Source organism: Protopterus annectens, chromosome 5.part0, assembly GCF_019279795.1.
Source record: "Protopterus annectens isolate FY-2018-M chromosome 5.part0, PAN1.0, whole genome shotgun sequence".
Taxonomy (NCBI): Eukaryota; Metazoa; Chordata; order Ceratodontiformes; family Protopteridae; genus Protopterus; species Protopterus annectens.
The window spans coordinates 1,115,102,789-1,115,246,967 of record NC_056735.1 but is presented as its reverse complement, the minus strand read 5'-3'; the positions used below and the strand labels follow the sequence as shown (position 1 = coordinate 1,115,246,967).

Here is a 144,179-nt window from a genome sequence, read left to right as displayed (position 1 = left end):
GTTGAAATGAGCTACTACACTCAAATGTTAGAAAATTTGTTGTCCCATTCACATATATAACAGAATCATCTAGTTGCTGCTTAGTTCCTCTCCAAATGAAAAAAATACCATCAATAAACCATTTGTAATATTTTATGTACCCACTGAACAATGTATCACTCAACACATAAGTGCCCTCCCAGTATGCCAAAACCAAGTTGGCATACGAGTTCACACACAGGGTCCCCATAGCGCCCCCCCTTGTTTTGCAGATAGTATTTCTTATCATACATGAATATATTATTACTCAGCACTATATCCAATAGTGGCATACTTCTCATAATGAGGTCTTTGGGGACCCCTTTTTCAATTAATAGCAATCTTACATACTCCATTCCTGTTGTATTAGGTATTGATGTAAATAGGGAAACTACATCTAATGAAACTAAAAAGTCACTAGTGACATCACTTACAGAAGAGACATATTCTGCAAAGCTCTCTAAAAATTGTTGAGTGCCTTTAATCACAGAATCAATCTTATCTACCACTGATCTAAACTGTTTCTCCAGATAAACCGAGAACGGCTCAGTTAGCCAGCCCCCTCCTGAGACAATAGGTCTCATAGTTGAGTCCATCATAACCTTATGCACTTTTGGTAATTCTCTAAAAATGGGGATTACTGTTTTTTCCACTAGAAAATATTTATACAAGTCAGCAGCAATCATATTGCATAAAAATAGGTCATATAATTCACCATGGACATTTTTAATAATTCTGTCTAACAATATTGCATTCAAAGTCTGATATGTTTCATTGTCATCCAATAACATTTTCATCTTATTAACATACATTTCATGATCCAACACGACTATAGCACCACCCTTATCGGCCTGTCTAATTACAATTTCATTATTATCCTGCAATTTTTTAATAGCTTCATTCTCACCGTAATTCAAATTATAAAAGTCTGGTTTATTGTCCTGACACATAGAAAATTGAAGCAAGTCCCTTTCACAAGCCTTTTCAAATGCATCAAGCAACGGGTGCATTTGTGGTGTAAAAGTGGAAGGTCTCTTGAAAACATTCCTATTGTCAGTATTGTTTTGTCCAAATAACATTTTTAAACTCACATTCCTAGTAAACATTTTGATATCTATCATAATGTCAGTCACATCAGCAGTCCTGGAAGGTATAAAAGAAAGGCCCTTATTTATTAAAGACCTTTCATAATCAGTCAAGACATACCTGGAAATATTAATAACTAAATCCGTTGTGTAGGTTGAAGCACTTTCTTCTGGAATTTGTGCCTCTCCTCCTATGTCTTCCGCTTCTTCATTCTGTTCTGTGGCGACCAAACCTGCCAGTCGGTCTGCCGAATTGGTAGTGGAAAAGGACAAAATGCACTTTCATCTACTGAATTACTTGTTGTAGAAAAAACAGAAGCACTATTGGCTACCTGATTTTCCTTCCTTCTAACATCCGTCATTTTTGGCAACAATTGCTTGTTTAGACCTACTTCATCCAGTTGTAGCGAGCCTCCTCCATTCATACCTAGATTGTCGTGGCTTGCTTCAGTTTCCGGTTGTGATGTACTAACTGATGTCAACAATGTGGGAGTGGTGATGCCCGTAGTACTGTGTTCCATTAAGGGCTGTACAGTTGGTCTTACATTCATCATGGTGTTCCTTGTGTTATCCCTGGGCCAGGAGAACACCCCCCCCCCCAAATCATTGAAATCACATTCCAACTTTCTTTTTTTGCCTTGAAATAACTTATTATCAAGAATCATCAAGGTAGTGGTTAATTCGCTGAAAAAAACTTCCATGTCAGCCGGATTCAAAAGAGAACCCAATTCTTTCTGTACAGCAGTAATTTCTGTAGTTAGTACACATTCTGTCAGCTGGTATTGCTCGATTAAGAGCTAACTATACCCATAGCTCATATCTAAATTTAATTTTTGCCACTTAATCACCAAACCAGGATAGGTGGTGCCAAAAGTTGGCATCTTTAGTACTTGTAGCCCACTCGGCACCACCTTAAAACTGAGACATGCCTCCATATGCTGTCTCTGCCACTGTGTACTCTTTAGTTTTTGAAATTTATTTTCCAGTTTCCTGGTAAGCTGAATAACTTCCATATTACGTGCTGTACTTACAGTCTCATTCCCTTCATTTGTAAGCTCCGTAGTAGTAAGTCATAGAAGTGGATTAGTGTCCATTGAAAGGAGTCTCTGAAAAGCAGACCCATTCTCCATGCATTCGTGCATATTTCCAGTCTCTGTTGTTAATCCTTCTGCCATGTCCCAGCGACCATTAGAAACAAATGTAAATACTAAGAACAAAACCAACCAGTCCTGGATAAAGTGCCTCTTCAGACCAATGATACAAGTTCAGAAAACAACAAAGGAATCTCACCACAGCTTATTCTGAGATATTTAATGTGGACAAAACACAAAATATAGTAGTAAGTGCTTTCACGTTTTAAAAAAGTTTCATCAGACTTTAACACAGTAGTCGCCATTCATCTGATTTAATAGAACCTAATCAGTGTCTTCTTCCAATCCCTTGCTGCATATAATTATGACATCATAAAAAATAAGCAATCAAACTTCATAAAATCATCATATATACTGATGGCATATATATATATATATATATATATATATATATATATATATATATATAAAATTATTTGATGAACAACTTGTCCCAAAAGATGACCCCCTCATGTTCTCAGCCTATAAGAGTTACCTCACAAGGCTGTAACATACTCAATGCATAGGCACAAATCCATGCCATCCTCTTGCCCCGTATATTGGGCAAAATTGAGTTATACTGGCTAAGACTGTAAAGGCTGTTAAGCCATTAGTCTAGTCATCTCCTACGCACCTATGAAAATACACACACACACACACACACACACACACACACACACACACACACACATATAAAATCAGCAGGCATGTGAGTGACACAATCTCCCATGGTAGGGATGGCTAATGGTTTGTTAGTTTAATAGCAAGTTTTACTATCAGTACTCAAGTTTATTTTTTACTTATTTTTTTACTTTTGTTGGACTTGCAATGAACTAATGCTTGAATTGATGTATATGTGTTTCCATCCAGCACATAAAAAACAAGACATTTTTGACTGTGTGTGTGTGTGTGTGTGTGTGTGTGTGTGTGTGTGTGTGTGTGTGTGTGTGTGTGTGTCTATATACGCCTCTCAACTGTCTCTCATTCTGCAGAACATCAGGGATTTTTACTCTATCCCTTGGATGGAAATAAGTTTATCAAGCGTAAAGTTATTATGTCTCAAAATAAAGGAACAGTTGCAAGGTACACTAAAATAATTTCCACTTAACTGTAAACTAGTTGCTTGTATAAATATGATTATTATCACTCTATATATAGATATATTCACATTCTCACTTACAACAGAGCCGTACTTCTAAAAAACATAATGTTTTCCTTCAAAAGTAAGGACAGATTTGTACCTTGAGTCACAATACATCATTAAAACTTGTTTTTATGAGACAAGAAGCCATTAATACCCCAAACACTGGGTCACTTTGGAACACCTAAAAGATTTGTATGGGTTTTAGACAAACCATGTAATATGGGGATATTAGAATTACATTGAAAACACATTTCTGGGAAACCACAACTGTGGTCTTCTCAAAAGCTTCATTTACATAATAATCCAGTGTCATACGAACTCATTCTAAAAGATTTTTGATAATCAAGATATAAACAGGACTACCACAATATAATTCCTCATATATATTCTTATATCTTTTCTGGCCCATGGAACAATATCCTGTCCTTTATCTCACAGCTTAATGAATAAACAGGTAAAACATAGTAGACTGAAAAATGCACACAATTATAGTCCATGGTCATACACTAATGACAAAAGCAAAAATTTCATGCAATATTCAGTTAACTAAAGTATGTTTCAATAAAATACTGGAATCACATGATTTTTATTCTTATTTTCATATCTATCACAGTGCTTTTCTCATTAACTTTCTCTCTTGTAAATTCATCTTAGTGTAGGTCGTTTCATATTCTTCATTAGGTTTATAGGTAGGGGTGGGTTTGCCATAATGGTTAAGGTCTTTACTTCATGAACACAAAGTATAGGGCTTGATTTTGATTTCAGGTTATCGGCTAGGCTTAAATGACCAGTCAGGGCAGTTAGCCTAGTATTCACCTATAATCTGAGCTATGTAGTTAGTTATATAACCTATAAGAAGCTTTCGGTGGGTAACATATTACTTCAGAAACAAGAAACACCGCAAAGCACAATCTCACTTCAAACGTAGCAGCGTTAGTGAAAACCCACTCAAAAGTCACTTCTTTACCATAGATGCAGCATAAATTTATTGTAAATGTTTACTGGACAAAATCCATTGCACGACTAAGCACTTTCGCCAACAAACTGGCTTCTTCAGAGTCGTTTATTCCAACATTACCCACCAATATATACCCCACACAAACAAATTCCATTGGTTAAAAATTCATTGCCACCCATGAATTAATTAAAGAACTTGATTAATATATCCCTATTCACCTGATAAAACATTAATGTATATATATATGAGGTCAATAAGTTTGTATTGCTATATTGATGATGTGAGATTGTGCTTTGCGTTGTTTCTTGTTTCATCAGTATCGGCCCTTGTGGGTGGAATTTTAACATTTTTTTAACATATTACTTCATGTTACAAGTTACCATCTAGAGTCTGTTCTCTGTGAACAGTTGTTACATTTGAAACATTACTGTTTACATTTGAAACATTACCTTAGTTTATATGAAAAACATCTGAGGGGAAACTGTGAGTAGATTAAAAGCTGCAGGATATTCAGATCAGTGAAGCCCGTTGTGAAGCCGAATTGGGTAGTATCCAAGGTTTGGAGGTCACCTATGTCTTTATTTCTGAGGTCCATAATGACACGTTCAATGGCCTTACAGATGAGGCTGATCAGGCTTATGGGTCTGTAATTGCCTGGGTCTGTTGCTAGGCCACCTTTGTGGAGGGGAATAACTGTAACCATTCTCCATTCTGTAGAAACAATGCCTGTGGTTAGGATATGATTGAAAAGGGTGCTTAGTGGTGATGCTAATTCATGTTTTAGCCTGTTTAGAAGACAGCCTGGGATGCCATCTGGTCCCATAGAGGCCATGTTCTTTGCCTTGGGCAGGGCTTTGAAGACCTGCCCTTCAGATCTGTAAGGTGGGGGGGGTTGGGGGAGGGTTTGTTGAAGGTTAGGAGGGGATAAGGGAGTGAAATTTTCAACAAACCTATCCGCTAGCAGGTACGCTATCTCTGTGGGGTCAGTGTGTGTGATACTGTTGGCCACCAGTTTTGCACATGCCTGGGTTCTACCCTTTAGGTTACATACATACCTGTAAAAGGCCTTATGGTTATCCTTGGTAGTACTTTCCAGGTTTCTGTCAAAGGATCTCTTGGAGGATTTCAAAAGTTGCCTTATTTGCCTGTTAAGGCTAAGGAGGGTGCTTTCCCATTGTTGGGTCCTTGTCTTTGTTTTCTTGGACAGCAACTTTTTTGCATTTATTGTAGAGTTTTTGATGCTGGAAGTCCACCATGGCAGCTTGATTTTACTTGCAGCTCTGGCTTTGATTCTATCTGGTACAGCTGAGTTTATACACTTATGCAAGTGATTGTACAGGGCTTTTAGTCTCAACTTCGGTATAGTTACCACTTTCAGCTTCAGTTGGGGCTAGGAATGCATTCATACCTTCACCTAGGAGGGTATAGTTTTCCTTGGTGAATTTCTTTAGTCTGATTTCACCCTTTGAGGGTTTTGGTGTTAGTGTCAGTTCAGGGTGGCCACGGTGGTGCAGCGGTTAGCGTTGCCACCTCACAGCAAGAGGTTCTCTGGTTTGATCCTCGGCTGGGGTGCCTTCTGTGCAGAGTCTGCATGTCCTCCCTGTGGTCGCGTGGGTTTCCTCCGGGTGGTCCGGTTTCCTCCCACATCCCAAAGACACGCAGTAGGTGAATTGGACACTCTAAATTGGCCCTAGGTGTGAGTGTGTGCATGTGTGTGCCTTCTGTGGAAGGTTGGGCGCCAGGCTGGCAACTCGACACTGTAAAACTCCACTGCCAATCATGAGCGGACAGATGATCCGCTGTGGCAACCCCTAACCGGGAAAAAGCCGAAAGAAGAAGAAGAAGGTGTTAGTGTCAGTTCAAAGATGACTGATTTGTGGTCAGTATTAGCTAATGAGGGTCTAACAGCTGCAGCAGTGCACCTGTTTGACATGTTGGTGAGGACCAGATCAGGAATGTTTTCTCCTGCTGTCAGGATATGGACAATTTTCTCCAAGACATTTGAATTCAGTAAGTCAAGGAACTTTTGTGCTATGGAGCATGGGTTAGAGTAGCCACACAAGGTGAAATGGACTAAAGGCAAGACAGCTATCAGGGGAGCAAAAAGGGGAATCAGAAAAAGCTAAAAACTGAAATTGAAGGGAAAATTGGGAAGCAGGTTAACAGCTTCTAGGATCTGGGAAGTAAGGTAGAGCAGAAGGGAAGTCTGAATTAGGAGGTCATAACAAGGATTAGAAGTGTTGCAACCAGCTGGCATGGATTTCCAGGAGTAGTGTATGACAGAAGAATGCCAAGGTGTACAAAACTTTGATGAGAACAGTGATTTTGTGTTGCACAGAAACCTTGGCAGTGGAGGCAGAACAGCTGAGGAAGTTTGAAGTGATGAAGATGACATGACTGAAATAGGTGGTAGGATGTACAGTGTGGGAAAGCTGAAGAAATGAGGACATCAGAGCTGAAGCTATAGTGGGGGCGGCCACGGTGGTGCAGCGGTTAGCATTGCCACCTCACAGCAAGAGGGTCTCTGGTTCGATCCTTGGCTGGGGTGCCTTCTGTGTGGAGTCTGCATGTCCTCCCTGTGGTTGGGTGGGTTTCCTCCGGGTGCTCCGGTTTCCTCCCATATCCCAAAGACATGCTGTAGGTGGATTGGACACTCTAAATTGGCCCTAGGCGTGAGTGTGTGCATACGTGTGTGCCTTCTGTGGAAGGTTGGGTGCCGGGCTGGCAAATCGACACCATAAAACTCCACTGCCAATCATGAGCAGACAGGTGATCCACAGTGGCGACCCCTAACCAGGAAAAGCCGAATGAAGAAGAAGAGCTGAAGCTAAAGTAACCCAAATCACAGAGAAGGTCAAAAAACAGATTATGATGGTTTATTCTCATGACCAGGAAACCAGATGATGATTTGGTGAAGATTTGGGAGAGATGAGAAGAAAGCAAGAGGAGACAAGGGTGTCCAGCCAAGAGATGGAGAGACTGCATATGAGAAGACCTGCATCAGTCAGGCATGAGTGTCAAAGAAAGTAGAAGAAAGGCACTGAGAAAGGTAGAAGCACCCTGTTATCACATACAAAAATATCAGAAAAGGGGTTAAAGATGCTGATGATGTTTATTTTGGAACTTGATCATACTATAGTTATTGTCTTAATTGTGCCTTTTGAATATTTTCATGTGCTTTCCAAAAGTAATCCTAAATCCTGGCAGTTAATGGTGCCCACAGGCCAAGAGGGATATTCTGGCATGGATGTTAATTTTTCTTAGAAGATTCTTAGGTTCATAGGACGATACTAGGCTATTGGCCCAGAGGCCCTTATCAGCCTAACCATGAATTTTGCCTATTTTCCCACAAAGTCAGCATATTTCCACTGTCCAGCAGGGACACAGGTGGGATCCCAGGGGTGTATTTTCTTTTTCCCATAAAGTCGTGCAGATTCATATTAAAGATGACTAGTACTCTGTGTGACATGGAGAGGGAGCCTATTCCACAGATGGGGGAGTCTTTGGGACACAAATCTATCCCTCCAACAAGTTCTATTAATGTCACAGACCAGGTTGAGGCCTTGTGAGTGGGTTGTGTGAGTGGAGTTTGACTTACGGATATGCAGCAACTCCATCAAGGCTGGGTCTGAGATGGCCTTGTATGCCAGACACTGGTCACCTCTGAGCAGTCTTTATGTGACTGAGTAGAGGGACATGGCTTTCAGCCTATCTGTATAGGATAGGTGTTTGAAACCCTGGTACATGCCGAAGGGGGCATTGTACTCGATAATGGGTCTCATAAGGGAAGAGTACAGGGATATTATGACCTGCTTGTTCCTGAATTAAATACCCTTACATATAAGGTGGGCTATGTAGAAAGCCTTCTGTACAACGGAGGCAACGTGGTGGTCAAAAGTCAGGTTGCTATCAACCTGGGTGCCCAAATCCCTCATGACTGATTACGTGCTTAGTACATTGTTATTAATGTGATAATTAGTGGGGATACCAATTTCCCCAAATGAGGTAATGATGCATTTCTTGGCATTCAGTTTGAGGCCAGGCATCTGGCGTCAGTCATTAGTTTGAGTAAGGCCTCTTGGAGAATGTTCACATTACTAGGGGAATTAAGGACAGGGCTCAGCTTGCAGTCATCTGCAAAGTTGGTCAGCCACAGACCACTGGTTTTGGCTTGCACCTCAGAAAAGTATATCTCAAACAGTAAAGGCCACGAGACCGATCCTTGGAGTATGCCACTCATTACAGGTCTACTACTAGAGGTGGCTTCCCCTATTTTGACTGAGTGGGTTCTGTCAATGAGCCAGTACCCATCTGGTATGCCTGTGTGGGGAATAGTGTCAAAGGCTTTAGCTAGGTCAAGGTAGGTAGTGTGCACCATCTTCCCCTCATGCATGGCTTTGGTGACTGTTTCAAATAAGTCAAGCAAGTTTAATAGGCATGATCTCCCTTTGACAAAACCAAACTGTGTGGCTTCAAATGTTTGGAAGTTTCCAATGTCCTTGTTTATAAGGTCCATGATAAAGCGTTCCATGGCCATGCAGATCAGGCTAGTTAGGCTGATGGGCCTATAACTGCCTGGGTCAGTGGATGCTCCATCTTTGTGTAGTTTACTGTTTCTAATAGTCCTCAAGGTTTACTACTGCTCTAGGAATCTTCTACTAATTCTAATAATCCTCATGGGTTCCTAGTTTAGGCTAACTGTAATGGGCAGAACCCAGTGCTCATATGAGATATTTATAAGCATATATATATAAATAATGGTAATAAGATATTCCATTAGTACCTTCAGAAATCATGCATTTTTGTATCTTACTCATTAATGTTGTATTAAACTGCTGTATCACACCATATGTCTGGGGATGATAAAGATTAGTGGGGGTACACTGAATACCAATAATTTCATACAACTCTTAACTATATGAATGATAAACTTGCCCCTTGATAAGCACGTACAGATTGTTGAATACTTAAAAATGCAAGGCATCACACTAGCTACAATCATGCTAGAAGGCAGATATACTGCTTAAGGGAATATCCCTTAAGCATGTTGTCATATAGTTTATGAGAATTAAAATATATTTAATTCCTCTTTTAATTCTAAACACAAGAGCTGTTATATCCCTCCCAATAAAATGAATGGTACAAATATGACTCTGTCATTGTCCATGTTGGTGTCAATGACCTGAGACGTACCTCCCTGGACTACATGAAGAGACATGGAGGAGCTCTCCGATCTTGTATCCCAGATAGGTATGACCCTAGTCCTGAGTAGCATCCTGCCATCACCCAGAATGATACCACAGTACAAGGACAAAATGATTGACTTCAACAATTGGCTAAGCACCTGGTGTCATTCTAAGGGGATCCAGTATTTGTCTGCCTTGGATGACATGATCGACAGACCACAATGCTTTGCCAGAGATGGCCTACACCTGTCGCCCTTGGGATTCCGCATACTGGCTAAGGTTCTTGCCACCCCTATAGTGCCTTTTTTAGGCAAGGTTCAAATGACAAATTCACCACCATAACAGGTACAAGCAAGCAAACTCTGAGGGTAATGCTATTCAATGCTAGAAGTCTAAACATCAAAATGCACTCACTTGAGGCACTCTTTAAAATGGAGAACATCAACATCTGTGCAGTGACTGAGACCTGGTTCAAAGCTCCTGAGAGCACCACTGCATAACAAGCTATAATTCATACCACACCTTTCGGCCACCTAACCTGGAGTGAAACACTAAAGGTGGAGGCATGTCCATATTCATTAAGGATATCCACACCTCCAAGCTAGTTGTTCAGCATAATGCATTCAAGATTGTCCAAGTGCAACTAACTCTGGGCAAGACCGCAATCCAAATTGTAGCTTGCTACAGATCCCCCACTACACGATGCCCCAGGATTCCCACTCCTCATTTCTTGATACACTGGAAAATATTAGGGTGAAACCTAACACCCTAATAATGGGCGATTTCAACTACCCCACCATTAACTGGGAAAACTACTCATGTACCAACTCTTTTGCTCAACTTTTTTTGGAATTCATAAATTCCTCACCTTGGATCCACTTATCCACACCCCCACCAGGGGCAGCAATATCCTAGACCTGGTCATTACCAACATGGGCAACCGGTGTTCCACACCAGAGGTCAATTCCTCGTTGGTCAGATCCGACCACAAGCTAATCACCCTAGACATCCACATCTCGCCCCAACCCCCATTAGGGAAACCACCGCAAAACATTTCTCCAAAGCCAACTTCATGCTTCTTAAGACAGCAGTGGCAAACTTCACGACACCCATGCAGACGGACAATAGAGGTACGACTGCTGAATCCTACACAAATGCACTTTACAAGCACTTACATGAGTGCATGGATCGTGCTGTCCTTATCAGAACCAAGATGCTATCCTCCAAAAAAGGAAGCCGATCTGGTGGTCCCCTGCCATAAACAAACTCTACAACAGAAGAAAGAAACTGCTGCAAAAAAGAGTAAAATCCCATGACTGGAGGAACATCCTAGTCAGCCTCAGTAAGAAGCTGAGATCCCTCATAAAATCCTCCCAAAGCTAGTTACGAAAACAAAATTGCCACTGTTTCTAAAGACAGCCACAAAGCATTCTATAGCTATGTCAAGAATCTCAATGGCAACACTCAGATCTACTCTGAGTTACAGTACAATGGAACTAAATATACAGAACCAACTGATATTGCCAACATCCTGGCAGATAGGTTCAGTGCTAACTTTACCGCCCTCTCCAGAAGAATGAAAAGTTCCTGTAATTACAGCTGCACAGGTAAAAAACACACTCTGCAAAGCCAAGTTCATCATGGAACTTATAAACAAAGACATTGGTAATCACCAAACTCTGAAACTTACCCAGTTTGGGTTTGTAAAAGGCAGATCATGTCTCCTAAACCTGACTTGACTTCTTTGAAGCAGTCACCAAAGCTGTAGATGAGGGTAAGGTGATTCACACAGCCTGTCTAGATCTTGCCAAGGCTTTTGACACCATCCCCCACTCTGGAATTATAGATAAACTCACTAAACTAGGTATAAATCCCTATGCCACAAGATGGGTTGCCAACTGGCTCACTGACAGAACCCACACTGTGAAAGTAGCAGACTCCAAATCCGACTTCAGATCAGTGACAAGTAGAGAACCACAGGGTTCAGACGTGGGTCCTCTCCTGTTTGGTATCTACTTTTCTGAAGTACAGGCTAACACAGAAGGTCTTTGGCTAATAAAGTTCACAGATGACTGCAAACTAGGAGCCATAATTGAAACTCCTAACGATGTGGACATCCTACAAAAGGGCCTCACTGAGACAGATGCCTGGTGTCAAAGCCATGGCCTCAAGCTCAATGCCAAAAAGTGCATTGTCATCCCCTTTGGTAAAAACTTTGTACTCATGAGCTACCACATAGGTGGTAGCCTACTTAACACTGAAAGTGTGATAAGAGACCTTGGGACATAGGTGGACAGTAGTCTCTCTTTTGACAATCACATCGCCACAGTAGTCGGGAAATCCTTCTACGTGGTACACCTCATCACAAAAGGTTTCTCATCCAGGAAAAAAGAGGTCATTGTTCCCCTCTATTCATCACTCATTAGACCCATTATAGAGTACAGCACCCCTTTTGGTATGTACCTCTCAAGACATCTACAGCAACTGGAAACCGCAGAAATACCTCACAAAGAGGATTACCGGCCTCAAACAGATGCCCTACGTAGAATGTCTCAAAAAACTCCAGCTTTACTCCATTGCATATCGCCTACTCAGAGGCGATCTCTGCTTAACATACAAAGCTATGTCAAACCCAGAGCTGTTGGACCTGCTCCACTTAAAGAAATCTCAATCCCTCCGAGCTACATGCTCTAGGGACCTAAACCTTGTCACCACAATAAACAAAACATGCTGGAGGGATAGATTCCTGTCCCAGAGACTTCCCATACTCTGGAATAAACTACCTATCTATATTAAACAAAGCTCCTCATTAACACTCTTCAAGAAAAATCTTGATGATTGGATGGGAAACAGGAAATTCACCCCGGGGATCACCTCTGTGGCTCTGCTTGACAGGGCACAGGAAAATAATTTTCTTGGGTGGTGAAAGCCAGGGTACCTTTTTGGCTAGGCTTATATAGGCCCTAGGGCCAATAGCCTAGTACCTACCTATGAACCTATGAACCTATATGAAGAATGATAGAGTGGCACAGGAGGTAGTGTTGTTGCCTCACAGCAAGAGGTTCTCCAGTTTGATTCTTTGGCTGGGGTGCCTTCTGTGTGGACTCTGCATAATCTCTGTGTTTATGTAGGTTTATTTAAGGAGATCAGGTTTCCTCCTACATTCCAAAGACATGCAGTGGATGGACTGGACACTCTAAATCACCCATTGGTGGAAGTATGCATGTGTATGTATGGTGTGAAAGAACAACCTTGGCAAGGCTAGCCAACCAACAGTGTGAACATTGATTTTAGATCCCAACCCCATGTGCAAAAATGGTAAGAAGGGGTTGTGTGCAGATAGAGTCCTTACCTATATGTGGCCTTTACTACAGTCAGATATATTTGACCCTATTCCACTGAGATGTTACATGGGGACCTTCAATGGAGTTCACATACACAGGAAATATTCAGGAAACAAATCCACACCATCGTACAAAAGGTGTCCATTGCTGTCTCATGCAATATTACACCAAGCAATTTTGCTATGCCTCCATTACTTAGCCCAAATGTATAATTTCTAGATCATCAGTGTTGCTACAACACTGCCAAAATTTGGGATAAGCAGCCTGGTTTGCATTGCAGTTAAAACATTACTTTACAACGTTCCTTCGGTGCACTCCGTACCATTTATTTCTCTGACAAAAACTGAGATTTAAGGGAAAAGCAACTATCAAATAAAATTTCCTACCAAAACAGACTATAACAGCCCTCGCCTGGTTTTACAATCATCACATGTTTCGGATGTTATCGCTGTATACTAGAACAGGGGAGTTTTTTCCCTACATAGCTCTTACACGTTTTAATCCATGACTAAGACTAAACTCCCAAACCAGAAACACTTTCCAACATTTATACTACTTACATAAAAAAGCTTATAACACCTTCATATAATATAATATAATACTGGTACCATAATGACACACAAAAAAGTAGCTGACCACAGTTCACAATACTCTATGAAATAGGTTTCAGTACAGATACACAAAATGTTGATGTCAAATCAAAAACTACTCTCACCAGGTTTCACGTACTCTCTGTCATATCCAACTCATCCTCTTAGAGCAAGCATCTGGGCATAGACTAAAATAATAGGGGACAAGGCAGAAAAATAGGGACATATTATTTAGTAATCGGTGCTTACCCACTGCTCCTGACCGTGTTTCCTTTTTAGAACGATAGTTCATTGTGGTTAGTGCAGAAATGAACCACAACTAACAAACTTTCTAAAACTAAACAATTATCATCAGGAGTAATTGGTAAGCAGGAGGAACTCCATGGCATTCTTCTCAGCCACTGAGATCAAGATATGTGGACCAAGCCTAAAATAATATTGGGGGGGGGGGGGCAGATTTTAAATATTGACCTTATAAAAAGTTGGTAAAATAACAAGACTGTGTTAGGTTTGGTTCTCTGAATGCTGAAGGGAACCACAAAGAACGAGCCTTCTTACAACTAAAATTCTAATGTAAACTCCTGAGCCCCCCAAGCCATTCTTTGTTGGAGGGAAGCTTTCTAGCTTATCAGTGGGAGTGGTAAGCACTAGGTAGCCTATCTACCACATAACGAGTGGTTTCTGGCCCAGAAGTTGTATTTATTGGCCGTTTGGGCAGTTTCTTCCATCTCTTTCAACTTTCTGGCTTAAAATCCTGTGTTTGCACTTGTTGCCCCGTTTCCTGTAACTAGTCTAGTATAGATACAGATTTGCTGTGTCCAGGACTGCTTGAAAGCTTCTTAGCCAGAGTCTGCTCTTCAATTTTTCCCTTAGATCTACTAGTTCTCTCCTCTCCTGCACTTATACTTGCTTATTAGTCTAGCACTTTACCAGACTTCTTGTAGCAATTATTGTAGCACACAAGTGCTACCAGCACTAAATGTTCTACAAGGAAACAGATCTAGTACTTGTTATCAATGCCCATCCTTCCAGGCATATCTAAAGGTCAGTTCCCTTTGCTTTCTCCTATTAACCTGGTGAACTTGGGCATCCTGAGGCAATGTAGCAACTGCCTCATGTACACCAACAACCCCCTCCTCTTACCTTCCAACACTAAGACTTGCGAGAGATGCACTTATATATCCAAATTGGAAACCATGCACTCTCCAGCCAAGACCGGAATAGCTGGTCAAGAGGAGAAAGTCAACACTTGCAAATAACCACATGGAACACATAGCCCTCCAGAACACACGCCAGCACTGCCTTCACATAAAAACACAAACCACACAGCCACCCTCATGGAGGCTCTCAATAAAAATCTACCCAAGCAGCAGAGACCTCCAAGGTAAAAATGCACTCGACCACCACAACACAACACTAATCATGAGACACATAACTCTCCTAAACAGTGTGCCAATCAACCAAAGCCCCTGAGGCAAAACAGCATGCCCAATACACTAGTCATAGGTGACTCGATAATGAGGCACACTGATGTCCCACTCACTAGGTTGAATAAGGAGAAAGTAACAGTCAGCTGCCTGTCAGGTGCCAGGATCCAACACATAATACATGCACTCAGGTCGCTCACTAACAGGTACAAATATGGCTCTGTCATTGTACATGTGAGTGTGAATGACCTGAGACATATCTCCCTGGACTACATGAAATGAGACACGGAGGAGCTCTCGGATTATGTAGCCCAGGCAGATATGACCCTAGCCCTGAGCAGCATCCTACCATCACCCAGAATGAGACCACAGTACAAGCAGAAAATGATTGATTTTAACAATTGGCTAAGTTTCTGGTGTCACTCTAAGGGGATCCAGTATCTGTTTGCCTGGGATGACATGACTGACAGACCTCGATGCTTTGCCAGAGATGGCCTGCATCTATCACCCCTGGGCTTCCAGATACTGGCTAAGGCTCTTGCCACCCGTATAGTGCCTTTTTTTAAGCAGTGTTCCAAAGACGAAATTAGCACCGTAACAGCTACAAACAAATGCACTGTGAGCATCATGTTGCTCAACACTAGAAGTCTAAATCTCAAAAGGCACTCACTGGAGGCACTCCTTAAAATGGAGAACATTGACATTTGTGCTGTAACAGAGACGTGGTTCAAGGCAGCTTAAAGCACACCTGCACTACCAGGCTATAACTCATTCCACACCTTTCGGCCCCAGAACTTAGACTGAAGCTACAAAGGCGGTGGTGTTTCCATATTCATAAAGGATGAGCACACCTCCAGACTGGTAGCTCAACATAATGCATCAGAGATATTTCAGGTGCAGCTAACATTGAGTAAGACAGTGATTCCGGTCGTAGCCTGCTATACGTCCCCGACCATGTCCCAAGACTCACACTCTATGTTCCTAAGCACCCTGGAGAATATTAGGGTCCAACCTAACACTGCCTTACTAGATGACCTCAACTACCCCTCCATTAACTGGGTAAACTACTCATGTACCGATACACTTGCCCAGTGTTTTCCTGGAGTTCATTAATTCCAATGCCCTGGACCAGCTCGTTCTTACCCCCACTAGAGGTAGCAACATCCTTGACCTGGTCATTACTAACATGTGCGACTGTTGTTCTACACCAATAGTCAGCTCCTCCCTGGTTAGATCCAGCCACAAACCAATCACCTTGGAAATCCACATCCCTCCCACCCCCCCAGCAAAGGTAACCACCATGAAAAACTCCTCCAAAGCTAACTTTGGGATCCTAAAAACAGAGGTGGCTAACTTCACGGCACCCATGCAAATGGAGAATAGTTGCCTGACCACAGAATCATACACCAATGCACTGTACGAACACGTACACAAATGCATGGATCTCGCAATACCCAACAGAATCAAGACACTCTCCTCCAAAAAAGAAGGAAGCCAATCTGGTAGTCCCCTGCCATAAACAATCTCTACAACAGAAGTAGGAAACTGATGTGGAATAAGGTGAAGTCCTTGAATGGAAAAACTCCCTTATCTACCTCAGCAAAAAGTTGAGATCCCTCATCAAATCCTCTAAAGCTAGGTATGAAAATAGAATTGCAGCAGATATTAAAGACAACCACAAGGCTTTCTTTAGTTATGTAAAGAATCTCCACGGCAATACCCTGCTGCACAATGGTACCTCCTATACCGAGCCAACAGATATTGCCAACTGAAGAGGCTGCAAAAGTACCTCACAAAGAAAATCCTAGGCCTTAAACACTTGTCCTATATGGACAGACTAAAAAAAAATCCAACTATTCTCTGTCTCATATCATCTACTTAGAAGCGATTTCTGCTTGGCTTACAAAGCCATGTCTGACCCAGCTCTGTTAGAAATGCTACACCTAAAGAAATCCCAAACCCTCCGTACCACATGCTCCAGAAACCTCAACCTCATTACCACAATTAACAGAATATGTTGGAGAGACACATTCATAACCCAGAGACTGCCCATGCTATGGAACAGACTTGCTGTACATGTCAAGCAGAGCACTTCGCTGACCCTCTTCAAGAGGAATCTTGATGAGTGGATGGGAAACAGAAAATTCACCCCGGGGATAACTCCAGTGGCTCTACTCAACAGAGGCACTGGGAACTAAGGTTGTGTGGCACTATGCCAGGGTAATCCTATGGCTAATCTCGTAAAGGTCCCAGGGCCATTAGCTTAGTACACACCTATGAACCTATGAACCATCAGTTGTTCAGCACTTATAAGTACATAACAGTATGCTTCTAAATGCTTAGCAACTGATCATTGCATTAAATATTGTTCATTGCTTCTACAAAAGCATTAAATAAATAAAATAACAAAAAAAAAACATTAAAACAAGCCAGGATGCTAGAAATAGAGATGCAGAAAAGTCCTCTTCAGATAGGAATGTAAAACCAAATTGTAGGTGACAGTGGGAGACAAAACAGGATTGGAATTGAAGCTATACCCGACATTTAAAAGAAAAATGATACTGTGGGTGGGAATGCAAGTGATGTGGTAAAGTGGGTGTTACTTTGATCAGGTGTAGTTTGGACCCGAATTTTAAACACTGGGATTGTCCCTTTAACTTGAAGTTGGAAGGGACTAAATGTGAAAAGGAGGGAAAGATGATGACGTATTTGAATAAGACAAAAGAGTAAAGATTATGCTCTTTCACGAGACAAAAAACAATGAGCAGAGAAGTATAGAAATTAATGAACAGATGGCCTGAAAAGGGGGGAAGTGGTCTATATGAAAAACATGCAAAATCAGGTGGTTATAAAGGTAAGTAGGCAGCTGAGATGGATAATAGAAATCAGACAAAGAGGGATACATGTGCTCTGATGATCTGCAGGATGGAGGAGGACTAGGTAGCCTTGGGTTCCTTTAGTGACCCAAACAAGGATGAGAGGAGTATGCTTTGAGATTTTTCCCACTGTTAAGGAGGTGGAGAAGGCAAACATGTTGTTTCATTATAGGGGTGACTGTAATGTAATCTTGGGTTCAGTGCAGTAAAGGTTTTATGGACTGTAGAATTTCACAAAGAATGACAGAGGGAACTGAAGAAAGAGATAGAAGATGAGGGTTTGACCTAACCTAGAAAGAAAGATGGTGCAATAGTTGGAAGTATGCTGCCAGAAGAGACTAATTAGATGAGCAGTCTGGAGATGTTTCTAATCAGGTTATGCAGTGAAAGTTAAAGAGAAACGCCTTTTAGATCATGCCCATTTTCTCTCTAAGTTAGAGGAGAGGAGGAGCAACAGATGGTACTGGAACCTTTGAGGGTGGAAAGGATGTTATCATATATTAGGAAATGATTAGGGAAGTGACAGCACTGAACTAGATAAACGAGGGAGAGGTGGGGACAGTATGGTGGGACCCTGTGAAAATAAGATGGCTAGAGCAGATTTTGGATCAAGCTGACATGGTTAGTAGGGACAGATGGAGACAATGATGGAACATGAATGGGAATTAGATGTGTTTCAACACTAGGTGATAGTGAAAGGTAGGGGGATGAGTAGGAAGATGTAGGAGATGGTAACAAATGAAAATCTGACCTCTGTCAGCCAACCAAGCAAAAGCAGAACTGGAAAGTAGTGCTATTCTTTGGTGGTCTCAAGAAAAAAGTGAAGCAAAACTAATGAATGGAATATGGAGAAGGTAAAGTAGTATAAAAGGATCTTGCAAGTGTTTGTACATTTCTATCAAAACATAGATCCATAATGCCTGTTCTGATAGTGTAAAGGGATAAAACTTTGACTACAGTCCATGTGATCCAATTTCAACTAGCAGCTCAGGTACTTGATGGCATAGGCAGAAGGATGGCCATGTCCATCCTGATGGGGATAAGGGACCGTGCTTTTCATCCAGTTTGCACAATGGTTCCAGTGACAAAGCTTTGCTAAAGAGCTGGGGCTTTACATGTAGTGGAGTGGCCAGCTTGGGATGAAGTAAGAATGACCACCTAAGCTGATGATGGTAGCCACTGTTGGCACATATGGGTGAGTATGCATTAATAACTGTATGGCTAAAAGTGGCCCTTGCAATAATGGGATTGCTCATGTTACCACCAGGGGCAGAGCTTAGGCTCATAAATGAAAAGTGATCTCAGTGTTGGAATGTTGGCAAGAGCACAAAACACCTACATGTCCACCTGGATAATGGCCCCTTAGAACCTTGATTATCAATAGGCATGGGGACAAAAATGATACAATAAAAATGTATATAAATCATGGGGAATAAGGTCATGTGTAATGCAGATAAGACTGAGTGGGTGGGGCATGCATTTTTATAAGTCCAAAGTAAAGAACTAGTAAAGGAGATAAACTATTTCAGGTGTGATTAACGTAATTCATTCTCTAAAGTACAAAAAAAGTGTAGTGTGTGGGCTGAATGGCTTCTGTGCAGAATTTTACAGTGCATTCTTTGGGGGGTTAGAAGGGGGCTAAGCAGAATCTTTAATTAGGCTTTGGAAGGGTAGGAAATTCTACAGATATGAAAGGAGGCAATAATGGCTGTGGTGTCCAGGGTTCAAAAAGGATTTGTCCTGTTATTTCACAATTTCCCTTACAAATGTAGATTGAAATGTTTAGATTTAAGCTGTGGCAGTAAGATGAGAAAGAGTACTATAAAATATGGTGGAAGAGAACAAAATAGATTGTGTTAAAGGGAAATCTTCAGTTGATTTATGCTTGATCATGTTATCTCTGGTACTGATTAACTTAGGCATACTCTGAACTTAGCCTTCAAAGTTTATGTCATGAGCAGTGATTTGGTAGTGGAACTCAGCACTCATACAGACCATTTCATCATGTGATTCAAGATGACTAGTCCTGGATAGAATCCCTGGACTCGGATCTGTTTTTTTCTCTCCCACTCCCAGATCCTCTCTCCAATGGACCTGCCCAATGGCTCCTCTGCCTTCACCCAATTATCTCTTTTACTCCACTGCAGTTGAGGGCCAGACATCTCTAAGCTTAGAAAGAGTCCTCTGACCCATTCATTCCTACATGATGAACTCAATTCCATTTCTAGTGAGGGTTTGGAGATCCAGTGGAGCAGCCTTCCCAATTTCCACAGAGTTGTTTCATAATGCACCCCCCTAAACTTCATGAATGCTGCTTCCTCTGAGGTGCATGCATGCTTTCACACGTGGCATCTCAACATGTGTGGCACACCCCTAATAAAGCAAGTACTTAATATGGCCATTTGCAATAGTACAACACATTGTATTTCCCCTAGGTGTCAGAAATGCTTCACTCCAACCCACCTTCAACTGGGCAAGCCACACTGGACGCTGGACCACCCCCTTTACTACATGAGCTGTTAAAAGAGTGTGAGTCATCTGGGCTACAGTCAGTTTCTTCGGTCTGTGCCATGGGGTACGTGCTGATGGACCTAGATCTTGTGTAATTCAAGAGACTTGGTCCAGTCACCTATGACATTTTCAACCCTGTTTTGCTTGGCCAGGTTCATCATTGTAGTGCCTCTGGTTCACATGAATTGGTTAGGGTCTATAATTAAGCCCTAACTTCATGACTTCACATAATGACTCCATGTCAAGTATAGCAGTCTACCTGGTTCTATGTATGCCACAATTTGACTTTGAACTCTGCAAACTCAGTAGGACCATCCAGAGGTTTGACCATAGGTGGCATCACTCTGGTCTGCACAATAATTAACTTACCCTACACTACCACCTTTCAGTATGCCAGTCTGACATCTCCTGGAAGAAGTCTGTGCCCTTATCCTGGGAGATCTCTGCAACAGCAAATTGATCAACAGCACTGTTCTAGCTGGTGTAGCTTTCTCACAACCCAGAGGGCTTTCTCTAGTCAGGAATATATATTGGTTACTCCCTATTTTGCTACCAAGGACTGATCATGGGTCCCACAAGGCATTCATCAGGTTTGTATGAGTGATCCTAGAGATTTAACACAATTCTAAGTTGGTGTGAGTTTTTTGTATCCAATTATGATGATTTATCTCTGTTTTCTCCAGTACATTTACTTCATCTACTTGTGAACTTGTCCTAACAGGGTTCTTTTCACATGTCTGGAAGTATGTCAACTTAGTAATGTACACAGATCATATGCTAGTAATAGAATCCAGCATGATTCATAACTTGATCAACCCAAACTTCAAGCAAGTTTCTCTATATTAATTTCCAGAATATTTAAAAATAAACAGTTAGTAAATAAAAAAAAGTAATGCTGTGGGTGGACAGGTCAGAGACACTTTCTAGTAAAATTTGCAAACTGTGCCCTGAACTTCTTTTTAATAATAATAATAATAATAATAATAATAATAATAATAATAATAATAATAATAATAATAATGGGAACTTCATTCCAAATATTAAACAATAAAAGTATCTTTGATTCTCTCTGAACCTTTTGCTCAGTTTCACCCTCTACACAGACAATATCACTTCTAAAACACAAGCTCACCTTAAACTCTGCTATCACATTTCCCACTTGCTATCCCCCTCAACACAACTAGCTGAGAGTGTTTTTATAACTAAATTAAAATGTAAACTACATTTTCTTTGCCTTCACTCAGTCCAGAATACATACAAACTACTTATAATAACATTTTCAGATTTGCCTTCTGGCTGATCAAGATAGTCATCACTGTGACCTTCTAAAATATGTAAAATGGTTACCTATAAGTGACAGATCTATATCACACCATGCTACTATCATTTAGAAAATACCCAAAACTGGCAATTGCCCATCTCTGACAAGGCCACACTTGACAAGGGAAATAAACTACTCATTGCAAAACACCCAAGATGACACAATCTCCATCATATGACTTAGGTTCATAAATGCCACTGCAGAAAAGCCTTTTCTAGAATAGGCCCTGCTATTTGGAATAATCTCCCTAGAGAAGTAACAAACAATCAAAATTTACATTAATTCAAGTTACCATTAAATAGACACACACTGAAGCTAGATCTAAATGTTTTTATGATGTAGATTAAACCAATTATCATCTGTCATACCACAACTACATTGTACTACTTACTATCATTTTTTATTATTGACTAAACGTGCTTCTTGACTTTGTCAACATTACATGTTTTCTACTCCCAATTTACTTCCATTGTTATGTATTATCTAGATCTCTGTATGCACTATTCAAATATTCCATTAGTGTATTATATGAAGATTAACTCATGCAATATTTGAACCCAGGTTTTGACTAAAAAGGGTCATCACATCAGCTCACTTATTTGGTTACCAAATTGTAAAGTGAAAACATAACAAAGTAGTAAAAAATAAACTGACAACCATTTAGTCACCAGTCTTGTATGATTGATTATTGGCTTCAATACCATTGGGATATTCATTGTGATCATCAATGCTACTTTTGGGGAATCTTTAGTGTCAGGTTTGTCTCCCAATATCAGCTATAATGGAGAAATTGTAATCCATGTCTTAGGTACAATACTTGGGAAGGTGACAACTCTACAAAGGTTCATTCAGCAAGTGTTTATGTGAAGGAAAGTCACCAAATACCATATTTACTGCTAAAGAACTTTTATACTTTCTCCTACTGTTGTGTGACCACGGAGTTGAATGTTTCGGGCTATCTCCCCACGAGGGAGATGCAGGAGGCAAGCATGCTATAAAAGAAATGTAGTTTAGAGTCACTTCAATGTTTTTAGTGATTTTTACTTTGCAGACATGACACTGAAAATTAAAGGACCAGATTTCAACGTATTATTACATTCTCTTTCTTCCATTTCAAGAGTGTTGCCATCATTAGACATATTATTCCATCTTCAAATGTCCCTGCTGTGGTGCATGTCACATCGTTCTTTCATATGAATTACCTTAATGCTGTGTACCTAAGACTTCACAGCTTGATCATCTGCAGCCTGTGCAAAATTCTGAAGGCTGCCTGCCTACTGTTTTTTTTTAAGTACCACTGTGTTCCACCAGTCCTGCATAGAATGCATTGGATTGCAGTCAGGGAATATTTTAGCTATCTGTTTCTCTATTTATTTATTTATTCATTCATTTTTTTTTCTTTCTTTGTTAACCAGGTGGATGGACAGGTCAGAGAAACTTTCTAGTCACAACCCAGACCAGAAGATAAAGACATCCACATTATAATGGGGATGCAAGCAACAAAAACATATTTAAATATATTTACAGTAATTATAGCAAACACCACACAATACTTAAACAAATTAAAGCAATACTGCACAAACAATGTGTAACTGGTAATACAAGTCCTGTAAGTAAAAGGTAGCTAGTGAGCTTTGGGCAAGAACTTGGTAATGTTGTTATGTCTTTGGTGATGGAATAATGAATCTGCAAATATTGTTTGCAAAACATTTGTGTGGAGGAGGGTTTTTTCTTGGAGGCCGATGCTATCAGGGAAAGCTTATATTCAAGTTACAAAAGGGGCATGTCTTTGCCAATGGCTTCTCTTGTTTTAGAGGACAGAAACTGAAAAACCTTTGAGGCCGAAAACAGTCGTCAGTTGATTTTTGATTTTTGTTATCTCTATGTGATGTTGTAACTTAAGGTATTGATCTAGCCGTATCCCCTAGGTATCAGAAATGAGTAGTATTTTTTGTTTGTTTGTGTATGAGGGGGTGTTAGATTATTAAGAATTATCTGCCAGTTGCTGGGCACCTTTAAGAGCTTGTGCTTAGTCTCAAAAAGCATACATTTTGTAGTGTTCAAGAAGAGTTTCCATTGAGTTAGCCATTTGGAAAGCTCAGGCATACCTTCTTATGATCGGTTTGCTAACAGCATGGAGTGAGATATATAGATCACTACATCATCAACATATAGGATGATGGGTAAGTGAGGAAGGTCATCTGGCAGTGTGCTGATGAATAATAAGCAGAGAAGTGGTAAAAAGACTTATCCTTGGGGCATGTCTGAGAGTGGAGGGGTAGCATCAGAGAAAGAGCTGCCGATTTTGACTTTGAATTGTCTGTTGGATAGAAAGCTCTTAATTCACTGGAGAATTTGATTTCCAAAACCAGCCATAGAAAGAGAGTTAAATAGGAAAGGGTGATCTATGAGATCAGAGTTTTTTTGTGAAACTGATGAAGATTGCCCTAATAAGCTTTTCTTCACAGATGTTTGGAAGGATGCCACCTGTGAGTGTATTTGGATGCTAACAGCAGACCAAAAACCATGTTGCTTGAGAGGAGTTTTGATTTATAGTAGCTTCCAGGAAGATGGCTTAATGTTGTAGGTGAAGCAGCTGTATATTATTTTGAGTGGGTGTACTAGGATGTCTTACATGAGAAGATAAACTAGACGTGGCTGTCATCAGAGCTTGTTGGGTCGTCACAGGAGATATTGCTCAGTTGTCCTTGGATCTCTTTGATCTATTTCCTTGAGATGGTTTTGAAGTAGAATGGGTGTATGCTGAAGATTCTGGAAACGTGGGTGGATGGTGGGTGGTGGGGTTAGAGATAGGTGGGTGTGAGATGTGGAAATTCTTTCAGAAATTCATTAACTGAAAGAGGAAGATGCTATAGTATTAGTTTCTGTGGGTAAAGGGCATAGGAGCAGCTCTGCCAGTAATGTGGCTTACTTCTTCTGCTTCTTTCGGCTTTTCCCAGTTAGGGGTCACCACAGCAGATCACCTGTCTGCTCATGGTTGGCAGTGGAGTTTTACAGTGTCGAGTTGCCAGCCAGGCGGCCAACCTTCCACAGAAGGCACACACATACGTACTCACAACTAGGGCCAATTTAGAGTGTCCAATCCACCTACAGCATGTCTTTGGGATGTGGGAAGAAACCGGAGCACACAGAGGAAATCCATGCGACCTCAGGGAGGACATGCAGACTCCGCACAGAAGGCACCCCAGCCGAGGATCAAACCGGAGAACCTCTTGCTGTGAGGTGGCAATGCTAACCACTGCACCACCACGGCTGCCCAGTAATGTGGCTTACTATTTTCCAGAAATGTTTTGGTTTGTTAACAAAGGAGTTTTAGGAGGTGAGTTGGTGAAGAGTCTATGCCATCTGGTGGCTTGTTTGGTAAGGGTTCCTAACAGTCTTTCTCTATGTTCAGGGAACAGTCCCCTTTTCTTGGTGCCCTAGGTTTCAACTCTTAATCTGAACAGGAAGAACTCTTTTGTAATCCATTGATTTTGTGTGGCTTTGTGGAGATTGGTAAGTAGTGAGAAATGTTTGTCTTGTAACTGAAGTAGGTATATATAGTAAATGTGGATATAGCAAAGGAGTGATCAGGAAATAAGCTAATGGTGGACCAATTTGTCCTGGGAAGTTTTGTAAAGGGCCTGAATGTTTTTTTAGTTGTTTTTTTACATAAAAGATGATAGGTATGGGGAGGAGGGGTTTGGATGATCAATGAATGGATGGTAAACTAACTTGTTGTATGACTGACAGCAATCCTACATTTATATACACTCACACTTGCAGCCATACACATGGACACTCATGCATGTATACACTCTAACTATATGTCTACTAAACTTCCTGGCACGTACCTCTAACATGATCTCACCCACTTAAAGTAATGAGTGACTGGAAGGTCTTGTCCAAATTAATTACTGTGGATGGCAGCGATAATTTATGCAGCTGAGCTGTTATATGAATCACTCAGCTGAGGAAATCACTTACAGTAGGCATTTCTGAGGGACAGCATATGACTTATTTTCATATATCTCTCTCCTGGAATACCTCATCAACATTTGTGGTAGGCCTATGAACTAGCCCATTGTGGTGGTACACCTTTTCAAACTAAGTACTGCAGTAGTGCTATCTCTGAATCGAAAATGACTACTCCCACTGGTCAAGAAGGCTCTTGCAGTATTTTGCAGTAACATATTTCTTTACAAAAATTGATCAGTTTATCTATTTTGTATTACTAAAGTATTCAATAATATTTCCCTGGAAAAGGTATTTGGACTGTGGTATCTATATGGTCAACAAAATGCAGCACACAGTAAAATAATATATTTCAAATATACCTTTTGAGTTTATTACAATTAAAGTATTTATTCAGGTATACGGTGAGGTACTGTAGGTTGTTGGAACCACATGCATATTTTTTAGACATATCAGTATATTCATCCTTAGTTATTCAGCTCCTAGGAAAGTTAAATTAATAATTTAAATTCCTCTCAAGAGGGATTATCATTACTGTCATTCAGAAAGAAAGTTAATAGCAAGCAGTTCGAAAGGGACATTTTAAGACAACATGACTGGTAATAGCTGACTCCATAAGTAGTTAATGTTTAAAATATAATGTGACTTCTTTTGGACTCCAGGTAGTATTCTTCAACATCAGGATCATACATAAAAGTGATTTATTTGTTGTAAAATAAACTGAAGCACCATGTAAATCAGTTTAGCTGGTGTAGTAGGAATCCAGTGAATGTTGTGTCATCATCACTGTCTGCATAGAGACCAATATTATTTTCAAACACTTGAAGCCAAATCGTATCTCCTTTCTGGAGTTTTAGTAGTGCTGCTCCAGATGCTTGCATTGTCTTCTGTGCAAAATCAAACTGAGTATACTGGACGATGCCAGTGTTGCGCCATAAAGCTACCTTCATATCACTGTTATACACAGTTATGTGGTATGTGAAGAAGTAAATGCCAGGAATGATGACAGTGACCTTGCCTGTATTTGTATCATATGCATTATCTTCATTATAGAAAGCCTTTGTAAATATGATAGGAGAACCTGCAGGAGGATTACTGCTTCCAAGACCAACATGGAAACCCCAGAAGTTCTCAGGCGTTCTTGATGGAATGGTAACACTTGGTACACCCATTAGTCCCGGAGGCCCAATTTTTCCCGGGTGACCAATGGGACCTGGTGCTCCTTGTGGACCTAAGAAAAATATTAGAAACAAAAGCTGATTATTTGTCACCATTTGTGGAGAACCAAAATATTTAAACTGAAAAAGGATGTTGGAAGCTAACAGATACAGCAAACATTACTAAGCTGAACTAAACTGAACTGACAATATTTCACCACCTTCATAAATACATGTACTTAACCAGACACCTTACATCTGTGTGACAGATACGCTTTATGTTAAACATTTTGGAAAAACACATTTTATTTTTTGTAACAAAATTTATTCATCACATTTTACCATGCAACACTAGTTTACATGCATTAATAATAAAAATATCAATCATTATACATATTTCTTCATAACTTCAACATATCTTTACAGCATGCCTTCACATTTTTCAGTACAAATATCGCCATTCATTTTTATGCACTTTACTGTCTCTATCTTCTCTCTCCATTAAATATGTAATCTCCATTTCTTTAATTTCTTCTACAATGCTTAGTACATCTACTTTTGCTTTTGGTATTGGTGTTGATTTCCATTTTCTTGTTATTGTTTTTTTGACTACGATTTTTTGAGAAAGTAGCCAAGAGGTAACACAAATACAAAACCTAAGGGAATGGAGATGAAGGACTAATCATGCTTTAAAAGTAATACTTATTAAAATGCTTTGGGACCCAATTCAGAAAAGTTACAGCGAGGTGTGATTGAGATGCAGACCTATCAACTGTCCTTATTTTGGAGAAACATTCCTATTCACATGATGTATCTATTTTTTTTTCTGGGGGGGGGGTATGTCACTGTTTTCAGGCTTGATTTACTCCTGCACAGAATTTTCTGAATCCCCTTCATCACATGTGATTTTTGAAGCTATCTAGTACACAGACAAAGACACTACATAACCAACATACTAGTAACACCAGTAATTTAAAGAAATCATTACACTGTCTCATTGGTAATATGATGATATTTGTCCACCATTTCTCAGTAGGATCCCACATTATTACTGGAAGCAGGAACAGTTATGTGCAATCTGATATTTAAATTTTATACTAATTAGATGTCCAGGTTTTTAGCTGGATGTTCTTACTATTCAAGAGCCTTTGTTGTTCTTTTCAATATCAGCAGGTTGAGAGGTATGATGAAGTGTTCACCTTGTGGTAAAAATTTCTAATTCAGGGACAGACAGTTCTACATGAAGACATGCAGCACCACTGTGGGATGTTCCTGTGGTCGTGTTAAATGCAAATGAGGCATTCCAGGGAACAGTTATATGCTACTAAGTATTTATACAACCGAGCAATTCAGACACTGCTTGGCTGCATAAATTAACACACATGCTTATGGGTTGCTCATGTTAACGAACATAGCCAAAAGCTTGTGTTCATCCATTGTAGTAAAGGTAAGTGCTGGGGAGTTAAACATACAGGTGCTGTTGGAGGGATGTGTATGTTTTTGTGTGGGGCTGCATATGTAACTCTAAAGACGTAGGTCAGAGGATGACTAGACACCAGGGATAATGGGATAACTCTAAAGACGTAGGTTGGTGGAAAACCACTAGACAGTCAAACACATTGTTAACAATATGCCTTAATGACACTCACAAAAGATGTGTGTAGGAAGAATATTAGACACCAGGGTACACTAAACAGCATGTCTTAAAGGGACTAACAAAAATTCTCTCTCTACCTCCCACTGAGGACATTAGCCCTCTGTTCCACCACTAGATACCACAAAAACTGTTACAAAATACTCAAGTCTGTAAAACAGAAAATATGATGCAATGTGAAAGGAAGGATATTTCAAACCTTGTACCCTTTACACAGAAAACAGGAGCAATAACCCACTATGATAACTAATCTGTCAGTATAGATATTTTTTAACAGTAAGAAATGTGAATCTGTAATGTCTGTCATAATTCAGCATTTCCCACAGTCTTTGACTCACAAGGGACAGTGAGGGAAGGTTTCAATAAAAAGGCAAGAGGTACACTAGACACCACCAGGAAGATTATTTAAACTACAACCATGATGCCCTTAAATAGTTAATAGAGCAATAACTATTCTATACATAATAGAGCAATAGCTATTCTATACATTTTAAAGTTTGGTATTATAAACTGATTGTAAGGCTACATGAAAAGCTCACTCAAACTCTGCCATTGATTGCTGTGAGGGAAAGTTTGGTTTATTTTTGCTTTCTTGTAATTTGTATTGCTTCACTGTCTTTTTCTGTTTTGTATATTATGGTGTATTTTCTTTACACTGTGTTTTACTTGTATTTTGCTTTTAATTGCATATTTAAACTAGGAAAGAGACCACAGCTGTGTCTCTTGTGAGTCACACAGAAATTCAGTTTTCCTCCACCCTTCCTCTAGTTGCTTGCCCCTTATGTTAATTTGACCACATATTTCATTCTCTCTCTCTCCTCTTTCATTGGCTATTGTCAGTAAGCACAAAATTATCATTTCCCTTCAGCTATTTAAATTTATTGGACATCCCACTGTATTCCATACAGCCAGAATACTAAGCGCTCACCCCCTTTCAGTCTGTCTTGCTCTTTAAAAAATAGTGGTTCTTCCCATAGATTGCTAAAGCTTGAGTTACCTCCTCTCTTATATCCAACTGCAACTCTTAGGATATTAACCAAAGTTTTCATCTTACTTTTAAAATCTGCAGCATCTACTCCAAGACCATCAGTTATTGGAGAGCCCACATTCTGCCTCTTAGTAGTCATCTTGAGATTAGTGCTTCTGTTTTGCTCCTAGTGAGAGAAGGAGCTTAGGTGACTGCAGATCACCAGAAAGCCCAATAACTGCTTCATAGACGCCTGCTTGGAATATGTGCTTATATTTTGCTCATGGTGAGAGAAGAAGTTGAGGGCATTGATTCCTGATTGCCTCTGACTGGGCAGTGTGTTTCTTTTGAGGACCTTTCTGACTGGTCTGGTTGCTATTCGAGGCATTGACCATGAAAAGGCTACAACAAGCCTACAGATCCCTGCGTCATCTGGGACAAGACTGTTGATCACCAAAGAGCCTGTATCCTGCGTCTCTTCTTGGGATTATTTTGCTTCTGGTGAGAGAAGAAACAAAGGAGCATTGTATCTCAGCAGAGTGAAGCTGTGGTGAGACCAACACTAGTAGTAGTCAGATAGTAGCCAATCAGGAGAATTTCCACTTGTCATTATTCTTGACAAAGCTCATTCTTTCTTTTCAGTAAGTACTGCTTGATTAACTGCTGTCTAACCTAACTTCAGAATATCACCCTAAATACTTCATCTAAAAATCATTAGGGACTACTTATTAGTTTCCCTTCATGTGTTTGGCAGTGGCCTGTATAGATGCAGACACTCTGAGCTGGCATCTTTCCTGTAAAAGCACCCTTGAAATTTCACAAATACCTAGTTGCACAAAAGGCAAATAGTTTGCACTGACAATCACTGACCCCAGAGTTGCAAACCAGATACTCCATGCAATATTTTATTTTTTCATCTCATCCATCTAATCAGTAAAAAAGGGCCTGTTGCTATAGATATAAGCTTTCCCACTATCTCTGTTATCAGCTTGGTGGATATGGGCATCTCAAGGCAATGGAGAAATTGCCTAAACTGACAAGGTATTTGAGAGATGTATTTACACAATGCCACTGGAGGCAAACTTCTCATATAAAAGCACTCCTATTGTCAATCAGATTGTCAGTAAAACACACTCTGAACCCATCACACAGTCCAAAGCAGACACATAGATCCACATATGCTGAGACACATAAATGTAACCTTCTTAAACTCCAAAGACCTCCTAGATGAATTACACATAATAAATATCATCAGCAGCCCCTAATGCATGCCTTCAAAACAACACTCACATTAACATATACAGTCACATCTCTTGGAGGCTCAGCTTCTAAGCACATAAGGCAAGCTGTTACAGAATCCAAAATTCTCATTATTGGAGACTCCATTGTGTGGGACACTGATGTCCCTGTCATCAGGTTGAGTAAGGAAAAAGTCATGGACAATTGCTTGTCAGTGAGAGATGTATTTACACAATGTCACTGGAAGCAAAGCTCTCATATAAAAACACTCCTGTTGTCAATCAGGTTGTCAGTACAACACACACACTAATGTCCATGTCTCTAGGTTGAGTAATTACCCATGTACTCAGTTCATTGGACCAGAAGTACCAGTGACTCAGTCATAGTTGATGTGAGTAAAAGACCTGAGATGTACCTCCTTAGACTATATGAAGAGAGACATATGTGCCCAAGGCAGGTATGGGCCTAGTACTTGAGCAGTATTTTACCTTCTCCAAGGATGATGCCACGATAAGTACAGAACATGTCTGACTTTCATAATCGTCTGTCTGGTGTCACTCTAAGGGGGTGCAATATTTGTCTGCATGGAAGGAGATGGTCAGACCACGCTGCTTTGCCAGGGATGGTCTGCACCTCTCCCCTCTAGGCTTTTGAACATTAGCTGAAACAAAACATTGTCCTCCCTATAGTGCTATTTTCAGGCAAGGCCAAACTTAAAGTACTTCCAACACAGTAAAACAATACCAGGAAAATCTGTTAATGCTCAATGTGGGAGTCTAAACAAGAAACTCAACTCTCTAGAAGCTCACATTACCCTAGACCCTAGACATCTGTGCAGCCACTGAGACATGGTTTAAAGCCATCAACGGCTCACCGGCACTGCAAGGCTATAATGTCTTCCATACATTTAGAACAGCTACTACACAGACAAGGACTAAACAGATTCATAGGTGTGTGTACCTGTAAAGGTTGAGGTGTCTTGATTTACATCAAAAATAAATATACCTCAAGGCTGGTCAAACATGACAATGCATTTGAGTTTCTCCACATTCAAATCACCATGGGTAAACCCTGTACCACTTCCTTGCAAGCTATAAGTACCTCTGTATGACCCAGGAAAGCCATAACATGTATTTAAGCTTATTGGAAACTCTGTCCAACATAACACCATATTCATGGGCAACTTTAATTACCCCACTGTTAACCTGGAATCATATACAACCGCAAAAATGCTGGCACATAGATTACTCAATTTTTTAAACACAAACTCCATTTACTAGATTGTTAATATGCCGACCACAGGTACAAACATACTGGATCTGGTCCTCACTAATATGGGAGGAATGTTGCACATCCCATAGTGCAATGTCTTTTCTTGTAAGGTCAGACCGCAAAACTGTCTCCTTTAAAGTAAAAATAAAACCCGGAATGCCAGCTAACCTTTAAATGTTCAGGAACTACCCTAAAGCTAACTTCTTACTATTACGTGATAATCTGGCAAAATTTCAAGCCCCCATAAACCCTGAGAACTCTGCTGCCTGCACAAAACTGTTCACAGAAACTCTTACAAGCATGTTAATAAATGCATTGAGGCAGTTGTACCCTTCAGGAAGAAGTACAGAAGTCACTTAAAAAACAAGCCACCCTGGCAGAATCACCTCGATAGGCTATATAACAGAAGGAAGAAAATCATGTCAAAAATTAGGAGACGTAGCACTCAGCAGGATAAAAGTACTCTCTCTCTCATCAAACTAAACAAACAACTCAGAGGACAAATAAAATCTACTAACACCAACTTTTAGTTAGGTTTGGCCTCACAGGCCAAGTACAGCAATAAGGCATTTTTAGCTATACTGTATACTGTATGTTCGCAATCTCAAAAGCAATAGACAGTCATGTGCAGAGCTCATTGTTAATGGAGCTACATAGACTGAGCCAGAAGATATAACAAACCTACTGCCAGACAAATTCAGCACTAACTTTACCTCTCTCTCCCCCTTAACCCTTACCATCAAGAAAGATCATCAAATATAATTCCACCCTACTATCGCTAGGGAACGGGCCCTTAATGATCTCTATAAGGACAAGGACACTGCATAAATGGGCCCAGACAATATCCCAGGATGCCTTCTAAATGGCCTGAAAGATGACCTATCAGTCCCTTTGGAATTGCTATTTAACTGTTGCCTCCAAACAGGTGTTGTGCCTCATGAATGGAGAACAGCAACAGTCATCCCTCTGCACAAAGGCAGGCCATCTACAGACTCTAGAAACTACAGACCCATAAGTTTCACTAGTCTCAAATGCAAAGCCATGAAAATGATTATCACGGAAATTATCAATAATGACCTAGGAAACCTCCAAACACTGGATCCAACCCAATTTTGTTTTGTCAAGGGCAGGTCATAGGATCATAGGATCATAGGTGATTACTAGGTTATTGGCCCTTAGGCCCTTATAAGCCTAGCCAAGAGTTTAGCTCATGATTAGACAAGTCAGCACCCAATGCCCCTATCCAGCACCTGATGCCTACTCAGCCTGGTCACCAAAGCAATGGATGAAGGCAAAACGTTTCACACTGCCTACCTTGACCTGAATAGGCATTTGACACAATTCCCTTGTGGGCATTGTTGAAAACGTAAGAGATTAGGTATAAATCCTTATGTCACCCAGTGGATAGCCAGGCCAGGACTCCCAGACAGGACCCAGGAAGATAAAATTGGGGAGTCCACCTCTAGGAAGTGGCCAGTCACAAATGGAGTTTCCCAGGGACTGGTCCTGAGGCTGCTCCTTTCTGGCATTTACTTCTCTGAAGTCAAGACCAGTGTCAAGGGCCTCTGGCTGACTAAATTTGCAGAAGGTTGAAAATTAGGAGCAGTCTTAGAATCTCACACAGACACTGACAATAATTTAACCTTTGACCATCATGTGTCTACAGTGGTGAGGAAATCATTCTATGCTGTATAACTTATAAGCAAAGGTATGGCATCTAGGTCCAAGGAGATCACTGTTCCATTTTATTCAGCTTTCATCAGACCTATCATTGAGTACAATGCCCCCTTTGGTATTGACCTAACCAGGCACATCCAATAACTGGAATGTCCACAGAGTTTCCTCACTAAAAGAATACAGGGTGTAAGTAACATGTGTAATGCAGTCTGCTTCAAATGTCTAGCCCTGTATTTTGTCTCCTACAGGCTGTTGAGGCCTGGTGTACAAGGCATTGTCAGATGCCATCCTGTTGGAACTCCTGCATATCCACAAAACAAACAGCTTGAGAATTACCCAGTCTAAAGACTTAAACCTTGCATGTGATATAAACAGGTCCTGCTAGAGAGACTGATATATATCCCAGAGGCTATCCCTTCTGTGGAAAAGGCCCCCATTCATGTGAAGCAGAGTTCCTCCTTAACCCAATTCAAGTGTAACTTAGACAGTTGGATGAAGAACAGGAAATTCATCCCTGGTTTGGCACCTATGTTTCTAATGGACACACGCTGCCTGTAAATGGTTCATCTCCCAGGCTCCTGATTGTAGATGTTTCATCTCCTAAGCCCCTGCTTATGCTTATCAAGCATGCAAGAACTTATCAGAGATTTGGGATGCATGTCTAGGCTTAAAAATAAATCTTGGCTCTAGATGGTTGTCACTGTTGAAGTGATACCCCAACCCCATGTGGAAAAATGGTAAAAAGGGGAAGTGGATGGATGGATGGGAGACAATACAGGCATTGCCTAAAACAAGAGCATACAAAAAGTAAAATGATTTTGTGTGCCGTAAAGAGCTGCAACATTCCTGTCACATTGAATTACTTCACTAGAGCAGGCAGATTAAAAAATATCTATTGCTACATAAATGGATTGTACCCTTGATCAATTACTTAATTTCACAAACCATATCAATTTACAGCACTGACCATTGTGATATTTGTTTCCTGTAATCCTTTGTGCATACTAAATAAGAAAAATAGTTGTTTACAGGCTAGCAGTTTTAACATTATCTGAAAACTTTATTTTAGTAGGACAGTGGTTAGCATTGTCACCTCACAGCAAGAGCTTCTCCGGTTCGATCCTCGGCTGGGGTGCCTTCTGTGTGGAGTCTGTATGTCCTCCCTGTTGTCGCATGGGTTTCCTCCAGATGCTCCGGTTTCCTCCCACATCCCAAAGACATGCTGTAGGTGGATTGGACACTATAAATTGGCCCTAGGTGTGAGTGCGTGCATGTGTGTGTGCCTTCTGCGGAAGGTTGGGCGCCGGGCTGGCAACTCAACACTGTAAAACTCCACTGCCAGTCATGAGTGGACAGGTGATCCGCTGTAGCGACCCCTAACCGGGAAAAGCCGAAAGAAGAAGAAGAAGTAGGACAAGTGCTTTTAAGGATCAAGCTAAGAAACTGTGACTAGATTGCTATTTTTTGTTTGTTGGTTTGTTTGCATGTTAGTCCCCTTAATTATGGTTTGTTACCCTTTTTTCATAGATAGCTACTTTTTATGGGCTGTGCCCATTAAGCAGAGATCTATATTTCTTGATTAAAAATACAGCATTCAAGCTTTGATTTCTAATCCCATTTACCTTCTAGCGGGTGCTGCATGTGTACCTTCAGTAATAGACAAACTAGAAGAATATACCATCTTGCTCATTTTAAATAGTTTGTTCACTATGACCCAGGAAAGTTTTGAATTCATGCCATCATTCAGCATGTGACCTTGTTCCACCCATTTCTTGGCATTCCTACTGTGTTGCTTGTACAGTTTCAGCAGCACTTTCTGCACTGCCCATAAGATGAGCTACAATATGGCCACAGGATCATGTTTGGTATTCACTAAACCTGGGAGATCTCATCACAGAGAACAGAGAGCTGTGTTGCTGCTCAGCAACTGTATAGAAATACCCTGTGTTCTTGTTTTAAGAGCACTGACCGCAGTTTCTTATCAAATCATAGTAATGATAATGATGAAGCATTCTTGGAATAAAACATTATTTGTAACAATTAAGTAAAACTAAGCTTTGAAACAATGCCATTACAATGAGGTGCAAGTCTGTTGAGGCACTGAATATGTAAAGCATAGATCTTATAGGTTCATAAGTATTTACTAGGTATGCGGTCAGAATAATTATTGGGTAGCATAGCCAAAAGCAACCAAAAAGAACTGAAAGTGTAATAGCTGCCCAACAAATCAATCAGTTTATTAGCTGCCCCAAACAATGATAGGCATAGTACACATCATTTTACCAAATGTTTTATCTGCATCAAGACCCACTAACATTAGTGGCATTTTCTATGTTCTACCTCCATCTGGATCATCATTGTTTTATTAATGTTGTCAAATGTTTGCCTCCTGTCCACAAAACCATATTGTTCCATAGCTGCCAATTTTAGAAACAGCTTTGCCATTCTCTTTGCTAGTATAAACATAAACAAACACTTTATAATCACGGTTTAATATTGAAATGGAGCTATATGAAGTTAGGCTTGAAGGGGTTTTGCTTACTTTGGGTAATACAGCCACCACAACCTTTTTCCAAGATGCTTGCTCTGCCCCCTTTTAAAATAACGCTGAACAAAACTTTATACATATTTTATAACTTTCTTCCCCTCCAACTTCCAGACTTGCAAAGAAATGCCATCTGTTCCTGGAGGCTTCTGGGTTAATTGACTATACATCACCATTTTATCTTATCTCTTCCTATCTTAACTGCTAACTGTTGTGCCTCAGCTTCCCCTAACCTTGGCAAAATTAAATCTTCTATTTTCTTGGTTTCCACACTTACCTGCTTTAAACAAATTTAATGAAATTTCTAAAATATCTGTACTATCTCTGTAGGATATCTTGCTGCTTTTCTTGTCATAGGTTCCCTACATTTGGCAACATCCATTAATACTTTCTGTTGCCTAAGTAATTTTAGTAAAAGTTTTTGTCCTCTTGAGTTGTTATCAAAATAGTTGCGTACCAGCAACCTTTCTAAACTAATGCATATTATCCAAATGCTTTCTTATTTTTCCTTTAGTACTCTACAGTTGCTCCTCTTGTTCTGCGAGATTAAGCCTAGCAATTCTCAGTTCATGTTTGGCAGGTTGGTTGATTTTGCATCCAGCTTTCACTCCAGAGCTATCCCAGGTAACCCAGGCTGGGCAAATAGATACCGGCCAGCCAGTAGCTTAGTGACCCAGGGCTGCTGGGCTTTGTGGCAGGCACACACTGGCCAATAGGGGCACATATACCCCTCCCACTGTTACCATGGGTCCATGGTGTGGGTCAGAGTAGGCCGGGTCCTCAATCCAAATATCACCGGTAACTACCCATGCCCATTTCTGGCAACATTAGTCAACATGTCCGAATCACTTAGAGCCATATTTTACACTGTAGAATGGCTAGTCCTGCCATGGTGAACAGTCTGTGATCTGTGTTCTCCTATCTTGAGGATACTGTGCACCACAGTAGATGTCCAAAGTGGTTGGTCTGTAGAACTCTTCCCCTATAAGGCACCACGCAGAGTCTGTGCTGCTACCCACAGCTCCATTCATTGGTGAGTTTGAGATGGAAACAAACAGCATGTTTTTCAGACATGGGAGAAAGCCCACAGAGACACGGGGAGAACATGCAAACTCCAAACAGGCACTGGTCGGAGGTCAGGTTCGAACCTTGTACCTTGTGCATGGGAGGTGAAGACCTTAACTACTAAGCCATCTGGTTCTTTGCATAGATAGTTTCAGACATCATACTCTTCAGAAAATTCATGTTAATGCAAAATCTATGATTCTATCAACTTTCTAAGTTTGTAAGAGCAATATTTAAAAAATGTCCCTATTCTGGGGCCTTTGTGCCCCATTATTTATGGCTTTGTCCAGATTTCTTGTTCTAAGAGGTCAAGAGATGACACACACACACACACACACACACACACACACACACACACACACACACACACACACACACACACACACACACACACACACACACACACACACACACACACACACACACACACACTGAGAGCGATCGAGCAATCCCAACAAAGGAACAAAAATGGGGACGGATTTTAAATATTGCTCTTATAAACTTAGTTCCTTTATATTTAGTATAATAACTATATATAAAACTTTATACGCTGTGTTATCTTCATTTTAGGGGTCAAATAGATTTTGTGGCTCCTGATGAATTTTATTTGGTGGGAGAGGGGCTAAAAATGGCTCTTTTGATAGTGAAGGTTACAGACCCCTCTCTTAGAGAGTACTTGCACGTATTTGGTGATACTGTCCAAGCCACTCCAATAGTCTTGCTGTTTGCCACATTTGCTATTTGGATAACAGTAATATTACACAGTGACATTGGTCACCCTTTGGGAAGGGCCTTATAGTAGCTGATTATAGTGGTTGGTGGCAGTTGGTACTGCCATATAGTCTGGGCAGAAAGGGGCACAGCTGGAGAACCTGTGCCAGCCTTCCCAAGGAGTGTCTGTGTGTTTGTATCTAAATCAAATCTTAAAGTGAGTGTGTGTCAGCTGCCTAGGCAGGGACACAAAGCACTGGTTGGATAGAGAGGGTGATGGAGGTTTTAGCTTGACCATTAGGCTGAGATCTGGACCCTATAGCTGTGCCAGTGGAGAGTCTTATTGGAGATCTGGAGAGAAAGGGAGAAACCAGCCCCAGATTGACTGTGATCTCTGTGTGCTCTTAAGGGAAATTGTACTTTACTGTGTGTGCACTTGTTATACCCCAATGTGCACGCTCATCACTGGTGCTAGTGGTAAAGATTGAGGCTAATTTATTACTGGTCCAGTGCATGAGCATTACATATTAATTGTTTGTCAGTGGTGGGATATCCACATCAGATATTAATTGTTTGATAGTGGTGAGTTAGCCACATCACATACTAATCGGCTTGTAGTGGTGTGGATATTGAATTCCTGTAGCCTGTGTACAGTGATCACTGAAGGTGTTTTTGTACTCTAAATCAGCCATGCAGTGAATATTTAGAGTTCAGATCACAATTGTTTTATTTCTTTTGTTAGCTTAGTTAGCCAGGGAGAGCAGGCAAGCATGTCAGCAGAGGAGTACAGTAAGCTGGCAAGGAGCAAGTTGGCTGAGATGTGCCAGGCTAAAGGACTGGTGCATGGAAACCTGACTAATGCAGACATGACTGTAGCTTTGGTCACAGGTGTATCAAAGAATACAAACCAGGAGGATGATCAGACTGGCCGTGGAGATGTACAACACTCAGAGAATGGACAGCTCAACCTTTCTGCAGAGAACTTAAAAATCCATCTGAAGCTAAGGAGACTTGAATTGGAGGCCAGGCATTTAGAAACAGAAGCAGCAGAGAGACTGAGACATCTACAGGCTGAGGAGAATTAGAAACTGCTACTCCTGGAAACTGAGGAGAAGGAGAGGCATAGGTAGCATGAAAAGGAGATGCTGACTCTTCACCAGACTCATAGAGGTAATGAGGAAGGGAGTAACCGGGCCCCAGAAGCACAAAAGGTCAGTAAATTTCTTCTGCAGTTTACAGAGGGGGATAATTTTGATAGTTTCATTCATATGTTTGAGATGGTATGTAAACAGTATGATGTTGACCAAAGGCTCTGGGTATGGTTCCTGACCCCCTTACTCCATGGTAAAGCTGTAACTGTGCTGTCTAAATTATCTGATCATGATTTTTTTGACTATACTGCTGTTAAGAATTGTTTGCTAGAATTTTTTAAGCTAACATCTGAAGCTTATAGGAAAAAGTTTTGTGAGCATAGACACAAGGCAGATGAAAGTGTGTGTGAATATGTTGCTGAACTAAGCACTTATTTTCATAGGTGGGTGAGTGGATGTCAGGTCACCACTTTTGAAGACCTTTTGGTGAGGGAACAAGCCCTTAGCACTTTGCTTGAGAACATGAGGATCTGGTTAGCTGATAGACAATGTGCTACTTCAGATGAGTTGGGGAAAAAGGGAGACCTATGCCTAGCAAGCAGAGCATCACTGCACAGGAAAGGGACACCCAGTGCTGCTCATGAATCTAAAGGAACCCATGGTGGGCAGCCCAGACTGCCCCAACAGAATCTGACAGTAGCAGGGGAACCTCGCCACTAGTCCAGGTACACATCCAGGACCTATGGTTAAATGTTTTGAATGCAACCAGTGGGGCCATGTGGCATATAGATGTCCACGGAGGCAAAGTAGGGAACAAAAGGTGAGGGACCCAGTAAGTGGGAAAGACAAAATGCCAATAGTAGGTTGTCTTGAGACAACAGGGGTACCAAACTATCATCCTGCAGATGTCTTGATAGGGAAGGATTTTGATAAGCCAGTACCATGTGTTTATGTAGTTATACACAGTCAGGCTTGGAGACAAGCATGTGGGTCTGGTAGCCTAGGGGAGACCCAGACAGACCACACACTTGTAGCCAGGACTGGTGAGGTGGTTACTTCAGGGAGGGGAGCTACCCTGTAGTAGTGAGACTGAAGGTGTGCCACAACTGCTTGTTGGTACTGATGTTCCCTTGGACAGAGTGACTGCAAAGGTATAGGTGAGTAGTAGTACCCAGGCTAACAGTGAGGTGTCACTGTCAGAGGATGGCAGACTTCCTTTGGAAGTGGAGCTGGGAAGGGTTACAAAGAGAGAGTTGATACAGGCTCAGTCTCAGACCCTACATTACAAGGCCTGAGAGAGGTAGCTAGTGAGGTGCCTGATTCTCAAGGGAAGGGGGAATCTGTTTACTGGGACAAAGGGTTACTGTATGGAGAGTGGACACCAGAGAGAGGGCTAGAAGGTGAGAGAATACAGCAGTTGGTAGTGCCTAGAGCCTAGCTTCTGGCGCTTCTAGCCATAGCCCATGATATTCCCTTTGTGGGTCATATGGGCATAATACATACAAGAGACGTATTATGCAGAACTTCTATTGGCCAGAAATTTCCAGAGATATTACAGGGTACTGCAGGACCTGTGAGCAGTGCCAAAAGGTAGGCAAGGCAGGAGACAAGGTGAGAGCTCCTTTGATGCCTTTTCCTATGATTGAGGGGCCATTTCAGAGGGTAGCTATGGATATTGTGGGGCCTCTGAGTACCTCAAGTTCCACAGGGAAAAGGTATATCCTAGTGGTAGTAGATTATGCTACAAGATACCCTGAGGCAGTGGCTTTGTCCTCCATTGAGGCGGAAAAGGTGGCAAATGCTTTGTTAGAGATTTTCAGCAAGGTAAGTTTCCCAAAATGAATATTGACTGACAGAGGTGCCAATTTCATGTCAGACCTGCTGGCTTGTCTGTAGAAGTACTGTAGGGTGAGAACTTAAAGACCACCCACTACCATCCCCAGACTAATGGTTTTGTTGAGAGGTTAAACTCCAGTCCATGCTATGGGCATTTGAAGACCAGTTTAAGAAGGAGTGGGACAAATATTTGCCCCATCTGTTGTTTGGTTACAGAGAGGTTCACCCTTTGAGTTGCTGTATTGGCATAGGGTGAGAAGACCTCTAGATTTAATTTGAGATGAGTGGGAAGGTGAGTGTGAATCTCACAAGGAGTCTGTTGTGGCATATGTCCTAAACCTCAGGACAAGGTTCAGGGAACTCATGAGGTTGGCCCAGGAGTACCTGGCAGAAGCTCAACAACAGACAAAGGTCTGGTATGACAGGAATGCTCGAGCTAGAGAGTATGCTATAGGGCAGCAGGTAATGGTTCTCATTCCAGTCAGACACAACAAGCTGCAAGCAGCTTGGAAAGGACCCTACAAGGTGGTAAGGAAGGTCAATGATGTTAACTACATGGTAGAACTGCTAGGCAGGAGCCAGGGGCACAAACTGTACCATGTTAACATGATGAATCCTTACCATGATAGGGAGGCCCTTGTGCTGAGTATTTGCAGTGGATTGCAGGAGGAGTCTGAGGGAGATCTGGTGACTTATCTCCTCAGTGAGGCTTGGACTGACACCTCAGTGGAAGGGTAGCAATGTCCCAGCAGCTATCTCCTACCCAGGTTCAAGAAATCCGAGTACTGTTGCAGGAGTTTGGGGACATGTTCACTGGGAGACCAGGGTGCACCCACCTGGTGCAGCACCAGGTGGATACAGGACCCCAAAGCTCTATTAGACAGGCCCCTTATAGGGTGCCTCAGAGAGAGTCAAACAGACTCTGAGGGAGGAGATACAGGGAATTTTGGAACTAGGGGTAATTCAAGAGTCCAATAGTAGTCCCTGGGCCTCCCCAGGGGTGCTGGTGCCAAAGAAGGATGGCAGCACCAGATTCTGTGTGGACTACAGGAAATTAGTCACACAGAGTCAGATGCTTATCCCATACCTAGGTCGGAAGAAGCCCTAGAGCAGCTGGGTGAGTCTAAGTACCTTACCACCATTGATCTTACCAAGGGTTACTAGCAGGTGCCCTTGACTCCCAGTGCTAGAGAGAGGTCAGCCTTTGTGACTCCTTTTGGCTTGTATGACTTCACAAAGATGCCCTTTGGGATAAAAAATGCCCCAGCAACTTTCCAGAGGCTGGTAGATAATATCCTAGCAGGAGGGTTTGCCCTTGCTTACCTAGATGATATTGCCATCTACAGCCATTCCTGGCAAGAACACCTTCAGTATGTCAGGGAAGTGCTGGGCAGACTACATAGGGCAGGGTTGACCATTAAGCCCAGCAAATGTCAGGTGGGTATGGCAGACGTCTCCTACCTGGAACATAGAGTGGGGAGTGATAAGATCAGGCCAGAACCTGCTAAAGTGGAAGCCATTTGGGCATGGCCTGCACTTGTTATCAAAAAGCAGGTAAGGGCATTCTTAGGGACAGCAGGGTAATATAGAAAGTTCATCCCCAGTTATAGTACCATAGCTGCTCCCCTCACAGACCTGACAAGGAAAAACAGGCCAGATAAGGTAGTGTGGACCACAACATGTGATCAGGCGTTCCAGAAGTTTAAAGAAGCTTTGGGAAGACCTCCTGTGTTAGCCAGTCCAGATCACAGCAAAGACTGTATTGTGCAGGTGGATACTTTGAACTATAGGGTGGGGGCTATACTTAGCCAGATTTATTCAGAGGGAGAAGAGCACCCAGTGGTTTATCTCAGTCGTAGGCTAGACCCCAGGGAGGAATGCTATGCAGCTGTAGAAATGGAATGTCTAGCCATAGTGTGGACACTGCAGAAATTTCAGCCGTATCTGTATGGAAGAAAATTCACTGTAGTTACAGATCACAATCCCTAACATGGTTACACCAAGCCAGACAGCAAAATGCCAAGTTGCTAAGATGGAGCCTAGGGTTGCAAGCATATGATATGTCAGTACAGCACTGCAATGGGGTTAGCAATGCCAACACAGATGGGCTCTCAAGACAGGGAATGGGGTAAGGTAGATAGACCTAACCCTTTCAAGCAACGTTTCTCAAGGGTCACTTGAAAAACTAGCTTGAGTTCTCCGGGAGTGGGGGGGATATGTGAAGGCTGCCAGCCTAGCTAGATAGAATTTTGTAGATAATTCTATGTCACTGCAAATATTAATATAATCCACAGACTTGTTTTTACAAAAGTAAGAAACTAAATGTAAGAAAACTGTGCTATATGCTGAACTTCAAAACTGTAACCACAGTGCACCCAGCTGGAAGAAAGCTGTTAAGTAAAGAATTACAACTGTGTTTGATCTCAAGCTCAGAGATAAGATGTCTAGGCTAGCAAATTCTTTCTATTGTTATTAAAACAAAGATAATTACTAGATTTTACATGTAAAAGTGTCTTTTATTGCTGTGGCGTCCTGGCCAGGTGCAGCTACAGAGAAATGTAAATGTCGAGCTTCTGTTAGCCTGGGAGCTACAGGAGAATTGATAAAAATGATGTAAGGTGAAATGACTCAGCAATACTGGGTGTTATCAATTCAACAACTCACCAGCACTTTGCCTTGTAAGTAAAGTTATTTAGTACATAGTTTCTCTTAGAGTTAGATAGGAATTTAGCCAGATTAGTCTAGCTGTTTTCTATATTTATGTCAGATTATTCTACAATATTGTTTTAAAGTTCCTGTGATTTCTGAACTCTTGATTAGCACTGTGTTGAATTGATGAGATTTGTCTTGTTTTTTATTATTTATTATTAACTATTTTTAAACCTTTCAATTGTGGCTGTTTTGTGTAGAGATAATTTAAGCTCTTAGAGAGCACTTGCATGTATTTGGTGATACTGTCCAAGCCACTCCAATAGTATTGGTGTTCACCATACTTACTATTTGGATAACAGTAATATTACACAGTGAAATTGGTCACCCTTTGGGAAGGGCCTTATAGTAGCTGATAATAGTAGTTGGTGGCAGTCAGTACTACCTTATAGTCTGAGCAGAAAGGGGGGACAGCTGGAGAACCTGTGCCAGCCTTCCCCAGGAGTGTGTGTGTGTGTGTGTTTGTATCTAAATCAAAAAGTGTGTGTGTGTGTCAGCTACTTGGGCAGGGGCACAAAGCCCTGGTTGGACAGAGAGGGTGCTGGAGGTTTTAGCTTGACCACTAGGCTGAGATCTGGACCATATAGCTGTGCCAGTGGGGAGTCTTATTGGGAATCTGGAGAGAAAGGGAAAAAACAGCCCCAGACTGACTATGATCTCCATGTGCTCTTAAGGGAAATTGTACTTTACCGCATGTGGACTTGTTATCCCCCAATGTGCACACCCCTCACTGGTGCTAGTGGTGAGGATTGAGGCTCCTTGATTACTGGGCCAGTGCACGGGCATCACAGATAGTACCCCAGAAGTGCAAAGGTTCAGTGCCTTCCACAATGTTAGACAAGTAGCTGCACAGAGAAAGGCTAATGGTGTAAGTGTTTTGATAAATATCAACAACAAGCATACGTTTACGTTGGTCAAACAGGATGACGTGCTGGAGTTCGTCTACATGCAGATCACCATAGACAAAATCCTGTACTATATCCAAGCCAGCTGTAGGTCACTCTTCAAGTCTCAAGAAGCTAATAGTGCATACTTAGACCTGCTATACTTACCATCCTCCCACCTAACACCCTACTCACGGGCCACTTTAATTATCCTTCTGTACACTAGGAATCATACACAGCCTCAAATCTATATGCAGAGAGATTTCTGAACTTTGTAAATACAAGCACCTTTGGCCAAATAGTGAAACTGCCCACTAGAGGCTCCAGTATACTGGACTTCATATTTATAAATATGGGAAAATGCTGCCCCCCCCCCCCAGTGTCTTGTCCTCCCTGGTAAGGTTTGACCTTAAAGCTGTCTCCTTCAAAATCAAAATCAACTCTGTAACCCCAGTGAAACCAGTAACAGGAACTATTCCAAGGCAAACTATCTGTCATTACATGATGGTTTGTCAAAATTCAGTGCCCCTTCAAACCCCGAGAGTACTGCAGCATACACTGAATTGCTGTAGAAACTCTGCACAACCATATCAATGGCTGCATAGAGGCTACTGTACCTACTAGAAGTAAGCATAGAACTAGCCCCAGAAACAAACCGTCCTGGTGGCATCCCAAATTAAACAGGATGTATAACAAAATGAAACAATATGGCAAAAATCAGGAAGGGTAATTCCTATAATGTAACTCTCTCATCAAACTAAACAGGCAACTAAGAGGGCTAATTAGGTCAAATAAAGCCAAATTTGAGGTTAAGATAGCCTTCCAAGTGAAAGATAACTATAAGGCCTTCTTCAGCTATGTGAGAAATCTGAAGGGCAGCCCACAGGAATGTGGTCAACTAGTGGTTAATGGTGCCACATTCACCAAGCTTGGCAATATAACAAACCTGTTAGCAGACAAATTTAGTTTTAACTTTAAATCTCTATTAGCCTCAACCATTCCCCAAGAAATACCCTCAAATATAACCCCTCCAACTATAACTACAAAGAATTTACTGGCTATATTTCCTAAAGCCAAAAACACAGCCTCAATTTTTTGTTTGTTTGTATTCGTCTACAGGGGTAGAGCACTAACCTCCATGGACCTTTTTCAGAGTCAGCCAAGGAATGGTGTCTGGTTAAGTGAATTGTTCAGAATCACACAGTTAGGCAATGGAGGCTGAGGGAATCAAACTCTTGACCACTGGGCCACAGGAAACAGTTGGTTAACAGCTCTGTAATCCTCTGCTTCAGCTAGCCCCAATAACATCCCAGGATGCCTCCTGAACAGTCTAAAATATGACTTATCAGGACCCCTGGAATCACTATTTAACTACAGTCTTAAAACAGGGTTTGTGCCATGAGAATGGGGAACTGTGATGCCCCCCCCCCCCTTCATAAGGGAGGACCTTCAACAAATCCTGGAAACTACAGACCCATTAGTCTGACTAGATTTATTAGCAAAGCTGAAATAACGGCCAGAAAGTCCGGACAAACCACAAATGTAGTCAGAGAAACTAGTTATTTATTGAATAAAGCGCTTTTCATCCCACTTAATTGTGGGACTTCTTCAAATGAAAAAAGTATAAAACAAGTCAATTAAATAGTAAAAGTAACAATGTCATGTGTTTACAACCACCAATCCCTACACTAAATATGTTACTAATTAATTATTAATGTTCACATTAATTTGTCCTGCCTAAACCTTATAAAATGTATTTGCAAACTCATTTTCAATATGTATGAATATCTACAGTAACTATACATTTATACACTGTCTTAAAAATACATAAGTAAAATCAAAATTTCACTCTTTTAAATACTACAAAAATGTAATAAAAACAACTGATGGTTCCATAGCTATGTCTGGAACAGAGCACAAGCAGTGAAATGGAAACATTTCTCCACATTTTTGCCTGTAAGTATTGGTGCCCAACGATTTATGCTAAACCCCATAGTTTTCAACATATTCACCAATGTCCACTGCACTGCTACAAAAAATGCTACCCTAGTTCAATACACTGATGACTCAACCCCAATCTGATTGCCAAATTTCTCTCTAAACTCCACGACGTTACACAACAATCCTGCTTATTGCCTGAAACATATTTCACAACTACGTTTAAAACCTAATAAAGTAAATCACTACTCTTCAACCCAAAGAACAGAATATTCTCTTTCCTGCCAACAACAGCATCATTGAACAAGTAAACCACACAGGTCCTAGACTGCTACAAGTTTGTCTACAGTTCAAAGAATTGGTTCTTAGGCTATTTAGGACAAAGAGGGCAGATAGTTAGGTAGAAGAAGGTTAACTCTCTATTCCTAATCAGATATATTCAGACAAGCATGTGAATGATGTGATGATCAGAAATAATCTAAAATGTGCCAGATTATGTAAAATACGAACATTTGTCTCTCCTAATGCCAAGCTGTTTGTGACCAGTTCGTACTTTCTTCCATTCTCCAATATTCTGCACATCTTCTTACAAGTGTTATGCCATCCCTTCACCATAAACTGGAGCAAGATGTCATTAGAGTAACACGTTTTAGCACGAGCCATCTTGGCTGTCATTATCACTGTTTATCTCTGAAAATTCTGCATTGTTTAGAATTTGACCATCAGCTGGCTCTCATTCAACTGAAATTTTGCCAAAAAATGTCTGTATTTTTGAACTACTCCTTTCTCTCCAATGTTACTGCTGAAATGATTACTCTGTCTGGACTTATGCTATCATTTGGTAAACTGTCTAGTATTCCATAAACAAAAAATAAATTAATAAATTCAGCAATACTTGTTACTATGTTACTATCAGTAAGTTTTTAATAATCTAACAACACAGGCATATCCCTGAAAAAAATTAAGTCTGAACTAAACAAACAATCAAACAAAAATGTTCAGTTGCAGTGGAATTGCCACTGTGGTATCATTTAAAACTTTGCATGGTATTCAGAAACAAACAGCACAGATTACTACAAGAAATAGAACAGTTGGTGGTAACATATAGGGAGGAGGCAATTCAGAGACACTCACAGAGCAAACATACTAACAGATAAGTAAAGTGGTATGCATTATATGCTATTGACTGTATAATGATGTTTCTGCTAATGAGAGCCATTATTTATTTTATTTATTTTATTTTATTTTACATTTGTTGACCGGGCTAGTCTAGCTGGATATATTTCCATTTTCAGTAGAGGCCCGGGGAGAAAAGCTCCACACAGAATATACAAAGTATAAAATATTGTTACATGGTGAAAAAGGAATACAAAACAAAAATAAAAATAAAAAACAAGTAGATTTACATTCTTGAGATAAAAACACTTGAGAAAAGTTCCAATAAACAGAGTAAAGTTTAAGAGAGCTAGATCAGAATATAATACAGTAAGAGTCATGTACCATAGATAAAAACACTTGTGAAACAGTACAGTGAGCAGAATATAGCTTAAGACAGCTCAAAACAGAATAGTTAGAGTTATTTACAGTAGATCATATGAGGTAGTAGTATTTAAAAGCTAAGATTATTAGAGTTTAAATAGGGTCAGTCTAATTTACAAGTCAAAAACATGTAAAGGTTTGGAAGTATGGCAAGAAGAGGAAGAAAGAGGGGTGAAGAAGATGGTTAGTCAGGGTTACTACAAGGGCATAGCCAGTGCATTTGAAGGTATTTTCTAAGGTTTTGTTTAAAGAGTGGTAAGGATGTAGTTAGAGTTAGTTCAGTGGGTAGTAGGTTCCAGTGTTTTCCTGCTGTATTGGTAAATAGAGAGTCACCAGCTGTATTATTAGACTTTGTTAAACTGGCAAGAAGTTTGCTAGAAGAACGTAGGGAGTTCAGATTATTATATGGAACTATAAGTTTTGAGAGTATAGGGGTATTATTGGGCTGGTAAAATAACTTGTGGGCAATTGTGAGTTGAGGGATAATCAGATGGTTTTGGAATTTGAGCCAATTTAATTGTCTAAGATTAGTACAGTGATGGGTTCTAAAGGGATTGCCAGTAGCAAATCTGGCGATATTATTATAGGAGGTTGCTAATTTGTTAAGGTTGGTTTTCTTAAGGTTGGTAAATATAGGTGAAGCATACAGGAGGGTTGAGATTAGATGGGAGTGGGCAATTTTGGCTCTGGCTGCTGAGGTTAAAAAGGGTTTTATTCTGTATAAGGAGCCTATTTTTCTGTTTACTGTTTTAATGGTGTTGTTTATATGGTAATCAAATGAGAGATTATTATCAATGGTTATACCTAGAAGTTTAGTGGTAGTATCAGGGAGAATAACAGTTCCATTATTTGAAGAGATTGAAAAGTCTAATGGGGAAGACCTAGTGGTGGGTGTAAAGAGAAGGAGTTTTGTTTTTTTAGCATTGAGAAGGAGACAGCATTTGGTAAACCATGTTTCTACAGTGTTGAAGACATCTTGAGTAAGAGAATATAGTTCAGATTGAGAGGTAGATGAGCATATTAGTGTGGAGTCATCCGCATATTGAATACAAGTGGCTTGTGGAATTGCTACATGGAGATCATTAATAAATAAGGAGAAGAGGAGTGGACCAAGAATAGATCCCTGAGGGACCCCAATGGTAACAGGAAGAAAGGATGAGACTTGATTTTCCCAAAGCACTGCTTGTTGTCTATTGCTGAGGTATGATCTGAATCACTTTAAGGTTAGAGAATCAAAGGAAAGTGATTCCAGAATATTGATTAAGAGGGTATGGTTAACCATGTTGAAAGCTTTAGAGAGGTCAATGAAAAGTGCAGATGAGAGGAGGTTTTTGTTACGATTTCTATTGATGGTATCTGTGAAGGATAGAAGGGCAGTGGTGGTACTATGTGATGGTCTAAAGCCATGTTGACAGTGTGCTATTAAGTTGTGTTGAGAGAGATGGCATAGAAGTTGTTTGTGAATGCATTTTCCATAATTTTTGCTAGGGGTGATAAGAGAGCAATTGGCCGATAGTTGGAATAATCATTGGAGTTCCCACCTTTATGTAAGGGGATAATGTGGGAGATTTTCCAAATATTTGGGATGGTTCCTTCCTGGATTGTCCTATTTATAAGGATAGATATAGGGTAAGCAATTTCCTTAGCTGCTTTTTGGAGAAATTGAGAAGGAAGTTGGTCAGCAGATGGGGTACAAGGCTTAAGTTTTTGTATAAGTTTATAGATGAGAGAGGTAGAGATAGGTTGTAGTTGGAATTTTGAGAAAGAGTGTGGTAAGTTGATGGGAATGCTGGAGTTTTCTGAGATAAGTTGAGTAGCTAGAGATTGTATAGTGTCAGTGAAGAAAGAGTTGAAGGTATTGGCAGTTTGATGGGGAGTATTTGGATCTGCATGAAGTGGGGTGGGTGTTCGGGACTTACCTGGGGAAAGGAGCTTATTTATACAAGACCAGAACTGTTGGGGATTATTTTGATGAGTTTGCTGAAGTTTACAATAGTAGTTTTTTTTATCTGTAAGTATAGCTTTTTTTGTACTGTTTCTGAGCTGCCTATAATGTAGGTGATCAGAGCTATTTCTATAGGTTCTCCATTTAGCCCAGACTTTGTTCCTAAGTAGAATTTGATTCCTAGTTTCGTTAGAAAGCCATGGGGATGGGTTAGACTTCATTCTAATGGAACGTTTGGGAGCATGCTTATCCAGGATAGATAAGAAAGCAGTGTTAAAATACTGTACTGCCTCTTCAAGTGGGAGGGATTTTAATGGTCTCCAGTTGCATGCTTTAAGCTCAGTTTGAAATAATTCTGTCTTAAAGTGTTTGATAGAGAGTGCTGTCCTAATGATAGGGAGGTTTGGGAAGTCTTTCTTTTCTCTAGTAATGTAGGTCAAGGAATGATCACTTATATCATCAGGCAGGATTCCTGTTTTGTATGATTGTTTCACTTTGTTTATGAGTATCCAGTCTAAGGTACTTTCTTTCTTGTTAGGTTTGTTAATTCTGGTTGTAGAGGTTATAGTTTGGGTAAATCCATGGAGGTTAATATGAGAGGTAGGATTATTAGCACTAACACTTTTCCAATCAATATTAAAGTCACCTAGTATTATTGTTTCTTGGGGGTAAGTAGAAGACAGCCAGCTAAGAAATGCCTCAATTGTAGTGATATTATTTCTGGGTGGTATATAAATGCAGATAATGTATAAGGATTTATTTATGTTGATTTGAAGCTTAGTAATGAGGATTTCTGCGTTACTATCCTGGGTAGGATTAGATGGGAGAGTAGAGATCTGCAGTCCATTTTTAAATAGAATTGCTACTCCACCACCTTTACGTTTGTTCGGTCTTGTCTCACTATGTTATAGCCTTGGGGAATAATTTCATTATCTTTAGTTTCTGGTTTCAACCAAGTCTCAGTGATGCAGAGGATATCAAAGGAGTGAATATCTAAGAGGGCATGAAGGTGAGCTACTTTATTATTGATGCTTTGGATATTAAGATGTCCGATTCAGAGGGAGCTATTGACATTAGGGTGAGTTGTTTGGATTGTAGGGTTGGTAGGGCCAGGGTTGGGGTGGATGTCGCCATCTTTCAAGGTGGGATTATTTAGTTTAGTTCCTGAGCTGTATGTAAGGTAGGTTAATAGTTTTTGTTTTTTATCAGAGGGTAGGTTGAGTTTGATGTGAGAGAGTCTATGGTATTTGGGTAGCAGGTAACTGGGACTGAAAGTTATGTTAAAATGTCTATCAAAGGATATGTGTGTGTAGATTGCAGTTTGTTTGTGGGAATGGTTGAGATGGAAATAGTGAAGTTTTTCAAGGGAGGTAAGAAGATAGGTTGAGATGAGAGTAGTTGAGAGTATGACTGTAAGTGTTAGCTTGGTTAAATTAGGGAGAGGCATCTTGAAGAAGTTTGTAAAATAAGAGCTGAAGTGTAGGAATATAGAAGGAAGTGAGATGTGAAGAGGAGGAAGATAAAGCAGTACAGGAAGATAGAAGAGGGGGATATTATCTAGATGTGTCAAGAGTAATAGGATATGATAGGGGTACTCAAAGGAGTGGCTTTTTGAAATTGATTGTTAAGGAGGTAGGGGTGTGGCTAGAGTTAGTGGGGAGGGGTGATGTATGGGATAGGTTGGAATTAAGAGAGGGTGTGGTAAGGGAGGTATAAGTGTAGGACCCCTGGGGGCGGGTGTGAATTGGGGGCAGGGTAGGGGATCGGAGTGAGCCCGTAGGGCGAACGGAGCGGGTTACAGCTGAGAGATGCTGAGAGGCAATCAGTTATGGAGAGAGACTGAGTTCTACAGGCACAGGAAAGGTAAGAGACAATATATAGTTACTAAGTAGCAAAGAATACAAGGTGAACAAAGGTATAGCTGTCCTTGGGAGACAGTAAAGTGAAACAGTTTTGTACAGAGAGAGAGGTATTTAGAGAAAGTATCACAGGCAGAAAAGGAGGTTAATACAGAGGGAATAATTGAGGGGCCAGTACCAGAAGTAGTGATAGTCAGAGGAAGTGATAGTCACAGGTATCTTATTTAGTAAAGCTCCCAGATTTACTTAGGATAATACCTTTCAAGCAGTTATGGGATGGGGGGTGAATAGAGAGAACAAGCACAGAATAACAGGGTCTGGCTGGTCTACAGGGCTAGTTGGGTTCTACAACCATTGAGAGAAGGTATCCAAAGCCTGTGCTCCGCTACCCTCTAGTGGACAATGCAGGGCAAGCACTAACTCCACTAAGATAGTAGGAGAAGGGGGGATAAGTTGATAGAGAGATGGTAGAAGGAGAAGGTCAATGGGTGGGGTGGCCCTTACAAAATAGTTAATTTATTGCAGACACCAGTAATTTAAAGTTAATGCACTCACAAGGTTATATTTAGACATTCATATATTGTAGGATAACACCTACACTGAGAGGCTGAATTGTAGAGGGTCCAGGTAGATCCTGAAGGGCTTCAAAGTTGAATTTCCCTACTGTTCAGTAGGATACTATTAGCTTTACAGGGGTTCAAATATAGGGACAGGCTGTGACTCCACACAGGACGTAGAGGACTGAGAGGCTGAATTGTAGATGGTCCAGGTAGATCCTGAAGGGCTTCAAAGTTGAATTTCCCTACTGTTCAGTAGGATACTATTAGCTTTACAGGGGTTCAAATATAGGGACAGGCTGTGACTCCACACAGGACGTAGAGGGGTTGTTTCAGGAGATGGCAGCACAATGTGTAAACAATGCAGTGCTGTGTTCAATGATGAATAATAGCAGCAGGTATAAAGTGGTAGAGAAGCATTCTTAAGGAGCTATATCGAAGGGTCAACTATGACTTTTCGACATTTCGAGTTTCGCGCTTCAGGACATTCGGTGTTTTCGCGGTTCGCTCAATATGTGTCGACATTTCCGTATTCGTGCAACTGTGGTTTCGCGGTTGTAATAGGTAACCGTCTTGCCCACCTTCACTTATGTATCACAGGAGGTTTCACTGTTTAAAATTGGGTCTATATTAAATAACCGAAGACGTGTTTCAGCGAACACCTCTTCGGCGACACATAAACAGCAAACGCACAACCACAAACGCTGATATCGCTGTTCTGAACTATAGAAATGACAATATGAAGCATGTCTGTGTGATTCAGTGGTGTATAAAATCTGTGAGATGAGCTGCAGTGGTCATTTAGGTTTTACCAGTATTTAACTGTGTGCAGGAGTATCGCTCATGCTATGATGCTAGAAGTAGCACCTGCAATAGTTGTCCAGTATATGTTACTGACTGCCTTCAAAGCCAGTGCCTATGACGTTGCATGTAATTAACTCCCCTATGCCACAACTATGGATCTGCCAGAAACTGACACAGCATCCCATCTACAGCCAGGATATTGTCAACCTATACTATGTGAACAGAAATACAATACAGAAGTTAAAATAAATAATCTGCTCTCACATGGAATCACTTGAGATGCATGAGCCACCTATTTTGTGAGCATTAAGGTCTGTGTAACATTAACCATCCATGTAACTGGGACTTTTCAGCATCTAACACGGGATGTGGTAAGAGTTTTTCAGGTACTGACCTCATGAATCATACACTAATTTATTGACATCATTCTGCAGCATATGGAGGAGAATATTAAGTTTCCGCATACAGCAGGGGAGAAAATGTCCACTTGGTGAGCATTCAACAACATAGCTCAGTTCACTGGGGAGGGGGGAATAATTGTAACCACATTGCTATCAAAGCCCCACCTGCTCCACATAGTATGTGACACATCAACTAGAAAGGCTTCTAATCTATTAACTTCCAGGTGTAGTGCAGTGTAGTGCATGGGATATTATATACAATGTGTCTATGCATCATTTAAACAGTCCCCATGATTGTCCATGATTGTCATATGTAACACAAGTGCCATATACCAATGGTTTGTGCAGAGTGACTTTCAAAAAGGTCATTCGGTTAGTAGGTGCCCTACATTGCTATTAATAAGCTATTCCCGTGAATATAGGTAGCAGACCATGTATAATGATGTCCACTGTTGTGTGTTGCTGATGATGTAGAATATACCTAAGAACTATGGCTCATGACTCCCATCTGCAGCCTTCAGACCAAGGCAGAGATAATTTACAATGCCATAATATCACTGATATGTAACATCATTCAGTATGTGTTCAGACTGCTGTGACTCCCCTTGCTTGGCACATCTGATGCACTCCAGAAACCTGCAGCAAGATATTTGTTACATATGCCATGCTACACAAAATGATGCTATGTAAATAATTACAACATGGAGACAACATAGGACTGTTAGCAGGGGTGTAGCAAACAAATTCCATTTTGTACTCACAAGCACTTAGTGCTGCCCCCCTACACACAAACACACACACACACACACACACACACACACACACACACACACACACACACGCACACGCACACTGCACGTGCACACACACACACACACACACACACACACACACACACACACACACACACACACACACACACACCACACACCTGGCACTGTTCCACCTGTTGTTAAAGGTATTCACTTAGAAAGTTGCAGACAAACTATGACCTAAAAAGCCATGTTGATGTGATGCTCAGAAAAAAAATGTACTCAGTGCAGTACAAAGAGTATGCCTAGCTACATCCTTGACTGCTTGACAGACTGGATGCAACAATGGAAGAAGAGCTAGGTGAGGAGCTGCAGCAGTATCCCATCCATTGCTGAGCTAGGTGCAATACAATGCAGCATTAGCAAAGAGGTGGCTTCTAGTTCACAAGTATGGACTTTTGAGAAAGACAGAGAATAATACTGATGCATACAGTACTGCACCCAGGATATGCAGTACAATGCATTGACTGGACATGGTGTGCATCAGAAATTATATTACCTACACAGGCTTGATGGGTGGGCAGGGCGCAGTCATCATCCTCATTTGCACTGGTGAGGAGGGGCACATTGACTTTGCACACATAAACCTCAACCTCTTAGAGCAAGAAATCTGGACAAAGCCAAAAATAATGGGTTGACAAAGGCCTAAAAATAGGGACAATTTTTAAACATTGCTCTTACAAACTTAGAAAACAGATAGAATAACAGGTTTTACAATAGTATGACTTTTCGGAAGGGTATGATGTCTGAAACTCAAATGTCTGTCATTATTCTGTGACTTCAGTCTTTAATGATTTGTCACTGATTTGCCAGAAAGCTACAATTTTATGAAAAATGGACTGAAGATATGAGGCAAAAATCTGGACTTCTGTAAAAATCTGTACAATTGAGTGGTATGTTTGCACAGCAATGTTAACATAAGTGAAAGGATTATGGATGGTGGGTATGATACACGTAGCTAGTAGGTTAGGGTAGTCAGGGATCACATCCCCTAGTGATGGTGTGAAACTTCCATGAGGAAAACACTGGCTGGGTATACCATGTGGTCCTGCAATGTCAGGATCACAGGCATCCTGTACAGTAGATGTGCAACACTTTGGGAACATGTTCAGGAACCCTGCTGTGGCTCTCCATGTAGGGGGACAGTAGATTATCAGCAACCATGACTCTGCAAATGGCCACACCTTGGTGTTATAGTCCATATGCCAATTGGAAATAGGAGCGGTGTGGAACTGTTGGCTCCAGAGCAGTTGGCCAGGTTGAAGGTATTGTGTTGGAGCCAGAAGGGCATTAGGCATGGCTGTGCAACTGTCGTTGTCTATGGTTGGAAACAGCCATATGCATATGTGTTGAGGGGGAGGTAGGGGCATGAATGGGATTGCACACATGTGTGTATGTGTGTGTGTGTGTGTGTGTGTGTGTGTGTGTGTGTGTGTGTGTGTGTGTGTGTGTGTGTGTGTGTGTGTGAAACTGACTTCATAACTGTGCATTTGCATTGGAATGCATATACATATGTATATATAAATATGTATGTATATGTGTGTGTGTGTGTGTGTGTGTGTGTGTGTGTGTGTGTGTGTGTGTGTGTGTGTGTGTGTGCAGTTGCCCATTGCAACAGTGTTGCATGAGTCAGTAGCCAAAACAAGAATGCACTTGCTGCAGCTGTTCTAGTTATTAAATTCAAAGATATGCAAAGGAGTTGCTAATGAGCTTTTGCTCCATTCTGCTCTTGCATGTCTCTGAATCCCTAATTAGTTCTGTAGCATTACTAGAGCACAATAGCATGGTACAAGCAGTGCTATAGAGCTAATGTTCCTGAGTACCACCCAAAGTGTTTAAGTTGTCTTTTCACTTAATTTAATTCATGTCTCAAGCAATTTTTATGTGATCTGTACTATTATATTTGTTCTTCATATTGATCACTGCTGTAGTAGTCCAAGCTATATGGGTTATATCCTGCAAGGATATAACAGCCGGCTAGCTTCCGAAGCTTCAGGGCACCTTCCACATAACCAAACTGTCAGCTTGAGATTAGTTTATGAAAAAGATAAGTTTGGGTGCCAAGCACTTCAGAGCTTTCCTGCCACAGAAGAATACGCTTCTCTAAGGTTTTCGAGGATCGACGATCAGCTTATGCTGTTCCTGTGCTGGGCAGATAAGTTCACTCTGGGGAAAAAACCTTCCTATTTAAAAAAAATTAACACTTTCAGCTTGGAGTTTATGTTTTAACAGACTGACACAAGACTATATTGCACTTTTAAACAGGAGTGCTGTTTTTCCCTGTCAGTTTAAAAGCTGTTTAAATTATTTACAAAACATTTTTCTAGGAAAAAATGCTTTTATTTTACTTTCTGGGGCTGGAAAAGTATTTTAAAGTGCTTTTTATTAGGGTTTTCTTTGAAAAAAGTGACTTTTAAACACTTTAATTTTTACCGGATTTTGCTGCTTCTTTCCCTGGGAAAGAGGCGTCATTTTCGACTTGACCATAGATCAGTCAGTCCCACGGTCAGCCTTTCTTCTAGCTACAAAAAGATAAAAAAATAAGCAAACAGCTTTTACCACCACAGCAGGCTAGCACTTTGACTCAGCCACAAGCAGATGACTATGTTGTGGCCATTTGTTGTACCACAGACCACTCATCGTTATCTCAGATACCTGTGGGGTAGCACCTACAGTCACTATGGACTGGGGGTTAGCCATGTCTCCTGCAGATATTGAAGTGCACTTTGTAGGCAAGGAGATCCACTCTTGTCAGTCCTAGGAATGGGAACAGGGAATGCTTCCCTGTTTAGTAGAATGTTGTACCCATCCCTGGGAAAGCTGTTCCTGCCATTAATAACACAGTTGGGCTCCATTTTTTCCTGTAAACCCCCCTCCAGAAAACTAAGCATGTTTCTATTCCTCCTCAAATTTCCTTGAAGAGGAGTAATTTATTGAGCTTGGCTCAGGGTTTAATTCAGGCTATTGATCCTTCTTATAGAACTGTTTCTGTTGAAAGAATGAGAGATACCTCTTTCATGGAAGAGGTTCGACTCAGTGAACAGCTCAGTTTCTGATACTCCCTGTGGGGTTTATCTTTCTCTGAACAATTTCCAGAGTGGCCTAGTGTTCTTAGTGGGAAAACACTGAGAAAATGTTGAGCTGTTTGAGAAGGAATTTCCAGAACCTTTACCTATTCCTCAATTTCATTAGCTTTGGAGGATGTATGTTACTGCTTGCAGTCTCCTGATAGTCAGCCAACTGCCCCTAACAAGGCAGATAGGATGTATAAAGTTCTCAGTCTTTTAAGTTTTCAGACACTATTCCCAAACCTAAACCAGCAGCTATAACTGTGGTTAATCCTGCTGTTGATAAACATTTAGTTAATTCTAATCCTACACTTTCTTATAAGGATGGAAAAATTATTGGGGACAATATATGCTTCTGCAACTTTGATTTTCAGAATTTAGAATTGTCAGGCTTGTATGTTAAAGTTTGTTCTAACTAATTGTGAAAGTATGAGGAATGTTTATTCTGCAGTTTCTTCTTGTGAGGAAAAATATACTTTAAATAATTTAGTTTCCTGTATTGTACATATTATTATTCATTGTTTACAGTGTGCATATGATTCAATTGATACTTCTTCCAAGGGCTTTGACCACTGGTACTGTGTTGAGAAAGTCTTTTATGCAATACTTAGGTGTGTAACGTGCTAGCAAACTTTTCATCAAAATAGAAAGAGAGTTATTTCAATTCTGCTCAAATATTTAGCCAAACACCTCTGTGATGATACTATAGTGACCTATGTGGTGATACCTGTTTGTACTTTTCTGCTTTTCTCCATGTTTAAGACAAAAAACATTATCTGTTTCCATTTTTTACTTTGCTATGGAACCTTAGTCTTGTATTTTAACATGCAGTGTGGGAAGAGTATGTTTCTGCATTATTCTGCACTTCTGCTTCCACAAGTAAAATTACTTATAAAAGCTTATGTTTGTATTTCAAACTCCTGGGCCACAGTCTTGTAGTTTAATTCACAGTTATGGCAGGACTATGTACTACTGCCAGATTTGAGCTGTAGTTATTTATTACTGCATTTTTTTCATGAACACTGTTACTGGTAAATTTCTGCATACTCTGGTGCCTTAAAATGTAGTAGAAGTTCAATAGTGAGAGATTTGTCTGTGCTCCAGTTTGTGCTTCAGTGCTTATATATTTTGCTTATCGTTTACCTGCTTAAAGTTGGATTCTGTGTCTGTCCCATCCCCCCAACACACTGAGCTAAAATTTCTGAAAGAGCTCCAATATTGGCCTTATTTGATTGGATGCCTCCCTAGCTAGCCTGCTTGCTCCTTGAAAATAAATTACTAATCCTCCCATCCTTTTGCTGTGGTAGTTTTATAAAACTGTGTCTCTGGCCTCCAGCCCTCATGGTAATCTGATTTCCAAAGTTCCTCTCTCCCCCCCCTTTCATTGCTATTGTCTGTTGTATAAGCGATTTATGTACTCTTCCTACCCATTGTTGTCTATAGCGCTATGATACTGTGTCCACCCAGCAAACCAGGATTGCTCTTAGAGTAAATCTCCATTACTGTGCTCATTTCCTAGATCTCAGCAAAGTTGAAGTCCTAGCCTGTGTTCTAGATGTATTTTACTTGTACCCAGTACCATTCAGACAAAGGTAAGCACCTTTGGTTGCTAAATCACACTTGCTTAAGTTATTTTGAGTGATTGCTACAGCTTCCTGCTTTTATGCAGGTATTTCACTATATATTTTTTTAAATTGCTTTTCCTCTCACTGTTATTGCAGTAAGAATGTCCTGAAATTCAGTAAGGGATTTTCAGCTAGATGTTTAATTGCTTTGTGGTAGCATTGCTCTTGTGGGTCTCTTGTACTGTGTGTTTTACATTAGGAGGATGGGTTTATTCATCTTGTGGAAGGAGGTGTTTGCCTGGTCTTTCTGATTTGGGAAATACACAAAATGACGTAGTGTAGTCATTTTATTGGTATAGGCCTCATTAGTTTGTTTTCTGTTTTTTTTCTGTACTGCTTCAAATGTTGTGCATTTGCATAGTTTAGCAGTACTCCATTCGGTAGCAAACATATAGAAAGCAAATTTTCCCTGTTGAATGGTTCATAAAGCTGTAACCTGTAAAGTAGCAATATAGAGCAAATACCTTGCAAACTGACAAGCTTAGAGCAGCTAGTTGGATGTGGAGTGGGAATAACTACAGATTTAGTAGAATTTAGTATTGTGTAAACATTACAGTTAGCAGAATTCAGTACTGTTTAGCATAAACTGCCCCACTAAAGCTCCCTTATTAGTGTGCACCAACAAAACACCCTTAATAGTCTTCTAACCCCAACATGCCAACCCCCCTTGTTGCTCACTAGTCAAAAGATTGGGCCATGCAGATATGCAATTTCCTAACTTTTCCATACCTAGCTTGGTGGATATGGGCATCTTGAGACAATGTAGCAATCGTTGCACATTTACTGACAACCATTTAATCCTTAAGAAGCAGGCATAGTATTTGAGAGGTGCACTAATATAATGACACTGTAGGCTAATACAAGCACACAGCAGGTTGTCGAAACCATGCACACAACACCGACCTGACACAGCACATAACATACACATAGACTAACGTATGCTGAGGCACTTAAAAGCAATCTTCTTAGAATCTATCAAAGGTCACCTAGACCGCACATTGTCAAAGCTATGTCTCAGCAAGCCCAAAGGCACTAGAAAAAACAACACCTAACACCATACATGCTGTCATACTAGTGGAGCCCCAAACAGTAAGCCCATAAGGCAAGCAAACATACTTGCCAGGACTCTCATCATAGGAGGCTCCATTGTAAGATGTACTGATGCCTCTCTAACCAGGCTGAACAAGAAGATAACTGTTAGTTGCTTATCTGGAGACAGGATCTGCCAAATCATGCACACACTCAAGTCATTATGCCACAGGTACCAGTATGATTCCATCATAGTCTAGGCAGGTGTAAATGACCTGAGATGTACCTCCCTGGACTATACGAAGAGAGATATTATGGAGCTTTCAAACTATGTGTCTCAGGCTGGTATGAGTCAATTATTGAGCAGCATAATATTGTCACCGAGAATTATGCCACAATATGAGCAAAAAATGATTGATTTCAACAAATGACTGTCTTTTTGGTGGGATTCAATATTTGCCAGCTAGGGAGGGCATGGTTAACAGATCATGTTGCTTTGACAAGGATGGTCTGCACCTTTTTCCTTTAGGCTTTTCAATACTGGCTAAAATGTAATCCAATCCATAGTGCCTTTTTAGGCAATGCCAAATTGACAAACATAAACTCAATGAACTTCAAGGTTTTACTACTCAATGCCAGCAACCTAAACAAAAAAATACACTCCCTCCAGACCCTCCTCACACTTGAGAATATAAGCATCTGTGTAGTTACCGAGACATGGTTTAAAGTAGCAGAGAGTACCCCAGCAGTGCAAAGTTTCAGCGCCTTCCACACTTTTAGACCAGTAACTGCACAGTCATTTGTTGAAAGGCATACTAGGACTTTACAGGATTGTGCAATCCCTAACAGAACCAAGATGCTATCCTCCAAAAAAAGGAAGCCAATCTGGTAGTCCGCTGCTATAAACAAACTCTACAACAGAAGAAAGTAACTGTTGCAAAAAAGAGTAAAATCCCATGATTGGAGGAATTCCCTGGTCAGCCTCAGTAAGAAGCTGAGATCCCTCATAAAATCATCCAAAGCTAGTTAAGAAAACAAAATCGCCACTGATTCTAAAGACAACCACAAAGCATTCTATAGCTATGTCAAGAATCTCAATGGCAACACTCAGATCTGCTCTAAGTTACAGCACAATGCCACTAAATATACAGAACCAACTGATATTGCCAACATCCTGGCAGATAGGTTCAGTGCTAACTTTACCCCTCTCTCACCCCCTAAACAGCCCATCTCTATACCGTAAGAATGCAAAGTTCCTGTAAAGATGGCTGCACAGGTAAAAAACACACTCTTCAAAGCCAAGAACACAGCATCCATGAGATCTGACAACATCCCAGGCTGCGTTCTACACGAACTACAGAAAGAATTGGCACCCCATCTAAGTATCATGTTCAATAATAGCCTCACCTCAGGCTTTGTGCTCACTGAATGGCGCACAGCAACGGTTATCCCACTCCACAAAGGGGGAGCCAACATGGATCCCGGAAACTACCGCCCCATTAGCCTGACGAGTCTGGTCTGCAAAGCTATGAAATGTATCACCATGGAACTTATAAACAATGACATTGGTAATCTCCAAACTCTGGACTCTAGCCAGTTTGGGTTTGTAAAAGGCAGATCATGTCTCCTAAACCTGATAGACTTCTTTGAAGCGGTCACCAAAGCCGTAGATGAGGGTAAGGTGGTTCACACTGCCTATCTAGATCTCTCCAAGGCTTTCGACACCATCCCCTACTCTGGAATTATAGATAAACTCGGTATAAATCCCTATGTCACAAGATGGGTTGCCAACTGGCTCACTGACAGAACCCACACTGTGAAAGCAGCAGACTCTAAATCCAACTTCAGACCAGTGACAAGTGGAGTACCACAAGGTTCAGTCCTGGGTCATCTCCTGTTTGTTGTTTACTTCTCTGAAGTACAGGCTAACACAGAAGGTCTTTGGCTAACAAATTTCACAGATGACTGCAAACTATGAGCCATAATCAAAACTCCTAACGATGTGGACATCCTACAAAAGGGCCTCACTGAGAAAGATGCCTGGTGTCAAAGCCATGGCCTCAAGCTCAATGCCAGAAAGTGCATTGTCATCCCTTTTGGTAAAAACTCTGTACCCATGAACTACCACATAGGTGGTAGTCTACTTAACAGTGAAAGTGTGATAAGAGACCTTGGGACACAGGTGGACAGTAGTCTCTCCTTTGATAATCACATCGCCACAGTAGTCAGGAAATCCTTCTACGTGACACACCTCATCACAAAAGGTTTCTCATCCAGGAAAAAAGAGGTCATTGTTCCCCTCTATTCATCACTCATTAGACCCATTATAGAGTACAGCACCCCTTTTGGTATGTACCTCTCAAGACATCTACAACAACTGGAAAGCCGCAGAAATACAAAGAGGATTACCGGCCTCAAACAGATGCCCTACGTAGACCATCTCAAAAAACTCCAGCTTTACTCCGTTGCATATTGCCTACTCAGAGGCAATCTCTGCCTAACATACAAAGCTATGTCAAACCCAGAGCTGTTGGACATGCTCCACTTAAAGAAATCCCAATCCCTCTGAGCTACACGCTCTAGGGACCTAAACATTATCACCACAATAAACAGAACATGCTGGAGGGATAGATTCCTGTCTCAGAGACTTCCCATACTCTGGAACAAACTACCTATCTATATCAAACAAAGCTCCTAATTAGCACTCTTCAAGAAAAATCTTGATGACTGGATGGGAGATAGGAAATTCACCCCGGGGATCACTTCTGTGGCTCTGCTCGACAGGGGCACAGGAAAATAATTTTCTTGGGTGGTGAAAGCCAGGGTACCATTTAGCTAGACTTATATAAGCTCTAGGGCCAATAGCCTAGTACCTACCTATGAACCTATGAAGAGCTAAAGATGGAGGTGTTTTAATATACATCAATAACAAGTATATTTCTAGGGTGGCAATAACAAGTATACTTCTAGGGTGGCCAAACAGGATGACGTGCTGGAGTTTCTCCATGGGCAGATCACCATAGACAAAAGTCTGAACCATATCCTAGCCAGCTATAGGTCACTGTCCATGTTCCAAAAAGCAAACAAAGCATACTAGGACCTACTGTAGTCACTTACCATCCAACCTAAAACTCATAGAGACTTTAATTATTCCTCTATAGACTGGGGAATCATCCTCAAATTTACAGGCACAGAGATTCCCGGACTTCATAAATTCAAACACTCTTGAACAAATACTGAATACGCCCACTAGAGGCATCAACAAACTAGACTGCATGCTCAGAAATATTAGAGAATGCTGTACTCCCCCCATGTCTCATCCTCCCTAGTAAGGTTTGACCATAAAGCTGTCTCCTTCAAAATCAAAATCAGCTCCACAATCCCATTAAAACCAGTAGCAGTTATAAATTATTCTAAGGAAAATAACCTTTTTATTAAGTGATGGCTTGCCAGAATTCAATGTGCCCCCCCCCCAAACTCCAAGAACACAGCAGCCTATGCTGAATTACTTTCAGAAACTCTTTACAGCCATGTCAATGGATGCATACAGGCTGCTGTACCTACGAGAAGTAAGCCCAAGACTAGTCCCAGCAACAAACTGCCCAGGCGGCATCTCAGATTCAACAGGATATATGACAAAAGGAAAAACATACAGAAAAAATGAGGAAGGGTAATTCCCATAAAGATAAATACACTCACATCAGACTAAATAGGCAGATAAGAGAGCTAAGTAGGGAGAGCAAAGTCAACTTGGAGTTTAACAGAGCCTCTCAGATGAAAGATAACCATAAGGCCTTCTTCAGCTATGTCATAAACCTCAAAGACGTTACACAGCAATGAGCTGAACTGGTGGTTAATAGTGCCACATTCACTGACCCTGATGATATAATGAACCTGTTTGTGGACAATTTCACTTCCAGTTTTATCCCCTTCTCACCCCCAACCATCCTCCCAAAAATACTGTCAAACATAATCCTCCAACTACAACATGAGAGCATGTACTGACTGTGCTTGCTAAAGCCAAGAATACTGCCTTGGTGAGCACCAAAAACAACCCAGGATGCCTCCTGAACAGTGTAAAATATTATTTATCAGGACCCCTGGAGTCATTATTTATATATATTCTTAAAATGGGCTTTTTGCCACATTGGCTTTACTAGAAAGACTCACCCAGACTCTGCTACACTTTGCTGTGAAGGAAAAGTTAGTTTGCTTTTTATTTTTTGTATTTTGGATTACTTTATTGCCTTTTTATATTTTGAATACTGTGATTTGTTTTCATTACCTTGTGTTTTACTTGTATTTTGCTTTTAATTGCATATTAAAACTTCAAAAGAGACCACAGCTCTGTCTCTTGTGAATCAGGCAGAATACCACTGTCTTTCTAGTTGCCTGCCTCTTATGTTAATTTGACCATATATCTAATTTCCTCTCTGCTTTCACTGGCTTGTGTGAGTAAGCATAAAATTATCATATTGTGAAATCACCCCCCCCTTTAACTATTTAAATTTATTGGCCATCCTACTTTATTCCATAGTACCAGAATACAAAAGTGACCACTCCCTTTCAATCTATCTTGCTGTTTTAAAAATAGTGACTCTCCACTAAAACTTACATTTTTAGACAGGTAAAATTTAAGTTACGTACTTTCACATCTAACTTCTCTAGTGCACACTGCAGTGTTTAGGATAAACCATTTTTTTTATCTTACCTTTAAGCATCCCTGTGACTAGCACTTGCTCTAATACCTGCTGGAAAGCACTAGGAAGCCTTAAACTGATACAAGCCCTCAACTCTCCTTGTTAATAAGGAGAAATTAATCGTAGGCACTAAACAGCCTATATTTGCAAAGCACCTTGCTAAGGCAAGGGAAACAGCTCCTGTACTTTACAAAAAAAGCACCAAACCAGGCATGTCCAAGGGTTAGCTTCCGGTGATTTCTCCTGTCCATCTGGTGAATCTGGGCATACTGGGGCAATGCAGCAATTGCCTCATGTACACAGGTAACCCTCTCCTCCTACCACCCAACACTACAACCTGTGAGAGATGCACTTACATAGCCAAACTGGAAGCAAAGCTCTCTCCACCCAAGACTGTGCTAGATAGTCAAGAGGAGAAGGTTAACACCCGCACTACACCTCAAGCAACACATAACCCTTCTAAACCCACACCACCAACACCCACACATAGCAACATTAAATCCACATATGCGGAGGCCCTTAACTGTAACCTGCCCAAGCAACAAGGACCTCCAAAGCTGAAATGCAAACAAACACCAATCACAACCAAAGTGTCACATAGCTCACGACACCAGTGTGCCACCCAGCAACAGCCCCTAAGGCAAGACAACGTACCTAACACTTTAGTCATTGGTGACTCTATAGTCAGTCACACTGATATCCAACTCACCAGGCTGAACAAGGAGAAAATTACAGTCAGCTACCTGTTGGGTGCCAGGATCCGCCACATAACGCATGCACTCAAGTCACTCCACAACAAGTACAAATATGACTCTGTCATTGTCCATGTTGGAGTGAATGACTTGAGACGTACCTCCCTGGACTATATTAAAAGAGACATGGAGGAGCTCTAGGATCATGTGGTTCAGGCAGGTATAACAAAGCCCTGAGTAGCATCCTGTCTTTGCCCAGAATTATACCACAATATAAGGACAACATGATTGACTTCAACAATTAGCTAAGCTTCTGGTGTCATTCATAGGGGATCCAGTTTCTGTCTGCCCGGGACGACATGATCGACAGACCACGATGCTTTGCCAGAGATGGTATGCACTTGTTGCCCCTGGGATTCAGGTTACTGGCTAAGGCTCTTGCCACCCCTAGAGTGCCTTTTTTAGGCAAAGTTCAAAGGACAAAACCACCACCGTAACAGGTACAAGCATGCAAATTCTGAAGGTAATGCTGCTCAATGCTAGAAGTCTAAACCTCAAAATGCACTATCTCGAGGCACTCCTAAAAATGGAGAACATCGATATCTGTACAGTAACTGAGATCTGGTTCAAGGCTCCAGAGAGCACCCCTGCAATAGCAGGCTACAACTCTTACCACACTTTTCGGCCACCAAACCAGGACCGAAACACTAAAGCTGGAGGAGTGTCCATATTCACCAAGGATATTCACACCACCAGGCTAGTTGCCAAACACAATGTGTCTGAAATTCTCCAGGTGCAACTAACACTAGGTAAGACTGAAATCCAGACTGTAGCTTGCTACAGATCCCCCACCATGCCCCAAGATTCTCACAACACCTTTCTAAACATACTGGAAAATATTAAGATACAACCAAACACCCTAATACTGGGTGATTTCAACTACCCTGCCATTAACTAGGAAAAATACTTGTGTACCAACACCATTGCCCAACGGTTCTTGGAATTCATAAATTCCAACACCCTGATTCAACTAATCCATAGTCCCACCAGGGGCTCCAATATCCTAGACCTGGTCATTACCAACATGGGAAATCAATGCTCCACGCCTATGGTCACCCCCTCGTTGGTCAGGTCTGACCATAAGCTAATCACCCTTAACATCCACATCCCACCCCCACCCCCCAGTAAGGAAACCTCCATAAAAACATTCTCCAAAGCCAACTTCATTCTACTCAATTCAGAAGTGACAAACTTCATGACACCCATGCAGACAGGAACTGAAAGTTTGACTGCTGAATCCTACACTAAGGCATTGTACGAGCACATCCACTCATGCATGAATCGTGCCATCCCAGATAGAACCAAGATGCTCTCCTCCAAAAAAGGAAGCCAATCTGGTGGTCCCCTGCCATAAACAAACTTTACAACAAAAGGAAGAAACTGTTGCAGAAAAGAGGAAAATCCCAGGATGCAAAAAACTCCCTTACCAGCCTCAGTAAGAAGCTGAGATCCCTCATAAAATCCTCCAAAGCTAGTTAAGTAAATAAAATTGCCAAAGATTCCAAAGACAACCACAACGCATTCTATAACTATGTCAAGAATCTAAATGGCAATGCTCAGATCTGCTCTGAGCTGCAACAGAATGGCATTAAATATACTGATCCCAAGGATACTGCCAATATCCTGGCAGATCAATTCAGTGCCAACTTCACCCCCCTTACCCCCTAAACAGCCCATCTCAATACCGGAAGATTTCAAAATTCTGGTAATAATGACCACACAGGTAAAAAACGCACTCTCCAAAGCTAAGAATATAGCATCCATGGGACCAGATGACATCCCGGGCTGTGTACTACATGAAATACAAAATAAACTGGCACCTCACCTAAGTGTCATGTTTAATCACAGCCTCACCTCAGGCTTCGTGTCCACTGAGTGGCGCACAGCTACAGTTATCCCACTCCACAAGGGAGGATCCAGCTTGGATCCTGGGAACTACCACCCCATCAATCTGACGAGCCTGATCTACAAGGCCATGGAACGTATTATCATGGAACTTATAAACAAAGACATTGGCAACCTTCAAACCCTGGACCCCACCCAGTTTGGGTTCATGAAGGGCCGATCTTGTCTCCTGAACCTGACTGACTTCTTCGAATCAGTCTCCAGAGCAGTGGATGAGGGTAAGGTGGTCCACACAGCCTATCTGGACCTCGCCAAGGCCTTTGACACCATCCCCCACTCTGGAATCATAGATAAACTTACTAAGCTGAGTATTAATCCCTGCGTCACTCAATGGGTTGCCAACTGGCTTACTGACAGAACCCACACTGTAAAAGTAGCTGACTCCAAATCCAGCTCCAGACAAGTGGAGTACCTCAGGGTTCAGTCCTGGGACCTCTCTTGTTTGGCATCTACTTCTCTGAAGTACAGGCCAACGCTAAGGGACTCTGGCTAACAAAGTTTGCAGATGACTACAAACTGGGAGCCATTATTGAATCCTCAAATGATGTGGATACTCTACAAAATGGCCTTACAGAAACAGATGCTTGGTGCCATAGCCATGGGCTCAAGCTCAATGCCAAGAAATGTATAGTTATCCCCTTTGGGAAAAAACATGTACCCATGAATTAGCATATAGGTGGCAGTACATTAAACACCGGAAGTGTGATAAGAGACTTAGGGACACAGGTGGACAGTGGTCTCACCTTCGATAACCACATTGCCACAACAGTCAGGAAATCCTTCTATGTGGCACACCTCATCACTAAGGGCTTTTCATCCAGAAAAAAGGAGGTCATTGTCCCACTGTACTTATCCCTCATTAGACCCATTATAGAATACAATACGCCATTTGGTATGTACCTCTCAAGACATCTGCAACAACTGGAAAGGCTGCAGAAATACCTCACTAAAAGAATCACAGGCCTAAAGCAGATGCCCTATGCTGACCGCCTAAAAAACTCCAGCTATACTCTGTTGCATATCGTCTACTCAGAGGCGATCTCTACTTAACATATAAGGCCATGTCAAACCCAGAGCTGTTGGACATGCTACACTTAAAGAAGTCCCAATCCCTCAGAGCCACATGCTCCAGGGATCTAAATCTTGTCATCACAATAAACAAAACATGCTGGAGAGATAGGTTCCTGACCCAGAGACTCCCCAGACTCTGGAATAGACTGCCCATACATGTCAAGCAGAACACCTCTTTGGCCCTCTTCAAAAGGAACCTTGATGATTGGATGGGAGAAAGGAAATTCACCCTGGGGATCGTGTCAGTCACCCTGCTAGACAGGGGTCCAGGGAAGTAAATAGTGTGGGAAGAAATAGCCAGGGAATTGTTATGGCTAGGCTTGTATAGGCCCTAGGGCTGATAGTCTAGTACCAACCTATGAACCTATGAATGGAGGGCTGTGATGGTCATCCAGTGTCATAAGGGAACACCTTCAACGGATCCTGGAACTACAGACCCATTAGTCTGACTAGTCCTATTTGCAAAGCCATGGAAAGAGTTATCATGGAAATTATCAACAAAGAGATAGGAGACCTCCAGACACTAAATCCATCCCAGTTTGGCTTTGTCCAAGGAAAGTCATGCTTACTGAATTTGGTGGATGTCTTTGAAAAGGTCACTAAGGCAGTGGATGGAGAGATAATGGTGCATACTGCCTAATTAGATCTGGGTAAAGCATACAATAACCCACTTGGGCATTATCAATAAACTTGTGGAACTAGTAACTGATAACCCAAACAGCATTTGAAATAAAACAATAAAAAGTAGAAAATGATGAACCAGATGTTTAAATGGAGTTCTGCTACTAAGAGGATGTCATGTTTCTGATGAAGTTCTGCTAATAAGAGGAATGAAAGTGCTCAGACTGTGGATAGAGGTTTGTTTAAATATCTGGTTCAGTGTTTTTTACTTTTTAAACTTGTGGAACTAGGTATAAACCCCTTTATAACCCACTGGATTGCTAGCTGGCTCACTGATAGGACCCAGGAGGATAGAACTGGTGAATCCACCTCCAGAAAGAGGATGGTCATCATCAGAGTCCTCCGGGGCTCCGTTCTAGGCCCACTCCTCTTTGGTATCTACTTCTTGGATGTAAAAGCCAATGTCAAAAGCCTCTGGCTAACCAAGTTCACAGATAAGTGTAAACTGGGAGGAGTCATTGAATCCCCCCAAGACGAGATTACCGTTCAAGAAGGTCTAACACAGACAAATGCTTCGTGTCAATGCCAGGGATTAAAACTCAGTACTAAGAAATGCATTATAGTACATTTTGGGAAGTCAGCCACCCTGGGTAACTATGTCATCAATAAACACCCTTAAAGATTGACTCAATAGTCAGGGATCTGGTAACTCATGTACATAGTAACATAGCTTCAACCAGCATGTCGCCAAGGTAGTAAGAAATCCTTCTATGTTGCTCAACTTATAAGCAAGGGCTCTAATGGGCAGAGGTAATCAGTAAATCTCACTCTACATAAATCAAATTTGTGGGCCCCATTTGCGTTGCACCTCTAGGCCTATAAGGGCCCTAGAGGGCATTAGCCTAGTATACACCTATGAAACTATGAGGTTTAGTTTCATAGGTTCATAGGTGTGTTTTAGGCTAATGGCCCTGGAGCCTTTACAAGCCTAACTCATAAGGATTACCCTGGCATTGTGCCACCCGACCATAGTTCCCAGTGCCTCTGTCGAGTAGAGCCACTGGAGTGATCCCCAAAGTGAATTTTCTATTTCCCATCCACTCATCAAGATTTCTCTTAAAGAGGGTCAGTGAGGTGCTCTGCTTGACATGTATGGGAAGTCTATTCCATAGCATGGGCAGTCTCTGGGTTCTGAACCTGTCCCTCCAGCATGTTCTGTTGATTGTGGTAATGAGGTTGAGGTCGTTGGAGTGTGTGGTGTGGAGGGATTGGGATTTCTTTAGATGTAGCATTTCTAACAGAGCTGGGTCAGACATGGCTTTGTAAGTCAAGCAGAGATCTCCTCTAAGTAGGCGATACGAGACAGAGAATAGTTGGAGTTTTTTGAGTCCGTTTATATAGGACGAGCATTTAAGGCCTGGGATCCTCTTTGTGAGGTACTTTTGTGGCCTCTCCAGTTGTTGCAAGTGTCTAGTGAGGTACATGCTAAATGGGGCATTGTACTCGATGACTGGCCTAATGAGGAAAGATTAGAGGGAGACAATTATCTCTTTCTTCCTGGATGCAAAACCCTTAGTAATGAGATGTGCCACATAGAAGGACTTTCTGACCACAGTGGCAATGCGGTGGTCAAAAGAGAGGTTTCTGTCAACCTGTGTTCCCAGATCTCTTATAACATCTTCTGTGTTTAGTGGACTACCATCGATGTGGTAATTCAAGGGAACCGGGTTTTCCCAAGGGGGATGACGACACATTTTTTGGCATTGAGTTTGATGACTGTGTTCATGTTATAATGAGACTTTAAATTCTCCTTTGGACAGAGATTTAGTTTTTTGCCCCTCTGTTGCAGAGGTGATCAAAAAAGTGTTATGAAAGGGGTAAGTTCATACAGAGAATCTCTATGATTTTTTTCACCCCTCCTTTTCCAAATTTTCTAAGGGATTGTCTAACCCCTTATCCAGTTTTGGCAAAAAATGAAATACACAGTCTCAAGAAAATGCCGAATACAGTACCTTGATGCCATACCTTTGCTTATAAATTGCACAACACAGAATGATTTCCTCAGTAATGTAGACACGTGATGGTCAATGGCTAGATTACTGTCTGTGGGTCCCCAAGTCCCTGACTACTAGGTCAGTTCTTAGGGGTGTGTTGTCAATATGATAGTTAACAGGGGTGGGTGACTTCCTGAAGGATATTATTATGCATTTCTTGACATTTAGTTGTAGTCCATGGCTCTAACTCCAGTTGTTTGTCTGTGTCAGTATGGGATTCCATGACAGCTCCTAATTTGCAGTCATCTGCAAATTTAGTCAGCCAGAGGCCATTCACATTGGCCTTTACTTCAGAGAAATAAATGACAAAAAGGAGCAGTTCCAGGACCGATCCCAGAGGGACTCCACTTGTGACTGGCCTCACTGTAGAGGTGGACTCCCCAATTCTAAATTCTTGGGTCCTGCCTATGAGCCAGCAAGCTATCCACCAGGTGATATAAGGGTTTGTACCTAAGTTTGTCAATAATGTCTGAGTGGAGTATTGTGTCAAATGCCTTGGCCAGGTCAAAGTGTGAACCATTTCACCCTCATTCATTGCTTTGGTGATCTTCTCAAAGAAGTCCACTAGGTTGAGTAGGCATTACCTGCCCTTGATGAAACCAAATTGGGTTCGGTCCAATGTGAGACTTACGGGTCTGTTGTTTCTAGGTTCTGTAGATGACTAACCTTTGTGCAGAAGAATGGGTGTTGCTATTCTCCATTCATGAAGTACATAGTCTGTTTGGAGGATAGAGTTAATGGAAATTCCAGAGGTCCTGATAAGTCATGTTTAATGATATTTAGAAGGCTTCCTGGAATATTCTCTGTGCTACTGATGCAATGTTGTTGGCCTTAAAGAGAGCATTAAGGACCCATTCCGTAGTGTTAGCAGGGTGAGTTATATTTGATAGTATTTCCTGAGAGAAGGTTGAGGGAGAGACAGGGGTAAAGTTGGAGCTGAATTAATTGCCCAGTAGGTTTGCTATATATTCTGGCTCAATATAGGTGGTTCCATTTACAATGCGTTATGCACACAATTGTGTATTGGCTTTGAGGCTGTGGACATGGCTAAAGAATGCCTTGTGGTGTCCTTGGCCTGGGAGGCCAAATGTAGCTCAAATCTGGCTTTGGTAGACTTTATTTGTCCTCTGAGTTGTTTGTTTAGTTTGATGAGAGTGCTTTTATCCTGTTGAGTGCTGCACATCCTACTTTTTGTCATAATTTTCTTCCTTCTATTATACAGTCTATTGATTTTGTGATGCCACCAGGGTGGCTTGTTTTTGAGTTAGTTCTGTACTTCTTCCTGTTGGGTACAGCTGCCTCTATGCAACTATTAACATGCTTGTATAGGGTTTCTGTGAACAGTTACAGTTTTGAGCAGGCAACACTGCTCTCAGGATTTATGGGGGCTTGAAATGTTGCCAGATTACCACTTAACAGTAGGAAGTTAGCCTTAGAGTAGTTTGTGAATATTCCAGGGTTAGTTGGGGTTCCAGGTTTTATTTTTACTTCAAAGGACAACATTTTGTGGTCTGACCTTACCAGAGAGACATTACACTAGTAGGTGTGCAGCACTCTTCCATATTAGTGAGGACCAGATCCAGTATGGTTGTACCCCTGGTTGGTGTATTGACAATCTGGGGCAGGGAGTTTGTGTTTTGCACTTTTAAACTGTATGTTTGCTAAATTGCTGATTTTTAAAATCGGTTCTTGCTGATATATTGCAGTTTTTGTTTGCTGTAGCATAAACTAGTCACACCTGCTAAATTTGGTTCTGTTTGCTAAACTGAGCACTAAACCAGGCTACCTTTTGTTGGAGAGAGCCACCCTGAAAACTTGTGACAGGAGAGTGCAGTTATAACTTATCTGATTGAAGGCTGCTGGCATAGGGCTCAGTTTTGAGCTTTTTTATTGGTTAAATTGTTTAATTCAGTTTGCTCACTGTTTTAACATAGCTCCACAGAGTCAGACAACCATCCACTGCACTGCACTGCTGTATTCATCTATGCAATCCAAGGAATATGTTGTGTTCTTCTAACCCTAAGTATAATTTTATACTGTAGTTTGCACTTTTAAACTGTATAACTGTAATTTTGCTATATTGCTGATTTCTTAAAACTGTTCTTGCTGATTTGTTGCACTTTTTATCTGCTGTAGCATAGATCAGATTCAGACTTGCTGAATCTAGTTCTGTTTGTTAAATTGAGCACTAAACCAGATTATCTTTTGTTGGAGAGGGCCCCCCTGCACACTTGTAGCAGGATAGTGCAATTAAGACTCATGATTGAAGATTACTAGCACAGGTCTCAGTTTTGAGTTTTTATTGGTTAAGTTGTTTAATTCAGTTTGGTCACTGTTGCTACATATGCCTCGCATTAACGAAGGTTTGTGCTTGTTTTAACACAGCTCCACAGTTAGGCAACCAGCCACTGCTCTGCTGTATTCATCTGTTTATGCACAGCACACATCTGTGTACCATCGTGCACTACCACACAGTGGGGGTAACCACTGGCAGATATAGATGCAAAAACTTCAGTAGATAAATTTCCCTTAATTGCTGCCCGTGATCCATCCAAGAAGTCCTAAAATTGGCTTAGCTGCTCAGAGAGCACCTCAGCTGCATTGTTGCCGCTTAAACAGTCCCAAAAACCACCAAATCTACAAAAGTTGCATTCCATGTAGAGAACCTCCACTAGTATAAACCCTTTATAGAGCACCCCATTAGTATAGATCCCATCTAGAGCACCCTTCCATTTTCTCTCCGCACTGTGAAAACAGGATTTAACCTAGCATTATGGATGGTCAGTTTCCCTCCATTTCTCCTACCAGCCTAATTGACATGGGTATCCTGAGGCAATGTAGCAACTGCTTCATGTACACTGACAGCTCTCTACTCCTAAATCACCCAAGTACAATTTATGAAAGATGTAATCTACACTAAGAATCTGGAATCCTTGCTTTCTCGACCACAGAACAGTAACACTGAACAGGTTGTCAGCTCACATACTACACCCCCTATGCAAACCATGCACTCAACACATAAACTGTCATACTTAGAGGTACTCATCAGAAACCTACCTAAACACCAGAGACCTTCCAAACACAAACATGCTACACCTAACAGAGCATGTACAGCACTCAATACACATAGAAATATAAGCACTAGTGTCTCACCAAATACCCCTAAGGCAAAGCACATCTAAGCCATTTTTTTTAGTCATAGGTGACTCCATTGTGAGACGCACAGATGCCCCCCTCACCAGGCTGGACAAGGAGAACATTATGTTCAGCTGTCTATCGGGTGTTGGGAGCCATCAGATCATACATGCACTCAAGTCTCTCAACAACAAGTACTGTTATGACTCCGTCATAGTTCATGTTGGTGTGAATGGCTTGAGACATACCTCACTGGACTATATGAAGAGAGACATGATTAAGCTGTATGAATATGTGTCCCAGGCAGGTATGCTCCAGCCTTGAGCAGCATTCTGACCTCACGTAGGATGATATCTCAATATAAACAAAAATTGATTGACTTCAACAATTGGCTTAGTTTCGGGTGTCATTCTAAGGATATCCAGTTTCTGTCAGCCTGGGATGACATGGTTGATAGACCATGCTGCTTTGCCAGAGATGGTCTTCACCTGTCACCTCTAGGCTTTCGGTTACTGGCTAAGGCACTTGCCTCCCCCATAGTGCCTTTTTTAGAAAAGGTCTCAAGAATAAAATTTCTGACATGAAAATATCACTCACAAATGAATTAAAAGTTATGCTGCTAAAAGCTAGGAGTTTAAATCAGAAACTGGACTCTCTTGAAGCACTCCTGCCCCTAGAGGATTCTGACATGTGTGCAGTCAGGGGAAACTTGGTTCAGCACCACAGAGAGTACCCTGGTTGTGCAACACCCTCCACACTTTCAGACCACAAAATAAACATGTGAGAACCAAAGGAGGTGTATCTGTCTTCATCAAAGATAAATACACCTCTAGACTGGTTAGACAGGAAAACTCCATAGAGTTACTCCAAGTTCAACCAACTGTGGGTAAGACCTCCTTTCAAGTCATCATTAGATATAGGCCCCCTTCACTGAACCAAGATACCCATGCTGCTTATTTGGACTTACTTGAATCAATCAAATTACAACCAAACACTCTAGTCATGAGTGATTTTAAGTATCCCTCCATTGACTGGGAAACTTATATGAGTACCAACATGCTTGCACAAAGCTTCCTTGACTTTATTAATAGTAATGCCCTGGAACAAATAGTATGCAACCCCACAAGGGGCTCAAATATTCTCAACCTGGTCCTCACCAACATGGGTGACTATTGTACCACCAAAAGTATAGGACCCTCACTGGTTAAAATTTATCACAAATCAGTCACATTTGAAGTAGCTGTGACAAAAGGGAAATACTGCCAACCCAGCTATCTGGAATTTTGTAAATAATTATATGTCATTTGTGAATATTAATATGATTGATATAGAAATGTAACAGAAGGAGATACCGCCAGCCCAGCTATCTGGAGTTTTGTAAAATAGTTATATGTCATTTGTGAATACCTGCATGATGCAATTGCTTGTGTTGCCACTATATTGGAAGTGTGTGCTGTATGTATATTAAACTGCTGATACAGAAGTCTGTGTTAAACAGGGTTTGTACAGTACTGAGCTTCAAAGATGTATCCACAGTGTACCCTGCTGGAACTGGAACATAGAAGATTAACTTGCAAAACTTAAGAATAGTTGAGATTAAGTTACTTTATACTTTTACCATTAACAAGTAGCACACATAATGTCTAGAGCTAGAAGTTTTTTGTATTGTTTTGAAAGAGAAGTAATTACTAGGTTTGAGATGTAGAAGTGTTTTATTGTCTTATGACTTCTAGGATCTGCAAACATCTGAAAGATATGTATTATTCACAAGGAGATGTCAAATTTTACACTGAGGGTTTAGCTTGGGAACTAAAGTCAGGTGACAAAAATGATGTCATCCAAGCTAACTCAGCAGAAATATTTGATATTAATTTAAGAACTCTTTCAGAGAGAGACTGCATTTTGTATCTTGTCTTTGATCTGGAAACATCCACACATCATCACCTTCTGCACTTGCCTTGCTATAAGTAAGTTTTTAGGGCATAGTAACTCTTTTAGATTCAGATAGGAATATAGTAAAGTATAGCTTAGATGTTTTCTTTATTTATTTGAGACTGTCCTGCAATGCTGTTTTAAATATTTCCTGTGATTTTGAACTCTGATGAAACTAATGACTTACTAAGTATTATCTTGTTCTTTTATTATTTATTATTAAATATTTTTATAAACATAATGTTTATTTATGAATTTTATTAAGGACGTAGGTCTTAACTTTGTAAATTGGATTTGAGTTGTAACCAGTGTTATTATTTTAAGTTATGGGCAAGCTTGGCTGACAGCTAATTTTAAAGGCAGGTTGGTTACACATTTTTGCAAGTAATAAAATCTTGTTAGCATTCAGCAAAATGTGTAAAGTTATGAATGGTAGTAATAATCATTACTATTATAACTGTATTTAGAGTAAAGATTTAATAATGTATTTGCTCATTTATTCATATACTTTTAAATTTATGTATCTGTATAGTTATATTTTAAATTACTAAACTTAATATGTTGTATTCAGTTAATGTAATAAGTTATATTTATGATTTATAGTATTGATTTAAACAAATTTGTATAAACTTGCAATTCATAGGGTTATATTTGTAGTACTAGCACTTTAAAACATCAATGGTGTGCTATTAACGCTAATTGCAAGCATATGCACTAGTTTAAAAACTGTATTGAATGGAAGATCTTTTGTCTGAGGAAGTTCTACTATTATGTGGAACGAAAAACACGTTTAGCGTTTCACAGTATTTGGTTCTTTCTTCTATTTTTACTTTTGTCATTATACAAGTGGACTTAAAAAATAAACAACAAGCATTTTTGAACTGTTTCCAAAGGCTCCGTTTTGTACAGCCGGTTATACCAGTTTGTTTCATTTCCTGGTTCGTAGAAGTGATTTGGTGTGACATTAAATATATTTAAACCTATCTTTGTGGCTGGTATTTGTGAGACATATTTAAGCTATGTGAGTACTTGCATATCTATTTGGTGACACTGTACAGGCCACTCCTAAATAACATTGGTCTTGGTCAGATTACCATTTGGATTATTAGTAACATTACACAGTAGGATTGGACACCATTTGTTAAGGGCCTTAAAGTAGCAGATAAAGAGTTGGCTAGTGGCAGCTGGAACTACCTTATAGTCTGGGCAGAAGGGGGCATAGCTAATAAACCTGTGCCGGCCTTTCCCAGGTGTGTGTGTGTGTGTGTGTGTGTGTCTGTGTGTGTGTGTGTGTGTGTGTGTGTGTGTGTGTGTGTGTGTGTGTGTGTGTGTGTGTGTGTGTGTGTGTGCGCGCGTGTGTATGTTTGTATATAAATCAAATCTCAAAGTATGTGTGTGTCATCTATCTGGGCAGGGACACAAAGCACTGGTTGGACAGAAAGGGTGCTGGAGGTTTTGGCTTGGCCACTCAGCTGAGATCTCAACCCTATAACTCTGCCAGTGTAGAGTCTTATTGGGGATATGGAGAAAGAGTGAGGAAACCAGCCCCAGACTGACTGTGATCTCTGTGTACTCTTAAGGGAAATTGCACTTTACTGTGTGTGTACTTGTCATCCTCCCAGTGTGTACATTCCTCACTGTTGTCAGTGGTGAGGATTGAGGTTCCTTGATTACTGAGCCAGTGTAGGGGTGTCACAGTAGCTATAACACCTGAACCCCTCTTAGGTGAAATCAGGCTAAATAGTTTCACTAAAGGTAATTATACCCTCATAAGGGGTGGCATAAATAACTTCCAAGCTCCTGTTCCCACAGATGGCATTGACAACTATACTAAGGTTTATATAAATGCTCTGTACAAACACTTATTTATTGACACAGCTGTACCTGATAGGATCAAAACAAGATCTTCAAGAAAAAACAAGCCTCCCTGATGGACATCTAGCATTAATAAGTTATACAACAAGAGGAAGAAGTTGCTGTCTAAGAATAAAAAAGAGAGGTCCCAGTACTGGATGAACACCCTCCTCTGCTTGAACAAACAAAGACAACTTGTAAAATGCTCTAAGGACAACTTTGAAAAAAAAATTAGCAGCCATAGCTAAGGATAGCCATAAGACATTCTTCATCTATGTCTGTAACCTAAAAGGTAGGACCCAAACATGTGCTGAACTAGTAGTGGATGGTATCACACATACTGATCCTGTGAAAATAACTAACCTATTAGTCAACAGTTTTGGCAAAAGTTTCATCTCCCATCCCCTCCAAACATTCCACAAAGCATTACCTCTACATCTTTCTTACTCTAAGTAACAAATCAGTAGTGAGAGACTTGGGAATGCAAGTTGACTGTAGTCTAAACTTTGACCACCATGTGTCTATTATGGTAAGGAAGGTATTCTATGTCGCACACCTCATTAGGAAAGACATTGCCTCTAGAGTGAAAGAGGTCAAAATACCCCTGTACTTGACCTTCATCAGGCCAGTAATTGAGTACAATGCTCCCTTTGGTATGTACCTTACCAGGCATCTGCAGCAACTTGAGAGACCTCAGAGATTTCTAACCAAGAAAAATTCAGGGTCTCCAGCATGTCATACAGTAAATCCCAACACGAAAAGCTGACAAACTAATAAAAACCAGAAAAGCAAGGGTAATGTCCAAAACATTATGGTAGTGCTTTCATTCAGTTTTCATACATGAACTTCTTCAGACAAATTTCAAAATCAAAATGCATAAGTTAAATACTTTTGGTCAATCATGACATCATAAGAGTAATTAAAGTCTTAAAGCCATACACCCTCTTAAACAGGCTAAAAGGCAGATGATTGTGTGTAATGCATATCACACAATAAGTGCTATAAGAAATATTAAATGTGTATAAAAATGTATAACAAAAAATATAAATATATATATATATATATATATATATATATATATATATATATATAGTAATAAAATTCAATAATCTAATACTAAAGAATTCTAAAATAAGAGGTCAATCACCTCTCAAGAGATTTAAGCTTCAAAATACATTTTAGGCAACACTGATTGTTAAGACCTGGATATGTATATGCATTCAGCCTCAATTGCCAGGCCAGTTCGTTTTCTTCCAATTTCAAGGACCAAGATCCACCTCTAACAAATTAGTAACTTGTTCAATAACTAAGTAGTGGAAGTGGTGGCCATGATTCTCAATAACATGCTTTGCCAACGCATTAGTACATAAATGTGTTTGCTGATACTGTACTAATGTTCATACATTCTTTGCTTAAAATGACGTTTCGTTTTACCAACATAAAAACATTGGCATGCTTGGCAAATAGCGAGGTACACAACACCACAGCTGTTACAATGAAAAGGGGACAGGACTGTTGCCAATGAATTTGTAGACTTTATTTCTTTGCTTACCCCAATTCTTAAGTTCACTTCAGACTTCAACACTGACCATACTTCATTTTTAGATGTCTGGCTAGTCCAAAGACGTAACTTATAAATAAATCCAATGCTATATCAGCAAAAAATGGCAGGATATAAGTTTATCACACACTTTATAAGTCCAAACAATGTTAAAGCACAACGAATCCAGTAGCTGTAGCAGCGAAGAGTAACAAACTGTGAATCCTTCGCTAACGATATCACACTACAGCTGCTGTAAAACACTTTATTTTGTCCAAACAGTATAAAACACAAGTAAATCCACTGTTAAGGTGGTAAAGAATAAAATAACGTCCCTTCACAAATGATAAGTGCTTTAGAAAATTCTTCTTCAGATCGTATAAAACAGGGACTTGGTCTTTCGTTAATAAAAAGCTGTCAGCCAATCAGAGTATACAATATGGGACAACTCCCTTCTCCTCACTGAGAGTTAACAAAATCCAATCACATAGTTATTAAAGTCAGTCATCTTTTGCTTATATTAATTGGATATAAGAAATAAAAAATAATATTTAAATTATTTATTTACTTTTAACTTCCTTTGCTTTAAAAAACATTTAATATTTATTGCTTCATTTAATCCTGGAAATGTATCTGCATTGAGTTTAATCTGCCATCTTGTTTCAATTCCTTCAAGTTTACTTTTATAACACACACCCCTCATGTCTAAAGGAACCTGTTCTATAACTGCAAACAAAAATTTCTTATAATTCTTACATAATGTAGTATGTTTGTTTTTTATCATTATTATCATTTTTTGGGATGTTCGATGATTTTGTAAACATATTGTGATTGGTTTTAAATGAAACATTTAATAAATTGTTTTAATTGGTTAATTAGTGGTATATAAATGGTTATGTTGATTTTGTGTATTGTATTGTTTTCTGAAGAAGTCTAAAGTGTGTCAATAAAGCAATTTTGCCGCTAAAAGCATTTAAATTTTTTCCTCATCTGTAGTATGGTGACATGGTTTTCAGTTATATATTTTAAGTTTAGTTTTAACAGATAACTGCAAATTGGTAAGGACTGGGATTGAGACAATGTTACTTCTTGCTGTAGTCCCAAACAATATGACTTTAGCCTTAACTACACTTACAGCTGTTTCTTGCTGTGATAGTTTGGGACAAGTGGCCTAGCAAATGACAGACAAAGCAGTTTGCTACATTCACAGTTTGGGAAATGTCCAAATGTCTTAAGAGTCAGCCTTGATTCACATTATGTTTGTCTTAGCATACTGATTTCGTACAGTAGAACATCTCCAGTATGGTAATCCATATTTAAAGTCTTCATAAGACTGATTTGCTTTATGCAGTTTGTCTGCTAGTGTTTCATAAATAAAATGCGTTTAAAGTTACGGTATTGCTCCCAGAAGGCATTCTTTTTTATTTGTAATTAATTAATAATGTCCAAATGCATAATTTGTTCACTGACCTGTTACATTAGATGCACTTAAAAGGCAGACTAAACTTGTTGTGTTCTTCTTCTGTTAAGCAAATATAACGTGTCTGTCGTATGCTAGGCCACGTCATTACTTTTTTCTCTAAAGAACTGGCTCACTTTCAAACAAGTAAAAGACAAGGCTTTCTGCTCTGAACCTACATGGCATTGGTTCCAATGACCTATTAACTTTCAGCTATTTTGAAATTCATTTTTTTCTGTATCTAATTCATAGTTTCACTTACACTGCAGGTAAACTGGTAGATTCTTAATTCATAGTCTCTGTCTTGCTCACAGTCTGGAGAAGGAGAATTGTACCTGCTATACCATAAGATGATCTGTGCACCTTTGCTCTTTCTAACGGTAGTAAGGTGCATATTAGCAGATTATCTGTGTACCTCTAACGATACCTGGGTGCACATAATTTGATATTATGTGCATTGACATTGTTAAATAATAGAGCATCATAGAGCCAGGAGGTTCTGTAGTAACAAAGAGTCAGGAGGTTCTGTAGTAACAGCAGTACTTTATTGGCCAAAGGTGCTGGCAGCATGTTTCCTTCAATAGCAAGCAGACAGACCACAAATAGATTATCTCTAAAGGCAGGCAATACAAGCATTTTTATAAGTAGATAACTAAAGATAACCTACTCTTTCAGGAAATTGTCAGCCCTTATCAAAAAGGACTGTGCAGTTTCTTCTCAGGTGCTTTCTTCTCATAACCAGGCAGGTGCAATCATACCATGCAAGATTGCCAGCACTTTCCATTCCCTATCATGCAGTCTGTATGTACAAAAAGCAGATAGAAAAACTGTCCTTGATTATGTTCATTTACTTCACACTGCTCACTCCTCCCCACAATCACAACTCTACCTTAGATACCACACTTCATTCCCTTCTAAGCTACCCCTCACTACTTCTCCTTCTAAACAATCAACCTCCTTCCTTACCAAAAATGCTACCCGTGAGTACCAAACACTCACATATGCTTACCCTTCACACTATTGTCACCACACTTCAAATACTCTCCTATTATCTAACCTCATACCAAATCCAACTACACAAAATCACCCGTCCTCCCTTACATACAACTTACTAATCACACCATCCAACACCTCTTAATCTTAAAATTGCTCCCAATCTATAGAACACTAGGTACATAGAATACTTTTCATTTAAAGTCCTCCCACACAATCTAGAATTGCAAACCTCCATTAAATCCACTACACTCATATACAAACTTGGCAAACTTATTTTACACATTAACACACAAATACAACTTTCTGGAGACATACACCCCAACCCAGGTGCCAGATGCATACAACAGTATCCCACCAATCCCAGCACTCTACCACCCTTTAATACTTTATTAACCAGCCACAGTAACTCTGACCTTCTGCTTCTCAACATTAATGGCAGGAGTATAGGAAAAAAGTACATGAATTACATGCTAATCTTTCTCTTTACTCTCCTGATATCGTGCTACTAACTGAACCATGGCTTACTGTAGTAATAATGAAATCCTAACTGCAGGATATAGTACCATAAGGAAGGACAGAACAACCAAAAAGGGAGGTGGCGTAGCAATTCTGTTTAAAAAAGTCACCTTAAACTGGAGATTTTAGAACTAAAGAGTCCCAACTTTGACAATACAGAAGTTATTTTTACCAAATTACAAATCAACTAAAAAAAACAAGTAAGCATAATTGGAGGTTATATTCCACCCGGCAACAATATACCCACACTCGGGAACATACTGCACTGGACCTCCAGCCACTGCCACAGGAAACTATTATCATGGTCGATTTCAATATTGATTGGCTTACCTGCTCTTCTCAAAACCCCATAAATTATATCAGTATCCATGAATTTACTCAAATCATCTATTCTGCAACAAGGATTGACAAGTCATCCAAAAGATAATCAATCCTTGACTGGAGAATGACAAATAGGCCATCCCTCTCCTACCAGTCTGGTTGCCTCCCAGTGAGCCTGAGTGACCGTCTGCCAACCATTCTACTTAGACATCGTATGTACCAAGTCAAACATACAAAATGTCAACCCTGTAAATTTTATATTCCCCATAAAAAGTTGTAACTGGGCACCTCTTAAAATCTTGGTACCTAGATCAAGCAGTTAATTATTTTAATACCACATTCTTAGACATCTTGAACTCACATGCTCCCCCAAAACCATCAGAATAAGATCTAACTTTGCTCCTTGGCTAAGTAAAGAAACCAAGTCTTTGCTCCAAACCAGAAATAAGACCTGGGACCAGTGGCATAAAACTAGGTCTCAAAACCTAAAACAAGCTTTCCTAGAGCACAGAAATAAAGCAAAAAAAATGTGTTAAACTAGATAAGATTAACTATTACCACAAAGTACAAATGAAGCACCAAAACATCCCTCAAAAGTTCTAGGCAGTCATAAATAATATACTTCTTTCAGGTAATTCCAGGACACCCTCCCCTACTACCACTAACACCACAGAGGATATAGCCACTCAATTCAATAAATGCTTCACTGAAACCATTCTAGGCCTATTAAACTAGAAGAACTCCCATCCATCCATCCACTGTAACTCTCAAGACCTGTAATAACAACAACTCTTTCACATTTCAACCTGTCTCTATCAACTCCATAAACAAAATTACTTAAAAAGCTAAAGCCCACAACACTAGCCACAGATAAACTTCCAGCTGATTTTCCACAAATTGCTACTGATGCAATAGCCTACCCAGTAGCCATCCTGATTAATAGATCTCTGCCTGAAAGTCTCTGAAATTTGGAAAGTCTCCCACATTATACCACTACACAAAGGGGGAAATTCTACTGAACTTACCAACTGCTGTCAAATTCCTATTCTATCCCCTTTATCCAAAATCCTAGATAGGTGTATACATACACAAATTTCAGACTATCTACACACACATAAACTATTGTCCAACACTCAGCATGGCTTTTGTCCCTTTCATAGCACCACCACTGCTCTTATGTCATTCACCAACACAGTTAATCACCACAGAAACAATGGCAAATTTATATCTGTTATCTTTCTTGACCTTTGTAAGGCCTTCAATATGGTCACACATAGTGAACTGATCAGTGCTCTTTATGAACTAAATCTCAGGCAAAATACTATTGCTTGGTTCCAAAGCTATCTATCTATCAGGTCACCAGCAGGCAGTTCTCTTCTCCTCTTCTCCCAGTAACTCTATGAGTTTCCCAAGGCTCCGTCCTAGGACCCCTACTGTTCTCTCTTTTTACTAACAATCTCCATACTTCTAGTCTACACGCTACTATAATCCCATATGCAGATGATTCTACATTAATTTGCGCTGCTTCCTCCCTCCATGATCTCCACTCAGTTACACAAAATTCCTTTCTATCAGTTGAAGACTGGCTTACTAACTCCCACCTAATCCTAAATCCTAATAAAACTAAACTACTTCTCTTTTACCCTACAAGATCTATCACTTCAAGCCCATCATTCAGTATTATGTCCAGACATAAAACCATTATAAGTCCTGTAACACACATTAAACTACTAGGAGTAGAGATTGACAACAGCATGAGGTTTGATATTCACATCTCTCAGACCATAAAGTACACAAAACATTAGGTGTTCTTTACAGAAATAAGCAATGTCTCACAAAAACACAAAGACTATCATTGCACACATTCATCTCTCAACTCTTTGCTCTACACTTCTCCAGTTCTTATAAACCTTAGAAAGACTGATGTAGGCAAACTCAACACCTGCTACAACAAAACAGCCAGGTTTGCCACAGACTCCCCCTATACATCATCATTGTACAGCTCTAAAGCAATTTAACTGGCTAGAAGTCCGTCAACTCCTACTTTACAGCCAACCTTACCCTTGCCCATAAAACTCTATATCAGCCAGAGAAAACTCCTGCACTGCGAAATCTTATACATCCATACTCCAATAATAGATCTCTCCGCTGTAGTAATAAATTCTTTCTGGATGTAACAAAAGCCAGAAACACAGTTGGAAAATCTCTCTTCTCTAACATCATTCCAAAAATATGGAACACGTTACCCACCCTTATAACATCCCATTCTTCTTTAGTACAGTTTAAAAAACTACTAAAACCACACAACAAATACTTAGCTCTGTCTCTATACTGGTGCTGGCTAGCCTTACCTTCTGCTCAGTAACCTATCCAAACTATTCTCAACTACACTGCTGCAATTTTCCTATCATCTCTACAGGAACTCAGTTTCTATACTCTTTGCTCATTTTCATTACAGCTGAAGTATTAGCTACTGCTACTTGACTGAATTAACTCAGTTATTATGGCTATATTATTTCTCCGACATAGGTTGTATTGTCTCTTTTAACTATTGCTATATATACTTCCTAGCATATGCTTTCTGTGACTCAGCCTAATTTACCCACCTATATTGCAAGTCTTCTTTATATAATACTGTTTACACCTCTATATAATCTTAATGTACCTATAATTGGTCTGTAAACTGACTTACTTTTGTTTGTATTTGGATTTGTATTTTTTTCTTGTGGAGCTTTTTTCCCTGGGCCTTCACTGAAAAAGGACATGCATCCAGTTGGACCTTCCTGGTTAACAAATGTAAAATAAATAAATAAATAAATAATAAATGTCAGCACGAACTGTTCCTTCTCACTTTTGTTGATGCGTCATCATTTGTATTATACAAACCAAAGAATGGCTTGGTATTGCCTAGTTAACCTGTGTGTGTCAGTTTACATTAAAATACAGATGCACACAATATTTCCATTTCAGCACTCTAAGAATACTAGGGTACATACCTTCAGATGTTCTGTGCAACTATACTTTCTTTAGTAACACTAGAGTACATATCCAATGATCTGTGCACCTGTGCCTTCTCTAACAGTACTAGGTTATATATCATCTGACCTTTTGTCCATAGGTCCATAAGAAAGTATTAGGGTAGCTGCCTTTGTGGGCCATTTTAAGTCTAGCCAATTCCCCTCAAAGGTGAGAATCAAACCCTGTATCTTGTGACTGAGGTAAACACCATAACTACTATGCTAGCCTCCACCTTCTGAGCATCTCTCTATTCTTTAACAATACTAGTTAACATGTCATCAGATTTTCTGTGTACATATGATTTACCTAACAGCACTGGGATATATACCATCAAATGATATATGCACATGTGCCTTCTCTAACAGTACTAGAGGGCATATCATTGCATGATCTGTGCACCTATGCTTTCTGTAACAACACAGGAGCACATATTAGATGTGAGCAGCTATGCATTCTCTAAGAATACTAGGGTACATACCATCAGATGATTTGTGCTACTATAGCTTCTCTAACAATGCTAGAGTACATATATCAAATGATTTGTGCTACTATAGCTTCTCTAACAATGCTAGGGAACATATATCAAATGATTTGTGCTACTATAGCTTCTCTAACAATGCTAGGGAACATATATCAAATGATTTGTGCTACTATAGCTTCTCTAACAATGCTAGGGAACATATATCAAATGATTTGTGCTACTATAGCTTCTCTAACAATGCTAGGGAACATATATCAAATGATTTGTGCTACTATAGCTTCTCTAGCAATGCTAGGGTACATATATCAGATGTTCTGTGCACTTTTGCTTTCTCTAATACTAGGATGCATGTCGTTAGATGATAATGTACACATATGCTTTCTCAAGCAGTACAAGGGTACATCCCACCAGGTGTTCTATGCACCTTGATTGAGTATTGATTTCAGCTTATTAGTGTGTATCATTTAGAAAATGTTTCACCATTTCTATGAAGTGTTTGCTTTAGAGCAGAGGCTTATAGTATTGGAGAGGGAAACGGGTATGAATGGATTTGAAAGTAACTAGCTGCCATGACATGTTACAAGAGCATCTCAAAATGCTACATAATCAAAGCTAAATATGGTTACTGTCCTAAGGATTTTTATAGGAAAGCAGCAGTGTGATCAAAAGCATGTTAGTGTTTAGTCAAAATTTTGCATATTGAAGCAAAGAACATGCTTTTCATTGTTGTGGTTTGGAATCAGCCTGGGGAGTATGGCCCCAGTGAGGGATAGTGTCACTAGCCTCATGTTTGTACACATTGTAAATTCATTACTATAGCTCTGGTCCTTCTCCCAGGTTGAAACCTGGCATAAAAAACATCTTGAAGACTCTGGCCCGACATCTAGTCCTTTTGATTTCTTCCTGTTATATTTGTGGCAGTGTCCTACCCTGTTTCATTTAGGAGTGGATTTGAAAAATAAAGTTAAAACTTCATTCAGTGTTTCTTCATTGCAAAATGTAAAGTGGTCAAGCATATATGTAAATCATGCAAGCATTCTTAACCCTGGAAGATGCTGACATTTGTGCAGTCACAGAAACATGGTTCAAAGCTGTGGAGAGCACCCCAACCACAGTTACGCATCCTATCATACATTCAGACCTCAAACCATGGGCAGCAAAGCAAAAGGCGGTGGAGATGCAATATATATAAAAGACATACACACCTCCAGGCTGGTCAGACAGTATGATGCACAGGATACACTCCAGGTACAGTTAACAATTGATAAGACCCCTGTTAAATCATAGCTAGCTACAGGCCCCCAAATTTGACTCAAGATGCTCACTCCACCTATCTGGACCTCTTTGAATCTACCAAGATTCAACTCTTTACCCCTGATCCTGGGCGACATTAACTATACAGCCATAGACTGGAAGAACTACTCATGCCAAAACACAAATGACCAGAGATTCCTTGATTTCATCAATGCAAATGCCCTGGACCAGCTGGTCGACACCCCCACAAAAGGTGAAATATCTTGGACTTGGTATTAACCAACATGAGTAACCACTGCAGCATCCTGACAGCATCATCATCCCTGGTAAGATCCAACCACAAAGTGGTCACTTTCAAAGTCACCCCCCCCCCCCCAGTTAAGATCAAACAAAAATACTTCTCCAAAGCTGACTACAACCTCCTAAGGAAAGGTATAAACAGCTTCACAGCCCCCCCCACATAGGAACTGGCACATATGTCCAAACCTACACCAAAGTACTATATAAGCTTTTATATAGCTGCATGGAATCAGGATTACCTAATAGGATGAAATCATCCTTCACAAAAAAGAGTAAACCTGTCTGGTGGACATCTGTAATAAATAAACTCTATAATAAAAGGAAAAAATTGCTGTCCAGAACCAAGAAGGAGCATGTGCCTAATTGGAAGCAATCTCTCCTTAGTCTGAACAAGCAAATAAGAGCACTAGTGAAAACTTTGAGTCCAAACTAGCCACATCTACTAAAGACAATCACAAGGCCTTCTTCACATATGTCCTCATTCTCAAAGGAAGCACCCAGATCTGCTCAGAACTGGTTGTCAAGGACACCACATACACAAACGCCGTAGATACAGCCAACCAGCTGGCAGACAGATTAGGTGTAAACTTCACCCCTCTATCCCCACCATCAGTAAATCAGGACATCCCCAGCACCTGCCCCCTCCCATTATCTGTAGGGAGCAAGTCATCACTGTCCTCTCAAAGGCAAAAAAATGCAGCCTCCTTGGGACCCAATAACATCCCGGGCTGCATCCTACATAAACTCAGGCAGGAACTTGCAGCACCATTAGGCACCCTATTCAACCAAAGCCTGAGTACCAGCTTCCTCCCAGCCAAGTGGAAGACAACCACTGTCAACCCTCTGCACAAAGGTGGAGTGTCCACCGATCCAGGAAATTATAGATCCATCAGCCTAACTAGCCTGATCTGCAAGGCCATGGAACGGATTATCATGGACCTCATTAAGAGGGACATTGGCAACCTCCAGACATTCGACCCACACAGTTTGGCTTTGTCAAGGGAAGGTCATGTCTGTTAAATCTGGTGGACTTCTTTGAGACAATCATCAAAGCCATGGACGAGGTGAAGACAGTGCACACTGCCAACCTTGACCTGGCCAAAGGCTTTGATACTATTCCCTACTCGGGTATAATAGATAAACTCTCTCAACTATTCATCAATTTGTATGTTACCAGGTAGGTAGCAAACTGGCTCACTGGTAGAACCCACCTAGTCAAAATAGGAGAAGCCACCTCAAGCAGTAGACCCATAACGAGTGGTGTACCCCAGGGATCAGTACTGGGGCCTCTGTTGTTTGGGATATACTTTTCTGAGGTGCAGGCCAAAACCAGTGGGCTATGGCTAACTAAGTTTGCAAATGACTGTAAGCTGGGTGCTGTCATCAATTCTCCTAGTGATGTGGACATCCTCCAAAAGGGTCTCACCCAAACAAATGACTGGTGTAAGAAACATGGCCTCAAGCTGAATGCCAAAAATGCATCATCATCCCCTTTGGGAGAAGTGACGTCCCCACAAATTATCACATTAATAACAAGGTCCTAAGCACACAATCAGTCATGAGGGACTTGGGGTTCGAGGTTGATAGCAAACTGACTTTTGACCACCATATTGCCTCCATTATACGGAAAGCTTTCTACATGGCCCACCTCATTAGTAAGGGTATCTCATTCAGGGACAAGGTGGTCATAACATCCCTGTATTCTTCCCTTATAAGACCCATTATTGAGTACAATGCCCCTTTTGGCATGTACCTCACAAAGCACATGCATCAGCTGGAGAGACCACAGAGGTTCCTCACCAGGAGAATCCAGGGTCTCAAACATGTACCCTACACAGGCTAAACACCCTGTCACCTATTCAGTCTCATACAGACTCCACAGAGGTGACCTCTGTCTGGCATACAAAGCAATCTCAGACCCCACCTTGATGGGACTGCTGCATATCTGCAAGTCAAGCTCCACTCGAGTAACCAGCACGTGTGACCTCAGCCTGGTCTGTGACATCAATAGAATTTGTTGGTGGGACAGATTTGTGTCCCAGAGACTCCCCCTTTTGTGGAATAGACTCCCTCTCCACACCAAGCAGTGTACCTCATTAACCCTTTCTAAGCGCAACTTGGATGGGGAACAGAAAATACACCCCTGGGATTCCACCTGTGTCCCTACTGGACGGGGGCAACTGGTGCTTACTTGTTGGAACATGGGCTAAATTCTTGGCTAGGGTTGTAAGGCCCTCAGGGCCAATTGCCTAGTAACTTCCTATGATTCTATGATAAATTATACCTGCAGTGATGTCCTTGGAAAAGAACTGGTGATGTGAGATGTTATTATTTTAGAGGCATGACCAATGTGCCTTATCCAGGCATTTTCTGTACCTTGTTTAGAGTTCTGAACTTTACTGGGTCACTCTGTTATTTATTTATTTATTTTTGTCCCCATTGAGTGGTCTGACCTGGCCCAGCAGAATAAGAGTGCTACATTTATACCTCTTAAATCTATCAGCTGGTCATACAGTTGAGTATCATGCCTGTTGCTGATAAGTACCTCTCATTCTGCTTTTGCAGGTCCAAGTCAGGTTTGCTCAACATCCCCCAATCTTTTGCTCTGTTGCCATCCATTATACTCCTTCAGTTGATATTTCATAGCAGGTCTGTTTGTTTGCACTGAACTGAACTGGCGCATTTCTACATATGTGATCAACCTTTCCAGATCCTTCCTTAGACTCTTCTCATCTTCATATATCTGAGGCAAACATACTGAACACTAAAAGACATAGGAAGCAATAGGACCAGCCTGTACTGTACTAGCTGCTTCTGTTATTCCTAATATCAGCCCTCTCACTACAACATCTGCACTCTGTTCTCCAGTCATGCAGCAATCCAGTTGCTCAGTTTCTTTCCTGTCCCCTTGGATTCCCTATTAGCTGCCTCTTTCAGACTGAGCCAAAGGTTTTCTTGAAATCAGAAATAATAATAATAACAATTATAAATAAGATTGAAATGCCAACATGTACTATATAAGCATATTTGAGTACGGCAAATAGCACTAGTGACAGTAATATGGATGACACAATTTGTTTACAATATTTACAATTGCTAGTAAAGGAAAGCACAAAAAGGAGGAGTGAGTCAATGAATCGCAAGTGAAGAAGAGAGGATTCTGGCAGAAAGAGATACGTATAAAGGTAGGGAAAAGAAAAAAATGAAAAAAGAAAGGAGGAATAATGTTGTATGTGAACTGTTAGACTATGGTATTAATTTTAAGGGAATATCATTTTAGAATGTGTACTGAGTGATGAGTTGGATATTGTTATTAGGTTATTCTCTGGCAATGATTAATCATTCACATAGATGCCAAGTCCTTGCAGTCCCTTTCATGGGAAGAAAATTAAAGAGGAAGAAAAGTATTGTCATGTCACTGCTGGCTGCTGTGCTGTATTTTAAAGCAGGTCAGCAAATAAAACAGTTTACATTGAGAAGCAGGCTGATATGCATATTGTTAGGGTCTATATCACAGTCGAAGTTACGTAACTTAGAACACCTAATGGTCGAACCATTATGTTCAAAGTTACATAACTTCGAATACCTAAAAAAAAACAAAACAAAAAAAAAAAACACAACGGACAATAAAATAAACTATTGTATGCAGGGGTCAAGCCCCCCCCACACCCCCGCTACTTAAATATACCAACTCCAAGATCGCACCACATTGAAGTGAATGGAAACCTCCACCTATGGAGATTTCCATTCACATGCTTGAACTTTTACAAATTCGAATGTATGGTCTCGACCATATGTGGTTCGAACTTGTAAAAGTTCGATGACATGATAGGAACGCTATTGTTACCTACTGCATGTAACCGTCTCTGCAAAGGTGATTTTGTTATGGCAGCAGTTGGAATATGAGGCATAGCAGCCAGAGCAGAATGAATGTTATCACAGTAACAGACTAGTCGAAAATTAGAATCCTTCCCAGCCGCACTGGCTACTGTGAGCATGCCTGAGCCAGCAATAGTGCTGCGAGGGCAGTATGTCTCTGTCACGCTTACTTTCTTGCAGTCTTAATTTTTGTTTGCTAATAAACTCTTACAATATAAATGCTTCCTAGTAAAAGTGGAAGGATTAGTCACTGAATTTATTCCTTTGGCTTATTCCTGGACAATTTATCATCATCCTTACTTCCTGACAATACTTGGAATGTGAATTTGTAATCTTTGCAGTAGCAGCTAGTTCTGAGATGCAGTTTAGTAACAAAAACTAAAAGTTTTCAGATAGTTACATTTCACATTTTTGAAGGTTTAGAATGAACCTAAAGAAGAGTATGACATTTGGTATTACTATGTCACCCATCCATCTTTGCCATGAGATATACATTCAGTGTTATTGAGTGCTTTGTAATTAATGGGCACTGTTTTTTATATATATATATATATATATATATATATATATATATATATATATATATATATATATATATATATCACTGGGATCTTTTTCTTTCTTTCAGCTATATTGCAAAAAAACCTTTGCTTCTCTGTCTTATCTATTTCTACTAATACCCCTTTAATTTTTTGCACTCATCTTTCTTCTTCCCCTTCTGGTTGTCTCCTTGTTATGTACATTAAATGTTTTATGATTAGCCTAAAAGTCCTGTGTTCTTATATTGGTCTTTTTTTCTATTTTTTTATTTCCCCAATTTCTTTTCTATTACTCTGCATAATTTACCTCTAATACAGCCTCATAACTTGTTCATTATGTCATTTTGCCACATAATTTCAACTAATTTTTGATGCTCGTCCCCAGGTCAACACATTCCATTCCATTGAAATTTCACACTATTGTCTTTGTCTTTCTATTTTTATCTTCCCCACCCCCCTCCACACACATTTAACCCACACAGTGGTGGTATAATCATTGCTTGCCAAAAATACCTTCACTTAGACATCCCTATCCACCTTTGCCTTTGTTTAGACCACATCCAGAATTCTACCCTTTCTGCTACTGTCTTACACTAGCTATGCGATCTCCTTTTGTACAAAGATATCAGTCATTGTGGATATATACATTGTAACTCTGTTTTAAATACTCAAGTTAGTTGACTTTGTATCATACCAGGTTTTTTTTTATTGTCTTTGCCTTTACAACCTAGGTTATGGCTGAAAAGTGTCCTTGGACCAGTTCTTTTACCAGGGTACTAAAAATGAAAATAAATCTCCCATTCCCACTTTGCCTTGGAAGAATTTCTGAGACTTCTGGGAGGTTCATATTCTTCATGACTATACTTTCTTCATCTTAATCTACTCCACTTTTGTTTTTTCTCAGTCTGTCACCCTCTTCCCTTGTCATATGCTGCTACACCGTATCAGTCCATCATCAACCTTTTACATTAAGAAGGTTTGTGGTCTACACTCTTGTGGGAGGAGAGCATAGCCTCCACCCTTCTGAGCTGGAAATGCTGGTGAAGGCTTATTGTGCCTATTATTCTAAGTGTCTTTGTTCTAATTTAAGCACTTCGGCTCCAAACCAGTTATTTTACATTAGGAAGGTGTGTGATCTACAAACTTATGGCAGGAGAGGATAGCCTACATCCTTCTGAGCTGGGAATTACTGGCTGAAAGTTTATGTGTCTGTTATTCTAAATGTGTCTTAATTCTGGTTTAAACACTTGGGCTCCAAATCAGTTATTTTACATTACAAAGGTTTGTGGTGTACATTGTTGTGGGACGAGATGGTAGCCTCCACCCTTCTGAGCTGGGTATTGCTAGTGAAGGCTTATTGTGCCTGTTATTCTAAGAGTCTTTGCTCTGGTTTGTGCTCTGCACTCTTGTAGCATTACCATCTAGACAGATTTTTTTTTAACTACAAAAGCATCTAGTTTGCTCATATCTGATTGTTGCTCATCAAGTTGCTTATCTTATTGACTTGTTCAATATTTAAGTTTTCCTCACTCCTCCCGATTAGATCAGTGGCCATGGATATGAACTTTCTGACTCTCTATGTGGCCAATCTGGTTAAGATGGGTATTCTAAAGCACTGTAGCAATTGCCTCATGTACACTGAAAACCCGCTTATTCTTAATAAATCAGATAGTATGTGTGAGAGGTGCAAATACACTTTAACACTGGAGGCAATACTCTCTCATACAACCAAAACTAATCATAGAGGTTTTCAGTGACACTTGAACCACACTGCACAGGGTAAAAACCCTGATAAGTTGCTTATCTTATTGACTTGTTCAATATTTAAGTTTTCCTCACTCCTCCCGAGTAGATCAGTGGCCATGGATATGAACTTCCTGACTCTCTATGTGGCCAATCTGGTTAAGATGGGTATTCTAAAGCACTGTAGCAATTGCCTCATGTACACTGAAAACCCGCTTATTCTTAATAAATCAGATAGTATGTGTGAAAGGTGCAAATACACTTTAACACTGGAGGCGATACTCTCTCATACAACCAAAACTAATCATAGAGGTTGTCAGTGACACTTGAACCACACTGCACAGGGTAAAAACCCTGCACATAAAACTACGTATGCTGCGGCACTTACAGGTAACTTTCTTAAAACACTAAGACCTCCTGCATAGTACAATCAAAGAAAAGGTCTTCAGCTATCACATAAACACTCCATTAAAACATCACCTGCAGCTGCACATAGTAACACTGTATCCAATGCCTCCACTGCTAAGCCCTTAATGCAAGCCAGCACACAGCCAAATTTCCTGGTCATTGGTGATTCAATAGTGAGACACACTGATGTCTCCCAAACCAGACTGAGTAAGCAGACAGTCATAGTTAGCTGCCTTTCCAGGGCTAGGATCCATCAAGTCACACAGGCACATAGGGCATTGAACCACAGGTACTAGTATGACTCTGTCATAGTCCATGTGGGTATTAATGACCTGAAGTGGGACATGATCGAGCTCACTGATTATGTTTCTCAGGCAGGTATGAGCCTAGTACTGAGCAGCATTCTACTTTCTCCAAGGATGATGCCACGTTACCAACATAAAATGATTTTAACAACTGGCTTAGTTTCTGGTGTCAGTCCAGGGGGTACAATATTTGATGGCCTGGGAGGACATGGTTGACATACCATGCTGTTTTGCCAGGGATGGTCTGCACTTATCCGCTCTAGGCTGTCAGATATTGTCAAAGACCTTTTCCACCCCCATAGTCCCTTTTTTAGGCAATGCCAAACTGATAAACCTACCGACTTAACTGAACCTATGAAGGAATATCTGAAGGTGGTACTGCTCAATGTTAGAAGTTTAAACAAGAAACTCCACTCCCTGCAAGCCTTCCTCTCTCTGGAGAGTTCAAACATTTGTGTAGTAACGGAGACACGGTTTAAAGTTAAACTCATTGAGAGTACACCAGCAATGCAAGGTTATAATGCCATTTACACCTTTAGACCAGCTGCTCCACAGGAGGGAACTAACGATGGAGGAGTGTCAGTCTATATTAAGACTAATCTCTCATCCAGAATAGTTAAAGTGTATGACCTACTGGAAGTCATACACGTGCAATTCACCATTTGAATGCACAAGCCTAGCAATTCCTAAACTTTGTTAATACCAACATCCTGGAATAGTTGGTCTATTCTCCTACCAGGGGTACAAACATCCTTGACCTTATGCTCACGAACATGGTTGGGGCTGATGTTCCTCACCCAATGTAATATCTTTGCTTGGCAGATCTGACTATAAGGCAGTATTACTTGAAATAAAAATTAAATCTGGAAATCCAGCGCAACCAAAAACCTTTAAGAACTATTCCAAGGCTAACTTCTCTCTATTAAGCAACACCTTGGCTATATTCCAAGTACCCTCAAACCCAGTAAACACAATAGAATGCACTGAGCTAGTTACAAAATCCCTGTACAGCCATATTGATTGCTGTATAGAGTTTGCTGTGTCACTTGTATTAGGAATAAGACAAACTCAAAAGGCAAGCCACCCTGGTGAAATCTTGCTATCAATCGGTTATACAGCAAAATAAAAATAATCTTGGCCAAGCATAGGAGGAACAAAGCCGTACATACCAAAAGGCCCCTGACTAATCTAAGCAGTTAGCTAAGCGAGTTAGTTAATACCGCAAAGGCTAAATCTGAAGAAAAAAAATAGCTTCTCAGCAAAGGACAACCACAAAGCTTTCTACAGCTATGTCTGTAACCTCAAAGGAAATGCATAACAATGTGCAGAACTTATTCTAAATGCCATCACCCACACTGAAAGTAGTTTTGATAAAACAAATGAACACACTAATTAGGACTTTTCATACAGATTGATGCAATATAGCAGAAGTAAATAGGACATATTGTACACTAACTTAATAACAGATAAATTCTTTCCACAAAAACACAGGATAGTAAGAGAAAGAAAGGGGAGAAATCAAATGCCATCAAGGAAGTATTGAATAAAGAAATCTATAAAGCAATTAAGACAAGAAGTGTCACTGTTAGAAGACTATAGAAGAGGGAACAGCTCAACAAAAATACTCAGAAAGATAGACATGATAAAAGCATTGTGCAGTATCAGAACAGATCAGGATCTATTCTATCATGCACTATTGCAAATAATAAATTAAAAATATCAGCACAAGTAGAAAAACTTAAAAGATATGTAGATAAATATAAAGGAAAAGTACAAAATAATCAATTTATTGATGACCCTGTGAAGATATGTGAAGGCTGCCAGCCTAGCCAGATAGAATTTTGTAGATAATTCTGTCATTTGTAAATATTAGTATAAGCTGCAGGCTTGTTTTCTTAAATGGAATAAATGGTGTTAAATGTGGAACTGCAAAATTGTAGCAACAGTGCACTCTGCTGTAGGAAATCTGATAAGTCAAGCATTGTATAATTGTTTGATCACAAAACCCGGAGTTGAGATGTCTGGATGAAGGAATTCTTGCTTTTGTTTTGAGACTAGAGTTAATTGCTAGAATTTGCATGTATAATGTCTTTTATTGCTGTAGCTTCCTGACCAGGTGCAAGATCAAAAGGGCTGTTACACTCTGAGCTTCTGTTACCCGGGAAACAGAAAATAATGATATAATCTGAAATGAGTCGGTGGTACTGTGTTATCAATTTAAGGACAGAGAGACTCAGAGCATTTTGCATTTGTTTTGAGAACATCCAAAATCACCAGCACTCTGCCTATGCTCTACATGTAAAGTTAATGGCCAACACCCACTGCTAAACATTTCTCAGGAGCAGAGATAAAATGAAATAAAGGTGAAGCTGAGTCACCATCATTGTAAAAATTGCAGAACACTGTCTCAGTAAAACCAAGCCTTTAATAAAAAATGTTTAAAATCAAGAATCAAAGCAAGTGAAGCTGTACAACGGATGATAAGTGCTTTCGGCAAACTAGCCTTCATCAGATCATCTGGTGGTGACTCATCTTCATCTTTATTTCATTTTATGCTCTATATATAAGTTTATTTTAGAACTGTGTTTTCTCTTAGATATAGCTAGGAAATAGGAAGATTAGATTTTTTTATTGTATGGATGTCAGAACTTTTCTGCTGTATTATTTTAAGTATTTCTCTGTGATCTCTGAACTCTTGACTGGTACTGTGTAGTAAGAAGTATTGTCTTGTGTTTTTATTATTTATTATTAAATATTTTAAACCATTCAACTATGGCTGTTTTGTGTAGAGATAACTTATGCTCTAGAGTACATATAGTGATACTGCCCAAGTCACTCCGATAAGCTTTGCTGTTCAGTCACACTTACCATTTGGATAATAATATTGCACAGTAATAATTGGACACCATTTGTTAAGGGCCTTTTTAGTAGCTGATATTAGTGGTTGGTGGCAGTAATTTCTACCTTATAGCCTGGCAGAGAAGGGGGCATAGCTGGAGAACATGTGCCAGCCTTCCCCAGGAGTGTCTGTGTGTTTATATATACCTCATATCTCAAAGTTTGTGTGTGCCAGCTACTTGGGCAGGGTCATGAAGCACTGGTTGGATAGAAAGGGTGCTGGAGGTTTTAGCTACCCCACTAGGTTAAGATCTGGACCCTATAGCTGTGCCAGTGGGGAGTCTTATTGGGGATCTGGAGAGAAAGGGAGAAACCAGCCCCAGACTGACTGTGATCTCTGTGTGCTCTTAAGGGAAATTGTACTTTACTATGTCTGTATTTAATTAATATGTGATGCTCATGCACTGGCCCAGCAATCAAGGAGCCTCAATCCTCACCACTAACACCAGTGAGGGGCATCCACATAGAGGAGGATAACAATACACACACAGAGCCCATCTCAGTTGGCACTGGTAATCCCACTGTGGTGCTGCACTGATATATATGCTTGAAACCCTAGGCTCCACCTTAGCAACCTGGCATTTTGCTGGCTGGCTCTGTTTAACCAGGTTAGGGGATTGTGGTCTGTAACTACAATGAATTTTCTAACATACAGATAAGGCTGAAGTTTCTTTAATGCCCACCCTATGGTTAGACATTCCTTTTCTACAGCTGCATAGCATTCCTTCCTGGGTTGGAGCCTATTACTGAGATAAGCCACTGAGTGTTCTTCTCCCTCTAAAGAAGTCTGGCTAAGTACAGCCCCTACCCCATGATTCGAAGCATCCACCTGCACAACAAATTCTTTGCTGTAATCTGGACTGGCTAACACAGGGGGTCCACTCAAATCTTCTTTAAGTTTTTGGAATGCCTGCTCACATGCTGTTGTCCACACAAATTATCTGGCCTGTTTTTCCTTGTCAGGTCTGTGAGGGGAACAGTTATGGTAGTAAATGGGGACAACATTTCTGTAGTATCCCGCTGTCCCTAAGAATGCCCTCATCTGCTTTTTGGTAACAGGTGCAGGCCATGCCTGAATGGCTTCCACTTTGGCAGGTTCTGACCTGATCTTACCACTCCCCACTCTATGTCCCAGGTAGGAGATCTCTGCCATACCCACCTGACATTTACTCAGCTTAATGGTCAACCCTGCCCTCTGTAGTCTGCCCAGCACCTCCCTGACATGTTGAAAGTGCTCTTGCCAGGAATGGCTGTAGATGGCAATATCATCTAAATAAGCAAGGGCAAACCCTCCTGCTCCTGCTAGGATATTATCTACCAGCCTCTGGAAAGTTGCTGGGGCATTTTTCATCCCAAAGAGCATCTATGTGAACTCATACAAGCCAAAAGAAGTCACAAAGCCTAACTTCACTTTAGCACTGGGAGTCAAGAGCACCAGCCAGTAACCCTTGTTAAGATCAATGGTTGTAAGATACTTAGCCCCACCCAGCTGCTCTAGGGCATCATCTGTCCCAGGCCTGGGTTAAGCATCTGACTATGTGTGACCAACACAGAACCTGGTGCTGCCATCCTTCTTTGGCTCCAGCACCACTGGGGAGGCCCAAGGACTGTTGGACTCTTGAATTATCCCTACTTCCAACATCTCCTGTATCTCCTCCCTCAGAGTCTGTTTGACTGTCTCAGGCACCCTATAAGGGACCTGCCTAAAAGGCCTTTGGGGTCCTGTATACACCTGATGCTGCACCAGGTGGGTGCACCCTGGTTTCCCAGTGAACATGTCCCCAAACTCCTGTAACATTGCTCAGATTTCTCAAACCTGGGTAGGAGATAGCTGCTAGGACATTGCTACCCCTTCCACTGAGGTGTCAGTCTGAGCCTCACTGAGGAGATCAGTCACCAGATCTCCCTCAGACCCCTCCTGCAACCACTGCAAATACTCAGCACAAGGGTCTCCCTATCATGGTAAGGTTTCATCATGTTAACATGGTACAATTTGTGCCCCTGCCTCCTGCCTAGCAGTTCTACCATGTAGTTAACATCGCTTACCTTTCTTACCACCTTGTATGGTTCCTCCTAAGCTGCTTGCATCTTGTTGTGTCCGACAGGAAGGAGAACCATTACCTGCTGCCCTACAGCATACTCTCTAGCTCAAGCATTCTTGTCATACCACACCTTTTTCTGTTGTTGGGCTTCTGCCAGGTTCTCCTGGGCCAAGCCCATGAGTTACTCGAGCCTTGTCCTGAGGTTTAGGACATATGCCACAACAGACTCCTTGTGAGGTTCACACTCACCTTCTCACAAAAACACAAATTACATGTAGAGATCCCCTCACCCTATGCCCATACAACAACTCAAAGGGTGAAAAAACTGTGGATTCCTGGGAAACCTGTCTATAAGCAAACAACAGATGGGGCAAATATTTGTCCCACTCCCTCTTAAACTGGTCTGCAAATAGCCGTAGCATGTACTTGATTGTAGAGTTTAACCTCTCAACCAGACCATTAGTCTGGGGGTGGTAGGGGGCGGTCTTCAGGTGCTTCACCCCACAGTACTTCCACAGACAAGCCAGCAGATTTGACATGAAATTGGCACCTCTGTCAGTCAGTATTTCTTTTGGGAAACCTACCCTGCTGAAAATCTCTAATAAAACATTTGCCACCTTTTCTGCCTCAATGGAGGACAAAGCCACTGCCTCAGGGTATCTTGTAGCATAATCTACTACCACTAGAATATACCTTTTCCCTGTGGAACTTGGAGTACTCAAAGGCCCCCACAACATCCATAGCTGCCCTCTGAAATGGCTCCTCAATCACAGGCAAAGGCATCAAAGGAGCTCTCACCTTGTCTCCTGCCTTGCCTACTTTTTGGCACTGCTCACAGATCCTGGAGTACCCTGTTACATCTCTGGAAATTCCAGGTCAATAGAAGTTCTGCATAATAATGTCTCTTTGTACGTTTTATGGCCATATGACCTGCAAAGGGAATATCATGAACTATGGCTAGAAGCACCAGATGGTAGGCTATAGGCACTACCAGCTGCTGTACCCTCTCACCCTCTAACCCTCCCTCAGGGGTCCACTCTCTATACAGTAACCCTTTGTCCCAGTAAACAGATTCTCCCTTCCCTTGAGAATCAGGTCCCTAACTAGCTACCTCACTCAGGCCTTGCAATGTAGGGTCTGAGAGCTGAGCCTGTCTCAACTCTCTCCTAGTAAACCTGACAGTGGTGCCTCATTGTTAGCCTGGGTACTACTACTCACCTCTACCCTTGCAGTCCCTCTGTCCAAGGGAACATCAGTACCCACAAGCAACTGTGGCTCACCTTCAATCTCACTGCTACAGTGCTTCCTCCTGAAGTAACCACCTCACCAGTTCTGGCTGCAAGTATGCAGTCTGTCTGGGTCTCCCCCAGGCTACACCAGACCTACATGCTTGTCTGGAAGCCTGACTGCATGTAACTGCATTAACACATATCAGGATATCTGCAGGATGGTAGTTTGGTACCCCTGTTGTCTCAAGACAACCTACTATTGGCATTTTGTCTTTCCCAATTACTGGCTCTCTCACCTTTTGTTCCCCACCTTGCCTCTGTGGACATCTGTATGCCACATGGCCCCACTGGTTGCATTAAAAACATTTAACCCTAGATCCTGGATGTATACCTGGATTAGTGGCTTCCCCTGCTACTGGTAGATTCTGTTGGGGGCAGTCTGTGCTGCCCACCATGAGTTCCTTTAGATCCATGAGCAGTACATGGGGTCCCTTTCCTGTGCAAAGATGTCCTGCTTGCTAGGTATAGGCCTCCCTTCTTCCCCAACTCCTCTGAAGCAGCACATTGTCTATCAGCTAACCAGATCCTCATGTCCTCAGGTAAAGTGCTAAGGGCTTGTTTCCTCATCAAAAGGTCTGCCAGCCCTTCAAAAGTAGTGACCTGACATCCACTCATCCACCTATGAAAATAAGTGCTCAGTTCAGCAACATATTCACACACATTGTCATCTGCCTTGCATCTATGCTCACAAAACATTTTCCTACAAGTTTCAGGTGTTAGCTTAAAAAATTCTAACAAGCAATTCTTAGAAGTATTATCAAAACATTCACAATCAGTTAATTTAGACAGCACAGTTACAGCTTTACCATGGAGTAAGGGGGTCAGGAACCATACCCAGAGCCTTTGGTCAACATCAAACTGTTTACATACACTCTCAAACATATGAATGAAACTATCAAAATTATCCCTCTCTGTAAACTGCGGAAGAAATGTACTGACCTTTTGTACTTCTGGGGTCCAGTTACTCCCTTCCCCATTACCTCCATGACTCTGGAAAAGAGTCGGCTTCTCCTTTTCATGCTGCCTCTGCCTTTCCTTCTCCTCAGCTTCCAGGTGTAGCAGTTTCTCATTCTCCTCAGCCTGTAGATGTCTCAGTCTCTCTGCTGCTTCTGTTTCCAAATGCCTGGCCTCCAACTCAAGTCTCTTTAGTTCCAGATAGATTTTTAAGTCATCTGCAGAAAGGTTGAGTTGTCCATTCTCTTTGATCATCCTCCTGATTGCAGTTTTCTGATGCAGCTGTGACAAAGCTGCAATCATGTCTGCCTTAGTCAGGTTTCCATGCACCAGTCCCCTAGCCTGGCACATCTCAGCCAGCTGGCTCCTTGTCAGGTCTGCATACTCCTCTGCTGACATGTTTGCCTGCTCTACAGGAATTCACTATCCTCATCACTACAAGCCAATTAGTATGTGCCAACCAATTAATATGTGGTGTGGATATCCCACCCATACCTCCCAACTGTACCAAATTACTCGTTTTTTGGGAGTCCAAATAATGGGGTGCCATGATTCCCGAGTGGCACCCCTATATTCCGATTTTTTTTCAGCTGTTTTTAATTTTTCTTTCTTTCGTGCCTTTTTGTGCTGATGTCATCACGTGTGCGACGACGTCAGCTCCTTCAGCCTGTTGGAATTGAGCTCAAGGGCTCACGTGCTTTCCAGCTGGCTGTTTGAATGGATCTGTGACTGTGGAAATGATTACTGCTACAGAGCTTTGCCTGTTTTTGCTTTTGTTGGTGGAGTTATCTGCATGGAGGAAATGACTGCTGCTGGAGAGCTTTGGCTGTTTTTGCTTTTGCTTGTGGAGTTATTTGCATGGTGGAAACGACTGCTGCTGGAGAGTTTTGGCTGTTTTTGCTTTTGCTGGTGGAGTTATCTGCATGGAGGAAATGACTGCTGTGCTGCTTGCTGAGCTTTGGCTGTTTTTGCTAGTGGAGTTATCCAGAGTCGCTTTGCTTTAGGAAATCTGCACGGGATGGAGTTGCTTTTGTTGGTGGAGTTATTTGCTTAAGGTGAAACGTCGCTTTGCTTAAGGTGAAACATCACTTTGCTTTTGCTTAAGGAAATCTCTTTTTTAAGGTGAAATGATTTTTATCTCTTGGGAAATGACATTGCACAAGAGGAGTTTATCATGTGTGTGTGTGTGTGTGTGTGTGTGTGTGTGTGTGTGTGTGTGTGTGTGTGTGTGTGTGTGTGTGTGTGTGTGTGTGTGTGTGTGTGTGTGTGTATGTGTGTGACAGGCTTGGAGACTGTACTTCTGTAGGTGGACAGTGGACGTTTCCTGCATCTGAATCCTTTGGTGCGATGTAATGCTGCTTCACCAGTCAGTATTACTTTGCCTTATAACTCCTCAGTTTTTTGTCCATTGGTAAGATTAAATACAGATGACTATATACCTCTTTTATTTATTTATTTTGGCTAAGGCGTATTTTCTTAGTTGCCAGCTGTTTTGAATGTAGTAACTAAAGGTGATTGTATTGTGTCTTGATCATATGCATTTTTATGCACAGTGCATTAGTTTTGATAAAGGCTCCTTTAAAATTATACTTCACTGTAGTATTTGAGAACATCTGTAGAGAAAGATAGTTAATTTGAACACTTCCTGTGTAAAACGTCTTTCATGCTGTTTGTCTGCTTTTCAAACTGGGTCTTCTTAAGTTGTTTGTATATAAGTTACACTGAACTTGGAAGTAATATTTTTATCAATCATGCAGGATAAGGGTCATAAGGTAGGGTAGTTTTGTTTTGCTTATCGATAAGTAGTTGAGAGTTTAAATTTCTGTCTTTAAACTTTGTGTGTAAATTCAGATGCAATTTTGTGATAGATGCAATAGTGTAAGGAATGTGGTTGTGCAAGTAACCAGAAAATATCCCAGTAATTTACTTTCCAATGATATATTTTGGATTAGTGATATTTTAGTATTTTGCTTTTTAAGGAAAGCAAACTTAATTTGAATACAAGCTAAATGTGTAGTTGGTTAGAAGTGTTTTATTACCATTTTCGTAGGTGCAGGAGCTTTTAATGTACGGAGTATGAGACCGATTGTTTAATTCTTGCACCTCAGTCCCAGAAAGGTTGGTTTTATTATAAACATTGTATGTGTACAAAATTTGCAGAACAAGTTTTTGGTATTCTCTTTAAGTATTGCTGTTGTGTATTTGCTGTATAAGAGGCTTGATCAAGAAATGTTCTTGGCCATTTAAGTATTTTTCGCTCTGGTATTCCGAAGAGTACAGCGTGTGTGGAAATACACAATTTTTTATAAATCATTGGCTTGTGCCACACGCAGTCCGATATCATAAAAACGAGCCTGAGAGTTCTGGATTAGTTGGAGGATGAAGGGGAAATTCTGTGTATGTTTGCAAATGTTGTTTGCTGATGTTGCTCAATTTAGAAGTGATGTCTGTAACAGATGTTGACTTATCTGCGGCACAGATTAAAAACAAGCAGTAGTTCTAATGAGCGCACGGACATGATGTTTTGGTAGTGTTTTCCATTAATGCACGTAGTTTGTTCCTTCCAATTTACTCACAGACCTCTAGGGTTGCCAGACACTTGCTGGACTCTCTTCTGTTTAGAGAATGAAAGACCCGGGTGCTGGGGGTAGGTTTTCCCCATCTGTAGAGTAGCCTCATGTTTCACCAATCACCATTAAGTTGGCCATGCTCTCATCACCAAAAGTTGCTTCTGTAGCTGCATTACTGTCCTGTATAGATATAACTTATCTCTCTACAGACATGAGAGTGATTTACTGAAACAGGAACAACAATAATAATTTTCTTGGGTGGTGAAAGCCAGGGTACCTTTTTGGCTAGGCTTATATAGGCCATAAGGCCAATAGCCTAGTACCTACCTATGAACCTATGAACCTATAATGTACTCAAATGATAGTGAGATGTCTGCAACTATGTTCCAAAGGCCAATACATAACCACATTGTTTTAATTTATATCATAAACTAGACTATCAACTGCTAATTATGAGGACTCTTCACTCACCTTACTAATAATAATGCGGTTCTATTTTTCTTCTGTGAAATGGCAAAACACAAACCAATAACTTGATTTTAATATATATGCACTGCTTTCCTTAATGAGAATGATGACATCAATTAAGGAGAATACAAGTCTTAATATGGCTTTAACAGTACACTTCCCTTCCATCAGGCAACTTTGGGAGAAAAGTGGAGGAGCCTTGGGTGAACAATTGAGTAGTTGATGGTCATTTGGGGCAATGAACCAAAAAAAAAATGTAAAATATAAAAACCGTCAGTGTTGACACTTTTAAAAATACCAATTTGAGTGAGATATTAAAATAACAGTAAGGGGGTATTTCAAATATCTCTTAAATTAAGGCATTTCTTGTATTATTATAAATTTAAATAATACATGCTTTTTTTAATTTTTCAGCAACAAGCTCAGTTCTGTTTTCAGTGGTGATAAGAGACCATTCCTATGATAAAGTGATCTGTTAGAGTTATACTATACATTTATGCAGGTCGTAGCACTCAAATTCAGTTCAACAGGATATAGCTCATTTGTTGCTTGTTAACTTAACTGGTATGATATAATGATGGCAAGCATGTGCAATATTGAACTTCCTTAGACAATCTGGCAAAGCACATTCGTACATCTCATTACCAAAACCAAGTGATATACATTAAATAAAAATATCAACTTATGCATTTAAAAATCATTTTGGTCATTAGTGAAAAAGCACATTAACTGTATCTTCTCTGAAGAGATTTATATCAGAAATGTAAAAGCCCTAGCCACCATCACTTGTGAATTTATGCCTCATATTTTTGTTCTATTCTATTCCTCATTAAATCTGTGGTTTTCAGGATTTTTGTGGCAAATCACTGAAGGATTGAATTCACTAAACAATGACAGGTATTTGAATTTCATACCTCATAGTCTTTAGAAAATAAATGTTAACACAAAACCTTTTATTCTAGCAATTTTCTAAATTTATAAGATCAGTATTTGAAATTTGTCCCTATTTTGGGGCTGTATTCCCCCATTATTAGCTTTGTCCAGGTTTTTTGTGTTAAAATGTTGAGAGCTATAGTGAGACGTGAGAACTGAATTCAGTAAATGATAACCATTTAAGTTTCAGTCTTCCTGTCTTTCAGGAAACTGTTGATTTGGCATAGTGGTATGTTGCTCTGACTATAGTGCACATGGTCCTGGGTTCAAGACTTGGCAGTGAAATGCATGGTGGTAACACATTTTATTCTAGCAACATTCCAAAATCATACAAGCAATGTTTAAAATGTGTCCCTGATTTTTGGCCTTTTGCCCCCCCCCCCAAAAAAAACTGAAATTACTGTCATTCTATTTTTGTGTGTGTGTGTGTATATATATATATATATATATATATATATATATATATATATATATATATATATATATATATATATATATATATATATATAAAATATATATTTTATGTATGTGGAAGTAGACCTTTATGATGGAAATGTTCTGAATTGAGCAGATTTGTCATTATTGGTTCATGCATTTTGTTTCATTGCCTACTGGAAAAATGTTCAATAAATTTAAAATGTGCTCTAACTTAAGTCTAACAAGTGTGCTGTATTATACAAGAATATAATTTAATAAAGTCAGGAAGGTGTATTAAAAAAACACATGTATGTTTCTTGTTTTGTGTACAAGGGGGCTATGATCTGAAAACAGCCCAAAGGTAATCTTTATCCACCACTGGCCAGATGCATTTTCTTTGGATGTGGTGTGGGTTTAAATGCTGTTTCAATGAATGTGAGTTTCAAGGGCAGATAAGTTTTAATGCCAAGTCTATTTTCATTGTGAGACAGTATTGCCTTGTTTAGCAGATATCTATTAGTATTTGTGCATTGTGCTATAAAATTTAAAAATAAAATCCAAATAATCATTGTAGAAGTAAAGCAGTATGCACACTTTAGTGTTTATGGTAAATGGGGTGAAATAGCTAGGTAATTGGGACATTGAAATGGCTGCAAGGGGACTCTGGTGCCACATTTTGTTTGTCTGTTCTTCAGTTTGCGTTTGAAAGTTGATATCCCACAATTCCATTGGAGTGGGTGGGGGTACGAAATTATGTATGCACATTTTATGTTAATCAGCGTACAGATTTATAACTATTTTTCATGGGCCTTGTCAAGATTTTTGATGTTTCCAGGTTGAGAGGTATGATCCCACCACTGCCAAACAATTAATATGTGACGCCCGTGCACTGGCCCAGCAATCAAGGGGACTCAGTCCTCACCACTAACACCAATGAGGGGCATTAACATAGGGGAGGGTAACAATACACACACAGTAAAGTACAATTTCCCTTAAGAGCACACAGAGATCACAGTCAGTCTGGGGCTGGTTTCTCCCTTTCTCTCCAGATCCCCAATAAGACTCCCCACTGGCACAGCTATAGGGTCCAGATCTCAGCCTAGTGGTCAAGCTAAAACCTCCAGCACCCTCTCTGCCCAACCAGTGCTTTGAAGTCCCTGTCCAAGTAGCTGACACACACACACCTTGAGATATGAGTTATATACAAACACTCAGACACTCCTCGGGAAGGCTGGCACAGGTTCTCCAGCTATGCCCCCTTCTCTGCCAGGCTATAAGGTAGAAATTACTGCCACCAACCACTACTATCAGCTACTAAAAAGGTCCTTAACAAAGGGTGTCCAATTATTGCTGTGCAATATTATTATCAAAATGTTAAGGTTGACTTAACAGCAAAGCTTACTGGAGTGATTTGCACAGTATCACTATATACATGCAATTTACTCTAGAGCTTAAATTATCTCTACACAAAACAGCCACAGTTGAAAGGTTTAAACATATTTAATAATAAATAATAAAAACATAAGACAATACTTCTTACTACACAGTGCTAGTCAAGAGTTCAGAGATCACAGAGAAATACTTAAAATAATACAGTAGAAAGGTTCTGACGTCAATACAGAAAAAAATAATCTAATCTTCCTATTTCCTAGCTATATCTAAGAGAAAACACAGTTCTAAAATAAACTTACATATAGAGCATATGCATAGTGCTGGTGATGCTGGATGTTTTCAAGACAAATGCAAAATTTTCTGAGTCTCTCTGTCCTTAAACTGATAACACAGTACCACTGACTCATTTCAGATTACATCATTATTTACTGTTTCCCGGCCTAACAGAAGCTCAGAGTGTAACAGCCCTTTTGATCTTGCACCTGGTCAGCAAGCTAAAGCAATAAAATGCATTATACATGCAAATTCTAGCAATTAACTCTAGTCTCAAAACAAAAGCAAGAATTCCTTCATCCAGACATCTCGGCTCCGGGCTTTGTGACCAAACAATTATATGACGCTTGACTTATCAGATTTCCTACAGCAGAGTGCACTGTTGTTACATTTTTGCAGTTCCACATTTAACACCATTTATTCCATTTAAGAGAACAAGCCTGTGGCTTATATTAATATTTACAAATGACAGAATTATCTACAAAATTCTATCTGGCTAGGCTGGCAGCATTCACATATGTTCACAGATCCCAAAAAAGTTTTATAGAGAATTGGGAAACAAGGCAAAAGGAATTGAAACCCCACCAAAAAAAAGAACATAACAAATATGTTAAATGGACAGAAAAATTAAAAGAAAGAATAAGAAGTTCAAATGTACAGGATATAAAACGAGATGAAGTAATGGCCAGAGAGACTGAAACAAAGTTAGAAAAAGCTCCTAATTGGAAAAGCTCAGGCCCAGATACAGTACCTAAGTTCTGGCTAAACATATTAACATCTTTACATGAAGATTTAGCCATGAGGAAGAACTATTTATATGCACACTGTGATTACAGGAGGTGCTGCCAGCCATGCTAAGAGAAATAGGGCTTTGGATTTGTAACATATGCCAGAAGAGCTAGCTGGAATTTTGTAAATAATTATATGTCATTTGTGTATCAAACACAGATGCTTGTGCTGAAAATATAATTGTGAGGTTTGCTTGTGTTAAAATCTATCAAGAGTGCAACCTTACTGGAAAGAAAAGAAATGTGCATGCATTATTGTAACTGTTTAAATGTGTACATTGTAACAGCATATCCTGAAAGTGAAGAGTTTAATCTTAATCTACCTGAAAATATTCTTGAAATTAAATTACTTTATGGGTTAAGCCATAAAAATTCTATTCCACAGTTTTGAATAGAGCCAGAGACACAATATCTGTGCTAGAGAATAGTTGGTAGCTCCTGCAGGAAGAGTGTAATGGTTTTATGACTTCCAGCAGCTACACCACATCTAAGCAATGCACTATCTGTGTGTATTGTAGCACATAGGTGCTAAACTCTGGTACCATCTAGTGATAGGGGATAGTGTGGGAAACAGGGTCAGATGACCAGATATATGTGAAGTCATTCTGTACGGAAATAATGTTTAATATTAGAGGAAATTGAAGTCTTAGGAGTATTCTGTATTCTGTCTTGGATCTGACAACAAGGACCAATCATCCATCTTGCCTTGCTGTATTCAGTAAGTAGGAAAAATTATTTATTTATTTATTTAACATTTGTTTACCAGTAAAGTCCAGCTAGGACAGAGCCTATTTTCAGTAGAGGCCCAGGGAGAAATGTTCCAGATGCATGTCTTTGGAATTCTTTTAGTCAACCAGGAATAGATATTGAGACTAGATAAATACTGTTTTTCTAACTGTGTGAAACTTTCCATCAGTATTATTTTTAATATTCCCTGTGACTGAAACTCTGGTGTTTACTGTAAATAGATATTTAGTATTTTCATGTTCTTTTATTATTTATTATTAAATATATTTAAACTTTTCATTGTAGCTGGTCCTTTTTAAAAATATTTAAGTTCTGAGAGTATTTACACATTACCATTTGTATTAATATTAAGTTTCACTCGGTATAATTTGATACTTTTGCAAGAGCCTTAGGTAGCTGGCTTTGTAGTGCCTGGTGGCAGTGATAACTAACTTATAGTCTGGGCAGAAGGGGGCATAGCTAGTAAACCTGTGCAAGCCTTTCCCAGGTGTGTGTGCGCGCGCGCGTGTGTGTGTGTGTGTGTGTGTGTGTGTGTGTGTGTGTGTGTGTGTGCAAATCAAATCTCAAAGTGTGTGTGTGTGTGTGTGTGTGTGTGTGTGTGTGTGTGTGTGTGTGTGTGTGTCAGCTACTTGGAACAGGGACACAAAGCACTGGTTTCACAGACAGGGTGGTGGAGGACTTGGCTTGGGTACTTGGCTGAGGACTTAACTCTGAAGCTGTGCCAGTGGGGAGCATTAGTGGTGACCTGTGGCCAGACAAAAAGAGAAATCCAGACCTGGGGCTGAGTGTGTTCTCTGTGTGCTCTTAAGGGAAACTGTGGTTGATGCAGAGAAAGTCTGCATCTGGAAATACTGAGTGTATCCACTTGTATTCCAAATGAATGTCCCTCTCTATTGTCAATGGTGAGGATTCAGGCTCCTTGATTACCAGCCCAGAGTGGGGACATCACATATCGGTGAGCAGTGGTGTGGATACTGAACTTCTGTTGCCTGTAAGCATTTGTCACTAAAGGTGTGCATTCTCTCAGCAGCCAAAGAGTGAACATTCAGAGTTTCATATCACAACAGTTTTTATTTATTTTTTGTTAGTTTAGTTTAGTCTAGGAGTAGAAAAGCAGGCAAAAATGTCAGCAGGATTATGGCAAGCTGACAAACAACCAGTTGGCCAAGGTGTGCGAAGCCAAAGGACTGCTTTATGGCAGCCTGACTAAAGAGGAAATAATTTCAGCCTTAGTCGCAGCTCAGACCAGCAATCAGGAGGATAATCAGTCTGGTGATGGGAATTTGCAGTCATCAGAAGCAGAATAGTTCAACTTTTCTTTAGAGGACTTAAAAATCTGTTTAAAGTGAAAGAGACGTGAACTGGAGGCCAAACATTTGGAACTAGAATCAACAGAGAGACTGCGGCCTTTGGAGGTTGAAGAAAATAAGAAACTGCAGTGTTTGGAGGCTGAAGAAAAGGAGAAGCAGTGTTAACATTAGAGGGAGATGTTGAGTCTTTGCCAGGGTCATGGAGGTAATGGGGAAGGGAATAAATGAATCCAGGAAGCAATAAAGGTCAGTAAATTTTTTCCACAATTTACTGAAGGTGATAATTTTGAAAATTGTATTCATATATTAGAAAGAGTATGTAAACAGTATAATGTTGACCAAGGGCTCTGGGTATTGTTCCTGACCCCCCTTACTCCATAGTAAAGCTATAACTGTTGTTTTTAAATTGCCTGATATTGACTGTTTAAATTTTGAGAAAGTCAAATATTGTTTACTAGAATGTTTTAAATTAACACCCGAAGCTTACAGAAAAAAAAGTTTTGTGAGCATAGATGCAAGGCAGATGAAAGTGTGTGCAATTATATTGCTGAATTAAGCACTTATTTTCATAGGTGGGTGAGTGGGTGTCAGGTCAACACTTTTGAAGGGCTGGCAGACCTTAGCACTTTGCCTGAGGACATGAGAATCTGGCTGGCAGACTGAGAATGTAACTTTGCAAATGAGCTGGGGAAGAAAGGGAATCTCTACTTAGCAAGCAGGGCATCACTGCACAGGAAAGGGATACCCAATGCTGCACATGGATATAAGGGAACCCATGGTGGGCAGCCTAAACCACCCCATTAGAGTCTGCCAGTAATAGGGGAAGCCACTAGTTCAGGTGCACAACCAGGATCAAGGATTAAATGTTTTAAATGTAACCAGTGGGGCCATGTATTATATAGATGTCCACAGAGAAAAGGTGGGGAACAAAAAGCGGGGAGCCAGCAAGTGGGAATAACAGTCTGCCAGTGGTGCGTTGTCTGGAGTCAACAGGGGTACCAAACTATCACAAGAGGTCATATCCTATCTTAGTGGATGGAAAGCAGGCCACTGCTAAGACAGACACAGCCTCTGACATAACAATTATGAAGCCTGCATTGGTTAAAGAAGAATGGTACTTGGTTGGGCAGTCCATTCCAGTCACAGCTTTAGGAGGGACCTGATTCCAAATGCCTTTGCACAGGGTTCACCTTGACTGGGAAGGTGAAAAAGGACATAAGCAAGTAGGTGTGTTTGAGAATATCCTACAGATGTCTTGATAGGGAATGTTGTGTCTTTCGGCTTTTCCTGGTTAGGGGTCGCCACAGCGGAACTCCAGTCCGCTAATGATTGGTAGTTGATTTTTATGTGCCGAGTTACCAGCCCTGATGCACAACCTTCAATGAAGGTACGCCCATTCACGCATGTCTCCACGCAGAAGACGCTCTAGCTGAAAATCGAACCGGACAGCATCTTACTGTGAGGCGACAACGCTACCGCAGCACCACCACCATGGTAGATGTCTTGATAGGGAATGATTCTGATAATTCAGTACCTTGTGTGCATGTAGTTACATGCACTCAGGCTTGGAGACAGGAATGTGGGTCTGGTAGCCTGGGGAGACCCAGACAGAGTTCATACCTGAAGCCAGGGCTGATGAAGTGACTATTTAGGGAGGGAGCTACCCTGTAGCAGTGAGCCTGAAGGTGAGCCACAGCTTCTGGTAGGTACTGATGTTCCCTTGGACAGAGTGACTGCAAGGGCAGAGGTGAGTGGTAGTACCCAGGCTGACAGTGTGGCGCCACTGTTAGAGGATACCAGACTTCCTGTGGAAGGGGAACTAGGAAGAGTCACTAAAGTAGAACTGAGACATGCTCAGCTCGCAGACCCTACACTAAGAAGCTTGAGGGATGTAGCTAGGGAGGCACTTGATTCTTAAGGAAAAGGAGAGCCTATATACTGGAACAAAGGGTTACTGTATAGAGAGTGGACCCTTGAGGGAGGGCTAGAGGGTGCAGTAATACAGCAGTTGGTAGTGCCTAGAGCCTACCATCTAGCACTTCTAGCCATAGCCCATGACATTCCTTTTGCAGATCATGTGGGCATACAGCATACCAAGAGATGTATCATGCAGAACTTTTATTGGCCTGGAATTGCAAGGGATTTAACAGGGTACTGCAGGACCTGTGAGCAGTGCCAAAAAGCAAGCAAGGCAGGAGACAAGATCAAAGCTCCTTTGATGCCTTTGCCTGTGATTGAGGAGCCATTTCAGGGGGTAGCTATGGATATTGTGCCTCTGAGTACCCCAAGCTCCACAGGGAAGAAGTATATCCTAGTTGTAGTAGATTATGCTACTAGATCCTCTCAGGCAGTGGCTCTGTCCTCCATTGAGACAGAGAAATGGTTTGTTAGAGATTTTTAGCAGGATAGGATTCCCAAGAGAAATACTGACTGACAGAGGTGCTAATTTGATGTCAGACCTGCTGGCTTGTCCGTCGAAGCACTGTGGAGTGAAGCACCTAAAGACCACCCCTACCATCCCCAGACTAATGGTCTTATGGAAAGGTTAAACTCTGCACTAAAGACCAAGTTACAGGCATTTGCAGACCCGTTTAAGAAAGAGTGAGACAAATATTTCCTCCATCTGCTGTTTGCTTACAGAGAGGTACTCCAGGAATCTACAGGATTTTCACCCTTTGAGTTGCTGTATGGACATATAGTGAGGGGACATTTAGATTTGATTCATGATGAGTGGGAGGGTGAGTGTGACTCCCACAAGAAGTCTGTTGTGGCATATGTCCTAAACCTCAAGATAAGGGTCAAGGAGCTCATGGGCTTGGCCCAGGAGAACCTGGCAGGAGTCCAACAGCAGAAAAAGGTCTGGTATGATAGGAATCCTTGAGCCGGAGAATATGCTGTGGGGCAGCAGGTTATAAATCTCATTCCTGTCAGACATAATAAGCTGCAGGCAGCTTGGGAGAGATGCTGCAAAGTGATAAAGAATGTCAGTGATGTTAACTACATGGTAGAACTGCTAGGCAAAATGCAGGGGCACAAATTGTACCATGTTAACATGATGAAACCTTACCATGATAGGGAAGCCCTGCTGATGAGTATTTGCAGTGGATGGCAGGAGGAGTCTGAGGGGGATCTGGTGACTGATCTCTTCAGTCAGGCTCAGACTGACATCTCTGTGGAAGTGGTAGCAATGTCCCAGTGGCTATCCCCTACCCAAGTTCGAGAAATCTGAGCAGTGCTACAGGAGTTTAGGGGCATGTTCACTGGGAAACCTGGGTGCCCCCCCTTGTGCAACACCATGTGGATACAGGACCCCAACGGCCTATCAGGCAGGTCCCTTACAGGGTGCCTGAGAGAGTCAGATAGATTCTGAGGGAGGAGATACAAGAAATTTTGGAACTGAGGGTAATCCATGAGTCCAGCAGTCTCTGGACCTCCCTAGTGGTGCCTGTACCAAAAAAAGATGGCAGCACCAGGTACAGGAAACTAAATAGCCATACAGAGTCAGATACTTACCCCATGCCTAGGACAGATGAAGCCTTAGAGCATCTGGGTGAGGCTAAGTATCTGACCACTATTGAGCTGACAAAGCGCTACTGGCAGATGTCTTTAACTCCCATGGCTAGAGAGAAGTCAACCTTTGCAACTCCTTTTGGATTATATGAGTTCACGAAGATGCCCTTTGGTATGCAAAATGCCCCAGTGACCTTTCAGAGGTTGGTAGATCATATCCTAGCAGGAGCAGGAGATTATGTCCTTGCTTACCTGGATGATATTGCCATTTACATACATTCCTGGCATGAACACCTTCAGCATGTAAGGGAGGTCCTGGACAGACTGCATAGGGCAGGGTTGACCATTAAGCCCAGTAAGTGTCAGGTGGGTATGGCAGAGGTCTCCTTCCTGGGACATGTTGTGGGGAATGGTAAAATCAGGTCAGAACCTGCCAAAGTGGAAGCCATTCAGGCTTGGCCTGTCCCTGTTACCAAAAAACAGGTGAGGGCATTCTTGGGGACAGTGGGGTACTATAGAAAGTTTGTTCCCAATTATAGTACAATAGCTGCTCCCCTCACAGACCTGATGAGGAAAAACAGGCCAGACAAGGTAGCGTGGACCCCAGCTTGTGAGCAGGCATTCCAAAAGCTTAAAGGGGCTTTGGGAAGACGTCCTGTGTTAGCCAGTCCAGATTACAGCAAGGAATTTGTTGTGCATGTGGATGCTTCAAACCATAGGATGGGGGATGTATTCAGCCAGGTTTCCTCAGATGGAGAAGAGCAACCAGTGGTATATCTCAGAAGTAGACTCCAACCTAGGGTAGAATGTTATGCAGCAGTAGAAAAAATATGTTTAACCATAGTACGGGCACTGCAGAAACTTCAACTGTGTCTGTATGGAAGGAAATCCACTGTAGTTACAGACCACAGGCCTTTAACATGGCTTACATCGAGCCAGCCAGCAAAATGCCAAGTTACTAAGGTGAAGCCTAGGGTTGCAAGCATATGTTATGACAGTGCAGCACTGTAGTGGGGTTAGCAATGCCAATGCAGATGGGCTCTCAAGACAGGGTATGGGGTAATGTATTCCCAGATAGATTCATTCCTCTCAAGCAACATTTCTCAAGGGGCACTTGAAAAACTAGCTTGAGTCTTCAAAGGGGGTATGATGATACATGGTACTGCCAGCCAAGCCAGAGGAAATAGGGCAGTGGATTTTTAAGATATGCCAGAAGAGCTAGCTGAAATTTTGTAAATAATTATATGTCATTTGTATAATCTATAAATATATATATATATATATATATATATATATATATATATATATATATATATATATATACAATATCATATATATATATTTGTATAGATGTTTGTGCTGAAAATGTAATTGTGAGGTTTGCTTGTGTTAAAATGCATCAACAGTGCGACCGTACCGGAAGGAAAAGAAATGCATTATTGTAACTGCTTAAATGTATACATTGTAACAGCATATACTGAACGTGAAAAGGTTAATCTTAATCCACCTAACTTTGCAAAATATTCTTGAAATTCAATTACTTTATGGTTAAGCCATAAAGATATTATCCCACACTTTTGAATGGAGCCAGAGATGCAATGTTTGTGCTAAAGAATAGTTGGTAGCTCTTGTAGGAGTGAAATGGGCTTATGGTTTTATGACTTCCAGCAGCTGCACCACATCTAAGCAATGCTCTATCTATCTGTATTGTAGCACATAAGTGCTAAACCCTGGTAGCTTCTAGTGATGGGGGATAATGCGGGAAACAGAGTCAGATGACGTGATGCGATGTCATTCTGTGTGGAAATAAATGGTCTTTCGGCTTTTCCCGGTTAGGGGTCGCCACAGTGAAACTCCGGTCGTCTAATGATTGGCAGTGAATTTTTACAGTGTTGAGCTGCCAGCTCGGTGCCCAACCTTCAAAGAAGGCACACCCACACATGCATGCACCTATCTGCATGTCTTTAAATTCACTCGACCACTGGGAGGACATGCAGACACCGCACAGAAGGTGCTCCAGCCGAGAATCGAACCGGAGAACCTCTTGCTGTGAGGTGACAATGCTAACCGCTGCACCACCGCAGCCTCTGTCATTCTGTATGGAAATAATGTTTTAATATTAGAGGAGACTAAAGTCTCAGGAGTATTCTGTATTCTGTCTTGGATCTGACAACAAGGACCACTCACCCATCTTGCCTTGCTCTATTCAGTAAGTAGGAACAGTAATTATTTTGGTCAATCAGGAACTGACAATGAAACTAGCCAAATACTGATTTTCTATAACTGCATGAAACTTTCCATCGCTGTTATTTTTAATATTCCCTGTGACAGAAACTCTGGTGTTTATTGTAAATAGATATTTTGTATTTTCATGTTTTTTTATTATGGATTATTAAACATATTTAAACTTTTCATTGTGGTTGGTCCTTTTTAGAAAATATTTAAGTTTTGAGAGTATTAGCACATATTTATTTGGTGATAACTATGGCCACTCCTGAAAGCATGGCTGGTCAAAATTACCATTTGTATTAATATTAAGTTTCATTCAGTACAATTGGGTACCCTTCCAAGTGCCTTAGGTTGCTGGCTTTGTAGTGCCTGATGGCAGTGATAACTACATCATAGGCTGGGCAGAAGGGAGCATAGCTAGTAAATCTGTCCCAGCCTTTCCTAGGTGTGTGCTTGTGCAAATCATCAAATCTCAAAGTGTGTGTTTGTGTGTGTGTGTGTGTGTGTGTGTGTGTGTGTGTGTGTGTGTGTGTGTGTGTGTGTGTGTGTGTGTGTCAGCTACTTGGAGCAGGGACACAAAGCACTGGTTTCACAGAGGGAGTGGTCGAGGACTTGGCTTGGCCACTCAGCTGAGGACTTAACTCTGAAGTTTCAGTAGTGGGGAGCCTTACTGAGGACCTAGGGAGAGACAGAGAGACAGAGACCCAGACCCCGGGCTGAGTGTGTTCCCTGTATGCTCTTAAGGGAAATTGTGCTTGATGCAAAGAGGTCAGCATCTGGAAATACTGAGTGTATCCATTTGTATTCAAGTAAACATCCCTCTCTAGTATGAGTGGTGAGGATTCAGTCTCCTTGATTACTGGCCCAGACTGAGAATATCACACACACACACACACACACACACACACACCTCAAATAGACACCAGTCTGGTTAACAACAGGAAAAATAATACTCCTAATTAAGAGTGAAACTACAAGCTATCCTAAAAACTATAGACCAATAACTTGCCTTCAGAAGACATAAAATCTATACACTAGTACTGATGCTGACAGAGTTCATAGTCATTTAGAGGAAAACTCAATCATGGCAATAGAGCAAAAGGATAATAAAAGAAGGTCATATGGAACAAAGGATCATTTGTTCTTACATAAAGTCATAATGAAGAACTGTAAAAAGGGGAAGAATCTAAGTATGGCTTGGATAGACTACAAAAAAGCATTTGCCAGTATCCCAGATTCATGGATAAAAGACAGCTTAAAAATGTATAAGATACACCCTATCCTGATCGATTACATTACAGCGGCATGAAACAGTGGCAAACAACTTTGCATTTAAGCCATGATAAAGGACTAATTATTATTCCCGAGATATTCAAAGGGGGATATTCCACGGTGAATCTGTGTCACCACTTCTCTTTTGTCTTGCCCTTAACCCATTAAACTGTCTACTTAACAGATTAAGTCATGGCTACAATTTTTCTCCCAGAAAGCAACAAACTGTAAAACTTCTCTTTTGTAGATTATTTAAAACTGTATAGTTCAACAATCAAGAAACTGAAAGCACAACCACAAGTTGTCAAAACTTTTTCAGATGATACAATGTCATTTGGTTTTGATAAATGTGTAAAAGCAACCTTTAAAGCAGAAAAGCTGCAGCACCAAGCAAACATCAGTTTGGGACAAGAATGTGAGATAAAAGAACTTGAGCAAGAGGGCGTGTATACATATTTGGGAATTGATGAAGGAGCAACAATAAAACATGAACAAATGCAAATAAAACTTAGTAAGGAATATTTTAGAAGACTAAAATTAATACTGAAAACAGAGCTGACATCTAAGAATAAAATCCAAGCTATAAACTAATTTGCTCTTCCTGTCCTAATTTACAGTTTGGAGTGACTGACTGGCCCCAAAAGGTGTTGGGTGTGTTGGACAGGAAAACAAGAATGATGCTTTATGCTCATCTAATGATTTATAAAAATCAGTGTATACCAAGACTATATATTTCCCATTCTGAAGGAGGTATGGGACTCCTCCAAATTGATTACATGTATAGATCTGCAATTGTTGGACTGCATACATATCTGCTGACCTCACAAGACCCAACTGTAGTTAAAGTTTTAAAACATGAACCATAAAAGCTAAAAATAAAAGCCCTACTCACCTAGATAAGCATGGTGAGCACACTATCACGGACGCCTTGCCGTTTCACCCATTGGACGGAACCTTATCCACTCTCCCCATCCATGTCCTTATAATTAGTCTTTTTAATATAAAAGTACTGTTTCTGGAATACCCTGTACTGCTTTAATCCCCTTCCATTATTACTACAGACCCCTGTAAAAGGAAAGTTAAAAATGATACAGTAAACTACAGATAATTCTGTACCTAGAATAACAGTGTTTTCGCTCTATTAAGTTTCATACTTACTGATCATCTCTGCTGAATCCTTTGTTTCTGGTGTAGCTCACTCCATTCACCCACACTGCGCTCAGGATCACTTCACTCCTCTCCCACTCCCATTTCCACCCACCCCCATATCATTTCCTTTATACCTAATCACCACCACCAACAACCATCAAACTCCTTCCCTTCCTGTACCTACACTACCTCCCTCAGCCTACTCTTAACTTCCTTAGTTTTTATTACCGCTTATTTTCACTTTTCACCTGTTTCAATACTTCTAATCCCATTACTATCTACTAACCCCTCCCAAACTCTCAATTCAGTCACACTCATCACATCAGGTTATCATCTCACAACTATAAGACCTCTTTCCCTCTTCAAAGATGACAGTCTCAGTCATTTCTGTCCTTCTCCTACCTCCACTACTCCTCCTACACACTATCACAACCCCCTCCTACACTCTTAACCCCTATCCATAAAGTCCCCACCAACCCTCACTCACACATCCTCTTCTGCTCTCAGCTACCCATACCCATCTCTGCAACTATCCTTACAATGATTATACTATTCCCTAAAATAAAGATCCCTCTCTCCTACCCTCTTACATCTAAGAATAAGACAAAATACCTTAACAACTTCCCCACTAAAAATGAAACCTTACTATCTCCCAAGGACCTTGCTCTTATCAGGCGACATACATCCAAATTCTGATCCTACTACTACCCCTACCATCCCACAAAATACCTTTCTCAATACTAGCCAATCATCCACATCAAATAAATTTTATTCTATTCTATCAATACTTGTATCCTTAATAAACTAAGCCAGTTTCATGCATGGTTATCTCATCATACCCTAGACATTATTTCTGTAAATGAAACTTGGCTTAAACCCCAAAATCAAGATAAAGACATTCTCCACCCGGTTACAACATACTTCGCCAAGACCGCTTAAAAAAAGATGGCGGTGTTGCCACCAGTTCCCTGCAGAAATACTGGCAGCAAACCTTAAACTTAATGACTTTACTATCATAACAGTAGTAGCTGTATATATTCCACCAGGGGACAACATTCCCCTACTGGAAAATATACTTTCATATCTCTCCCAAAATATCTCTAATGAAACCATATTTCTTGGAGACGTAAACATTAATTGACAGAACCTCAGCAATCCAAACTCTCCCCTTCACATGACTCTCTATGGATTTACAAAACTAATCTCTCAACCTACCCTTACTAATAACTCCAAGCTCCCTGATAGACTGGATACTTGTTTCTAATCCCAGCAAATACCATAATCCAGAAATACTACCAGACTCCCTGAGTGATCATGCACCTATAGAAGTGCTCAGATATACCACCCATCTCGCTAAACCACACAGGCTTATCACCTGCCACAAACTTTCCAACTTTAACCCTGACACGTTTAGAACCCTTCTCTCTAGAATTAACTGGAACTTCCTTACACAACTCCCACTAGAAGATGCAGTAAAAGCCTTCAACTTAACTTTCATTAACATTTTAAATTCTCTAGCTCCACCCAGAAAAGTACGGTTAAAAGCAAAAATCTCACCCTGGTTATCTAAAACCACCCATACCCTTATGAAAACCAGAGATAGGGCCTGGAAAATATGGGTACATTCCAAACTTCCAGCTGACTTACAAAAGTACAAAGAATTTAGAAATCAAACAAAAAAACTCATCAACAAAGACAAAAAAGATTTTTATTATAATCCCCCAACAGCATTAAAATCTGATCCAAAGAAATTCTGGAATGCTATAAATCAGATACTACATCCTGGCAACCTGACCTCACCAAATTCATGTCCTGACAAGTCACCTGATGAGACTGCCAATGACAATTGACATTCAACACCTATTTTATTGAATCTATTTCCAAACTATTTAACCCCTACCCCTTAAACAACAACATTTCTAACCTCCCTGAACCCTCCCCAACTACTAACGCTGAAACTACTTCTCTTTCAAACCTGTTCCCAGTAACTACATCAAAACTCTACTCTCTAAGCTCAAACTCAAGCTCTGTGTCTGCAGACAATATCCCTTCATATTTTCTCCAAACTGCTGCACATTCCCTTGCCATGCCTGTATCTATCCAAATAAATCACTCCATCTCTGAATCTAAAGTTCCATCTATCGGGAAACATTTCTACACTCTTCCTAGTCATAAAGGAGGTAACTCCACAGAAATCTCTAATTTCAGACCTATCACTAGCCTCTCACCTCTCTCTAAGGTTCTCATGAAATGTATACACAAGCAAGTTATGCATTATCTCATACAAGGAAAACTGCTCACTCCTGCACAGCATGGTTTCTGTCCCAAGCATAGTACCTCCACAGTTCTACTATCCCACCTCAGCACTATTTCTCTAGCCAAATACAATCATAAACTCATATCTTGCCTATTCATTGACCTATCAAAGGCTTTTGACACTGTCTCTCACTCTCTGCTACTTAACAAACTTACAAACCTTAACTTCTCCCCTGGTACGGTGGCATGGTTCTCTAGCTATCTCACTGATAGGCAGCAGTCAGTGATGTGGAACTCAACACTATCTACCCCCTTCCAGTAAGAACAGGTGTCCCCCAAGGATTCATTCTTGGACCTCTACTTTTTAATATCTTCACCAACTCATTTTACTCCTCTTGTCCTCAGTCTATCATTGTCCAATATGCAAATGACTCTACAGTCATAACTATTGCTAACTCACCCTCTGAACTTCTATCAGCTACCCAGACATCCTTTAACTCAGTAGAGACATGGCTCACAAATAACCAGCTCATCCTCAAACCTAAAAAAACAAAATTGCTACTCTTTCTTCCTAAATCTGTTAACCACATTAAGCCTTCCTTCTCCATAATGTCCCTAAACAATACCCCTATAGAAGTCGAATCTAGCACAAAACTACTTGGGATTACCATCGAGGATCAACTAAAATTTGATATACACATCAACAATTGCATCAGAAAAACCCATCAGAAGCTAGGACTTCTGTACAGGAATAGCAAATTCCTCACCCCTGAAGCTAGGGTTACTCTTTCTCATGCCTACCTTCTACCTTGCTTAACTTACTGTTCGCAAATACTCACAAATCTGAACTCCTCCCTACTCACCAAACTAGAATTGACCTATCATAAGATAGCCAGATGTGCAGCTCAACAAACACATAAATCTCACCACTGTCTCTCCCTAAAATACCTGAACTGGCTCAAACTACCACACCTGTTTCTCCAATCTCAACTCCAAATCATACACTCCATTCTATATCAGCCAGCTTTCTGCCCAGCTCTATCATCCCTCATCTCCCTCTATTCCCCTATCAGACATCTCAGAAGTGCAAACCAAGACCTATTAACTGTGTATAAACCTAAATCTAAGACAGGGTGCAACTTATACAGCTACCACCCCTCTATTGCATGGAACAAACTCCCACTAGAAATAAGGAACCTTATACACCCCAAGCAATTTAAGTTAGCCACCAAAGACTTCTTCAAAAAACACTGAACGTGCCACTATTCGCACCCTCCCTGACCATAACCAACCAACATAGTCCTGCTTTATTATTATATACCATTCCTTCTATGTAACTTACAAAACTTTTTCCTATAATCTGCTTATTGAATTTTAGATTAGCAAACTTTTTTTAAACTACTACATTTTTGCTTCTTATGCTTTAATTGTTATCATGTTTTTGTTTATAGTATTGTATAACTTGGCAACTACTGTATGAGATCTGTAACCTATTGAATATCTCTGTAGCGATTTTGTATGTTTTGGAGTTTTTCTCCCTTAGGCTCTGCTGAAAAAAGGCTTTATCTCAGTCAGACACTCCCAGTCAACAAATGTAAAACAAAATAAAATAAATAAAAATAAATAAACGAGGAGAATAAGTCTGAGATTGCTTTCCTGCTTCTGCTTAGTTTAGCAGAAGCATATTGGTGTCAAGCAGGAATGGAAATCAAACACGAAGTAGATAAAAATCAGGGAGTAACTGAATGTGTCAAAAGCAAAAGAAAAAAATATAAGGTGGAGGATCAGATAAGAAGGCAAGAAATGTGGAAAATGCATAAATACAGTTGCAAGCATAGAAAATTCCTGGAATAACCTTGTGTTGATCAGGACTGAATACAAGAATGGTTTAGGAGATGTGAATTTAAACCAAAAGATGAAAGGTTAATATTAGAGGCCCAAGATAGTGGTATACATGCACGTTGGTTTACAAAGTCTATTGAACATGTGTGAGAAACAGACAAATGTAGGTTTTGTAAAACAGAATTAGAAACAATCGCACATCTTGTTGCTGATTGTAATATACTAATGGCAGAAGGACTGTATACTGAAAGGAATGTGTTGCGCTGAGGATTGTGTAAACATCATAATATTGAAGTAAATGAAAAACACTGGAAACATGAGCCACAAAGCATTGTAGAAAATGCTGAAGTTTATATCACATGGAATCACCCATTACGAACAGTTCAAAAAATAGATGCTAGAAAACCATATATAGCAGTCCATGAAAAGAAGACAAAAGTAGCATTGATCATTGAAATTCCTACACCCATTGACTACAGTGCCTTATGTACAGCTAGACACAGCATCATAAAATATCAAGATTTGCAGGCAGAAGGGAGGGAAATGTGGAAGAAGGATACCCAGACAGTTCCAATAGTAGTAGGAGCAATGGGTCTTATAAAAAAAATAATTTATAACCATATTAGATATGTTACCAATACATGTAACTCCATACGAGCTGCAGTAGTTGTTACTGGGCACATTGCGGTTGCTGCAAAGAGTACTTCTGGATAACATCTAACACTGAAACAACACTGATTTCATGAACTTTAATCGTACTTTGACTTAGGAATGGGGTCCATTCATGTCATGGTATTAGAAACCCAAAAGACTTGGAGAAATTAAACAGAGAAACCAGAAGTTATTAGCAGACTTTTGGCTGACAGGTTCATCTCAAATTCCCCCCCACCCCCCACCCCACCCCCATAGTCCAAAGGAAATACCATATAACACAACCATTACTAGATAAGAGGTTATTAAAGCACTTTCCAAGACCAAAAACACTGCATTGATGGGCCCCTAGAACATCCTTGGATGTTAATAAATAGCATGAAACATGACCTTTATGGTCCACTTGAATCACTTTTCAACTGTAGCCTTCAGTTAAGTTTTTTGCCCAATGAATGGAAGATGGCTACAGTGATTCCCCTGCACAAAGGAGGTTCAACCTCTGATCCGGGTAACTATAGACCAATAAATCTTACCAGCTTCGTATGTAAGGCCATGGAAAGAATCATCATGGACATGATAAGTGAGGACACAGGTAACCTGCAAACACTGGACCCATCACAGTTCATAGGTTCATAGGTTCATAGGTTTATACTAGGCTATCTGCCCGAGGGCATTTACAAGCCTAGCCCATCGTTTTGTGGCTTACGCCACCCCTTTAGTATGGGGAACTATACCCATTATTTTGCTGTGCCTCTGTCGAGCAGTGACACTGAGGTAATCCCTGGGGTATATCTGCGATCTCCCATCCATTGGTCAAGATTTCTCTTGAACAAGGCCAGCGAGGTGCTCTGCCTCACATGTACCGGGATTTTGTTCCACAGCATAGGGAGTCTTTGGGTAATGAATCTATCCCTCCAGCACGTCCTATTAATAGCCGTGTCGAGGTTTAAGTCTCCGCCCTTGTGGCTCTGATGGATCTAGATTTTTGAGGTGAAGCATATTCATCAAATCTGGGTTTGACATGGCCTTGTATGTTAGGCAAAGGTCACCTCTGAGCAAGCGGTGGCGACTGAATAGAGCTGGAGTTCTTTCAGTCGGGCAGCATAGGACAGATTTTTGAGACCCTTTATCCTTTTGGTGAGGAACTTTTGTGGCCTCTCCAGCTGCTGCAGGTGTCGGGTCAGATACATCCCAAATGGGGCATTGTACTCAATCATTGGTCTGATGAGTGATGAGTAAAGGGAGACTATGACCTCCCTTGATCTAGATGAGAATCCCTTCATGATAAGGTGGGCAATGTAGAAAGTCTTCCTAACTACTTTAGCTACATGGGTGTCGAATGACAGACTACTATCAACCTGGGTCCCCAGGTCCCTGATAACTTCTTCTGTGCTCAGTGGATTGCCACCTATTTGGTAGCTAGGGGTAACCTTGTTTTTCCCAAAGGGTATGACTATGCATTTTTGGCATTTAACTTCAGGCCGTGGCTCTGGCACCAGTTATCCGTTTCTGTGAGACCCTTCTGAAGGATATCTGTGTCAGGCGTGTTTTCTACTATGGCCCAGTTTGCAGTCATCTGCAAACTTTGTCAGCCATAACCCTCCTGTGTTTGCTTGTACTTGGAAAAGTAGATGCCAAACAAGAGTGGGCCCAGGACTGAGCCCTGTGGGACACCACTTGTGACAGGTTTTGAGTCTGACATGGCGCCAGCAACTCTGACCCTGTGGGTTCTGTCACTCAGCCAGTTTGCAACCCATCTTGTGATGTATGGGTTAACATTTAAGCTGATGAGTTTTTCAATGATACCCGAGTGGGGTATTGTATCGAAGGCCTTAGCCAGATCGAGGTAGGCTGTATGGACTGCCTTTCCTCGAATCAATGGCTTTGGTGACTGTTTGAAGAAGTCAACCAAGTTTAAAAGGCATGATCTGCCTTTGACAAAGCCAAACTGGGTTGGATCCAAAGTCTGCAAATTCCCTATGTCTTTATTTATGAGGTCCATTATGATCCTCTCCATGGCTTTGCAGATAAGGCTTGTCAGGCTAATGGGCGGTAATTTCCAGGGTCGGTGGAGGCACCGCCTTTGTGAAGTGGGACCACAGTTGCAGTGCGCCACTCCTGGAGTGCGTATCCAGAGGTAAGACTTTGATTAAACAGCTGTCCTAGCTGTGGGTTTAATTCCTCATTGAGTTAAGTGGAGCACACAGTCGGGGTCACCATCAGGGCCCATGGCCGGTAAGTTTTTTGCTTTGGAGAGATACGTTCTCACTTGGGTGCTGGAGATTTTTGGGGGGCTGCAATCGTTTGGTATAGATATCTCTCCTTTTGGGGAGGGGAGAAGTTTGCACTGAACCTGTCAGCCAGTATGTTGGCAATGTCTGTAGGATCAGTAATCTTCACATCATTTTGAACTAGTTCTGAGCATATCTGGGAGTTTCCTCCTAGGTGTCTAACATAGCTAAAGAAGGCCTTATGATTGTCTTTTGAGTCTTTAGCTATTTTTCTCTCGAAATTTGCTTTGGATGATTTTATGAGAGCTCTTAGTTTTTACTTATAGTGATCAAGGGTGTCTTACCTTTTAAGGATTTTGCTGTATCTTGTAGTAGCTTCCTCCTTTTATTGTAGAGTTTGTTTATGGCTGGGGTCCACCAGACTGGGCGCTTGCCTTTGGTACTAAGAGTCTTTGTTTTGTTTGGGATTGCCTTATCCATGCAGTCCTGCAGGTGCTGGTAGAAGGCGTCTGTAAGTGATTCAGCGGCTTGAGTACTGTTTTCCACCAGCTCGGGGGCCTTAAAGGAGACCACACTAGTCTTTAGAAGTGTGAAGTCGGCTTTTGAGAAGTTCTTTACTGTGGTCTTTTTTATTTCAGGTGGGGGTGGGATGAGGACCTCCAGCGAGATTAGTTTGTGATCTGATCTCACCAGTGAGGGGTATACTTCCGGTGTTGAACATTGTGCTCCCATGTTCGTGATGATGAGATCAAGTATGTTATCTCCTCTTGTGGGGATGGTGACTAGTTGTTCCATGGCATTTGAGTTTATGAATTCCAGGAACTTTTGGGCTAGGGTGTTTGGGCTTGAGTAGTGTTCCCAGTCTATATTAGGGTAATTGAAGTCACCTAGTATGATGGTGTTTGGTGATACATTTATCCCTCTAGTGTTTTCAGGAAGGCCATGTGAGGTTCCTGAGTTTGTGAGGGTGGCCTGTAACATGCTACAATTTGCAGAGCAGTCTTGCCTATGGTTAATTGCACCTGGATGGTCTCCGATGCATCGTGTTGCCACCAGTCTTGAGGTGTGGGTGTCCTTAATGAATATGGATACCCCCTCCTTTCTTGGTATTGTCCGGATTTTGGGGCGGAACGCATGATATGAGGTAAAACCTGATAGCTGGGGTGCTCTCAGGAGCCTTGAACCAGGTTTCTGTCACAGCACAGACATCGATGTTCTCCATACTGAGAAGGGCCTCGAGTGCGTGCATTTTGAGATTGAGACTTCTGGCATTGAGCAGCATTACCCTTAGTTTTTCCTTTTTGTGTTCTAGGGTGGTAGGTTTAGAATTTGAGCCTTGCCTAAAAAGGCACTATGGGGTGGCAAGAGCCTTTGCCAATATCCGGAATCCCAGGGTGACAGGTGCAAGCCGTCCCTTGCGAAGCAGCGTGGCTTGTCCAGCATGTCATCCCAGGCAGACAGATACTGGATCCCCTTTGAATGACACCAGTGTTTAAGCCAATTGTTAAAGCTGATCATCTTATCTCTGTATTGTGGCATCACTCTTGGTGAAGGTAGGATACTGCTCAAGGTCAGGGTCATACCTGCCTGGGCTACATAGTCAGAGAGCTCCTCAATGTCTCTTTTCATGTAGTCCAAGGAGGTGCGTCTCAGGTCGTTTACACCAGCGTGGACAATGACTGAGTCATATTTGTACTTGCTGTTGAGAGACCTGAGTGCTTGCGTTATGTGGCGGATTCTAGCGCCCGACAGGCAGCTTACTGTGACCTTCTCCTTACTCAGTCTGGTGGCGGGACATCAGTGTGTCTGACTATGGAGTCACCAATGACTAGTGTGTCTGGCATTGTGTTTGGCCTTAAGGGCTGTGACTGTTTGACACTCTGACTGTGAGGTCTATGTGTTGCAGGTGTTGTGTTCTGAGGTGGTGGTTGTTTGGGTGTCTGCTTTGGTGGCCTCTGCTGTTTTGGTAGATTTTTGATCAGAGCCTCCGAGTATGTCTTTGTGTGTTTATGTGTATGATTTGAGGTTGTAATGGTGCTATGTGAGACTGGGTCTATAGTGTGTGTGGTAACCTTCTCCTCCTGACTGGTCTTGCCAGTCCTGTGTTGAGAGAGCTCAGCCTCCAGTTTGGCCGTATAGTTGCATCTCTCGCATGTATTTGTGTTTTGTGGGAGGAGGAGAGGGTTGTCTGTGTACATGAGGCAATTGTAACATTGCCTCAGTATTCTAGGTTCACCAGCTGAGCAGGAGAGGACACTAGCAACTGATCCTCGACATGCTAGAAGGATAGACAAAAACTTTAAAAAGATTCAGGGGCGTGGGTGACGAGAAATGGGGGTTACCTTTTTGGGGTACTATCTATGACAAGAGTGCCGTATCAAGGTAATAAGTACTGTAGGAGCAAGTGCTAGGTTTAACAGATAGAGAATAGTCTACTTGGAGTCAAGTGGAGATGATCTTTTAGTTATAGGATAAGCTGATTAGATCAGTAGTATAGTTCGAGGAAGGTAGTTTTAAGGGAAAATTTGAAGAGTGGACTTTAGGTAGCCGAATAGTTTAAACCTGCCTAACCGGCTGCCCTAGTGTGCAACAGTGGCAGCTCCGCTCTAAATCAGCTAGCGTTTACGCGTTTATACCAGGGGCTGGAAAAAGCTAGAAACTGGCCCAAAGCGACCAATAAACTACTAGTTACTGGCTGAAACCTCACAAAACTGGACAAAGGCAGCTCAATGCTTCCCACTCCCACTGGTAAGCAAGGTAACTTCCTCTCCCCAAATAAGGCAAGGAAACAGTACACAGGAACTACAACCAAAGCCCAGGAATCAGCAACTCTGAAACTGGACTAAACTAGTAAAGCAGGAAAAACAAGAGATATTTTTTCTTTTTTTTTTTTTCTTTTTTTTCACAGAACAGGCAGAAACAGGTACAGCAAACACTTATAAATGCTATGAATCAGCTACTACAGCTTACACAGAAGAATTTGCTACAAATACAGTCAAATAGTAACAAACAAGGATTCCAAGTGCAATATTAAGTTAAATGCAGTAAAAACAGCTTCAGTGTAACAGAAAGGCAGGCGAAATACAGTCGCTAGGTATTCAGATGTGGAAAGCAACAAAATTATACTTAGTATCAAGAAAAGTCGCTTATTCAGCTCAGAAGGGCAGAGTCCAGCCTCTCCTCCCACAAGAGTGCAGACCGCAATCCTTCCTAACGTAAAATAACTGGCCTGAAGCCCAAGTGCTTAAACCAGAACTAATACACTTTTAGAATAACAGACACTGAGCTCTCAATCAGCAGTTCCTAACCTAGAAGGATGTAAGCTGCCTGTCCTGCCACCACAGTGCAGGCCACAAACCTTCCTAATGTAAAACAACTGGTCTGAAGCCCAAGTGCTTAATCCAAAAGACTTAGAAATGATAGCTACACTTTAATCAAGTTACTACCAGCAGTAATAAATACAACTGAATACTTTAAAAATGCCTGGGTTAGTGCTCAAGTTATACAAACAAAGCTAGATTCAGCAGGTCTGCATCTAGTCTATGCCAAGCGAGGTGTACCAATTTCAGTAAGAAGCAGTTCAAATATGCAGGCACTATAAGCTTTAACCAGAAATTCCCAGCTCAGAAGGACAGAGTCCAGCCTCTCCTCCCACAAGAGTGCAGAACACGAACCCTCTTAATGTAAAATAACTGGCCTCAAGCCCAAGTGCTTAAACCAGAATTAATACACTTTTAGAATAACAGACACTGAGCCCTCAATCAGCAGTTCCCAACTTAGAAGGATGTAAGCTACCTGTTCTGCCACTACAGTGCAGACCACAAACCTTCCTAATGTAAAACTGGTCTGAAGCCCAGGTGCTTAAACTAAAAGGCTTACAATGAGTTACACCAAGCAGTAATAAATACAATTGAGTACTTTTAAGATGACGCAAGAGCAAAATAAAGTAAGAAAAAACACAAATACAGTATATATATATATATTTTTTTTTTTTTTTTTTTTTTTTTTTGAAAGAGAAAGGAAAGAGAGAAAGGAGTAGCAGAAACTAAGCTGATTGGCCTTCTCAAATGCTCTCCCTGTACTGGGTAGAATGAGGTAATGGCTAGACTGGGAGGAGGGTCCCAGATCAAATTTACACTAGGGGCGGGCAACTGCAAAGCCACCAACTATAAAAACACTATACCAACAGGGAGGGAGGGTGGGAAACAAACTGCAGAAGTGTTACTCCCAGCTGAAAAGCAGCAGTGAGCCTTTAAATGAAAGTTTTAAACAGCTAAAGGAGCCACTAGAAAAAAAGAGTTTAACTGCAACAAGTTATCATAAACAAACAACCCAACAGATGCTTAATAAGGGTGGACAATTTCCAGTTAATACCTCACACACAGTGAAACTAGCTAGAAAAAATACACAGTACACAAAGTGCTATAAACAACAAAGAAATAAAGAACAAAATAAACAAAAACCAGGATACTTAATGTTATATATTGTAGCTCCGAGTTTGCTGTGTCCTTCCTTCGATAAGCTCACTGTAAAATGGCTGAACACTCACAACTGAGCTTCTTAGGTAACAGAAAGTTGAAACCTGAGACAGTTTTTAAGAAAGAAATCTCAAAAGAACCAATGAGGTGCTTAGTCTAAGCTGTAGTCCAGGAGACCTCAGTCAGCCAATGACCTCAAACAAGTCTCTCTCACTGAAATGCCTAATGGCTTTGGCTAAAACAAGATGTCCCTGAATTATGTACTCAGACACACAGCCTCCACAAACACTAGGCCCAAATACAAGCCTGAATATGGAAATGCTACAAATATCCACACTACTTAGAACAAACTGCAGAAGTGTTACTCCCAGCTGAAAAGCAGCAGTGAGCCTTTAAATGAAAGTTTTAAACAGCTAAAGGAGCCACTAGAAAAAAGAGTTTAACTGCAACAAGTTATCATAAACAAACAACCCAACAGATGCTTAATAAGGGTGGACAATTTCCAGTTAATACCTCACACACAGTGAAACTAGCTAGAAAAATACACAGTACACAAAGTGCTATAAACAACAAAGAAATAAAGAACAAAATAAACAAAAACCAGGATACTTAATGTTATATATTGTAGCTCCGAGTTTGCTGAGTGTCCTTCCTTCGATAAGCTCACTGTAAAATGGCTGAACACTCACAACTGAGCTTCTTAGGTAACAGAAAGTTGAAACCTGAGACAGTTTTAAGAAAGAAATCTCAAAAGAACCAATGAGGTGCTTAGTCTAAGCTGTAGTCCAGGAGACCTCAGTCAGCCAATGACCTCAAACAAGTCTCTCTCACTGAAATGCCTAATGGCTTTGGCTAAAACAAGATGTCCCTGAATTATGTACTCAGACACACAGCCTCCACAAACACTAGGCCCAAATACAAGCCTGAATATGGAAATGCTACAAATATCCACACTACTTAGAACAAACTGCAGAAGTGTTACTCCCAGCTGAAAAGCAGCAGTGAGCCTTTAAATGAAAGTTTTAAACAGCTAAAGGAGCCACTAGAAAAAGAGTTTAACTGCAACAAGTTATCATAAACAAACAACCCAACAGATGCTTAATAAGGGTGGACAATTTCCAGTTAATACCTCACACACAGTGAAACTAGCTAGAAAAATACACAGTACACAAAGTGCTATAAACAACAAAGAAATAAAGAACAAAATAAACAAAACCAGGATACTTAATGTTATATATTGTAGCTCGAGTTTGCTGAGTGTCCTTCCTTGATAAGCTCACTGTAAAATGGCTGCACACTCACAACTGAGCTTCTTAGGTAACAGAAAGTTGAAACCTGAGACAGTTTTTAAGAAAGAAATCTCAAAAGAACCAATGAGGTGCTTAGTCTAAGCTGTAGTCCAGGAGACCTCAGTCAGCCAATGACTAATATACTAATGGCAGAAGGACTGTATACTGAAAGGAATGTGTTGCGCTGAGGATTGTGTAAACATCATAATATTGAAGTAAATGAAAAACACTGGAAACATGAGCCACAAAGCATTGTAGAAAATGCTGAAGTTTATATCACATGGAATCACCCATTACGAACAGTTCAAAAAATAGATGCTAGAAAACCATATATAGCAGTCCATGAAAAGAAGACAAAAGTAGCATTGATCATTGAAATTCCTACACCCATTGACTACAGTGCCTTATGTACAGCTAGACACAGCATCATAAAATATCAAGATTTGCAGGCAGAAGGGAGGGAAATGTGGAAGAAGGATACCCAGACAGTTCCAATAGTAGTAGGAGCAATGGGTCTTATAAAAAAAATAATTTATAACCATATTAGATATGTTACCAATACATGTAACTCCATACGAGCTGCAGTAGTTGTTACTGGGCACATTGCGGTTGCTGCAAAGAGTACTTCTGGATAACATCTAACACTGAAACAACACTGATTTCATGAACTTTAATCGTACTTTGACTTAGGAATGGGGTCCATTCATGTCATGGTATTAGAAACCCAAAAGACTTGGAGAAATTAAACAGAGAAACCAGAAGTTATTAGCAGACTTTTGGCTGACAGGTTCATCTCAAATTCCCCAACACCCCCCACCCCACCCCCATAGTCCAAAGGAAATACCATACAACACAACCATTACTAGATAAGAGGTTATTAAAGCACTTTCCAAGACCAAAAACACTGCATTGATGGGCCCCTAGAACATCCTTGGATGTTAATAAATAGCATGAAACATGACCTTTATGGTCCACTTGAATCACTTTTCAACTGTAGCCTTCAGTTAAGTTTTTTGCCCAATGAATGGAAGATGGCTACAGTGATTCCCCTGCACAAAGGAGGTCCAACCTCTGATCCGGGTAACTATAGACCAATAAATCTTACCAGCTTTGTATGTAAGGCCATGGAAAGAATCATCATGGACATGATAAGTGAGGACACAGGTAACCTGCAAACACTGGACCCATCACAGTTCAACATTGTTAAAGGAAGGTCATGCCTATTAAATCTGGTGGAATTTTTTTGAGAGAGTCACCAAACCATTGGATGAAGGTAAGGCTGTGCACACAGTATACCTTGACCTGGCCAAGGATTTTGATACAATACCCAACTCAGGCATTATAGACCAGCTCACTAATTTAGGTATAAATGCTTTTATCACCCACTGGATAGCCAACTGGCTCACTTGATAGGGTCCAGGAGGTGAAAATAGGTGAGGCCACCTCCACCAAATGGTCATTTGCTAGTGGAGTTCCCCAGGATTCGGTACTGGACCCACTCTTTTTTGGCATCTATTTCTCTGAAATGGAAGCAAATGCTGAAGGTTTATGGCTAAGTTTGCAGATGATTGCAAGCTGGGGGTTATCATCAACTGCGCTGCAGACACTAGCATTGTTCAAGAAGGTCTGTCTCTGACTAACAAATGGTGCCAAAGTCATGGTCTTAAACTGAATGCTAAGGAATGCTTAAGTGTACCCTTTGGGAAATCAACCATCCTGGCTAATTACCATGTTGATAATATACCCCTAAGAGTTGACTCAGTGGTCAGGGATCTGGGTACGCACATAGACAGTAGCCTTACCTTTGACCACCACGTGGCAACAGTGGTGAGGATATCCTTTTATGTTGCACAACTTATAAGTAAGGGCATGGCATCTAAATCTAAGAGGTCATTATTCCACTGTACTCTGCCCTTATCAGACCAATCAGAGTACAGTGCTTCATTGGATAGGTACCTGACAAGGCATATGCAGAAACTAGAGCGACCTCAAAGGTTCCTTACAAAAAGAATACAAGGTGTAACAAGCCTGAATTTTGCAGAGCACCTTAAAGCCCTTGCTCTCTATTTAGTCTCCTATAGATTGCTGAGGGGTGTTCTATGCCTGGCTTACAAGGCATCTGTAAACCCCACACTTATGAATCACCTACATGTTCGTAAGTCAAAGAGTACCAAACATACAAGGTCTACAGACCTGAATTTTGTCTGTGACTTAAACAGAACATGTTGGAGAGACAGATATGTGTCACAGAGACTGCCCTTCCCGTGGAACAGGCTTCCCATCCATGTGAAGCTGAGGTCATCTATTACCCAGTTTAAGCACAACTTAGACAAGTGGATGGGGAACAGGAAATTTACACCAGGCTTAGCACCCATGCCCCTTATGGACAGAGGCAGCTTATAAATGCCTGGTCCTCAATGTCCTATTTGGATGCAGAATATCATTATTCTTTCAGGAAAACTTGTCTAGACTTAGAAAGGCCCCTTGGATAGTTAGCCTGGTGACAGTCTGTGAATCTATGAAACCTCCTTTGTTGTATCTTAACTGCTTGGTTGCATGTGAAAGGGATTGACTGTTCTTGTTTCCTCATTCCCTTCATGGAAGAGGTTCCTTCTTCTCTCTGACCTCATCATTGGGGCCCTTTTCTTACATTGTTTATCTGACTACCTCCACCACTCTATCATTCCTGGATATCTATGTCCAGGCAACTCTGTGTTCCACCCCTCCCCATTATCATTGGATCATATGTCCATGATACCAGAGATGTCCACTCTATGCTCCTGCAAGGCTTCTTTCTGCACTCTCATCTTTCTACCCAGACTCCTTGCATTGCTCATCTATGGTTCAAATCACCATAGGGTGTGCCTCTGTTGTGCCCTGCATCCATTTGGTCTTCTTGTCTACTGGCTGAACACCAAATCCCTATCAGATTCCATGATAGTTTTCACTGTTTCAACTTTACTTAAGGATAGGAGCACTGCGATATACCTTTGCAGCCCAGATTTGACCACTGCTATCTATTCTGGATTAAGGTAGAACCAGACCTTGGCATACAGCTGGTTGCTTTGCCACAGTTTCTGCTGCCATATCACTGCTAAGCCTTTATCTCTTATTCAGTGCTGGCTACTGTCTCTGTTTCTCTCCACAATAGCTTTTATCTCCCTTTCTTCTTGATTTATATCTTTTTCCCTCATATTTTCAAACTATCCTACTTCAGTTGTACTGCTCCCTGCCCTCATCAATGTTTATGCTGGTTAGCAACCTTACTCTACTGTATTACACATGACACCTCTTCCAGCTGACCTACATTCTTTGCCACATTATCTACTCTTCTATTTGCTGTGACTTTTTTCTCAAACTGTTCTTTCTTTAATCTTTTGAGATCCTTCTTGAAGATGCTTTTGGACTGCCAATGCAAAATACATGTTTCCACTCTCCTTTTCTGTCCAAACTACATCTCAAGCAAATATTAAGTTGCCATATAAAAGTACAAGTTAATTAGGCTGGGATAAAAAAAAAGTATAGAAGCATTGCCATCTTGAGACTCCTGACCAAGGAGAGTTATATAAAGTTATCTAGTTTTATGAGGTATAGGAGCCCAAAAAGAATCTCCCATCTGTGACAAAGAAATCTATATATGAAACCTTTGATAGCCAAAAAACATGGCAGACCAAGAAAATTATTTCTTGAGGAAGGCAGAAATACCGTAAACAGTCAGCTATCTTATGGGTGTATCCTGTAATAATTGTATAAGCAAGAAAATGTGTAACCTATCTGTACCTAAAGTGGTGGTGGTCAGAGAAGGCCCATATTATCTACGTAGTAACAAAGGAAACAACAGCTCCATTTCTAGAGTTTAAAAAAAATATCACAATGTATCAAACCCAATTCTACCAAAAGAAACTAAGTTCAAATCTAACCCAAGAGAATGACTTTGTCCTATTTGTGATAAAGAAAGAGGCTGACCAGCTCAGTGAGCCTGATCACTTCAGCATCAAGTTCAGTTTCATAGTGTTCCCTGAGATAAGGGGATGCATTTGTCTCTCTTTTCTGTTTGCCTGCCATAGAGGGACTTGGATGGGTTTTACATGCTAGGTGATACTTCCTTCTTGAACGATGTTCACCTCATTTGATAAGAAGACCTAATAAGATAGGGTATGGTACGTAAGTAGGTGGCAAGACAATGAGACTCAACTAACCAACTATGAAAGAGCAGACTCTCATGTTCTGTTTCCTAAGTTTCTAATGCTGAGTAATACAGGCCTTGTAATACTTTTATTGCCCATCATCTTTAGTGTACCACTAATGACACTTTCTAGTTGTGCGTTTCCAGAACACTGGGAAACTGCCAGTGTCATCTCTCTTCTCAAACAAACCAATAAATTGAACCCAGACACATACAGACCTCCTGTATCCTCTAGTCAAAATTCTACAAAAAAAAAACAGCAGCATCTCAACTACAAGATCATGTCTGAATGCCAAAGCTTTTCCAGGGTAAGTAAACAGTTGCCTAACGTGCCCTTTTCTCCACTGTAGTGCGATCCTGGAGTTGGTATATATAGTTTGGGGGGCACAGCTCCCCACATTGGGGAGGTGTGGGTTTTAATTACTTCGGTGTGCCTTTAGTTTAAATTTAGTCAAGTGTTTACTTACCCTGGGAAAGCTTCAGCATTCAGGTATCAGGTTTCAGTATTTTCAGTCTCGCGAAAACGAACGTCGGTGTTCTGATCTTTGGTTATTTAAAGCAGATCCGTATAAATATGTATGCCTATGGTTTATTGTGTGAAGTTCACAAAGCAAATGTACTGTCTTTCTCACCTCCCTTACCACACATCATAGCATTTATCAGGACCTAAATGTACTCTGGCCTGTATAAAGCTGCTTTTCCAAATTCCATCCATATGCTACCACTTGTTTTAGAGCCACTTACAGGTGCGACACATCGCTGTTGAAATTATATTCATGCGTTGCTTTAACCAACATTTTATATTTTTCATAGCTACATTAGCAAAGGTCCACACCTCGCAGATGTGCTATCTCTACCGCTGTAAGAAAATATGTTATGGCACCTTGCAGGCCATGTCATTACAGGCTGTCATGATATGCACCCTTTCACTTCTCTCTGTTGTTCTAGTGCTTACAGAACTCATCTATAGCATGATGCAGAGACTGATATGCTGTACAGCCTACCCTAATGCTGGTTCCTTGCCTCAGCATGTCTGAAATCCCCTTTTGAAAGCATTCAGGATGGCAGTAAAAATGTTTGGTGCACTTGGTTCATATATAATGCATATATATTTTCCTCTGCAGCCCCAGAACCATGTAGTCACAGACATGTGATTATATTTATAAATCATAAATCTATTGGTCAAGTGAGCTCCACACCTTTCCCCTTGCATCTAGTACAGGGAAGAAGAACACATAATTATAGCATATTGATCAAACTGTAACACATTAACCTGTAATATGCATTAATTCATAACTGTTCTGATTTATTGTTTAACTGTATGTGCAACACTTTCAGAATGAAAGTTGTCATTTATAGAGTTTTATCTCATCTTTCAAAAGACTCACACAAAATAATTACCTTGCTCTCCTTTATCTCCCTTTTCTCCATAAGGACCAGGTCCTCCATCTTTTCCATCTCTACCAGCTGGTCCTTGCTGCCCAGGAACACCAGGTATACCAGGAATCCCAGCCTGGCAATGCTGGCCACTCTCAGGTGTTGACTGTGAAGTGAGGCTACCATTCATCAATAGATAAAGGCACAGAAGATTCAGTTTTCTTCTCATCTGTAGAAAGAAGGCATTATTATTCATGTCAGTCCAGGTACTTTGAAAGTATTTTTAACACAACTGACAGTGTCTCATAGTGATGGGGAGACATTTGTGGCTTGAGCAATACTTTTATATAAGGTTTCATTGATAATGGAAACTATTTGTTTAGCGGAATAGTGCACTGATCAATATTGACCAATTTCAGGCTCAGACTGGGTAAAATAAAAAAAATTTTCACAAACAGAAAAGGTAGAAATCACTACACACTACACAATGGCTCAGTTGGTGAGTCGTCATGAAATTGCTCTACCCTATCACAACTTCACTGTTATTGTGGATGTTGGAAATATGGTGTTTTGGAGTTCAGAATCACTGAGTGGAAGTGGTCAAATTAGTACTTAGGCAAGATGGTGATTACATACCAGTTTCTGTGGTGTGAATATTTTTAAGCAGCCTTGGCACTTGAGTAACTAATCTGTGCCTAGAAGATTACATTGAAGCATGGATAATAAAGGCAGTTGAAAGTCACATGACCCATCTACACTGCACATTATTTAATGGGTAAGCTAAAATGTTACTTATTGAACAGCTTATCCCTCTCAGTCCTTGTAACACTGGCCTGTACTATACATTCTTGAACTTAACGTTTTTGAAACTTTTGCATCTTCAAGAAGGCTGTTTTTTATTATCACCTTTTATATGAAATAATGCTTCCTCGTATCTTCCTAGGGCTGTCTACAGATTGGGTCCTCTTGTCCTCAAAAGTATGTTTTTTCTGAAGGATGGTACTGATTAGACTTGGGCTACATGCATTCTCTTGAGATATTTAAAATGTTATTTCATGTTCACTCTGCATCCCTTCTTCAGGAGTATATATGTTAATTATTTTACTGTCTTTGTATATGGCACCAGATGGAGATCATGCACTATATTGTTGCCATCTTCAGAACTGATTCTTTTGTTCTTCACTGTCATGTTGATGAGGTTTCATGCACTGTAATTTGCTATTTTTCCCCAACTCTTTCATCCTACTATGCAATACAACTTCCTTACATTATCCTCTGTTACTACTTATCTACTTCACTGATAATACTTCACTTACTCTGCAGTGCTATACTGTGAATGAATCCATCCAATGTTGTAATCTTTTAACAAATGTTTAACTTATTTCATTCCTGTCTGCAACTTAAGTTTTTGTGCATTAATTGTCATGATTACCTATGTGAATGCAATTTGTTTTTAACATAATGTTGAAACCGTACCTGCATACAATTTGTTTAATCCTATATGATTGTGTCTTTTTCAAATTTTGTATGATATTATGTTTTATACAGCTTTTCTACCCAGGTCTCCACTGAGAATGTTTTTTCTATGTAGTCTGACTTTCATAGTAAACAAAGACAAACAATAAACATAAATAAATAAGATAGATAAATCTTCTTCTTTCGGCTTTTTCCCGGTTAGGGTTCACCACAGCAGATCACCTGTCTGCTCATGACTGGCAGTGTAGTTTTACGGTGTCGAGTTGCCAGCCCAGTGCCCAACCTTCCACAGAAGGCACACACACACACACACACACACACACACACACACACACACACACACACACACACACACACACACACACACACACACACACACACACACACACACACACACACACACACACACACACACACACACACACACACACACACACACAGACGCACTCATGCCCAGGGCCAATTTGAGTGTCCAATCCACCTACAGCATGTCTTTGGGATGTGGGAGGAAACCGGAGCACCCAGAGGACACCCACATGACCACAGGGAGGGCAAGCAAACTCCGCACAGGAGGCACCCCAGCCTAGGATTAAAAAGGAGAACCTCTTGCTGTGAGGCAGTTACGCTAACCGCTGCACCACCATGGCTGCCCAAATAAGATTGATAAATAATTAAATATTAAATGGTAAAATGAACTATTGCAAGGTGAATGGTTATTGATTTCTGTCTTCTCTACAACCTAATATATAAGCAAAGTTGAAATCTGTAACATTGACTGTTTATATAATGTTTGTGAAATAGTAATTCTGACTTCTACTGAATCTTAAACAATTTTTTCTTGTTAGTATCAAACTGCCTCTTTGATTTGGATCATGGCTGAAAAGGATCATGATGCTAGTCTACCAACCTGATTAACAAGTAAATAAACTGATTAATCATACAGAGCAGCTAGACAGAGCAGAGCGGTGATCTACAGCGAGGTTCTGCTCTGCATAGCCTTCCAGAGCTGACAGTGCCTGAAGGTGGTAGACTATGACTGTGTGTGAGAAAGAGAAAGATAGAGAGACTGAGACACTGTTTGTGGGATGGGGATTCTGTACCTTTGTGTAGTCTGCTAGAACCTGTGCTTTTTGTCAGAGCACTCAACTGAGCAGTGCAAAACTGATGAGTTCAGCAATTCCTAGACATGAATATTCCAACTTGATGAGATGTTGTACCTATAGGAATGTGCATAATTATAAAATCCAACCAAATGGTTTTGAAGTGCTGAAGTATAACCAAATAACAAGTAGTAGCACAACGTTGCAAGTCCTCAGATACAATTTATTAATACAAAATACACAAATAGTTAATCGCTTTTATCAAACAGTATGACTTCATCAGAACCAATGTGCATAATTATGAATGGCTAAATAACATAGCTGCGCATCTCAGCTCATCAATCCAGGGATATTTGCATTGCTTTCCCATTTTCTATGAATCCTAGCTTAAATGTTACAACATTTACACTTTAAGGGCTCATGAGTTGTTTGTCTTCATCTGTTTGTGACAACATCTAATAAGATGATATGTCGGTATTCCCTAGATACTTTGCTTTTTCTGCTGTCTCAGTGGCAAACTTGTAACAGTGACCACTGCAAATCAGTCTCATCAGCATATGGAAACTTGATGTTCCTCTCATTCAGCATTATACTACTTTTCCTAGGAGAGTGTTGCAAATATTGCACCTTGCCAGTTCCCACCCTAGACTGTACCTTCCTTCTCAAGGAGGGCTGGGCTAGTCAAGCCCAGGATGAATTTAAGAATACTCATCCAATTATCCGTGTCCCATCTGATGGTAGATCCTGTAGTGAGAGTATATTCTAGAGGTGAGACAGACAATGAATAATGAATCTGTCTCTCCACCTTGTTTATTGATCTGATGAAGCATGTTTAAATTCCTTGCTCTGGTATTTTGTGGGCCTGTTTGATTTGTGAAGGTACAAGAGATCCTGGATTACTGTCTCCTTCATTGCTCAGAAGGCAAGGCAGAGATCTCCTTTGAAGAGTCTATAAGACAGAAAAATGGGAGAGTTCCTCTGTTTTTTTTCAGGTAACTTAGGGATTTTAAGCCTTTGATCCTTTGGGTCTTTCCAACTGTCTAATATGCCTGATGAGGCACATTGCAAAGGGGGCACTAAATTCTGTAATTGCTTTGATCAGGGATGAACACAGGAGGACAATAATCTATTTAGATTTGGATGATATTTCTTTGGTGATCACCTGTGCTAAGAAGAAGGGTTTCCTGATAACTGTTACTACATGGTGATCGAAGAAGACAGAATTATCAACCTAGATTGCAGATCTCTAGCTAACTTTTCATTTTGAATTGGGTATTGTCAATGCTGTGTGCTGGGGGGATGGCTTGTCTGACAAATGTGACAACGTTGCATTTTTTAGCATTTAATTTGTCTGTTTTCAATTCATCATGCATTTGCAAGTTCCTGCTGGAGGGCTTTTGTGTCAGAGTGGGATTTGACAATAACTCCCAGTTTACAATTATCTGTAGATTTGGTTAGCCAAAGACCTTATTTTTTTTTCTATAGTCAAAGAAGTAAAAATCAAACAAAGCAGTCCCAGCACTGAGCCCTGCAGGGCACCATTGGTCACATTCATGTTCTCCGATGCCCTGTGAGTAAATCAGTGTGAGTTCTGTCTTTTACCAGTTTGATCTGCATCTTACCACATGGAGTCTGTTTGTAATGCATTTATTTAATTTATTAATTATACTAAGATGGGAATGGTATCAAGTCAAGGTAGGCCATGTTTACAGTGTGACCACTGTCATCAGCTTGTGTTACTTTTTCAAAGAAGTTTACCGGATTCATTAGACAGGGTCTATTTTTTATAAAACTAAATTGCTGCAAGTCTAGTCTGATAAGATTTTTAATGTCAGTATTAATTATGTCTGTTATAATGGCACCACGTTCTACCAAATGAAACTCAACAAGCTGGTGGCCCTATTGTATTTAAAGCCACTTTTATGGACTGGCATCACCCGTGCTGAATGCCACAGATTTAGGACTGAAGCTGTAGCCAGGCTCAAGTAAAATAACTTATGGAGAGGGTCCACCTGGGCATTCTTAGTAGTATTTTACAAAAAACTTAGTACGTTATCTGCTACCATGCAGGAAGTGCTTTATTTTTAGACAGTATTTTCAGTACTTTGGTGATGATTGGGATTTGAAAGATATTGGAATCATATAACTTTGGATAGTCATATCAGGAGTGAAATTTGTACTAAATTTACTTGCTAGTATATTGGCAATGTCCATTGGGTCTAGGTAGGTTTTGCCTTTTAGTATGAGTTCTGCACACTGCTGAGTGTTGTTTCTTAGTTTTATAACATAACTAAAAAAGGATTCATAATTGTCCTTGCCTTCAGATGTCAACTTGAGTTCATGGGATGCCTCAGTAGATCAAATAGTCTTTTTCAAATTCTTAGTCACATTCATAATATTTTCCTTGACTTGTTGATGGGGGGGGGGGGCTTTAGATCTGATATATACTCCAATGAGCTTTTTCCTTTTATTGTAGGTTTTATTTATGTCAGTGGACAGCCAAGGTGATTTTTCTTTTTAATTTTCTGTTGTATTTAGATCAGAATAGGACTGCTACTTCTATGCATTTATTCATGTGGGTATCCTTTGTGAATCTATTTTTCATTCGAAAATGTAGTCACACTTCTCACACTATCAACAAGATCTCATCTCTCATCTCCATTTTCTCCACCCTTTATCCTCCCTTTTACGTAAAACAATTCACATAAAGAAATCAATAGCCTACCTGGTAACATGCCCACAGCTTCCCCATCTAAGCTCAGACCAAACTTTTCCCTGGTTTATCTAGAAATGCAAGGAATTTTTAACCCAGCCTCTTTATCACATCTTTAACCTTAACCTGACACAAAATATAATGCCAAACATTTGGAAAACAGCACCTATTGCCCACGTCTCCAAAACATCTAAACATCAAAGCATGCATTTTCATCTATTTCCACCCTACCTTCTTATTTATATCCATTTTGCAAGCCACATTCAGTAATACCATATTCTTACCCTAAAACACCATGGATTCTGGAAAGCACTTTTGTGCCCAACTGATGGCATTTTCCTCAACAAGGATAAGGGTAGCTTGCCAGGAACAACAATAGTTGACCTTACAAATGCCTTTGACCTAATCAGCCATCAACTCCTCCTTATCTCTCTTCAGAACATTGGCATTAGTAATACATCCATCACGTGGTTCCAAAACTTCTTGTCAAAAAGATTCTTTAAAGTTAAATTAGGCTCTTCCTTTTCTCTTTCAATTGTAGTAACCCAAGGTTCTAACCTAGCTCATCATGTCTTCTCTAATTTCATTAATACACTGTCTTATGAATTTCCTACTCTACAAATAATTCTCTATGCTGACGACATAGTAGTCCTTAGGTCCAGCCGCAACTACTCTACAATCAAAATACAACTACAAAAAATACCTTTGCTCCCTCAATTTATAGTTCATTAACTATAAACCACTACTTAACCTCACAAAATCAAAAAGTATGACATTTAGCACTCTCAGGAACTTAAAAATTACTCAGTCACCAAAATGACTCAGTATCACTCCTGTTTCTGGCATACCAATAGAAACAACCAACTCCTAAAAATGCCTTGGTTTGTGTCTAGATAAGTCATTTACAGTCCACACCCATTCTGAGAAATAAAGTGTTAAAGTTAACTCTACTCTTCTGAGCTAGAAAAATCTTACCCTACCCATCCAACCCAGCCAGGGCAGCTATAAGCAAATAAGCAAAGGGGTCCTGGTCCATCTTGAATATGGACTATCCATAATAGCTGAGCCTCTAAGAAAAACTCCTTCGCACTACAAACTATCAAAAACAAAAGCTGTCACTTTGTTACTTGCCCTCTCACAAACCTCATTGTCTCACCTTCAAAAAAAATAAAATGGCTTCAAGAGCAGCATGAGTAGACTTGCTACGAGGCTCTCTCATCTTCAAACTTCTCCAGCCTAATGCATTCTCACCACCAGCTGCCAGTCTTTACATCAAACACACACACTACAACCTCTGATTCTTTTCCCAAACAACCTCCCACTCCAACTCTCACAAACCAGACTGCACTGCATCAACCACTCTTTCTCCATCCTTGTTCTTAAACTACAGGAATCACTCCTCCTACCTAAAGGAACTACAATTTTCCTTCTCCACATTCAGACCTGGAGTTAAAAAATGTTCCACACCAACTCAAACTGTACTTGCAACATAGCAGGCCACATCAGTTAAGAACCTCTCAGTCTCTAGTCTTACATTCTTCACTGTTAACACTTCCTAACTCCACCTTCCCCACCATACCCTGCCCTGACTCTTATTAGCCCACAAC

At 40.6% G+C, this 144,179-nt stretch overlaps 1 protein-coding gene across 1 annotated transcript; it reads right to left on the bottom strand.

Moving 5' to 3' along the window:
• Positions 1-25,911: 25,911 nt before the first annotated feature.
• On the bottom strand, positions 25,912-137,539 carry LOC122802329 (adiponectin-like). Its single transcript, XM_044071969.1, has 2 exons — positions 137,308-137,539; positions 25,912-26,796 (listed from the first exon to the last, which is right to left on the bottom strand). The coding sequence occupies exons 1-2, from the start codon at positions 137,537-137,539 to the stop codon at positions 26,303-26,305; spliced, it is 726 nt and encodes a 241-aa protein (XP_043927904.1). The 3' UTR covers positions 25,912-26,302.
• Positions 137,540-144,179: the final 6,640 nt, after the last annotated feature.

Bases quoted from the DNA above. Each gene is read 5' to 3' on its own strand.
- LOC122802329 (XM_044071969.1), bottom strand. From the start codon at position 137,539: ATGAATAATAATGCCTTCTTTCTACAGATGAGAAGAAAACTGAATCTT. The intron at 26,797-137,307 runs GTAATTATTTTG...TATTTTTCTTAG, and splicing joins GGGAGATAAAGGAGAGCAAG to GTCCACAAGGAGCACCAGGT.